This window comes from Corvus hawaiiensis, chromosome 10 (genome assembly GCF_020740725.1).
Source record: "Corvus hawaiiensis isolate bCorHaw1 chromosome 10, bCorHaw1.pri.cur, whole genome shotgun sequence".
NCBI lineage: Eukaryota > Metazoa > Chordata > Aves > Passeriformes > Corvidae > Corvus > Corvus hawaiiensis.
Window position 1 is genome coordinate 16,393,303 of NC_063222.1, and position 128,755 is coordinate 16,522,057.

At 40.3% G+C, this 128,755-nt stretch overlaps 3 protein-coding genes across 6 annotated transcripts; 1 reads left to right on the top strand and 2 right to left on the bottom strand.

Moving 5' to 3' along the window:
• Nucleotides 1–12,833: 12,833 nt before the first annotated feature.
• On the bottom strand, nucleotides 12,834–64,278 carry OPA1 (OPA1 mitochondrial dynamin like GTPase). 4 transcript variants are annotated; one of them, XM_048314951.1, is made up of 31 exons: nucleotides 64,152–64,278; nucleotides 60,845–61,163; nucleotides 60,444–60,540; nucleotides 59,070–59,177; nucleotides 57,791–57,844; nucleotides 56,863–56,930; nucleotides 52,120–52,218; nucleotides 47,919–47,972; nucleotides 46,751–46,855; nucleotides 45,696–45,782; nucleotides 44,733–44,846; nucleotides 43,673–43,753; nucleotides 43,186–43,260; nucleotides 42,789–42,860; nucleotides 42,549–42,648; nucleotides 41,932–42,062; nucleotides 41,332–41,404; nucleotides 41,174–41,246; nucleotides 40,294–40,409; nucleotides 39,629–39,693; nucleotides 38,940–39,016; nucleotides 38,549–38,714; nucleotides 37,870–38,022; nucleotides 37,160–37,268; nucleotides 36,449–36,528; nucleotides 35,180–35,320; nucleotides 33,741–33,857; nucleotides 32,386–32,479; nucleotides 31,957–32,067; nucleotides 15,291–15,368; nucleotides 12,834–14,770 (listed from the first exon to the last, which is right to left on the bottom strand). In XM_048314951.1, exons 1-30 carry the CDS (start codon nucleotides 64,178–64,180, stop codon nucleotides 15,304–15,306), a joined length of 3,033 nt encoding a protein of 1,010 aa, XP_048170908.1. In that variant the 5' UTR covers nucleotides 64,181–64,278; the 3' UTR covers nucleotides 12,834–14,770; nucleotides 15,291–15,303. The 4 variants fall into 4 exon arrangements, with proteins under 4 accessions (XP_048170908.1, XP_048170909.1, XP_048170910.1 ...); XM_048314952.1 differs by lacking the exon at nucleotides 57,791–57,844; XM_048314953.1 differs by lacking the exon at nucleotides 52,120–52,218.
• Nucleotides 64,279–64,343: 65 nt separating this feature from the next.
• On the top strand, nucleotides 64,344–111,104 carry ATP13A4 (ATPase 13A4). Its single transcript, XM_048314950.1, has 31 exons — nucleotides 64,344–65,506; nucleotides 65,953–67,984; nucleotides 75,594–75,767; nucleotides 78,237–78,371; nucleotides 80,569–80,639; nucleotides 80,731–80,811; nucleotides 81,663–81,732; nucleotides 82,543–82,677; nucleotides 83,094–83,166; nucleotides 83,798–83,929; nucleotides 85,098–85,268; nucleotides 85,703–85,860; nucleotides 88,848–89,036; nucleotides 89,352–89,413; nucleotides 90,145–90,295; nucleotides 90,894–90,980; nucleotides 91,644–91,797; nucleotides 92,392–92,503; nucleotides 94,081–94,205; nucleotides 95,018–95,181; nucleotides 96,194–96,316; nucleotides 96,951–97,030; nucleotides 97,798–97,840; nucleotides 98,428–98,537; nucleotides 99,339–99,435; nucleotides 100,141–100,213; nucleotides 101,467–101,641; nucleotides 102,068–102,276; nucleotides 103,223–103,311; nucleotides 105,380–105,460; nucleotides 105,955–111,104. Exons 2-31 carry the CDS (start codon nucleotides 67,922–67,924, stop codon nucleotides 106,174–106,176), a joined length of 3,609 nt encoding a protein of 1,202 aa, XP_048170907.1. The 5' UTR covers nucleotides 64,344–65,506; nucleotides 65,953–67,921; the 3' UTR covers nucleotides 106,177–111,104.
• A 13,317-nt stretch (nucleotides 111,105–124,421) lies between these two features.
• On the bottom strand, nucleotides 124,422–126,402 carry PLAAT1 (phospholipase A and acyltransferase 1). Its single transcript, XM_048314955.1, has 4 exons — nucleotides 126,233–126,402; nucleotides 125,564–125,772; nucleotides 125,097–125,365; nucleotides 124,422–124,708 (listed from the first exon to the last, which is right to left on the bottom strand). Exons 2-4 carry the CDS (start codon nucleotides 125,679–125,681, stop codon nucleotides 124,586–124,588), a joined length of 510 nt encoding a protein of 169 aa, XP_048170912.1. The 5' UTR covers nucleotides 125,682–125,772; nucleotides 126,233–126,402; the 3' UTR covers nucleotides 124,422–124,585.
• Between the last annotated feature and the right edge of the window lie 2,353 nt (nucleotides 126,403–128,755).

A 128,755-nucleotide genomic window follows, 5' to 3' on the forward strand; every position in this document is an offset into this window, starting at 1 on the left:
TGATGGCAAGTCTCCTTTAGCCCAGAAGTTTGGTGCAGATGATCACAGCGACCCATTCTGGTCTTACCACCCAGAAATACCAAGGAGTACGAATTGAAACACTGGTAACAAACTGCTTACAAGCAGGTAATTGATTTTTATTCGCTCCCTGACATGTCTACATTCCCCAAGACAATCTGTTATAAGAAAATAAGGAAAAAATCTCAGATTTCTTTATGAAATATTTATCTTGCACTGGAAAATCACCTTGTAAAAACAAAAAATCAACCATGAAAAAGCACAAAAGCTGGGTCTGTCTCAAATATTTCATGGCGAGGATTGCTGAACTCCCTTGGTTTCCAGGGTAAGTGGAAACAAATAGCAGGAAAAACTTCATTTAAGTCGGTGGACCCCCACCCAAGCAATACCAAATGACCTGGAAAATCCAAGATTAATGTAGACAGAAAGAGACCTGATGATCATTGGTGTGCATTATACCTCAGAATCTCCTTTTGGCCGAGCAAACTCACCTTACCTCTGTATCTTAGACCTAACAGGTCTGTTTCCAGCTTTTTATAAATGAAACTGTGTTATCTTGAAAATGTTTTCTTCATATGTTATACCTCTCACTACCTAACCCCGTTGTCTTCATTGTCACCTAAAGCCCTCAGTTTTGCATGGGGGTGTTTGACTGGGACAATCTTTTCTGAGTTAATTCTGCTCTTGTTCCTCATTAGAGTAATTGCAAGCAAAGTTCACAGCACTGTCCCAGTCATGACTGAGCAAAACATAAGTAACAGAAATGACATTCTGGGGGACCTGAAAACTGGAATACTGGCAAAATTACTGAAAAGAAAAGGAAATATACGAACTTTTGGGAATTTATGCCATAGTTCTCCCTAAAGGTTCTGACTCAGACTGTGCACACCCTATCAGTCCTCTATCATCTAACCTGATGTGATTCCAAGGTGATCCTTCTGTCTCTTGGCTACAAATTAAGCCCTACATACATTGGAAATGGGGGATTTCAGACACAGCATATTTCAACCATGAGGCATTTCCAGAGAAAAAGTATCTAGCAAAGCACTAGTTTTAGAATTCTGACAAGCAGCCACCCTTGTACTTCTCATCAGCCACGTGGGTTTGCACAATTAAAACACAATAGTTTCTTCCAGGGCTTTGTTGAGCCTGGAATAGCCCTATGTGAGTGTGCAGTGTGGCATACCATGCCCATTCTCTTCTCTCTGCAGGTCTGTCTGCCCAAGGTAGCTCCTCTGCTCCATGCAAACCTCTTTCTCCCTAAATGCTGGAAAGGACTTGTAGTTTGCTGAGTATGAGTAGTATTTCTGATAATGTTTAGGACCAGGTGTTGGTAAACTCCAGGAAATACTCAGTTCAGGTCACACTGAAGCCTTTGTTCAAATGAGTATTTCCTTAAATCAGAATGCAATTTTCACATTAGCATTTATTCAAAAATTATCAGCCCCAATGAACCTGAAAAATTCTGGGAAAACTCTCCTACCATACATGAATGAACATTTTGAGAGATTAAATGTCTTATTCAGGGATTTCTAGGTCTTATTCAGGGATTATTTTAATCCTAAAATCAACTGTGCAGGTAAAAACCAGTGCAGCCAACAGTTCCAAGCTGAACTCTTACAATACTTAATGCATATTTCCACTTTTTCTGAGGTGGAGTTGATGGAGGCTACTTATAGACTGCTTGGCTCTTTTCCATTATAAATTTTGATTATCAGTGGCTGAAAGAACCATTACTAACATGTAACCGTTCACAATAAAATTTCTTCTGCTGGTTGGTTGGTTCCAGTTGATTTCTATGGTGCTGTTGAATATAGAGTGAAAAGGCTGAGAATCTCTGGAGCTTCTCTACTTCGGAACTGGACTTCAGATTTATTAGAAGTCTAGTTCTCAAATATCTTCTTAACTAAAAATTTGTCTTTTTGGGGTTAAGGCACGGTTTTGGATCATCTTGAAGAATATATTTGAAGACAACAGTTTCTGAAGGAGCAGAGCTAATGAACTGACACCAGTCCATAGGGGTACTCCCAGGTTGTCATACACATATATGCAGTTTTCAAGGCAGCCACAATCAAACCTGTGAAATAAATAGACAAGTGTTTTAAAAGGCAATGTAAAATGTTCTCGTCTTTGTTTAATACAGAACCAGCTGTCCATCTGTACAGAAATGGTAGTTTGTTACCATGTGGTAAATCCTACTCCAAAGCCTCAGCAGGGCGGAGAGCTGCTGCCAGCTGTATGTAGCCTGATGAGCCCCTGCTGGGAGGGAAGCTGGAAGATGCTGCCTCACACAGAATCCAACTTATTCATCAGAAGGCTGCCATTCCCCTTCCCACATGAACTCACTACTGTCTTTACTGAAGTACCAGGCTGTCCTTTCCTCCTCTGGTTCCTTCACCCAAATAGCCCACAAGCTCTGGCCGAGCCTTTCTGGGAACTGCTTCCTTCAGAAGGGAAGCCAGGATCTGCAAGTTAGTTGCAAGCCCCATTCCTAACACGGAGTGCATATAGATGTATGTCATCTAAAAGCAAAATTCAAAATGAGCTGAGCTTATTGTATAAAAATGAACTTTAAGCTTGTGAAAAACACAGACACCAGAACTGGGTAGCAGCTGGGAAATCAGCTTCTGCTGTACCCAGCTTTGGCTGGCTCGGCCAGAACAGCAGCAACTTCTGCCATTCACATTTGCAGGTGGCCAAAAAAGTACTGCAGCTTTATGGGATGGTCAGGCTCATCTCTCTCACAGGGCTGATGGCTGCTTTCTTTGTCTACTTCACAGCTATTGCCAGGGGAAAAAAATAGTACTTGTTTTTGCAAAAGCAAGAAACAGGTCTGACTTCTCCCTCCTGGCTGGGATTTCAGTCAAGGCCAGCACAGTGAAGGCCTTGTTCTCCCCTGAAAGTTCAAGACAGTTTTGTTTAAGAGAAATAGAGGCTTCACCAGCTGCTTTTTGGTAAAAGGAGCCTTATAGACAATAGGTGAATCATACCCAAAAGCAGTCACTTGACATCAGCCACAAAAAGCTTCCAGCCTCATGATCAATGAACCTCTGAACTAATATAGGAAGAATTACGATGGCATTTTCCTGAAGCGTGCAGCTTTGCCTCTTTCTTTTTTGCTGGGAACACGATCTCAATCCCATCTCTCATTCCCTTCAGCTCTGAGTGACCCAAGACAAGTCTGAAATGCAAAATGGTCACAGGACTCGTCCCATCTCAGCACCTGCTAGTGAAATCCATGCTGGCCTCTTTCTTTTTTTCTAGGGCCTTAGATTTCTTTTTAGCATGTGGCTGCATTAACCTCAAAGGCAAAGCTGTTGGTTTTCTTCTGAGACACAAAGGAAAAGGAAGCACCAGTAGTTCAACCCAAAAAGGCAACAAACAGCACAGGCTGTTGCTATCTGTGTCTCCATCAAGGATATAAAAAACTGTGGATTCATTTTCTAGTACTTGTGTGGAGGGGACCAATCCTGGAAGCTGGTGGGCACCAGTCTAGAGCAGCAGGATCAACTGGCTGCAAATGCTCTTCCTTGCAGATTCATCTCCAATCAGTGTCCAGGCTAATGTTTCATATGTAATTTCCTAACTACATATGTGCAGCTACACACTCTTCAAACAGATTCAGTGTGATACAGGTTATCATTATAGCTTGCAAGCAAGTCTAAATAAAGATTCCATGCACTTCACATCCAAAACAAACTGTAGGTGAAAGTGAAGATGTGAAGCAAAGGAAGGGCAGATCTGTTTTAATCTTCACCCTTGGCCTAAATATGAATCAAATAACAAAGCTGTAGTGAAAAAAGGCCAAAGGTAGCAGGGAACAAAATCACTGTGAATGACACCATTCTTCTGGGGCACGACCCCACTGGATTGCACACAGCTGAATGGCTCCAGTCTGATCCAGAGGGGTTACTCACAGCAGTGAACGAGTGATCCCGAGATGCTGGCAAAGCAGAAGGGTGAGACCATGGATTGAAGCTATGGGTGCTGGGACACAAATGACCCTGGACCTTCACAGTAGTCAGGGAGAGGTTTAATTTTGGAGAGAAGGAAGAGGCAAGGAGCAGTGCTCTGCTCAGGTAACAGGATGCATGTGACAGAATTTTTTCAGCTGCCATTTTGGCTTATTACTCTTTTGTCCCTTCTCTTCCATGCTCTCCTGGAAAAGAAAGAATTAACAGTGGACTTGCAGCACAGCATTTCCTTTCCAGTGGGGTTAGTGTTAACTGTACTAATCCAGAGTGATTTCTTTCTGTCAAGTATTATTTTTCAGACTCTTGAAGTCCGGGCTCCTCAACGTAGACCTGCAACAAAATAAAGGAGGGTGGTACCGATAGCTTTCAAAAAGAGAAAGGAGCTCCTTCAACAGCAGTCATGCTGTCACCCTCCAGTGTTTTCAGGAAGAGAGTGGATTGTTTCAATATAAGTTTGAAGTAACCATGGCAGAGACAGATGTTTGGTTTTAGAGAGCACGTAGTAAGTTTATATTGTCAGAGCAAACACTTGGGACTCCAGAGCACAACATCCCTTGTTGTTTACCAAGTGTGTTATGCCAGAATCAGATGTGAAGATGCACTTCATAGTAACAAAAGAGGACAATGCTTTTATCCTGCAATTGTCAACAGTGTTACAGTGCTGAAGACTTTAGTTCAATATTTGCCAAGCAGTAAAATGAGCAATGCCTGTCAGTTTGTTGACCTAGATGCATCAGTTACTAGCAAAACTATATTGAGTAGACAGCAGCTCAGTTTCAATTGTTGGGGACCAAATTCCAGCCACAGAACTAAGTGTTATTAGTTATATTCAGATTAACAGAAAAACTGCTGAAGTATTGTTTGGATGTTGTCGCTGGGATACAACAAACACCCTTATGCTGAGACACTTTGAAACCAAGTTTGTAACAACAGTTTTGTCAGAGCCAGGCACTACAGCTCCTGCAGACTGAAATTCCAAGGGGGATTTAAAACGCTGTAACCATCCTTCCTGGAAAGGCTGAAAACCTTAAAAAAAATGTTACCTTTGCCTTAATGTAGAATAATCACTATGGCTTCATTGACAGATGTCCTACAAGCATTAGGCTACAGCAAATGTTGGCATGAGGGTACATTTTTACCAAACCATAATTCTGCAATCACCTGCCTCAGCACAGCCAGGAAGGCTTGAGCTGGCTATCTGTCCCTGCTGGGAAGGCTGATGGGCCTGGAAAAGTGCCTGCCCTTGTCATATATCAGGGCATGTATAGGGAGGATTAGTACTCCAGTTTCACCAAGTCCTGGGTAAGTGGCACAGGCCTGAGGCTGACAGCAAACTAAATGTCCTGTGCTTGCACTCACTGTGACACCTCCCACTGCCAAATCACTGATCTATAGCTGCAATCCATGTACAAGAGAGTCACAAACCAGCAGAATGGGCTGACACATTCCTGCAGAGAAAAAGCAAGCAACAACACTGAATTAAAGCAAAGATCTGGCATCATCTCCTCTGTCTACTGCAGGCACTGTTTCAGGCTTCAAAGGAATGACAACACTTAGACTTCAGCTAAAGAGCTGACAGTCATCACTACCCCACCAGGCCGAACATGCAACTTCATGCCTGCAGGTAAAAGCTGCTAGAATCAGGACAGGATCAGCATTTGTGAGAATCCCTCTTCACCTACATCACAGTGAGACAACTTTACAAAAAACTTAATTGGTGAGATCTGCTAGAGAATATGCCTTTGTGCTGCACTGGAGAAAAACTGGCAAAATACTTTTGCCCATCTTGCCCAAGGAATCTCCCTTTCACAGAGCATCCCCTGCCACTCACTGGCCTGGAACAGTGTCCTGCATCAATCACATACTGCAGCTCCTTCCAACTGCATGGACTCTGCACATGGGGTGTTTACTGACTAGCAAGCACACCAAAACAGGCATGACAAATACCCAGTATATTAAAGGCAGAGGCCCACAGTTGGCTCAAGCCCATGCTTTTCTAAGACAATGCACATATGTCACAGAGATTCCTCTCCAGCTTATCCAAGCTCTCAGAAAGGCTTTTCATTAAGTTTTAAAAGAGGCCTTGGATGCTAAGATACCATTCTGCTTTCTTAAGTAATGTCACAAGACTTCTGGTTTGGCCACACAGTTGCTTTTTAGAAATGAAAAGGAGATTCCGTGCTTCTGCTTGGGACAAGTGGCAAAACCACTACAATCTTTTTTATAAAGAATGGAGGCAAAAAAAAAGAGGGGAAAAAAAAGGATCAGGAACTGAGTTCAGTCACTCTGGGAACCCAGCCTTTATGTACTGTTTACCAAAAGGATGAGCTGGGGAAAGGGGTGAGGGGCAATAGTGTGCATTAGGTCTCACCTGCTGATTCTCAGGAGTCATGAATATTCTCATAATCCCCATCTCTTGGCCCAACAGGCTACAGGCCTTTTCATCACAGAGTTTGATTTCAGTGAGGATCTGGGAGTTGCTCTAAGCTTCAGCAAGTGGTATAATATTCCCTTGTTTCCACATGAAAACAGCCTCTTGCCATGAACCACTCTCCACTGTTTCTTCTCTGTTACTCATCTACTTAGTGGCATTTGTCTTTCAGACTAGATTAGATAAATTCTGCTTTGGGCTATGCAGACATCAGTCAGCAAGTCACGATTTCTGAGGCAGTCAGCATGTTTTTTCTTGCATAGTTACGCATACACAATATAAATGTTGAGACACAGGTATATTTATAAAATGTGATACACGCCTGTAGCTAAAACCAAGACAGCAAAAACAAAACTGAAAAGGGATATAAGCAGTAGCAGACAGAGAAATTTTACCATATATTTTCAAGGCAGATTATTGTAAGCATCTGATCTTTAAGCACCTCACAGGCCAGAGAGTGTCACCTGGTGAGGGTGTAATTTGCATGCTCATAGGGCAGAGGAGGACAGGGAAGGAGGTTGTGCTGGCAGGGAAAGCAAACAGGATGTGCAAAAACATGCAACAAAGCAGTGTCCAGAAATGAACCTTCACCAGATAACCTATAGCTAGCTGTACTTCCATAAGCTTTATGGAATTCCAATTTTCAGGCACTAGGCAACGGAAAATTATTTTTTCTGACAAGGGATGTGTTATTTCCTCCAGCTGAAGGGATGGACTTTGCATAAACTGACAGGAGGGAAAAAGGACTTTTTAAAAGGGAAGCTCTCATTCTGCTTACAGCAATACTATCCAATGATAAAGAGTCTTGGGTCATAAAAGAAACATTCAATAGCTTTAAAAATGCTTTCTTGCAAAAAGATCTAATTGATCAGATTCCAGATAAAAACGAATCTTCTGACCACTGGTGAGAGCAGAGGTACTATACAATAAAAACAAAAAGGGTAACACTGCCTTCCTGGTTATTGTTGGAAGATTAAAAAAATTTTTTTGGTTATTTATATGTATTTTTGAAGGGCCTTATACAGATAATATTCCTGCTGGTCTTGCTCATGAGATAGTAGGCAAGGCCTACACAAAACTATACATCTGCAGTACTGGAATCTTGTGAAAGCATGAAGTGTTTTAGCAAGTAATCCAGGAAGTGGGGGGGAGAAGCTATTCCATTTGGATTAAAAATTTAGTCCATAATTAGACCTAAATTACAAAATAGTTTGCATATGCAAATAACTTTCAGTTTAGGTGGATTTGAGATTACAACTGTTAGATGAATCATCGTCCCCCTGAGGTATACAAACATAGCACAGAGGAATCACAAATGAAGCATGAGCACAGCTTGTTTTGGGGATGTCCTGAACCTGTGCAGGATGTGGAAGTTTGCTTTTCAAGCTTAATACTACTTACTCCATAACATGTCATTATTGTTAGTCTATAAGCGTATGCAGAAAATATGTTAATATGCACAGGCATCAATGTGATAGGTAACATCCCTTATGCTTGCACTTTCAAGCTACAGTCCACCAACAGAAAATCATTAATATCTATGTTTTTTAAGGCAACATGGGGTATGACCATCCTCATTCATCCCCTTTATGCCTGTGTCTTTTGAATCAACTCTTAGGCCTGATGTTCTTACAGATTTGTCCCAATGTCTGTTTTGGCTTGTGGAAGGTTTTAGTAAAGGATACCTGCAACACAAAATGATGGGCTCAAACAGGCCTCGCAGTGGGTTTGTGCTGGGCTAAGCAGAGGCGGATTGTTGAACTGAACACTTCAGACACGGCAAACTTACTGTGTACAATTAAGACTTGGAGGGAGCAGTATTTTTGCAGGGCCAGGAGCTGTACTTCAGTGATCCTTCTGGGTCCCTTCCAACTCAGGATATTCTATGATTCTATAATTTGTGTGCTGTTTGAGACTTTCAGAATCCGTTACTCAGGAGGTATGAACAGTTTCCCAAATGTCATGGCACTCACAGTGCAGAGGGCAAATTTATGACTCTGCAGGACAGCTACAGTGATTCCCACCTCATGTTTTGCTGCTGGCCACATTCCTCCAGCCTTCTTTCTATAAAAGTATCTTCAAGGATAAAGAGTTCAGGCAACTCTGGTGTGAAAAGTCTCATTGCTCCCAAGATTCAGTCCAGGCATGCAGGAAAGCTTTGCCTTCCTTACCATCAAACACATGATCCAAGATCAATCCCTAAAACAAACCTGACTCTCTTCAAGAAGTGCTGTACCAATTTCAGACACCAGTCTGAAATACTCCTTTGAAACCCACTGGTGTTTGGTGTATGCAGTACTCAGCTTTTGCCTCAGCCTCACCTCCTTCCCAACTAAAACATGTAACACTGGGGCTGTTCAAAGGTCATTCTTTGTTTGCTTCTTGACTGCTCTTAAGACAGATGTTTCAAGGCATGACAGAGGATATAAGCACGTGCACACTGGGGGAAAAAAAGGTGTCCAGGTGTTTAAGCAATGCCAAATGTGAAAGAATTCCAATTCACTGCCTTCTCCTTTAATCTGGCAATACCAAGGGACCAAGCATGTCACGACTTGTACCCAGAACACTTTCCGCTCGGGTGAGTTCAGACAAGGTCTGCATTAACTCCCCAACCTGCAAGAAAATTATTTGAAACAAAAGGTTCAGATATGTCCTTTTCCCTCCAACAAGCCTGGAAACAAATGGTACAGGAACAAGGTCAGAAAGGAATCATCCGCCTACCATACCACTGAATTCATTTACCTACCTCAGAGCCCATTCAAGGAAAGGGGTGGGATGGGGAACAAGGAATGATATAAAGCAGAATGAAGCTCTGGCGTCGCTCGCTACATTACAAGATTTGACAGGCCTTTGCCAGCCTTCAGCTTCTTTGTGTCTTTCACATAATAGAGAAACACAAACTGAGCAGCCTGTGATCTGGGGGTTGCACTATTAGATGGAGCAAACCCTTTGCAAATGCTAATAGTATTGTAGCATCCTGTCAGGCAGCAACAGAAAAAAGGATGTTGATTTTCACATGAACCAGAACAGACTCATTGTAAGGAAGACTGCAATGAATGTTCCATCTCTAAACATCAAAAGCTAATGGCAATTGGCTTGTGGACATGAGGCAAAATGCTGCTTCAAATGTTCCTAAGTACAGGGGCCATACTGTTACCTTAATACTTATTTCATGGGGCTGGCAAAGACAGGGCAGTTGCTTGAAACAGAAGTGAAAATGGTCTTCAGTTATGATTTCTGTAGTGAAATAATATCTAGATTTAAAGAGGCTTTTGTTGTGCAATTTACTGTTTTCCAGCAGTCTGGAAGAGACGATCCTTTATGAAACATGAATGTGCAGATTCAGTCCAAGGTAGAGTTTATGTCACTTCCAAATCATAAAGTTGGTAGTAACAGAGCACAAACATGCTTGTCCTTTGCTGTTCTAAGGATGTGGCAGCTGTCAGTCCTGTCCAGTAATGCTTACCCAGGCGTTTCCTGAAAAAGTCTCTAAAATGTTATAGAGTACGTAACACTCAAGCTATTTCTGTTCTAAAACTTACTATAAAATACCCTTTTAATTCAAACTTCACATCTCCTCCTGTATTAGGAATGGTATAAGGCAAGGTGTTACTGCATCACGATGACTAACCTTCAAAAAGCTTGTTGTTGTCCTTTGGGTGAAAAACCTGAACAAAGCTCACCTTGCTGATTGTCACTACCAAGGATAGTTCAGAAAGCTGTTTTAAAGTCATACTGGGAAACCATCACCACTCTGTAAGTCTTCTTGGAGCCTACAGACTCCCAAGAGCAGCAAATAAAGTCTTCTATCAGTGTTCTGCAACACAAACATAGAAGCATTTGCAGCTATGCACAGTAAACAGCTTTTCAGCAGATTGGAGACTGGAAATATTTCTGGAATTGGCACTGGAACAGCACCTAAAGCAAATCCCAAGAAACTTAAGAGTCAATTTCAGAAATGTTTCCAGAACAGTTTGTGAGGTTGCCTCCAGAACTGTTTCACCACTACTTTCAGAACTACTTCCTGAATCACTGCTAGTCAAAACTAAAATAATGTCTCTGACTTTCAGCACTTCTTACAGAACAAGAGCCTGGATAATTTCACCTTTTCATGTGCTGAAGCACTGAGGTGATGGCAGATGCAAGCAAGATCTGTATACACAGAAATATGCATGGGCTTTCCATTCCAGCATCACGGTATAAACAACCATTACAATCTCTGTACCATTTCAGCCTCTTCCCATCCTTTCTATACAGTATTTTATACTGAAAAATTCACAGCCATATGCTGTGAAAGGTCTCTGATTACAGCCATCTAGAACTTATAGCACTGGTGAAACTACAGCTTTAGGAGTTATCTGACTATGTAGGACCGATCTTGCAAGGGTTTTACAATCCATTTCATTTATCTTACTGAACAAAAACTAGCAAGTGATTGATCATGGTCTGTAAAGATTACTGCAAGGGAAGATGGATTACTGAACTAATTAAAAAATAGAACAGGATCCAAGAGCTTTAAACTGACATTTAAAAAAAAAAGGTTCCTTGGATATGGTAAGTTTTTTCAGATAGCCTTAAATGCTAAGTTCTTGTGAGGATATTCCCAGTATCTGAGTGAACTTCACCACTGTATATCCCATCTGTGCAATGAAGCATTGCTGGAAGATTTCCCTAAAGCACCTCAGGACTCAGAAACACATTTCAAACAGTCAAAAAACATCTTACGCTGCAACTCTTTAAGAACACAGACAGTTCATATGGCAACACCTTCCCTGACATAAGAACATCACACAGACATCTCCAGTACCAAACCCCACCAAGAACAAAGAGTTCTAGCTGACTCAAGGGGTCCTGGGTCAGGTTTAGAGATCCCAATATTTCAACAGCTCAAGTGATGAAATCTCTTGCATCTTTGTTAATACAATTAAGAATTATTAAGCTACATTTAAGATACATGAAAATTCACTAAAACTTTAGCTTAGGTTCAAAAATATACTCAGATTAATGCGGCCTTGATGGGTGAAATAGAGCAAACCAGTACATTTGAAATAACCAAGAACTTCACTTGATGTATTCACCCTCTATCTTTACACTTGGTTTTTACACTTCTAAACATTTCCAAGATTTTAATTTCTCTCATAGTCTGATAACTTAGGATGAGGTTACTAGTAACAACTGAGAAGGAATAATTCCTGACATTTGAAAAGACACCATTTGTATCTTTTCCATGAAGAAGTGTTGGAATACCTCTTGGCCATTAGTGTTTAAACCTTGGCTCATAAATGGTTCATTTCATAAAAACCAGAAATACCTTAGCATATCTGCATGATAGTGATTAACATACTTTGGAAATGAAGAACATCAATTTATGGAACAACAGTGTTTACATTTGGTGATTCCCCTCCCTAAGTTCAAAACGATACTGAAATTACAGATTAGTCATTGCTCCTTACAATAAACTGCTTTATGCAGAATCTGAAGGTAGCCTACAAAATACAGAAAAATATAATGAACCAGTTTGTGCAAACCAGTTTGGAATAATATATTCTTCAATACCACATGAATTTTAGGCAGTTCAAATAATTGTGTTTTCTATCTCAAAACTGTTGTAATATTCAGCACATCCTTCTTACGCTGCCTCCAGCTACTCATCTAGTAAGATACTCCTTGCAAGGAGCAATTTTAAAGTAGCCAACTAATAGCACTGTAATCCATTTTTAGTAACTTCCTAGTAAGGTAAGCACAACTTGCTGTAACCCTTTTTTCCCCTAACCTTAACATAAAGTCCTATTAAAATCAGCATAAATTTACCTGTTGCTTATTTGTAAAGATGATTTTCGGTTAGTTTAACCATGAAAGCAACTAAATGTAGAGCTGTAATTCTACACTGAACCTAACATGTCCATGTCTGCAATTCAAGCTTTGTGGAGCAAATCTGCTGCACCTTCAATGTCACAGTTTCCAGTGAATAAGGTTTTTTTTCCAATTGATTTTGTAAAACTTTTCTTCATCTAAAAGAAAGAAAGAAAAAAAATATTCCTGAATTCACAGGTCTGTAAGCTGACTGCTCTTGAACTCTCACACCCATTGCCCCAGTCTGCATGTTTATTTTAAATGCAGCTAAAACTAATGCCCTGTAACAGTCTTCATTTATACGCTGGGTATCACTTCATTATCTCAACTTGCAGAGAGAGAAGCTTTCACCATAATGATTTTCCATACAAGATCTTTGTCTAAATGTATTACATAAACGGTACATTAATTTATATAGTAAAGATAACACTTGGTACAGTCACCACTAACCTGGTGCTGACACAGCACTTCTGAATCAGACATCTTGATATCATTAACATATACTGAAATCATTATACTTGTTCACAACTTAACAAATGAGAAAAAGAAGGTCAAAGTGACTTCTTAGTTAGGTGCAATAGCACCATGTTCAAAACCCACATTTTATTATTCCTTCAGTTACATTTTTATTCAATAATAAATACCTAGTTTCCATGGATTACATCATGCTAAGTCTTAGATGAGCAGCACAGACAAGTTGGAACTAAACCCATAGGAACATTGCATTAAAAGAAATGAACATTGGGCCACTGGATGCGATATTTTGCAACATTTACATTACACAGAAGTTTCAAACAGTGATGTCTAGGTAAATGCAAAAGTTTTTGTTTGTTTCTTCGTTTGGTTTGTTTACAAAGTACAGACTTATTTCACTTGCTATACACAAAGGTGTCTGCTTTCAAAACTGTGCAAACTTACATTTCTGAAGTTATCTTCAGAGAATGGTGATGACACAAGCCATTTTTTCATTTTTCGGTTCTCAAACACACATTTTCAGGAATTTTAATCAGAAAATCTCCAAAATGGAAAAAACTCCGTTCAGTTAGATCATCCTGAAATATTTAACCTTTCAACATAATTTTAATCTCTATGTTAGCTTTTTGTCCACATGGCTGAATATTTTATATCCAAACATTTGGGGAACATCTTACCAAACTTTGTATTGTTTCCCCTGAGAGTAACCAAAACAATATCTGTTGGAAAACATTCAGATTCCTCTCTTTTCATTTCTACATATCAAAATCAATTGCCTTTTCAAAAGGGAAAATAAATCTAGGTCAGTTTTAAAATGTACATAATCAGACAACTGCAACTCAAACTGTTTCAGGCCTAACACCTTCTTCCACACAAGTACTCAGAAGTGTATACAGATCCTTTGTGGCAAAGCGTGGGCAGAGAAATGTGGTGGTAATTAACCACCAGGCACCTATGATAGAGAGCTTATATCATGCTTAAATTTATCAGAAGCAACATTTCTATGGCAAAACTGAAAGGCAGGTTTCAGTGCCTTACTAATTTTACTGAATGATAGACATCAAGTGGGTGTGGAAGGATCATGTGCACAACATTCTTATAGAAGTGATTTTGGTCTTAGAGTAGCTATTAGTAAAAATGAAATTACTGACATTTTCCCTTTTTTTTTAAATTTGGAAGTTGGACAAGCTGGAATTGTATTCTATCTTTTTACATTTCACACATACTCCAACAGGTTACTCTGTACCTATGGAAACAAGGAAATCTGAGTCTGTGCAATCCCAGAAATGAAATGTAATCGGCTGACATTCAAGAGTAACAACACATATCAGGAAAGAACAGGTAAAAGGAGCAGCTGCTGACATTATTTCCTGAGTCTAAACCTTTTAGGGTTTCACTGAATAGCAGTCTGTGCTTTCAGGTGAAAGAACTACAAGAATTGCTTGGCTGACATCTCTCAATAGTTTAAGAGTTTAACAAAATCCACCACTTCCTCTCAGGATCTCAATACTGTGCTTTCAAATCTGTACCACAGTGACCAGCAAATGCTTCAACACAGAGCATAACAAATACAAGTGGCATTACTTAGAAGGGCATTTTAATGTACATACAAAGACTAAAACGTTATGTCAAACTCTCAGGATCATCTGCAGGCAAGAAAATGAGAACAGATAAAATCATTTTATGAATCTGATCCAGCTCTACCATACAAGACACATACTAAAAATAAAAAGCTTTTTTCCCTTTCAGGAAAAAAAACCTTAAATATACAACTTCAGCAAGCTCCCAAGCTATCTCATTGAGACACAAATCAGACTCTTCTGTGCATGTAGCTTCGAAAATTAAATGAGCAGGTGGATTTTAACTGAACTTCTCAATCCCATGAGACATTATTTTCTTTCTCCTTCAACATTTCAGGATGCTCCCCAAAAGATAGGAAAGAGAATGGGACACAAAAGCCATTTCAATTCAGTCTTTGTGCAAGGTATCCTGGAGAAGGCTGCATTCTTGTGTAAAGTTGCTGTTGAAACAGAATGACAATTATTTTAAAATATGTACAAATGCAGCACTTGGGTTTATGGATTTGAGAACTAACAGAAATGAAATTTGGAAAATACCTGCATGCAAACATTTTTGCTAACAATATACAGTGTCTTTAAGAAAAAACAAAATAACCAAAATGCTTCCATAGAAAAGTGTTCTGTTAATTTTTATTCCAGCTAGTAATGCTTTCTTCTCTTAATACAGATAAAAATATTGAACTGAGAGTAATAAATAGCCTACAGTGATTCACAATACTTAAATAACTGGTCAGTAAATATATTTTCTATTAAGTTTAATATCTGCTTGTAGTATAAAAGCAGCAAGTATCGTTCTGCAGATTAGAAGCTAGAAGCAGCAACAGCCAGACAATGGAATAAAACAAAGAAGAATTTTCATGAAGTCTGTATGAAAACATGCATTTAAATGAGATGGATAATAATTTTATACAGAACAATGAGATAACTGCAGCAATATCTTTATGATCTAAACACGATTACCTGCTTGAACAATCTACTTTTCTTGATGGAGGGCTTCTATGAAGGCTTCAAGTTTCTCCTGGATTTCCCGAACTTTTTCTGGTGGAAATAAAAGGATCACTGTTCAAATACCTATTACTATTAAGTACTTGAGGACAGGTACAGAAAGAAAAATAAATCCCACATAAAACCCAAGAACAAAAACATGCAAACACAAACAAAAATTAATGCTGTCATCAATATTACCCTAAGCATTTTGTTTCGCAATTACATAGGTTTATAACATTTTTTACATCAGAAAAAAAGAAACCCAATCCTCTTCGAAGAGCTACTACAGATATATGTTATGATTACCCTGCTAATTTTATAATTTAAAAATTTACTGAAGGAATCCTGGAAACATACTTCAAAAAACTGAATTTTCCACCAGATCATGCACAGCAGAACTATTGTACACTTGTTCCATGCAGGGAGTTGTTAGCTTTTAAATAATGCCCACTAGCCCCTTTCTTCTTTAACCAAATATCCTCATTCTCCAAATTAAGTGTAACAAACACCACTAATCATTCTAAATAGAGTTGAAAGCTCATGCCCTTTCACCCACGAGAATTTCAGGGAACCATATGTCAGTATTCAAGACACCTCCTCCAAAGGGCACCTACAATGTTAAGAATGTTTAAAACTTGCATTTTATTTTCTTGCATTTCAGTAGTAACCAGATGGATGTGGGCAGAATCTAATTTTTTATAAAAACTAAATCTGGGAGTTTACTTCCCTACCAAAACACAACTTGACCACAACTACAAATAGTTACTAAGAATGAAAAGGCAAAATTGATTTCAAGAAATCCAGGGGTTTAGGCATTTTTCCACTCTTTTCTCAATTCCATACAACAGTTGTCATCATATAACCTTTTTGATTTATTAAATTGCTTATGAAGCAAGATTTAGAACATAGTTGGAATCCAAAGCCTGTGAGATTTCCTGCTTCTCTCTCACCACATCCTCATTTGAAGCTCCTTCTGTGTGTGATTATAGGCATGAAAAACACACACTTCAGAAATATGAAGGAACAGGGGAGAGCAATAGGACAGACAAAAATAAGTTAGATGAGCATAAACACAGACAAATATTTTTTTCCAAGCTAAAAATACTATTGGATTAAAGCCACATGTTCCCTTGTATGAGATACAGGGTTTGAGCATTTTTAAAAAACCCTTTTATTAATGGTTTCTTCTCTTTATCAATACCATATGTTATCAACTTGCTTTGCTGAGCTAAGTAACAGCAAAACAAAAAGAAAAACAAAACAACCAGCTTTAAATGGGGTATGTAAGCACAAGTGGAAAAAAAAGACCTCCAAAGAGAACACTAACATAGCTACAGGAACTGAAAGTTTAATCTAACAAAATGACAAGCCCATAAACAAACACAAAATCCATTTTAGAGTAATAGTAATAATAATAACTCAACAAATTCCTGCAGTCCTGTTCTAACACAAGTAGAGAACTTGAGCTAGCATTTGAAGTATGGAAAATAGCCTGCATGAGTATGAAGGAACCTCAAGCTTCTATCTTAATCTTGCAATTCCTAGGTGATGAAGGGTAAGCCACTGACACTTTCAACACTTCAGCCTGCCCTTCCCCAGTAGTGCTTATCTAGAAACACAGAAGTACAGTGAAGCTGAATCACACTCTAAGTCCTAAAGGAAACACCAAAGAAGCTTCTTGAATTTCAGCTGATTTTTTTCTTTTAAGGTATTTTGATATTAAATGAAGATTGCAGTCAGTGTGAGGGCAAAATCTATACCTTGGAAGTTAAGACACAGCAGTAGCTGATTTTTACCAGGTTAAAAAAAGAGAAATTCTGATTCAGTTCAGCAGAATCTTTGAAAGCTGTCAATGAAAAAAAAAAGGTAGTCCCATGATCACTTTTCCTTCCTGAGCACATGCAAAGTGTTTTCATTACTATCTTTTTAAAAGAAAAAAAAGAATATGTACTGCATCCCAGTATATAAACCTCTAGTGTAAGGAAAATGGTATTTCTGTGGCATTTATTTAGGCAACTACTTCGCTCTGCTTCCAATACTGTTGCTCTATGAATGTTTACAAAATCAGCCTTTGAAATAATGTTCTACTATTTTGGACAGCATTAACACAGTTTTTGACCACACCATGCTGGATGGTGCTTTGACCAACCTGGTCAAGTGGAAGGTGTCCCTGACTGTGGCAGGGGGGTTGGAACAAGATGACCTTTACAGTCTCTTCCAACTCAAAATATTCTATAATGATTCTGGGTTTGGAAATTATTAATCCTGGACCCTGCCCTCCAAAATGAACAGCAGTTGTCAGTGATAACTGGGGATTAGATCTCATGACCCAGAAGATCTCTTCATGTTGTGCTTTCAGTGGCTTTCTGTAGCACTTTTTCTTCCCAATTGCAACATGTTTTCCCAAGTGTGTTCTTTGTATTGATCAAGCCATTAGACCCAGTGAAAGCAGGCAGATAAAACAGTATTAAATGCAAATATTTTCCTTTCTCAACTTCTTGCTAATGAAGTATTCTGGCCCTGAAAACTAATAGCATCAGCAAAAACCTGTAATTATTATTTCATCCTTAAAAAAAGGTTTGTGCCAACAAATATATTCTAATTCTCTGATTAAGGCATATTAAAATAACAAGATAGCAAATATGTATTCCACCAGAATATACTGAATCAGCTGTGTTTGCTCAGAGAACAGGCATACTAAAATTGACTGCATACTATGAGCACTTTATTAGTTTTTATACTTGGACTGAATTGAAATGATTACTTAACTGTAATAATTATGAGGTCTTGAGGTAATTTAATACTTTGAAATAATATGTTGGCTATTCTTAAAAAAGAAAAGTTACAATGAGTGCCAAATAGCTGCAATTATTCATGCTATGCCCTGTATTTTTAGCCATAGTAAAGCTTTTTGCAGCAGCAGAGCCCAGGCAACCTGTAACACTCTCCTGCAAGTCCATTCTGTAGCAGAGAAGCAGTCAGCTGAATTGGTTTACTTTTGAAATAGGCTGAGGGCAGAGTTATGCATTTATACAATGCTAATCTTAATAAACTAGTAAATATAAGTGCTTGGATAGAATTCCAATAGAGGAGTCTGCAGTTCTGGGGTAACTGTCTACAGTTTCATGAGCACCATGTGACTTTGTATGTGGAACAACAATTCATTCTCACAATTCAAGGAGCAGATGTTACCCAGCTTTAGGGAAGTTCTTGCCTCTATGAAATGCACAAGCTCGGTATGCACATTTGTAGGGTTTTGTCTGACACTTAGATCAAACTATTGGTGATTCACACTTGTAAATTACAGTACATTCTGTTTTGAGGAAGTTTATCAACATGCCAAACACAGCAAATCATCTGATTTCAGGTCAGACCACTTATTGCAGAAGCAAATTTAGGGGTAGACAAAAAGTGACCTGTTGCTCTATGTCTTCTGATACTGTGTTTTTCCAAGGACAAGTAAACCACAGATTAAAAGCATTCAGTTTGCTAGCAAATTACTTCTGTAGCTGGTTGAATTACCCAAGTTCTTTTATATACTGCTCCCATGTCACAAAAGGGACTTTAGCAAAAGTGCTACGCTCTTATTACAAGGTACTGCTTAAGTTTAAATACACATATTGCTTACACTGGATTCTAGAAAGATGATGTGCTCTTTGGTACCTCTAATGCAGACCTGAAGTTACAAATATGCAATTCTTCCAGCACCTGTTAAACACTGATTAAAAATCAAATTAAATCAATGAAGAATAACTGTAACTAAACCCTTGTTTCCATCTTAGAACAGTAAAATTCACAGGCCTAGGGGCCATGAATGGTTATTCTATTTCCCATTTACCCCATGTTTACCTAAAAGATAAGCTGGTTCATACATCAACTCATTATACCTCTTGATCTGGTCATGAATATTCCCACAATCCTCCCTCCGTATCCCATAAAACTTCACTGACAGAATGAGGAAAATTCTTTATTCAGATGTCTTGAGATCCTCATTCATGCTCAGTCTCTCCTTATCTCCATATGAAATGATAGTGCTACCCGCTCATTTTTTTTTCATTAATCCTGTGATCCTAAATCTAAAAGGCTCAAACCCAGACTAATTGAACTGTAATGAGGATTTGGATACACTGTGAATGCAGAAAGACGCAGGCACAGAAAAAGTCTGCTTTTCCTAATATCATAAGCTGGTCAGAAGGGAACCCCCTGAAATACTCAGTCTTACAAGGAGGGTTTGCTTTCTGATTGCTGCCTGACATAAGCAAGCTTAGCTACCAATGAACAGTGCTAAAATGAAACAGCTGACCAAGTTATCAAGCAAATCTCCGAAGGTAAGGCCAAATAATCTAAAATAATATTAAACACAAATTACAAAAGCAAAGTACATTACTGATTTATTTCAAACACACTCCTAGAGGCAAGAAAAGGTTTTCTTGTATTTTCCAGCTGTGTTAACTGGTTTAATAAGAGATGTGGCCTTTGTCCACAAAACCTGTCTTGCTTATGGTTCTGAAGTTAAATTTATTTTGAGACATTCAAATACATATTTACATCTATAAAACCAATAGTTTTAGCACAGAATTTTAAAGATGTTCACGTCTACCTGTGCCAGAACAGGAATAAAACCACACGAGTACTTTGAGCAAATCAAAAAGCTTTCCCTTCCCATTTACAAATGTGCACATATGATATCAAATTTCAACTGCAGCCACAAAACAAATTCTAAAATCTTTCTGGACAGAGATCCATTTTATTTTGTACTTTGATGACACTTACTGCATGAAACGACCACGAAAAAAATGTGTTAATACCTTATTATAAATCCTCCTGTTCTACATTAAAGTGATTCCCATCTCCAACTAATGTTTACATGGCTTTGATATTTGAAAGCCCATGGTTGTTACTCCTTTTGCTCTGGATTGTGTTTAGACATGAGTTCTCCCCTTCCTATTTTTTTTTTTTCATCTTCCTTCCTTCCTTTCTTAATTCCTTCCTTGCCTATAAACATTCTCACTGCTTGCTGTGCTACTTCTATGTTATGGTTAGTTAACCACAGAGGCAGAAATTTGGAATTTAGTGCTGTGAATGCATCATCTTTCCTCTAGTAAAAAGGAAAGCCCTGTCAGTCAGAATCCATCACAATGCCCAGAAACACACAATTAAAAACTAGTGATGTCAATCCGAAGTTTTCTATTGAAAGATGATTTTTACCTTAGGGCTACCTAAGACACAAACTCCATAGTTGTATACAACCCCTGTGAACAGTCAGGTGGAGAAGAGGGGAGGGGGGAATCATCTCTCTGGAGTTCAGCCTTTTGTGCCACATTCCTTGATTTTCTAAGGGCCATGCAAAAGCTTTACTTCTTGTTAAAATGGTGTGAGACAGCACACTCCCAGCCACTCCAAAAAATGCCTCAGAAAGCAGACTTCCCAGCCACAGTTACCTGCAGCAACACGCTTACTCATGCCTCGTGTAAACACTGCCATCATTCCCTGATCATTCCAAGGTCATGTCCTGCTGAATTTTAGAAAATCCTTTGAAACTACCTATCACATTTTTTGCCAGTTTCCTCTTGTTCACGTACCATATTTTCCTCTGGATAAGGCTGAGAGGAAAGCTAAAGTTTTATGGGGGGGGGAGGAAAAAAAAGGCAAAACCACCCAGGCTGCCCTTAAAGAGACAGAACATCATTTGTCAGCTGCAAAGACAGATTTATAAGTAGAGGGCCCCCTCTGTTCCTTTAAGGCTGCAAAACAGATGGGAAGTGAATGGACAGTCAAAGGGTCAAGAAAACACATGGGAGGTGCTGCTTGTATGCTGTATGTATGTTCCCAGCAAAAGAAAGAGGTCAAGATTGTAACTGCATGGCTGGGTGCTGGAAAGGCCTTTTCTTTAAGCTGTTACAAAGACAAACGCTGTTCTTCATCCGGCTGTCAAACTGCTATAAATATTGTTTGTCAAGAGAATTTCAGCAGTTACAAGTTTTTTTAAAAAAAGGCTGAGCAGGAGGATGAATCATGTGAATGATTCTTAAACAATTAGCTCATTAGTGTAATAAAAGCACTGCAGAATCCTGAAAACTTTAAATGGAATTTATAGTAGTTCATATAGTAAATCCATGAATCATTAAGAATATACAGCCTTTAAAATGCAAGCTTGCAGAACATAGCTGGCACGGTCATAAGTTACCAGTACTTAAGACTGAAAGAAGATGCCAACTGATGCTACATTGTAGTAGCTGTCCTTTAATGTTATGTTTCTTATATGTGTTCCAATCTATCATGAGATTTGAATTTGCATCCAGTTTGATCTCCTTTTGCATGGCTATAACAGGAGAAAACATCAGGAAACATAGTATCCTATGAAGGTACAGTTTTGTTTTCCATTTTGTAGGCAAATCCACCTCTAAAATAGGAACAGATCACTGCCAAATTGTATATTTAGCCTGATGCAGGAACATAATAAAATTAAGAGGTCATTTTAGACAGAAAAAACCCCCAAGTCATGGCTGCCATCACTGAAGTTACTTTGTTGCAAGTATTAATTATTAAGCCCTTCATTGCACACCTGAGCAAAGCTACCAGCTCCCTGTAGGAAACAATATTACCTTTACTTCACACTAAAGACAACCAGGCAGCAGCAGAAGACAGCTTGTCTGAAAACACTTCAGTCATTTTTGCAAGCTACTGAGCACTGGAACAATATTTTAGCATTACTAACAATCATCTTTAGCGCCGGAAATGGGAATTGTGTATTGTGCTGTTGAAATAGTAGATCACTAATCAATGCCTTGATCTACAGCTGCTCCAGATTCACTGGCAAGAGCTCTCAGTTTAACAAAACAGTTTTGGCCACACATTTGCCCCCTCCTTGGTGGAACAGAACAGAAGCTGGCTGTGCTTCTTGGGGCAGTCCCTGGGGCTCCTCAGGCTGATAAGCATGAAATCCTTCTGTCTCTGACAGAGCATTTCAGAACTGAGCAGCTGGGCTGAAGCAAAACGGACAATTATGTAGACTACTGACTTTATACAACAGACATTTCCATGAGCTATATTACACATCAGTCCTGCTTGTCTACAGAATGGAAACGAAGTATAACCAAACTGGGATGTGAGTTCACAAACTATTTCTACTCTGTCACTGAGGTTAGCCTAATGTACCAGTGATCATTACCCTGTATTAAGTTGCAAGTTTATGAGAGTCACAAGGTCTGCAATATCAAGGTAGGACTTGGGCATCTTTCAGTCCTCTGTCTCCATCTCAGATTTTTTAATTAAAACTGCTCTAATAACTCAGTCTTTCAACAGAACTTAGGTGTGTTGCTTACTGGACAGCTGGAAGGAGCTTAGTACCAGAATGACAAGGCAACCTTATAAAACAATCTCAGACCTTGAATCAGACTTACAGATACAGGAAGACTGAACTTCTAATCAAAACTGTTAAACTAGAATGAATCAGAATGTGGTGATGCTCGTTATTTTGTGTGGAAATAGTGAAAAGCATAGAAGCAAACCAGAAATACTACCCAATGATTCATCCAGTGATGTAACAAAAGATTAGCTTTTCCTTATGCAGAAAGGACATACACAGCTATGAAGATAAACTACTTATGTAAAGGCTACTGTAACCTTAATGCTATAACACTGTAAAGACTTTAATGTAAAAAATAATTGATATATGTTGTTTCTCCACCCAAAAAAAAGCATACTCAGATAATGAAGTAATATGCTGTCAGGACTACTTAAGTTAAAGTCTCTCTAGAACATGGCAGAAAATGAAATGGTGATTAGACGAATTTTTAGATCATAATAATAATTTTTAATAGTCAGAAACTTAAGTCACCATATCCTGAAGAAAAAACAAATGGTTCTATTATTTTTTCTTTGCTGTCATTCCTATGGGCAAAGTGAAGTCTGCTACAATTGACAATGTGCAACATACATGACAGTGACCTCTCCAGCCTTTGGACATGGGAATGTTACGTTCCACAGCTCCACACTACTTTAGAACAAAAGCATATATTGGTCCATTTACAAGCCTGTAATTTATACCAATAGTAAACATCTCCATGATAAGTAAATCTCTCCATGGTAAGTACTTAAATTTTGATTAATACATACCCTCATAAGCAACCAGTACTAAAGAGAAAATAGCATCCAATCAGATGTTTTGATCCTTGCACAATTCAGAAAATTTTAGAAAAAAAATAAATTCAGCAGACAACACCACAATGACCCTCAAGTACAAGAGACATGGGTCTAGAGTAAGATTAATAGGCATTAAACATGTCATTATTCATGTAGCAGTTTATCACTATTTTTCAATGTCAACTTTAAGTGATAGGCTTCTTTTAGTCAGTGACAAATGTGGTGAACTTTGTAAGGATCCGTTTTAGGACCTGGACATCAGTGCCTAACTCTTCATCAATAACTAAGAAATCACAGCAGACAGGCTTTGGTCATCTGGGATTCTTAAGTTAAGTAAACCATCACTCCATCACAGGATGTCTACAAGTGATGTATGTTCCCCCTTGAGGATTACTTCCCTCTCTGAGAAGACACAGCTTTCTAAAGCACTTTCTGCCATGACACTAAGCAGGAACTACATTATCTGCACTTTGACACACAGACCATCCTACACATTCTTCTGGTTTTAATTCATTAGTTTCATGCTGCTGCCCCAAAACTCAAGAGAAAAAAAAAAAAAAGAACTTGAACATTTAACTAGTGTCTTTCATATCAAAGCACACTTGCTTGGGTCAATTTCTTAAATTATCTACATGGAATTAAAAACATGATAGTCGTGCAAAAACAATTAATTTGCGTTCTAACAGGAAGTTTGCAAATCTGTTGTGAGATATTGCTTTGGTTCAAAATCAGGGGAAACTGAAGACACAACTGTACAGACTGATTCCAAGCACACTGTCCCCAACTTCCTGCGTCACGGAGCACCAGGACCTCTACAGAGCTCAAAGGGAGCACAGGAGTCATGCTGCCACCAGCACACTGGTGACACCAGCACAAGCTTGAACTCATTAAGAAACAGACAGCCCACATTTTGTAACTGATTGAGACTGGGGCAGAAATAAATGTGCTCTCAATGACAAGCAGCCTCTGATAAGATACAGGCCATATTAATGTCCTCAGGGAAGCTGCTGGCAGGGGACTGTGAAGAGAGCAGCTACCCTGCACATGCTTAGCAGAAGTTGGAGATCTGTTTGGTGATTCCCAGAGGGAAATGGCAGCTCTGCTTCTGTCTGGGTAGAAGGCCACACCATCCCCTGGTGTAATATTCTGCCAGCTAAGGATGAGATGAGTGAGTGCTTCTCACTGCTATGACCAGGTGAAAGGAGAATGAGATGAAAGCAAGACTGCTGACACTTCTGGAATTTTCTTACAACTATGAAGTAACTGCATTTTTACTTAAGTGGCTTCTAAAACTCCAATATTTAGGCACTGTGAAAGAAATAAGAGCACAAAATAATCCCAATTCTTCAGATTCTAATAAAATTACTCTGCCATTTGCATGTCCTAAGATGCTTCCCTCTTTCCTCTGTATCTGTCTTTGGGCGGCAGGGGTGACATTTGGGCACTACCTTCAAATATCTTGAAAACGATACCTTTTTTCTGTATCTTGTAAACACTGAAAACCACACTGGTTCTGATTTAAGGACTTCTAACCACTGCCTTTTGAGCTGTTTCGTCCGCCTCTAGTTTCTAGGGGAAAATTACCTATGATCTGCTTATTTGAGAGATCCTTCCCCCTACAGCTGAGCTTTGCCCCTATGAAACACTGTGACCTTTTAAAAAGAAGTTAAAGCTCATAATAGAAGAGCAAAGGGAAGCAAAGGCTTCAGAAAGCCAAGTCAAAGCCTGATTTTAAGGAGCACTTGTAATCAACAATGTCATGAATGATAGAGGTCAAATCAAAACACGATTGGCAGTCATCTCAAGGAACTGAAATTTAATTAGGCCACAGTAATGATCACAGTATAGGATTATTTTTACACAGCATTTTTGTTCTGCAGCTAACAGCAATGAAAGAAAAAATGTAACCACGGAGCAAGTAATTACATGCAAAGTACTCTTCACAGACTTTATCCCCAACTTTGCATAAATGCATAACAAAAAAGGGGACTCACTTGGATTAAAACCAGTTTGTTACATAGAACAGACACAACAGAATCCACTCAGCTTAGCCAAATCACAGGAACTTCAGGTCCTGAGTCAGCAACTTACATATGAAGTGCCAACCTTAGCATTCTAACTCCATTAAACTGGCAAGTTTATTATATGCCTATATGATATTAAATCATTCATGCTCCCAGTTGGCAAATGGTTTACATTCAACAAGAGAAAAAGTAAATTAAAAATTTAATGCTGTGACTTCAAAGCAATGACTTTAGATATAAAACTTGAAAGTATTTTACTGTAACTCTGGTTTGTTTAGCTTTTATATGTTTTAGTCTTTACAAGAAAATAATTAAGTTCTGCAAACTATTACATTTCATAGCTTACAAACGTATGACAGAATTGAAACAAATGGCCCTAAGCTGTCTTTTCTTCATGTGAGGGCTTACTCCTCAAATGTTTCAAAAAGCTTTTGTGCAGAATAAAGCCTCAGCTAGCCCACGACACCTGTACAGGTGTCAACATTACTGACAAATGAACTTGGAGGCTGATCTATTCACATCCATAGCTAGCAGTTTCAGGATCAAGTTTCCACAGGCATTCCCACCTCCTGCCAATGACTCTCCCATGCACATGGTTTTACTTATAATTTGGTGAAGAACTGGGTTTTCTTCTCCAACTTGTGAGGACACAGGATATTGGATGAATAGTATGCTGACCTAGGAAAGATGCTTTGTATGTACCATATTTTGTTTATCCAGTGGCTTTGCAACATTCATAGTTTTGCTGTACAAAAAGAGTAAAAGAAGAAGAAATAGGACATGTGTATTTCTTTTGGGTCTGCGAGATTTCAGTTCTAGTGAAGTGAATGGCAAAGCTCCAGCTGCCTGCCTGAAGCTTGGATTCACCTGAAGCATTCATCATCTATGTGCACCACCTAGCATGCTTTAGATGCTACTGCAATAGGGAGAGATGACACAGCTTTAGGATAAGACACTGGAATATCCACTTCCTTTCTGAAATGATTAAAGGATTCAGTTCCTAACAGTTTTTTCTTAATAAAGTGTACTAAACTAGTATTTTCCACGCAGTTGCTAACCAGAAATATGCAGCTGAGGAAAAAAAAAGACCATCCTTTACGATCTTCATAAATTACACGCCATACAAAAAACCAAAACAATCCCCGAGAGGGAATCGAAAACAAGAGGGACAAGGACAGTCAAGTGCATATTCCCCCGAGAGGCGGAGGGGAGCCCCGGTACACGCGGTGCCGCCGCTCCGCCCCGCGCCCCCTCCGCGGCCGCTCAGCGCCACCGCGCGCTCGGCACCGGCGCCGCAGCTGCCTGAGCTCCCCACCCGCCGCGGCCGCGTGGAGAAACTCAGCGCGGCGGCACATAAATGCTGGAAACACGGAGCTAGTTCTAGGACGCGTTTTACTGGGAACTCAACGTTTTAAACAACTACCATGTTAAAAAGTAGTCTACAGAAAGGTAAGATTTATCCACGTGCTATCAGTTTTGCACTGAGTATTTCTGCTGAAATTACTAGTCTGGCATTTGTGTTAAAAATAAAACAGCAGAAAACACATTATTTATATTGAAATTGAATTCTTTCGCCTATGTATTATTTTTTTCCCAGAAAAAAAAATATTACCAAATGCTGAAAAACATAATTAAAAAGACAGTTCTAGGGAAGCTGTGACTAATTGTATTTCATAAATAACCACCCAAGCCCCCATTTTAAAATACATTTAACATTTAAAACCTTCAGCAACTTCAGAGGCAGCCTGCATGAATGTTTAGTATCATTCACTTTGGAAAGTTAAACGCAAATACAGGACAAAACAGTATAAACTTGCAAATACCGCAAAAGATCACTGATAAAATTAAAGGATATATATTGACTCATCCATTTTCAAAGGTACTGTACAAATAAAGGGTAATAAAAAAGAGCAAGTGAAAAAGATTTGGGTAGAGCTGCACACACTTGTGTCTAACAAGGCTGCAGGAATTTGAAGGCACTGACTTGCCACCATTAGATTTTCCCTCCAGCCCGAAGCAGTGCCTTAAAGCCTGCAATACAAACAGGGCAGTCCTGCCAAGAGGCTTTTCTGTGAAATTTTCCTTTTAAAATATTGATGTTTACCATTGTACTGTTAGCTCCCTCTACCCCATTTCACTTCTTACAGAACACAGCGTATTTAAGACACTGATGTAGATAAGCAAATACTAAGTTGCGTGGAATATAAATTTCAAATCAAAGTATTTTGTCCTTCAGCAAGGAGCACAATCGAGATGCAGGTGCCAAGTGGAAAGTAAATGTAATTCTTCCTGGTTTTGGGGAAGCTATCCAAGTCAAAGCTATGTTCCTCAAATGGCAGACAACTTTGGTGAAGAACTTCAATAAAAATAATGCCCCAGAGTTGTGAGGGAGGTTGTGAACAACTGCATTAAAACAGGTTCCTACCAATTGCTGAATAAGCCTGCAGTACCCAGTTAGACATGAGAGAGACAAGAGACAGATAGCAAATTACTCTTGTTTCTGAATCCTCATAATAAGAAACCAATAAACACATCTCAACTGTACCTACAGTTTAAAAACATGACAAGAAAAGGAAAATATCACAGCTGTTACTTTTCACACAAGAACTTGGAGTTGTTGCAGATAGACCACTGCAGCATCAGCTCACTGTTCAGTAACAGGCAAAGGAGGAAACAGACTACAAGAAATTACTGTAAAAAGACCAGAATAAAACTCGGAAAGCATCATAACACAAGTGTATAAATCCATAATATAGATACTTTCCAAATAATTTGTGCAAAGTCTGCTCTTTTACCTCAAAAAGGGTTTAGTGGAACTAAGAAAGAGGAAAAGAGTGGCAAGGCTGATTGAAACTAGGAAACAATGTCCATGCAAAGAACAACTAGACCATGAGAACTTTTCAAGTCAGAAAGAAGAACATCAAGTGCAGGTAGCATACACATCTATGAAGTCACGAATGGCAAAAAAAATGAATAGAAAAAGATTACTGAATGTTTTTCACAGTGCAAGAACTAAGGAGAACCAAATGAAACTGGCAGGTGGCTCAGAAACAAACAAAAGGAAGTACTTTTTCTCACAATGTGTAGTTGAACCCTGGAACTAATTGCCACAGGATGTTGCAGATGCCAAAGTTTACATGAGTTCAAAAAGCAATTAGAGAAATTCGCAGGAGGAAAAAAAAGTCCATGAATGCCTATTAATCACAAAGATATTACCTCAGGATTAGGAAATCTTGGAACTACAAACCACGGCTCTGAGAGCATAACAGGCAAGCCCTACTGTATTCTTATGTTGTTCCCACGCCTGCTCACTGCCAGGGTCAGGACACTGGGATACATCAACCACAGGTGTATCTCTCAGTAGAAGTATTCTTACAGATTGATTGCATTTTAGAACATTTTTAAAGTCAATTTTGCCAATTCAGCTGTTCATATTCTCCTCTATCCCTTTTTGTACCTTACAATCCTTTCTTCCAAAAGGACTCTAATCCTAGGGCTTCTTTATTTCCATAAATTTAGTAACCATTCACTGGTACTAGTATCATGATAATACTTACGTTAAGGAGTACATTTACATTACATTTAAAGCACATTTTTGAAGAAAAAGGAACCTTCAGTACATTAAAAAATTAGTAATTTGTTTAAAAGATCTGTTTACAGTCTTTACCTAGAAGAAAACTTGAGATATGAACACTGAGAAGCAGCAAGATTCAGGGCATAAATGTCAAGGAATATTCTTATATAGGATTAAAATACTATTCAAGGCTATAGAACACAGACAACAAAACCTGCTCAAGTGAGTTTTACTTTCTCATTGTGTGAGCTCTCATAATGAGACTGGGTCACCCATGTTACTAACAGCCATTAACCAGTATCCTGAATAAACAATAAAACACTTTCAGTGCTTCAGCACTTGAAGACTGATGTAACAGTAGTGAGACAGTGTTCCCATATCATCAGCATCAAGAGGAGGCATCCCAACCTCAGGTCTATAAATAGTTTACATTTGCAAATAGTTTCTAATCAGGAAGTGAATCCCAGCCCCCTATTTACAAATTTAGACTGGAAATTAGAAGACTATTTGTAACCACCAGAAGAATGACATCCTGGAACACATTTTCAGTGTCAATAGTGAGCCCCAACAAGTAACTGATTTGAAGAGGGAGCTCAAGATATTCGAATCAGCTGGGTTATATAAACACAGCTGCATGGAATAGAGATACTGGACTTCGTGTTTCAGGAAATCGCTTCCCTTCCTAATTAAAATACCAATAGGTTATGAACAAGGAGTCACAGGAGTGTCGCAGGAGTCAGGATTTTTTCCTTTAGTGGAGTCCTGAATTTTACTAAGTGCTACAAGAAGGAAATTATAGCCATCTGAGAGTTCAATGCTCTATGCTATCAAAATCTGTCTCAGAAGTATAAAAAAAAACTTCTGCACCATAGAAAAGCATTCTATTCACCAAGGGAAAGGCAAAGAAACCCCCTTTTCCTGTCATATTCCCATAAAAATCACTGCCACTTAGCAAAAATAGCATGCAGAAAGAACTCAGCTGATCTGAGTATGGAGCTAAGCAGTGGTAGTTTTAAAACCTTCCCACAGGTACAATAAAGCAGAACATGTCATCATACATTGTTTTGTACTGAGTAACAATTATTTCCTTAGAATAATGCATGTGGGATCTGTGACCTCCTGAATTTAAAGAAATACAGTGCAGTGACATGTTTTTGCTATATAGTAATTTATGAAATGCAAACTACATACTTGAAGCATTTATACCAATGCACGGACACCTCAGGTTATGAACACACACAGGCTGCTCCTACAGGTCTAGTCTTAGTTTACAAAATAACAACCTCAGTTGTCACTGCTTTGAAATGGGAGCCTATTACTGAGGCTGGGGAGAAGCAAAGTTGACAATGCAAAAATTCTAAGTCAATTTCAGTGCAAAATAAAGACACGCTAATTTAAACATCATGGGCATCTAAGGGTTCTTTTATTTTGTTTTGAAACATGGAATACTTGAGGATAAATCAAAATTGCCGAGGTTCCCTATATACCAGTGTTTGCTCAGGAAAAAAGCCCAAAAAATCATCATCCAGCATCAAAGCAATAAAGCAAGCAGCACTGCTTGAAAAGGAGAATTTTCTCAATAAAAGTCTGCATCCTACTATGCAGCTACCACTTATTTGACCTCAACATATACAGAGAAGAGGAGAACCCCTTACGTTGTAAAACATGTTCTACCTACTCCGAAAGAATGTTTACATGAAGGTTGATACAGGGTTTGAAAAGCAACACAAGATGTTTAGAGAGAATTACGTACCTATCATGAAAATTATACAGTCATAGCATCTGTTTCAGAGACCAGTCAAGAAAACCCAGGCAATTTGCCCCAGATCACTAGAACTCCTACTCACAATTCCAAAATATTACATTTTCTAAAGGACAACAAATACAATACTGGGATTTTGATAACAAGACTCCAATAAGACAGTATTTTCAGTGTAACCAAACCAGCACTATTAAAAAAAAAATCCTTAGATTTTGAGTTTATTATAAGCAAAACATTTATGTTACGTTTTGGATGTAAAAAATGGAAAATATGATTCACAGTTCGGAAACTAACAGCTACTGCAGGCTTCTCTGTCCCACTGAACCCTGAATATCAGAACTTTGCTAATTAAAAGAAGAAACACTGATCACAATATTAATTTATTCTGAATTAAATATCCTAAGTCATATTTAAGACAAAAATTAGTTTCTACATCAAACACAAAATAGAGGTCTAAGAAGAATGGTCACCTGTGATGTGAACATGCAGTATTAATGTAACTACAGGAACTTCATCTACCACTAGCTTTTTTTCTTTTCCCTTTTGCACAACATTGTTTTTTCCCCTCCCAGACCAGGTGCACAGCTGGGGTTTAAGTGGAAGTCTCACAGAACAGCAGAATGCTGCCAAAAAGACAACTGTACGTGTACAAGACACGGCCCATCAGCTAAAAGTCAGTCTAAACCCTACTCGATGTGCAGGTAGACAACAGGAGACAGCCTCATCCTGGACTGTCACCTTAAAAACTTTCACTGCTTAAAATCTTATTATATTAATTATAAAACCCTTCAGCACTTTTTGAGTGACCCAAAGCATTAAACTACTGTAAACCCTCTGGAAGGAGGATCTCCCTTTAAAATCTTACTCTGTTTTAACCACGCTTTTTCAATATACTGGTGCCATATATTTATATCAGTGAAATTACATCCAGTGTAAATGATATCATTTACACTATACTACCCATGTCCACCTTTGAATCCGTAAGATCTGACCGTATTTAAGAAAACTTCTATAGGATATTAAATAAATGCCAACACATGAACAACCCACATCACACTGAATATTCTCAAGGACAGTAGTCAGAATTTGCTTCATTTCAAGCTCATTCCAAAACACTGTAGAGTGGGTACTTACTGAGATCCTCTGCAAGCTGGACTCTCTTGCCAGTTAGGAGCATCACCTTTTTTTCATTGTCCTCAGCAAAATCTTCAAGCACTTCCTTTACATTCTTCTCCAAACGCCTTACTGTAAAAAACCAAAACAACAAAGCAACCAAAAAAAAGTGAGTGGCAACACTTTTGCAACTCCAATGACCTAAGGACAAAATTTTGGGAAGGCTTGTTAGAGATGCAGTATGTTGCCATACTTACTAATCTGATAGGAGAAAAGGCAAACTTCTGAACACAGAAGCCCCTTCTTTGGGCCATTAAGAAAGGACATCCTTTGACAAAGATTTTTAAATTTCCAAGAGTATTTTCTCTCTCAGCAAAATTATTATTGGATGAGTTTTCTAGAAGGAGACAATTTTTTGTTTCAAACCCTTCCACTGACTGTGAGCCTTACCTTCAGTGTTAGCGAGCTGCTGCCTCAGTGTATTTGCTGTAATCGCCAGCATTCGCTGTATTCGCCAGAAGAGGACGATGTCATTACATTCGAGCTGGAATGACAGAACTTGTGGTGTCAGACCTCTGATGTCCAGTGAACATCCTACACACACAAGAATCTCTTGACACTTTTAGCTGCAACTGTAACATCATGTATATATATCCAGATCTTGCACAAAAATCCCATAGAATTACTGGTGTAGGTAACAAGGAAACACATCAAAAATACTTCACAAGAACCACATCACCCTTATTTAATGAACTGCAACACCTTCACGTCTTGCTATTTTCAACAGAAAGAGCTGTATCATGGGAAACCATGGAAAAACAATTTGCACACACTTTATGCAGGCTGGGGAGTGTAACCTGATGCTCACTGTTCGAAGCAAATATACTGAGAGACAACAGCTGAGCTCCAGGCTGTGCCTCCCTGCATGACAAATGCTTCTGAAGACAGGGCTGGGCCAAGGGCTGTATTCGATAACAACAGAAGAGACAGTTTCTACACCTGCAAGAGGGAGGCATTGCAGGAGGGAGCATTAAGTTCACATTAGGACACCCTAAAAAAGACAGTAACGTGAATAGGAGTTTAAGTGTCATGAAGAGGCAGCTCTCCATGCTGTGATCTCATTCTCTCTTATCTCTTACAGGCAAAGGTATTTCTAAAGTAACAAAAGATTTCTGGCTTCATGGCTCAACAAAAGACAAAGTGAAGAGGTCTACCTTTCCAGTAATTTCTCTTTGATTTACAATATAATGGTAATAAAATGGTGTATTCTTTCTGTGACCTGATGCATACTGTCATTTGTTGCACAAGCTTGGGTTTACAAAACTGGGAAGCCATTTATAAAGACTTGTTTGGAAACTCCATAGTTGTTCATTTTTTTCCCATTGATCACACATGGTTCCAAGCATTAACTCTAAACACTTACTGACCATACTTTTCCTATAAATCCATAAGGATGTTTGCTGAATATTTTGTATCAGTAAAACAAGTAACTATTAATGGAAAAGCAGGAGAAATGGATATCAACAACATATCAACAGCTGTACACTACTGCTTTTAACCGTGCATTTTCATTACACATCAATTAGAAACAGACGTTTAGGTCATGGCTGATACCTAGTGGCCATTTTACATAATTGCCACCAGGATGGCATTTTATCCATTACAAGCCTGATGTAAAATGTAACTGAGATCACCAGCTATCTGGTCAGGCTACTTTGAAGTATTTTTAGATTTTTTTTCAACTGAAATACAAATATTAAGGCAAAGCACCAGTGTAGATGAAAAACATCTGTTCTTCAGTTTACCTCTGAGTCCACAAAATGCCTCTGATAATAATAGAAGCCTCTTCGACATAGATTGCAATGGTTCAAAGCAGACTTCAGGAAGTATCTTCTATAAATTTGGTGCCATGTGTCTTTAATCTAGGAAAAGAGTATTTAAATTTGACTAAATAAATAAATACATACACTCACTATCGTGCTTAGATTAATGACTGCATTTAATTTTAAAATGTAACTCCAAATTCCACTATTGATATCACGTACCATGTGTTTAAATATTTCTCAGAAATTTGTCTGCAACTGGGATATGATTAATGTTAGTTACACTTGGCAAACACTACAGATGACTGTCAATTTAAAAACCTACTCTTCTATGCACATAACTGAATGCTTAAAAATACTGTCTGCAGCCAAAACACGTTTAAATTATATACTACAAAACAATCTTTACAGTAACACTGAGAACACATTTTTGAGTTGTACACATTAATTTACCAATTAAACCAGATTAAAGCTTAGAGAAATATTTAATAGGTCTTACGCAAACAAACATTTATAACTTTTCTTGATTAGGCTTATTATGTTTCAATTCTTCAAAATTAAATATGTGCATTGAGATGCCTCTCTGGAAAACCCATAAAACATAATTAAGAAAATCAGTTGCTTAGCTAGAAAAAAAACCTCAATTTGCACTCAGCCTCCTCATGCAGAGGATGTGGATCACTAATATGACCTTTATAAAAAATGCTAAGTGCTGTATAGGAAAGGAGTAGCAGATATTTAAATAACTCTTCTACCTAGAAGAAGTGCATGTATTAATGTTGAAAAGGTAGCCAAAGTTACTGCAGAAAATAAATCACTGCTAAAGGAAATCTACATCTATTACTTACTAATGTCTGAATTCTCATTTATTTAAAATCTTACGTTTGATTAGATAAGGGGTCTAATTACCCTTAATAGTCTTTCACTGCAATGAGATATGTCATTTTCCAGAACATTTCAAAAGTACAATACACTTGGGACACTAAAAAAATCCTGCCTTTTTCCAAGTATTTAAAAAAAAATTCCTCTCTCTTCATTGTACTAATGAACTTCAAACTTCACATACAACTACACTGAAAGCTTTAGGATGTACAATATGTTTTTACTGTTTCTTGCTCACAAAGGCCTTGATTACATCTGAACAATAATTTCTAACAAGCTTTGTTATAATGTAGGCAAGAAAATCTGCTCAGCAGATTCTGATTCCAGTCGAAACTGACAGATTCCAAAGTGCTGTACAGCCTTTGTCTGCCAGCCAACAGAAGCGCGTGAATTGCGTGCAAGCAGTCATTTAGTGATTCGTTTGGAAACATCTGCATTACAAACTCAGTATGCAGATGGAATCTCTTGTTTGCTATCTAGAAAACATTCAAGTGTTCACAGGGAGCCTCCATGTGTCTTGTTACAATTCTGCATCTCACCAGACATGGATCCACTGCTACTCCTCTTGCTTCCAGGTTCTTTCTGACAGTCGTCACCTCATCATTTGCCAGATAAGCTGGATGATCTTCATTGCACTTGATTAATTTCTCAAGTTCATTTTTTGTTTCATTACGAATATTCTAGGACAGGAATGATTAGTTGGTATTTATTATTAGAGACTCAGATCATCAGCACCTCCTCAATAAACACTTCATTTGCTTAATAAGCCAGGGCAGAAAAAGCCTCTGACACTATTACCTATCACTTTTAAGTTACTTCAAAAGGAATTTGTGCAAAGACACATCAACAAATACAGCATGTTTAATGGATAATTCACTGTTAATTTAATTTTTTTCCTGCTTCATTATATACAGCAATGTAGAACAAGAATAAAAGGGTGGGAAAAAAAATCATAGCTTTCCCCTCCATGAATATCTGCTAGATGGGTTCACATTCACATATCACCTGTGACACTGATGAGAATTGTAATTTTTGCCTGTTAGCTAGCAGGAACTCTCCACGGATTCACACCTTTAAGCTGCTGTTCATAGAAGTTAATTAATATAGGTTGAAATCACTATCTTGCTCCCACACCTGGCTGCAAACAGCTGCCTGTAAAACTCCCTTCCCTGAAACAATTATTTCCTACTCTACCCTTTTAAACTCTGCTTACTTCTTTAAAGTATGAATCAGTTTGACAAGTATCTAGAAAAAGTAATATAAAAAGCCCATCATCTCTGGGCATTGAATGAAAGGTGCTATTAAAATTCAAAAAGAAATTTCCAAAAGCTATGAGCAACTGAGAGGAGATGTTATGGTGAATATGGACAATCAGAAGATATAACTATGATTACAATGCTAGTGATAATGCTATCACACACTAATTAAATCCAAACAGAGCATGACAGGAAACTGAATGTGACTTCTGTTTAGAAGGCAGGCATGAAACGTATAGAAGAGAATAGCCCAGTTTCCACCTGCTTTCACTGAATTCTTTCTACTGCAAGAACTTTAATACACAAATCAATGGCATAATAGCAAAGATGTAATTCAGCTGAAAAATGGAAAACAGTTTACAAGTCACTTTGTAGATGCAGCAGGGAAGAAGTATATGAAATTCTCTGTAGTATTTAAAACAATGATATTTTTTTTTTGTAGTCATCTAAATAGTGTGAAGAGAATTGGTAGTTTTGAAAAGGTGCTGAGTAATAATCAAAGTTTTCTAAAGGTAGTGGACTATAAATTCTTTATAATTTTCTTCCTTTTACCTGTTCTTTGGTGCGGCCTACCCAGTACAACCATCTTTTTTTCCAGTCTGGACCCACCATATCTTCAATAACAGATTCAGCTGAAAAAGGAGGTATGATATTAACTATCAAACAAAATATATGCCACCAGCCAAATTTATACTTTCAAAATTAAGTACATGAACAAGAATGAACATTTTATGTTGGAGAACATAAAATACGCCACACTGAGTCAAGTCAGGTGTCTTACTTAAAGCCATGGTTGATGTATTTTACTAAAATTTAAGAATTACTTCCAACCAGTAGATACTTCAAGAAGTATATAAAAAACACAACATCCCTCTAACGAGACCACCCTCCTGGTTTCAAATCATGCATTTAAAAAACCCCAAATCTTACCTTGCTGCAACTTGCATCAAAACTGATTATGCTAGAAACCATAAAAAGACCAACTATTTTCCCTGAATTTACCCTGTTCTCCTACACATGGATTTATACAATTTTTTGCCTCTATAGATCTCTATTGTCTATCTTTCAGTTGCCTCATTGCAAGAGCAAGAGCACAAGAGCTTTTGAGGCTGTATTCTGATGAGTATTTCTATCAGTATCAGTACTACTTCAAACACCACTGTGTCAGTTGGGCTGATACTAAGGCTACACTTCAGTGAAGTCAACTAGGTCCACACTGGCCTAGATTAAAAAGGGAAGAGTGGAATACATGACACCACTCACTGTCTTTGAGCCGACTTTGGAGCGTCTCTTCCATAAAATGAATGGCTGCATCCCACTGCTGTTTATCAGATATTGACCGGTCTTCTAAAGCATTGTGCTGGATCACCCGCTGCAATACAGAATGCCACTTTAGCATGCAGTAAAAGAATTTATCCAGGATTTAGTAAAAAACCCATTTCTAGTATTCTTTTCATTTTTCAATGTCTGCTGGAACAGATTATATTGGGCACACACAACATATTCAAGAGGCACCTCTCAAAGCACTGCCAAAATTATTTTCGTGTGCCTCTAACTCTTTTTCTACAGTCTAGCATAAATAATGTAAAACTAAAGAAAAAGATATGAAATCCCTCTGGATTACAGAATCTATAAAGATGGTAATGAAATGATGTTATTTTATGTGGCTAGACTGAACAGAACAAATAAGCTGATGCTAAACAATTCTCACCAGGCTGCCCTTGTGCAGCCAGTGGGTTATGGAGGACTTTCCTGAACCAACCAAAAAAGTTTTATTAGATACTATTTAGGGCAGTAACTAATAAAAGATAATAATGAAATGAATTGAGAAACACTGAATTAAAACATTATATAGAAAAGGTGAGATGGATACAAAAATAATCATCTTATGATTACAGCGAAAGAATGCAAGAATACTGATTATTCAACTGTAATAAAAACATTTCAAGGCAAAAAAACCCACTACATTATACCAGGCTATCCTCTGCTCTCTCATTCCATCTATGTCGTTTAATAGTTTCTTCTCTGACAGCTTGTTTCAGCTTATCAAAGATATCATCATGCTCTTTTCCTTTTTTTTCTGTCATGAAACGGGAAAATTCTTCTTGTAAAGTCTCCCATGCCACCTGGAAAGTTAGCAAACAATTCCTCCTGAAATGGACCATTACACCATGTACCAGCTGATAAATGCACATTTTTAACAATTCTTGCCAGTATGAAAATTTGGAGACTTTCAAAAAAAACCATGCAAGCATAAGAGTAAGTCACTGACTTTTCTTTTGCTGTATCCATTACTAATAAAAGCAACACTAAACTCTGCTTCACTGTATTGTAGCAAGCGGAATTCTGTTAAACTTGCATAAATCTATTAAATGTGAATATACCTACTTGAGGGGTTTGTTAACCTTGCAAAAGTAGGTTTGGGTTTTTTCTTTAATAGGCAAAATTCACCAGAAGAGAAAAATACAGTGTTTCTGCTTTGTATGCTTCTGAACATCAAGATCTTGCCGGCCTTTTCTGACATGTAAGCTGTTAAAGAACTGCAGTCAGCCATTCAAACATCACCTTACCTCTCTGGAGTTATGCTTTCATTTTGAATTTTAACTAAGTTTTTAATTTTTTTTTTTTTAATTTAAATAACTAAATTCTCACCTCTACTGCTTTATTAGGCAGTTGCTTGTCAGTCCACTGCTTCAGCTTGATGTCCACAGTGGTGTTAAACGTCCCTGAGTTTGCAGTCTGTGCTGCTGGCAGGTATATGTTCTCAATCACATGAGTAGATACCCTTTCCCATAAAGTTTTCTCAAGCATCTCCTCCCTAAAATGAGAGTTGTAACATGTGATGGTTTCCAGTACACAAGTTACTAATAGGTGTGCATTCAACTTGTTAGGAACACAGAAAACAAGACTACAGATCGCAGGAATACAATACATTGTGCAAGAAAAACAGTTTACTTGTATTTGAGAATTTTGTTTACTAGAACTCTACTTTAAAGGCAGACTTCTCCTAGTAAATTATGAAAAAAATAGAAAATTACCATACCAGTGCTTTGGTGTGACCTGAGTCAAACTTATGACTTCATCAAGAATCTCATTCTTTGCTTTCTCAAACAGTTCATTCTGTGCAAAAGGAAGTAATAAGATTAAGTATAGTTTGATCATGTTTCCATGCAAAAGGTAAAAAAATCCAGAACTGTTTTTTTAAGGCCTTTAAGCCTCAAATGATTCCTCCTGGTCATGTTCTGAACAATGGGTGTGCATATCATCAGCTACCCTAGTTTACCATACATCTTCCCCTCCATCTCTCGCATGCCTCTGTCCAGACATGGCATTTCAATATTCAGAATCTCTACAAAAGAATTAGAAAATGAGATCCTCATTGTTTTGTTACTCTCTGTGTCTGAAAGACCAGCGAACGTAACTTCTCTTTGCCAGTTTTATCATGATTAAAGAAGAAACACTGACCTATCCCTGGGGGCAAGTTAGGTCAGGTAACTGTATACTAGAAGAGCAAAGGACTTAAGTGTTGAAGTATCACAACTTTGAAGAACAGTATTTCATGAAACAGAACTCAGGATTTCCTTCCCCTACAATAATCTACAGTCCTAACATTTTGAAATGTCACTACTTTATGTTAACTTTAAGAAACCTTTACAAATGAAATCAAAAGGCATAAATTTTAATTTGTAACCTTCAGCCCTTTGAAGCACACCAAAGAAAGCAGTAATTTACCCTGTCAAGCTCTCGCAACCGGGGGTAATTGTTCTTCCATTCTGTCTCAAGATTGAAACGTGTGGCTGCAAAAATCAAAAACAGGGGCTTATTTTTTTTAATTGTCCATATGCACCTCATGACTGCCTTAAAAGTTGAGCATGTCTTAAAATTGCCACAAATCTTGCTTATGACAAACTCTCCAAGCACTTTAAGCGTGTCTGCAAATGAGCAGAATTTTTTTTCTGTCTATGTCAAGATACTCTGTATACAAATTGCAGAATTCATGCATTAAAAAAGCACAGTGGAGGCATTCAACTTCCAGCTCTGCACACACCAGCCGTGTCCTGGCTGACCAGATGGTACCTTTACATAGGAAGCCATTTCATAATCTTAAGTGGAAGAACTGCGTTTTGCCCACAGAAAAACTTCAACTTGATTTTTTTCTTCATACTTATTTATTCCTTTCATTTTTAGAGCAAGTGGTACTTCACAACATAAATTACTTTTTTAGATTTTTTTCTAGAAATTACCTGGGGAAATTATCAATTAATGGGAAATGTTGCTCATATAAAATGTATGAAACAATTGCCCAAGCATGCTGGCAAAACAGTATTACAAGCACATGGAAGAAATAACTGTTTAACAGTAAGTTGCTATTTCCCTTGCTCTTTGAAAACATTTACCTTTAAAAGCATCTGCTTGCTGCTCCACAGACTCTCTCACCATTTTCCAAAAGCAGTCTGACACAGCAAGACTTAAGTTCTTTGTTGTTACCTGATGTGCTTTCAGCATACTTGTTCTGTAAAGAAAGACAGCTAGAAGAATTTCTCTGTATACCCACGCTTTTGGGCCCCCATTTTCTCCTTTCTAGAATACAGGTTTGCTTCTTAGAGCAGAAAACAACATGTAACTGTGTACCTAACACAAATTCTAGTCTCTTCCTCTAAAATACTCAGTGTAGATCATCACCAAAGCAAAGGGGAAAAGCTCCAAAACAACACACAGGAACAAAAAACCCCACCCCAAATAAGTTATTCTAGAGGTTGCAGTGCTACAGGTACTACAGTCCCAAAGATCATGTACCGTACTTTCCTGAGAAATACCAGCCTGTGAAATCAAAACTCTGCTCAGTGAGCTTTCCTCAGAACACACAAACTACCCCTTTGAATACAACACTGTCACATCAAGACAACCGATGTTTAGAGGCACTACAACTCATTTTTGGCCTGGATTCACTCCTCTCAGGTGCATTAAGTGCTTAGACAAAGGCTGAAACTTAGTTCTTGTAGAGCCAGTGGAGAGACACACAAACCTTGGAAGAGTGGCCCAGAACTGCAGTGGAATCAATTGCTGCCTGAAGATGCCTGCCTGTCTCCACTGACTTACAGCAAACAGTAGGAAACCAGGATAACTTGGTCACCTCAACATGATACTTAATTTAAGCATAATAAATCTCAATTACTATTTCCACATTGCAATCCTTTTAAATTCAACAAGAAAAGCTGATGCTAGCATTTACCAACACAGGCTCATTTTAATAGAAAGAATAAAATAGCAACATACTTTAACAGCCTTGAATTTTGAAAAAATTCCTCTTCATATTCTTTAATAGATTCAATGCTTTCACTGCTGTTTCCTGCAGAAAGAAAAGAGTGCTGCAACAGTTCCATTTAGACAGCTTCCTGGGCTACCAAGGACAAAATAAGCAGAGCTCCCTTTACCTTTTCCAGTAACAACTGCAAAATAACCCAAAGCTTTCATTGGGAAGAGTTTGCCTTCAATGATTTGCTGGATCTATGAAAATAAAGGATTAAAAAAACATCACTAACTTTTCACAGAGACATTCTTTCCTCCAGCACAGTTTTAAAGCCAGATCTACTTATATCTATGCATAGACTACTGCAGTTTGGTCATGGGACTATGTGTTCTTTTGAGATTGAAAACAAAACAAACAAACAAACAAGAAATGGCATAAATCAAATAAGACATAACACAGCAGAACACAAAACACAACAAGAATGCCTATCACAGAACATCCGTAAGCCTTTTTGGGAAATGGAACTTGCTCAGGTCACCTTCACGAAAGGAATCAGTATTATAGCAAACTGAGACTGAAGTCACAGAGCTCATCACTAAAAGCAAGGCCTGAGAGAGATTAAAACAACAACCACCAAAAAAAAAAAATCATACTGAATACAGAAATAAGCACTCCAAACCATCTAGAACAGGCAGGTGAGGTCCAGTATCTCTGACAGCGTCTCAAGTATTTTACTATGTGTGACTTCAGCCAGCACAACATGAGAAAAAGAGTTTCAACTCACCCTGTTTGGACTAGCCACATTTTTCTCTGCAAGATCAACCTTAGTCAACACAAAAATTGTCCTTTTTCCTTGGGGATCCATTTGGCTGACTAAGTCTGTGACAATACTGCGTTCTGCATCCACTGACCCATCTGAAATAAATACAAAGTTTATTTTAGGGACTGTAGCCACCAAGTAAGTTTCATGTTACAAGTTTAACCCAGTAAAATTAGACTCATGTTCCATTTTTGGATACACACAGTGGAAAAACTGCTTTGTTCCCAGAATCGTAACAAACCAGTTTGTTGTAGTTCTGTAAGTTTTGAACAAGTACCAGCTTGCTCAAAATATTCAACATTGTATTATATTCAGTATTATTGAATGCTACCTCCAAAAACACTGGCAGAAAACTTGAATTTTTTTATCACCACCATTTTTCTTTGATGCTAAAAAACCCTTATCAAAAAGTCGCTTTTTGCCACAGATTGTCTTAATTTATAAAAAGAAATTCCACAGCATGCTGTTTTTTACACTACACGAAATATCAGAAAAGGAAAAATACCATCAGAACAGACTCCAGAGTAACATAAGAACCATGATTAAAAATATAAATGGATAATCATTTAGACTCTTAGTACCTTGAATACAGAGGATGATGGCATTAGGATTCTGCATGTAGGCCTTGCTGATGCTAAAGATAGTTTCCTTTGTATCTGGAGCCATACCTGACGTCACAGTCTTTAATATGAATATGGAGATAAACAGTTAAAGAAAAACAAAGAAAACAAACATGTTAAAAAAACCCCAACAGCTAATGTTCTCCCCAATAACACTACCTCATTTACATGTCTTCATTTTTTAAATGATTGCATACTTACGCTAATGACTCCAGGTAAATCAACCAATACCATTCTCTGCAAACCAGGACCTTTCACACTTAAGGAGATGGTCTGTGAAGTAAAATTGAAATTAGAGGTTTATACATTACCTACTTTGAATGTAGTTACATAGACAAACACACATATAAAAAACTAAATGAACACATATTCACACACATATACTTTAATCAGCAACAACCTGTAATTTTAAATAGGAAGTACAAATTTTAATGGAAGTAATTGTTGCATAAAACTGATTTTAACATCCCAAATACATTGTATAGTGCAAAATATGAAGTATATGCAAACTGGATTCACCACAGTCTCCCAGTTGAAGAAAACTTGCAAAACATATACACGTACAGATATTTGCCATTAAATGTTTGACAAGTCTTACCTCAGTGCTAACAGTGCACCCTTCTTTCACACTATTTCTCATTCTGATTTCTATTTCATTTCTCAAAGCTGCAAGCTGTTATAAGAAAAGCAAAATATCAAACGCAAAACTCTTTACAACTGATAGAAGAAAAATTACCTACACAGAAAACCACATTTACTTAGGGATGAAGATCTCAGTTTATAGGTATTATTTCAAATGCATGTGTAGTCAGTCTGGTAAATGTGGACGGCACTAAATGACAGATTACCTGCAGATCCCTTCATGCTTCAAAAACTGCCTTGGCACAAGAAGCACTCTACATTTTATCCACTTCAGTGCCAGCCAAAAACCACATGAAGAGATAATTTAATAACTAATACAATGTCTTGCCCCACTAAACATCTTTCACTCTAATTAAACAGGGGCTTAGAGATCACAGAGACACAAAATTGTTCAGAGAATTAATAGAAGTCTCGTTAACTTCCAGTCACTTTATTATACTTACATCCTCCTCTTTGGTCAGATCAAACTCCCGAGAGCTGTCTTTGAATAAAGCCACATGGTGGGGACCTTCGCTAAGGGTTACCTAAATGTTAAAAGCTTTAATGAGAAAGCATAGCAAATCTAACCCAGAGAAACATGAGAAATATATGGCATATGTGCACCTTCCTCTGTAGAAACACAATTATATGTAAAGCTTATTCAGCACTGTTGGGGAAGATGAAACAGGAAAGCCTTATGATTGCCTGACAAAAGATTTTGGGAATATGAAAACTACAGGCAACATCGAAATGAAAGCCACTTTTGAAATACCAAGTCTTAGTTACTGAACAACTGGAAAACAATGGTATGGCCGACTGAAGGTAATCCCCTCTTGATTGAACAATACCCTCTGCTTGCAGGCAGGTCCAAGGGTCAGAGCAGACCCTACTAGCTCAGCAGAAGGGGTCCAAAGAGTAGTTTTTAGAAGTTAAGATGTAACACTCTATGGTAATATAAGAACTCTTATAGGCTGTATGTAAATGCTATAGGATTTGTATCTTGTATTAGATTGGTTAGTGACAATTAGAATATTCAGTACAGAAGATGATTTATTGTATTGTAACCAGGACTTCAGATTCTCTTGCTCTTACTCTTACTACTTCTTCTTCACTCTCCTTGCTCTTACACTCTCTCTCTCTCTCTTACCCGCTTACTCTCTTGCTCTCTTGGGCCTGCTCAGAGCTGAGTCTGGCAGCTCTGAGCAGTGCCCCTTTACCCACGCCCTTTGCAATAAACCGACTGTGTCCCAAGATCTGACTATAGAGATCTCTCGTCTCCGTCACCGACCGTCCCGACCGACCATCCATAACCTACAAGCACAAAATTACTTAATGGTACTGCTACTACTCAGACAGCACACATGGATCATATACAGACCTGCAGAGGTTTTGTCATTGGCTGAAACAACTCCCTTGCTTAGAGGCCATTTTATAAACCTATGTACATGTATGCTTCAATTAATGTCATGATCAGAGGGAGAACAATACAGCAAATGCAGATTCAGAGATGATGGTGTTTCTTACCTTGACAGGGGAACGTGTCATCATCTCCCCAGACCCCCGAGGAAATATGCGGGCTTGGGCGATCATTTCTAACACGCTGGTTTTTCCCGCACTTTGATCTCCAACCACCACCACCTTTAGTGAAAGTTTAAACAGCCACTGGCTTTTGGAAGAACATTTTGGAAGTGTAGACAAAAGCTGACTAGGAAGACATAAATCAACACTAACTGTATTCTGCTTGATAATAAATGCATTGATTTACAGATGGAATCTTTAAGGAAACACTAACTTGTGGTCAGGCAAAAGAATTGACTTGGGCTTAAGACAGCACAGTCCACAAAGCACCCTGCCAGGGTACCTTATGAAGAGATGGAGGGCTTGTTACTCTCATGGCAGGCAGCTCTTCTCTTCTTGTACAAAATCCTTTCAGCATGCAAAACACTACTCATCTGGCAGATGCTGTCTCTGTCTGGAAAGTGCTGAATTCTGAATTTCTCCATCTTGGCAGTTTCCTATATGCTACAGGTGGTTGCGCAAGCAGGAAGCATTCCTGGCTCTCTCCTACACCAGCAGTCAGGCTAACCCCTTCCCAAATTCCCCTCCAACAGCAGCACTGCTGTGGGGAGATCAACAGGGCACCTTATTCGTTCAGCTCCATTCACACATGGGGAAGCAACAACAAAGCTGAGGAGGAAGGGGTGCACGGACTGTAACCATTTAAAATGAAAAGCTGAGCACAGCAGCAGTAACTGAATCCAGACAGGGTTTATCTAAGAGCCAAAACAGGCTTAGCCTGGTTAAATCCGTTATTTTCAAAATTATCTTACTGCTTTTAAAATGAAAGACATGTCTTAAGCAAAAAGGTGGAGTTACAAGAAAATACCCTAGCACTAACTCTGGATTATACTGGAATATAATTAAATGCTCTATTTAATTATAAAACTGGTGTTTCAATAAAAAACACTGAATTTGTTATCTACTTACTCGAGGTAGGTGATCTTGAGTGTTATAACTGGCATCATAATCAGACAGGATGTCAAGTACTTCAGAATACATATCAATCAAGGACTTCTAAAAAAAAAAGAACAGAGAGAAAACACAGCCAAGTAAGAGAACAAAGACTGGGTTTCACACTACTTCTTCTGTAAACTTGTGTAAAAATGTTTTTACTTTCTCCTGATGGTTTGAAACCACATCTGTCCATACCACAGCACAGATCTTTGTTCTATGAAATACAATACCAAGTAAAGTCACTCCTTGACTCCTCTGGAATAAAATATTATGGCATCTTGCTGAAGGAGGAAAATGAGACCTCCTATGTACATCATAAGAGAACAACTCAGTGCAAACTTTGCAGCTTTCAAGTTAAGCTAAAGTGAGTTTTTTACATTAAACATCTATTTAGTTTGATTTGTTAATGGATATAGAGTATATGTACTATAGCCACTAACACGGATACAGAGTTATCAATCTTATTCTGTGCAAGTAAGACTCATCTTTCAGTTCCCAGAGGAAAGAGCAAGATCCATATTGGTTAACAAATTATGCAGAGAAGCAGAAAACAGCCATGTTTAGAATGTTCAGGATGCTGGCAGACAAAAACAAAAGCCAGTCTCACTGGATTTATACAGTCATTAAATGGTGTTCCCTGACCCTGTAACTTACTCCTACCAAACTAAGTAAGACTCATTATAAAGCACAAAGGTATCAGACTGTGTGTGCAGGAAGAGTTGGAAGCAAGAGTATTCGAAAATACAATGAAACTACATTGAAAAACCAAGCCACATTTCCCAGTCACTTAGGTAAGTTATTCAGTTAGACATGGTAACCCCTTCGTGTTTTTCAATTGAAGCCACTTCCAAAAGTCACAGTTAAAAAATAACAGATGTATAAAAGTTGTGATGACTCAAAAAATTAACAGAGGTATCTTAAAACAACTGTTAAAAGTTTATATATGAATTGACAAATGCGATTTAGAATAGCACCATGGAAAATATGGCGTAATTATATTTCTACGTGGTTTTGTAACACATAAATACCTTCAACTTCCTCTGATGAATTCCCTTGTCATCTCTTTGCAGTACCAATTTTCTTAATTCTTTGTTCTCCTTCTCTAATCGCTCGAGCATTCTTTGGTATTTGAGCTATAAAAAGTAGCAGAAATATATTTGTGCAATTATGGACACAGTAGATTCACATGAGCAAAGTTTTACCTAGGGAAAACCTAAAGTCCTTCAGGCAGGTCTTTCAAAAATACAGAAATCTTTGTGATCACTAATTATTAAGAATACAAGGTCACCAAGAGAAGAGTGTTAGAATTACTTCTTTTTTGCAATGCAACTCCTTTGCTTCAAAGGTTTTTATAAGACCACACTATTCAAACCTCGCGACACACACAGACCAATCTTCAAGCATCTTAAGTATCATTTTCAAAGAAGCTACACATATGGAATCAGACAGAAATCAGTGTCAGTGGACTGGTAATTCAATCAAAATGGAGCTTAAATGTAAATTTGCAAGCCTAGTTTAGACCCTTTCTTCAGCATAAAACCTCAGATCGAGACACAACTCTAACAGCTTAGTCCTGTTTAGGAGATTGTAATAGCACTGAAGATGAGAGATGTATGTAGTTTTGATATCTACTCTGAAAACCTTTTTCTACAATGTGGAAATATATTTGGCCTGAGTGTACTTTTAAGAACAAATCAAATTTCAATGTTATTAAAAAAAAGGTAAGTAATAAATGCACTCAAAACTAGCAAATATATAATGAGGTTAGGAAAACCCCTATAAAACAATGTAGCTGAGCCAAAGCTACAAAGAGCCAACCAATTTAGAAGCCTGCAGATAAAAGATTAATTGTACCTTAACATGAGCAAGAAAACCAAAACACTGACAAATATGAGTAATGTGCATCATCCCTGAAAAAATCTAGCTTACGAGTAACTAGTTCTCCCTCACTAGTCAACGAGGGATTAAAACTTGGTTGGAATGAGGTCTTGCATTCTGTAAGTCAGTGTCAGAGAAGAACAGACTACACTGACCTTTGGTCTGTGCCAACACAGGGGACTCTACATTGATACACTCAGAGACTGAAAAAAGCACTGCACTTTTACCAAATATACTTCAGGTGTGATTTTATCTAGTAAATCTGGGTCTGCTGCACATAAATCACTACTTAAGGCATCAATAATTCAGAAAAGTCACCTGAGTGCGTAGAAGTTCTTCTTGAAGTTGATCAATCTTCTCTTTGTCAGAAACCTACAAACAAAATAATCATGGCTACAGTTACTTGTTTAGTTTAAGCGCTTTAAGTAACCAAATCACAAACTGAAAGCTTCATTCCACATAAGAAAAGTGACTTTACATGCATTTTACAGCAAGTAAAATTCTTCAATTAGCATTTTAAATTTAAAGCTGATGGAAAGCTCCAGCTGCAACACGAGGTTCACCTCAGAGAACTGTCTGAATTTCAGTACATGCAAATGTAAAAATTAACCCTTCAAGACTTAACACTGGGAAAGTGGACTTAAGGAAAAGCAGCTTCACATGGTGCTGAGTTTTCTGGCCACTGAACTAAATGTAGTTTTAGTGGTCAAACTCTCAGAATCTTATTATGTTCATTTTCTAAATTAGCACCATCTTAATGTGATGAAATCACTAAACACCTGCTTGCTACAGAAGCTACTTTCAGGTGAGTATTCACTACTTATGAATATTCATAAGGATCCTTATTTCATATTTGTCAGATTTCTAAATGTGCTGGACAACTTCATACATTTTAAATAGGCAGGACAGTCTTGAAGGGTTATTTCAAAATTATTTAAATTACATTAAAAACTGGAAAAATTAGGATATTATAGTACAAGAGATTTTGAAGTTCAAGGCATTAATGCAGTAAGATCAAGCACTAAGAACCATTATTAGCCAAATGTTCCTAAAATGTGTTCATCAAGATGTAATAAACAGTTGTTTAAAACAATCCCCTTTTAATATCACAAAGACGAAAAGCATAAATGGTGCTATACAAATTCCTGGGATGTAAATATTTACAAACAACAAAATCTAATGGTTGACTGCTGAAGTATTCTATTTAGAAAATATGATAACCTAAACACTTACTGAAAGTGTCAATATTTAAATTAAGTTTAACATGTGACATTTACAACTCAAGTTAGCTTCAGATCAGAAAGAGCATATTATCTAATATGCAGAGGACAGCTGTTATTTAGATACAAATTAATTCCATTGCTAAAACTTCACAACAGTTGTTACAGACTAAACAAGAAAAATCCACAATTATTCATCGTGATCAATATGATTTAGCTGTTAAGCCTCAAGAATTGTGTCTGCACTTTATAGAAAGAAATTCAAGCTGACGCTTCCATCTTTATCCAAGTATTTTCTTCCAAAAAGAGCAAAGAGAAATGCTGTAAATTAACTTTTCATTGCTACTAGTTAGTTCAGTGGTAGCAAAAGTACATCAGAAACGGAGTTAGTTGAACACAGAGGACTTGATGCGTGCAGCCACAAGGTGGTATATGTAAATAAACATTTACATATACACACACCTTCAACACCTCAGAGATATAAGGGGAACATAAAAATAGGAAGGCAAAGAGAATGATGTGCAGAGCCAAAAGAAGCAAGAAAATTTAGGAAAGAAAAGGAAAACAAAGTGTTTCCACGTGCTGCAGACTTTCAAAGGAGACAGCATTTTCCTGCTCTCTGCCATTCTCAAAGGACTTGTGGGGCCATGATGCACCTCTAAAGTGCTTCCCTATAGACACCTCCAACCACAGGCACTGTCTGTGTGGGCTGATGCTTCTGTCAACACAGAAAGCCAAAATAGTGCAGTCTCAAGTTGCAAGATCTGAAGCAAAGAATTATCTACCACTAGATGATTAATTCTAACAAGGAAGTTAGGTAAGTTATGTCAAAAACAACAAACAGCTCTAGAATGATGTCTTTGCCTCAGTGCTTGGTGCAGGTGTGACTTCAATGTTAGTACATGCAGTATTTTGAATATGTGGTCCACAATATTGCCAGAAATTTTTAAGTTGCCAATAAAAACTAAAGCTAATATAACAATTTGAAGTACTAACAGTCACGTAAGACTGATCTCTGATTTCTATCCCCCTTCCCAAAAAAAATCAACTATTAAAGCATTTTTATATAGGCATATGAGTATTTGTTTAATCCAGTTCAATATGTTTTGTGCATCAAGATTCCTCCTTCCTTCCCCATTGCCACCAGAAATAATTATGAGAAAAGAATACTGAAGACTTATTTTTAATCAAGGGTCCTTGCACACAGATATCTGTTCACTAAGACACCAAAAGCTCCTTATAGAGTTACACATTTTTCATAGCAGTTGCTTTTCAACAGCCTTAGTCATATATTGTATAAAATAATTATGCGCATCTGAAAATCCAGTACCTTTGAAATCAGTTATTGGTCTTGAATATTCTCTAACTAGACTACAAGTTTAAATTGATTATCTGCAGAACTATAATGATTTCCAATAATTTAAATGAAAATAGCAAGGCCCAGACAAAATGCATTCAAGCAGCCATGCGCAGTGCAGCAGTACCAGACTAAACAATTTTACTGCTAAATATTTATCAACAGGAGGCAATTACATTTTTGTTTTTAATACCCTCTCCTGATTGTGAGATGGTTTTTACTATTACTCAATTTACAACTGCAGGAGATTTAATATTGAGTAAATAAATTAAAATGGAAAAAGATGTAAGAAAATTAAGCAACAAAATTTTCAAGAACAAATACAATTATCATGTTCTCTTATAGACAGGCAAGCAAGCCAACGCAGTTAAAAAACAAAAAAAGGTTAGTTTATGCCCTGTCAAAATGGCCTGCAATGACTTATTTCAATGACAGTAACAATTTGTTCTTCCAAAGGAGAAAGTGGATCAATGATCGGAATCTTCGAGCCATATCCTCATATCAAGGTATTAAATAAAATAGTTTGCCATCTCTTTCAATTTGATTCAAGCACAAAGGTTAGTGTGACAGACAAGACTTATTCCTTGTCATAAGGCACATATGCCAAATGGCACATTGAATGCTAAATTAAAACTTTCTATATGCAAATGAAGGTAGACTTTCAATACTCTGAAAACACAGAGTACCTGCCATGGAGGGCAAGATAACATTTATAAAGACAGTCCTTGCAGTTTCTGCACAGCTTGGGAATTGTGGAATTAGCTGAAACAAAGTACTAACAAAGTAGAATCTCCACCAGAAACAAATTTAATATCAAGCCCGTTTTTCTTCCTGATTGTGTTTATTAGGCCGATAAATTCTTTACAAGTTCATACATTTTATTATAAACTTCAATCTACTATTCCATACTCCAGCTCTCTCAATAAACTGGATACAATCTGACAAGGGAGCATGTAACTCTAAACCATATAAAATAATATGGCAAGAAAGCAAAACATTAAAATTCTACTATACTTTCAGAGAACACTGATTTTCCTCTGTTGATGGACTAAAAAGCATGACAATTACAGCTATGCAAATGTGTCTAAAAGCTTAATTCACATTTAGTGCATTCCTCTTTCTGTGGGATTTATCTTCAGATGTACAGAAGATCAAATTCTGTATTCAGTGTTCAATTCCAAAGCTGTTGAAAACTACGAGTAATCAGAAAGCTTTCAAGGAGGCATAAAAGTCGCTAACAAAGCAATGTGGCTAAGAATTACAGATTGCAACAGATCAGACAACTAAAATATCCCAATTTGAGAAGAATTTCCAATCAATCTCAGCCATATAATTAATAAAATGATCAGACCTTAAATTAAATAACTAAAGAGAAGTGCAAATGTTCAACAAGCACAACAAATCAGTAAAAATTCCGCTTTAAGATGGAAAACAGACAAGGGACTACCTTTGATGAAGATACAGTAGATGCCGTTACTATCAGCAGTATTTAATTGTCTGTGCAAAATTATTACTAAGGAGCTGCTGTCATTTTCAGACTGGCAACAGTATAAAGCAGGGGAGAAAGTTCCCAGAGATATATCCTCTGTAAATAGCTACACTCTTACAAGACAGAGCTACAATAAACAAGGAACAGTAAACAGATTTGACATTAATTCATGTACTTTCCTTAAATGTATTTTTAATGTATGAACTTTAAGTAACAATTTTTATAGAGGCAGAGATAATACAATTTCAAAGTAACACAAAGTACCTGTTTTGCTTTTAACATCATGCTTTAAATGCAACTTGGTTAAACTGAAACAGGACTACACATCTGTAGTGATGTTGGCCAATTATTTGCGTCCACGATTTAATTAGTTAGATTTTTCTAGCCCAAATGCAGGGGGCTGAAGTATTTGATTAGAGTGAATGCAGAACATACTGTCCCTTAAGCCATCACCTTTCGCTTCTGCTGGGAAGAGAAGCCAGCGGCTCTGCGCGCTTCCTCTTCGTGCTGCTGGATTTGTTGTTGTAACAGAATGAGCTCCCCAAGCAGGCCCTGCCGTGAGTTTATAAAAGGAGAGGAAAAATTTGGGGTGTAAGGAGAACAAAGTTAAACCAAAAGGCATGACAAAGACAGATGAAAAACAGGTATGAACAGGTCAGTTCAAACAAAAGTGAAATTTCATTAGCAAGATCTCTTGCTAGCTGGAGTGGATAGAGCCAGCAAAATCATGCATTTTGCAAATCCAGGTAGAACAAAACAACCAACATTTAGCTACATATTACAATTATATTCAACTTTAACTAAGCATCTAAATCTTTTAAAAATTCAACTATCCCAGCTCTAAAATATTATGAAAATGTTCAGTTCAGCTTTGTCAGCAGTTCTTAGCATTTTTCTTGTTCTCTTTGTTTTTATTCCCAGCAAAATACAGAAAGTTTATAGCAAGACGATTTTTGCCTGCTACTTAACTTTCTCAAACTAGCAGAAGATAAATAGTTTCTCAAGCATAAAAAAAGAAGAAAAATCTCCCTCTCCCCTTTTGTAACACACTGCAGTTTAACTTCATGCTGTCATAACCCTTTCTGAACACTCCAAAAATCCCTGAAACTTGATGGCTACTCCTTTACTCATTCAGCATTTCCATAAAGCTTAGTTCTCTTCTCCCTCCACACCAAAGAATCCTATAATGGTGAGCTGTCTTTCAAAATTGGTTGAGAAATACTATGCCAGCATCTATTGGAACTTTATGAACTGTTTATTTCAGAGAATGTAGAGAAAAGTATTAATGAACTATTTAAATAATGCTCTTTTAAAAAAACTACATCTTCTAAGAAACCATTCAGCGAAATGAAATCTTTCAAAAATGTACTTCAGGAATCAAAACAAACTCTGAAACAGACCTTTGGTGCAAGAATTCAAGACATCCATCGTCAAGTTACATTTGTTGCATGAAATACACACACAGGCATGTACACTTAAGGATAAACAACACAGAAGAGAATGGATAAAAGGAGAGACACAATCAAATGACCAAATATAAACATTTGTTAACCAGTTATTTGTATAATTTGAAGCACAGGAAAATCATCTCACTTGCATTTTACTGAACCACTTTCAGATTTAATAAACACCTCTAATGCTGGACTAGCAAATGCACTAGAACTGTGCCAGGAACTTAGGCAAAAGATTTCATTACTATACAGCAGCAAGGAAAGGAAGCCTCATTTAGTATTAGATGAACAATAATAATATTTTACCATTTTGCAGACAAGGAAACTCTCAGTATGACCCAACACATTCCCTTTAAACATTATACTATGGGTCAAAAAATACAAGAGAAAACAATGAACAAAATCTGCCATGAAGGCCTTTCAGCATTTTGTAACAGAAGTTTGAAGTCACCGAATCTAACGATTTAACGAGCAATTACGTTCAAAGACATCTGGTACATGTGACTCTCATTCCACAATAAAGTATGAAAAATTCCTTTTCACACAGCTTAATAAAATATTCAGATAAAAAAATTATGCCATTTAAAAGGATTCGCTATAACATTTTCTTCTTTGTATACATAAATCAATAATCTTAATAATATTATTTAATTTATATTTTAGTTCTTCATTATTGTTTTAAATTAAAAAATAAATTAATAGAAAAAAATTAAGAACCTTAAATAGCACAGAACTATACACACAGCACCCCAGCTGGCATAAACCAAGACACAAACAAAAATATTTACATCTCTCTGTCATTGGACATTATCACTGGGTGGTGTCCCCTCTACCAAAATCAATCTGTCCAGTGTAAAACTAGGTTTATTTTAAAGAATGTTTTCTAGAAAAGCCAACATTGATCAATTAATGCAATTTCAAAAATCAAGTTTTTTACAATCGTTACATTATTCTTTTCATTGTCAAAGAAACAATATAAAGGGTAGGGAATAACAGGAGTTAACAAACTACAGTAGTTGACATATAGAGACAAACTCTGACATTGTTACTGTGCATTCTTTAAACTTCTCTCACCCCCTATTATCTTATATTAGAAGTTAATATACTGTACTTCAGCTGAGTATGACTCTTTCTATAATTTACAAGGAATAAAAAGGAGTGAAAATGATAAAGTAGGTAAAGAGATCAATTTCTAAGAATTCGAATAAATGTAACAATTTTATCCAGAGTACCTATAACATGAAACTGGGAATTAAGTTGGGAATATAATAGCACTCTTAATAAAACAGATAGAATTATGGAAACTTCACTGTATAACTTCCAATGATGAACTAAAGAAACAAGAATGTTTAAAAAATAAAATCCGAGTAAGTGACAGTCCTTACTCAAGTCTCTTTTTCACTCTCCAGCAGTAGCTGTAGTCAAGGGCTGTGGGATATTGTGCTGCTTCTTACACCACCTGAAGGTGACCCTGTGCAGGCTGAGCAAGACAACCACACACTGCAACTGCTCCACGGAGCAGCAGGGTCTTCAAGGCATGAGATGGTACCAAAGAACCAGAGCAGAGAAAGGACTACCTAAGCCCCACACCAAGATCTGAGTCACAGTTTTCAATCCAACTCCATCACACCTATAACCAATACACATTTTCTTTAATGTTAAAGGCTAAGATTTGGAATTTGTTTGCTTTAAGAGGAAACTATTTCTTAAAGAATGTTTTCTTGGATACGACAACAGTGCAAGATAATTTTCTAAGAAGGTAACCCAGCTGTTTCAAGTACAAGCCTAAACTAGTGCCTCACTTATAATACAGTATTTTTACTTCACTATATTTTTATAACTATCTTCACTCTTCTTTCTCTCACAACAAAATTTCTTATTTAATCCAGGTAAAGAGAGATTTAAACGCCACATACTTAAATTACTTATCTGAACACTCCAGTAATTCTAATTTAATTATCTTTGAAAAATATTGTACTTTTTGGATTAAATGAGAGATTATGAAATAAACACATTAGGTGAGAAGAAGCAGTACAGCCTCATTTGATGTTCGGGACATCCTTCACTCTGTCAAAGTTACTTTACAAAACAACTGGTTTCTCACTCATTCTACTGAAAGTTTTTAGAGACCTGTCTGAGAATCATATCCAATAACAATTCTTCAGAAAATTCCTCCAAACAAATAATTTCTAGATTTATTAGAAATCTCTTCACAACAAAACAAAGAAAACCAGCTCATCAGGCACATTTAATACCATACTACAGCATTTTATGTACCCATACAATCACAATTCTTATACTAGCATTGGTTGGCAGTGGTAAGCATTGAATGCAAAAAGGCCATCTTATCCATTGTCTTGAAAATAGTAATTTTGCCTGCCAATAACTTGGTGATTATGCTCTGTTAGGTATTCATATGTGCCTAGTTTGAAATACTCTGACCAAACTGATCATATTAATTAGCAAATTAAGAGTTTCATATCAGATATAATTATTAAGCAAGACAAAATCATACTGATTTAATCTGGTGGTATTTTCCATACCACAGCCAAAGTTACAATGCAGATGTCACTGCATCCCAAACAACCACAGGACAGTAACAAGTTTTAATGATATTACTGGTATTCAATAAAAGTGACAGTTATTTCAATTTTCAGAGACAATAAACTAAGATGGCCGCTTCTTCACAAATCAATAGTAAGGTATTTTTTATGTTTTACACAGTGAAACCTGTGCTAAGCAATCACTCTAGAGAAAAATATAGACAGTTTACAGACAAAGGGGAAATAAAAGCTAGGTTAATTCTCATGTAGAAATCCATCACTGTTCTACATGGAGAGAAATAATTGTAAGATGTGAGCTTTGTACAGGTTTCACTATATATTGCCATGCAGAATTAATGTAGGATAAATGTATACATGCCTGCATATACAGAAAAGTTGTTTATGGAAAAGCCCCAGTTATAGTTCAGAAACTGTCAGGTATAAAAATAATTATATGATAACTTACAAATTCCCTGATATATATTGTTTTCCTTCCATTTTTGTAAAAGAATTTTGAAAAATAAAAAGTCTTTAAAGAATGAGCAACATCACAATTAAAGAATTTAACAGAAAAGTTAATGAAAACAAAAAATTTAAACTTCACCTTCTTGACTTCAAGAAAAAAAAAGCTAAAACTTTAAGTACCAAAATACAGTAAAATTATTTTCCAGAGAATAGTAACAAAAATACGATGTATGCTTTATCTAGATAAAGAAAGTAAAAACCGGACTGCTTTAAGAAATGGAAATTCTTTACTAAGGCAGAAATTCTTAAGTAAGAATTACAACTGTGAAAATGTCAACAGAAATGAAGTTGCAAGCAGAAATGCTTAAAAATAAATATAAACGCCTAAACCAATTTCAGTAATAAGTTATAAACTCAAGTGCCATGGAGACCATGCTCTGAACAACGGCAAATGCACATACAATTCCTAAAATCACATTCTTATTACAAACCAATTTTCTTAATAATGCAATTCCTAAACATTTTTATGTCTGCCTTGTATTTCCTTACACCAAAATGTTTATTATCACTGCACTATTTTTATATACAAAAAGCAGTAATGCATACTGAACTAATTTTCAACGATAAATTCTTTTCAAGCTGCTTCAAATGAACTTCTGCAATGGGCTACTGATGCACTTTCAAAAAATAAATACCTGTTTATAAAGACATTTTCAGTTTTGCAAGTGAGTAATTACCTTCTTGAACTGTTTGTCATTGTCGTATCCCTGGTCAGTAGCCCGGAATGCTGTTTCTCCTGGAGAACCTAGGACATAATTGCAGAAACTCACAATAAGACACAAAAAGCACTTAAAAAATCTCAAACTACACTTACTAGAAAATTAAAGCTTCAACCCCTATGAATTAGTAATTCAATAATCTTTGAAGTTCCTATTAAAATAATTCATTTTAAGAAACTGAAGAAGAAAATCAGTTTAAAACTCATCTGAAAATTTTATATCTAGTTTATGACTCAGATTAGTTATACCTCAACGGAGCAGGCAGCTTCAGTTAGACTATTAGAAGTTCTTAAAATATTGTAAAATGAAGTAATTTTTGAGAAAGACAGAAGGATAATACAAAATCCACTGATGCTACTGTAACAAGAAAAGAAGAATCTTTCCTATTGTAATGGCAGGTTTTTGAAAGAAGCTTCTGGAACAAGCCTGAAATAAACAGCATCTGCTAAGGACTGTGGCGAAGATCTATCAACCATTCATCTATTCATTCTCACAAGGGAGGACCTAAGTCAGGAAAAGGTTCTTCACTCACAGGGTGGCTGGGCACTGAGCAGGCTCCCCAGGGAAGCGGTCACAGCACCAAGCCTGACAGAGCTCAAGAAGCTTTTGGACAATGCTCTCATGCACATGGTGGGATTTTTGTGGTATCCCTGAACAGGGGATCCACAGAGTTGGACTCTATGATCCTGATGGGTCCCTTCCAACTCAGCATATTCTGTGATTCTATGAAGTATTTCTAAAGTATTTGGAAAGTATTTGTAAATCCATATTAAGTTGCTGTAAATAATTGCATTTATGTTGATATTCACTCCTCTTAGTATACTAGTGCTTTAACAGTTTGCTTTAAAAAGGCAGGTTAAGGGCAGGAAAAAGGGCTTTTACACACCTAACAACAGAAGTAGATCAGAAGCTCCTATGACTTCACTAACCAAATTGTAACCTGTGAAAAATCAGCAGAAGAGGGGAAATAAAAATTATAAACACAAAACAAAATGCAAAATAAAGATGAGGGATCTTTGTCTCATTTGGAGGACCACACAATCATAAATGGCCACTACGCCAGTGGGAGTATGATAACAAGTAATAGGTGACATCTCACTACCAATCAGTAACAACACAATTTTAAAGTGTTAACATTTTAAACAGCCAAAATACATAGGCGATTGTAATCTACTTGTCACTCTGCTGAATTTGGGCCTTACTTAGACTCTTGCTCAGTTTGTAAGATTAATAAATTAGTTCTGCCATTGACAGTATTTTAAAGAAACAAAACCACACTTCTTATGCAGATATGAAAATATTTTCAAACACACTTAGAACAATGATATAACCCCTCACAGACAAAATCTTTCACGAATACAAATTTATGTGGTTTGATAATTACTAAGGCATAATACATATAATCATGCAGTTTATTATCAGAATGAGCGAAGTTTTGAGCTGTGTTCATTAACAAGTCAGATATTATGATCAAATTTAATTGTTCTCAGTTTTAAAAAGCCCAGAGATAGAAATGTCTCCTTTAAATCTGCCAAAACCTGAAAACCATTAAGCCTGCTACTGCCTGGATACACTGAATAGACAAACCAACAAACCATCCCTGTGCCTTTTCTGAAGGATTTAAAACCCTTACCTGCTCCTTTGAAACAGCCCCAACTAACCTAAATCTCCAAGCAAGTTTTTTCTGGGGCCACGACCAGATGGAAAATATCATTCAACACAAAATAATACCTTTGTTACAAATCTCCTATTTCACATGCTTGCAACATTAAGAATCTTCGCTCTTAATAATCCAACTCTTTTCTCCTGTAACAGCTCTGATATTGCTACTGCCCAGTGACAATCTCACCAAGTTCTAGCTGGATACATCCACCTTCTCTGACTCACTGAAGACTTGAGCTTTCAATCTGTTAAGAGTTATACAAGAACTCTAGTTTTCTATTCAATTTCACATTTTAGTTCTTTGCACTGGCTACTAGAATTCTTGTTTGTAAAAATGCATAACATTTACCTGTGTCCAGAACACTTTCAGTAAGAGATATTCAATGCAAACACAAAGGTTTTCAGGATCTGCTTTGTTCTAGTGTCTAAGGACATACCTGTACCCTCATCATGAAATAGGTTCAGCTTTTGAAATAAAAACTTAGCTGAAAATTTGCTCTCACCAGGAGAAAGAAATCCTTTCAGTGAAGCAAGGCTATCTCCGATTTTGTCAAAGTCAGGCAGAAGTCTGGCAAGGTCATCTGCATCAGGGAGGGCTTTGAGAAGTTTTTCTAGGAAAACAGTATAACAGTTAGTGAGTACAGCTTTTTTCTATTATTTTTGTGAACAAAAATGGCTTAGGCTATAAATCCTAGCAACTGTTTCAGAATATGGCTTTAAAGACATTTTTTAAAAAGTACGAAGAAGTTTCTTTCCACATGCACCTCCCCCCACTAGTGTTGGGAAAGACCATCAGATCTGAAAAATCAACTGCTTTTTTAGACTTTGAACTTCCTGATAAGTTGGCTGCCTCAGTACTTTATAATTGCTGAAAACTTATTGCTGCATTTTACCACACTTCATACATTATTCTTTCACATACTTCATAGAGGATGTTTTAAAATTACACAAAACTGTAACTACGCTCATGTCTTGAACCTTTTTAAGAAAAGCTTAGTTTTCAATTTCATAAACAAGCCAATTTTGTAATCCTTAAAGTAAAATTAGTAGCTTTAAAGTACTATAAAAATGTAGTGTCCACTTGCAGCAAGAACAAGAAAACACTTGTAGCAGTTTTCAATCTCTGCATTTATCTACGAAATAGTCATACATGGCATGGAGGTTGAAACTAAGTATCTGTAAGGTCCCTCTCAATCCAAACTTTTCTATGATTCTATGCAGTAAAATCTTCATGGAGATGATTTAAAAAAAAAAAAAAAAAGAACACCACGTTTCTACCCTGCATATAAAATATAAGTCAATGCTTGATTTTCAGATTTCTGTCTTTCACCTGAAAATATACAGAAGCCTCTACTGCAACCTGAAGGCTCAGGAAAGCAAGAGTTTCTATTTTTCATTTTCTTTTCTTCTGTATCTTCAAGATAATATTGTAGATAGGCAGGTTCACTATTCTGCATTTTCAACTGGTCTTTTACTCACACGTATTTTTTACTGATTTGTTTATATCTTCACTTCTAAGTCATTCATATAGAAAGAAAGAACTTTCTGCACAATACTCCCAAAACCTGTGTGAGTCCCCTTGATCATGCTACAACTCTCACTAATGGGAATATACAGCTTTATGAAAGGACAAAGAACATTCTCAAATGAAGGGATGCATTATGGAATATCCATGCTAAACAGTGCCCAATTTCTTCTTACAAACACACTGATACAAATGCCTTGGTAATACACACATCAAACTCCAAAAATAAAAGTTCACTCAAATTCCAGCTAAAAAGCTACTCCTGGAGTGAGGCCCTGAGGACCTACACTCTTATGTTTAAGTTTTACACATGCCAGTCTTTAGACAGAGTAACATCATGATTTTGTGGTACCGAAGTCGATAAGTTCATCAAGCTCCCAGACAAAGTCAGGAATAATCCACTTATATTCCTCGAGATCTGGCATCATGTCCTTCCACTGCTCATATGTCTAACAAAGAAAGGAAAAAAATAATGGTAGAAATAGGGAAAGAAATGTACATAGAAAAGCATATGAGCAACTACTACCTACACATAAAACATACTAAGCCACCATCTTTAGATATGAGTAGTACTTTGACCTTTTAAAATCTATAGTAGTTTTTAAACAATGTTTCCCATATTCACTCACCTTTATTATCATCAGTTAACCAAGCAATGACATCTTGTATTTTTGTGGCTATAACAAAAACTACTCTTTTGAAGTATGTAATAACAAAGACAAAATGCATAAAACAGCTTCCAGAGATAAATACCTTCTTAGCTGTATAGCCACCTCCAACTGCAGATCCTAAGATGAGATAGCGAACTTTGAGAAGCCTGGAGGCTAATCTGGCCAGCCAAAAGTTCCTGTGGGACTGGTATCCATGTTTTACATTTAAAAGTTTTGTTTTGTGAGGGGGAAGACGATTCAGAGAAGAGAACAGCTGAAGGGATATCCTTAATGGAGGTCTCTGAAACTTTGAACTTGGATAGTAGGGATGATGTGTACTTCGGGAAACAAGATGCAGGTTTCGAAGCGGTGATTTTCTCTTTATTCCATAGCTGCTATTTGCTAGACTCCGGCAGATGACACTAAAAAGAAAGAAATAAAAACTTTAACTGATTTCTTCAACACACCATTAACTCAAACACCTCTTCAGAAGCAATTCACATTACATTTTAGCTGGTTACAGATAATCTTATTACATCACCCTGAATGCACAATTTCCAGCTACTACTGCTATGCTTATGAGGAAAATAAAAAGCTGCAAACATCGTTAATGGGTATAATACTTTTAGTGATTACAGACACAAAACCTTAACTACAAATTCTGAAGTCTGTTACGAATTACATTTAACTTTCACACTGAAATAATGCAAGTAACATGCGTGTGATAAAGCACTGTTTGGGCTGAGTCCACAGAAGACTTCCAACATACAAGAAAACTTAACAGTTTGGCCTGTCTCATTCTCTAAATGAACTTTTAGAGAACATTAAGCTTGTAGAGGATTTTCAATCTTTAAAAAAACCCAACACACAGAAAAAAATCCTTTGTAGAATACATTTGTCCTATTTCATCAAAGCACATTCTCCTTTGGAGTTGAAGCATGTGCTTAATGAGATCTTTCAGGTGCTTTCACTTGCTGTGAATTCTAGGATTACAAGACGATGGTTCTGTCTTGGGTCACGCAGAGACAAGATTAGTTCTGGAGGTGGCTGCACCATGTGTGGTGATGCTTTCATGAAGCAATTCAGACTTAAGAGTGAAAAGTCTGGAAGACTTCACTCTGAAAGCAGAGCTCAGCCATGAAAAGCACATGTTAAAACACAAGAGCCTTATCAATCCTGCCTCCAAACACATGACCTAGAATAAAATTTGTGTGCTTTCAATTACACTATCTGCACACTGCAAGGGTTTGAGGCAATTTTGTTAGTTTAGGGAAAAGACAACTGCTCGGAAAAAAGTAATTTCTTCTGTAACTTTTTGGATGTACCATCATATCAGAATAGTTAATATTAAATCATTTATTAATGCAAAATATGTGTGAAGTTACAGGCTTGAAATTTTAAAGTTGGAAATGAAAGCTTGTCCTTCGATGCTTTCTTTGGGGTTTTCAATATTATCAAGTGCATTTACTCACAAAAAAAAAAGAAACTGCTTCACACCACTGACATGGCAAATTATTAATCCCATAATCCTAGAACATTTAAAATTAACAGATTTTAAAGAGAACAAGTGAATCATACTTAGTGGCAAATACTACAGCATTTTCTAATAACGTGCTCTCCATGATCTATACAGTTCTTTGCCTCAAGATTTTCAATGTACTAGAGATGACAGGCACGTTCTTAATGTCCAAAGAAGTAAAAGACTTTGTTATAAAAAAGACTTTTAATCCAGAAATTGAGCTTTTGGAAGATAAGATAAAAATAAGAATTCAGACATTTTTCTCTCTTAAAGACCAATTTTGCTGACGATCTACATTTAGAAATTTCCTTTAGTGCAATGGAAAGCTCAATAAAGGAACTCCAGAGACTGCTCTGCAAGCCCTCGTTCCTAAATCACTACGGTTGTGAAGGACACCCTTTGCTGCTATACTACACTATCTCTGTAAGGCTGGGCCTTGGCAATAAGAAACTTAGAAACTAGAAATAGATTAATAAGCAGGAGCAAAACAATCCTTAAACGAGTAAAAAGTTTCTTCTCTTGGACATGGAATTACAAGAGGCTCAGAAATTAACTATGAACAGAACCAATACAAAAGTGCCTCCACATTTGAAATGTTTTATTTCCCACTTTTGAAGCCAGGTTTTTAAATCAGGGTGTGATAAGCCTGTATGAAGCATGCTGATGACTGGGCTGTTCTTTATTTTGTTTTGCAGTCATTACCATTTCACAGATATTTACTATTTTCAGCAGAGACCATGTGGTAGCACATACTATGGCAGTCACTCTTAATTATTAGTCTTCACCTGGGCTAAAGGCATTTTGTGTCGTATTATGTAACTTTCTTATCTCGTTTTTTTTCTTTTAGAACACATCATTGTGTTTTATAGCACTCAGTCTGTGTGTTTAAACTGAATGAAAAATTGAATTCCATCAGTATTCTGGCAAAACCTCCACTCACAATTTCTTTTTGAGTGCTATTTCATATTTCAAACTCAACTGCTTTACTTGTACATCCAAAATCTTATAATTCTTTAAAACCCCCACTACACCAAAACTTTCAATTTCTATTTCTTCTCTCCTCCTGCTGCTAAACCTCCTGACGAATACTGCCCAAAAAAATCACCTTGAGATTTTCACTGAAACTACAGTCAGATTGAAAAGGATGGCAGAACAATACTATTAATTGAAGTACTTAATGAGTTGCAAATTTCAAGCCTCTGCAACGTTTAACAATAACAAAAACTATCCTTCCAGACATGAGTAGCTCTGCCTGCTTACAGGCCTGCAACCTGCAACACGGCACGGAGATTATAAATGTCCTGTAAAACACAAAAAAGTGGCCTGCTGTGCCTGTGACTACAAGGCAGACGTAACCCAGCAAAATGCATTGTGGTATTTTCTTTCTCATTCAGCACTAGACAACGCTTATTTTCCTACTGCTGCTCCCAAATAGGAGCTGGAACTAGATGATCTTCACCTTCCTCTTCCAACCCAAACCATTCCATGACTATGAAATTTGCCAAGGAACATCGTGCTGCTATCCGCCGTTCACTTTCACTGCTCCAGCCTGGAATGGTGTAGTAGAACGGTGGAAAACAAGCGGGACGCAAGCACAGCAAGGCAACTGCTGGGAGAGACAACGCCTGGACACGAAAGCGGCCCGAGCTCCCCAGGGCGAGAATGCGGGAGACGCAGCTCCCTTCTGCATGCACCACCTCCCCCAGGTCCCAGGGGAGCTGGAGGATGGGAAACTGCTTAGCTTGGGGGTACCAGGCTGCCGCCTGCAGCAGCCTCAGGCCCAGCCCTGCGGCATTCGCACCCGCACCACGCACCCTAACCCACTGTGCTTTTCCGCCTCCCCCGCGGTTGCCAGGCCCGCCTGCAGCCTGCCGGGGCCCGTCCCGCTTACCAAGCCGCCGCTGCCCGCGTCCGCCACATCCTAGGGGCCGGGAGGGACGGGGAGCGGCCCGGGAGCCGCAGGAACGCGGCCGGCCTGAGGGCAAGGGCAGGGGCAGCCGCTTCCGGGCACCGCGGTCCGCGCGGCCCGACCCGCCGGAAACCGCACCTCCCCGCGCAAAGGTTCCGGGCTCGGCGACGGAGAAGGAGGGACGGTTTAGAGGGAGCACCGCGGGGCTGGTCAGTCAGGAGCGGAGAATCGGGGAGGCCTGGATCCGTCACTCTTGGATCATGGATCCCTGCACCGGGGTCATGGTTCCCTCATACCGTCGTCCTGGATTCGTCACACCAGGGCCATCGATGTGTCACTCCGGGGTCTGGGATCCGTCATACTTGGATTATGTTTCCCCCGCACCGGGATCATGGATCCCTCCCACCGGCGCCATGAATCCCTTGCACCGGGGTCCAGGATCCCCCGCACCGGGCTCTGTGCCCCCCTCACACTCCAGCGATCGCCTCGGGGCCTCGTTCCTGGCTGTTCTCGGGCACCCCAGCGCGGCCCGGCCCGGCGGGGCAGGGCTGGAGAGGGCGGTGAAGTGAAGCCCATCCCGGATGGCGCTATCGGGGTCTTCCATGCTGTTAAAGATAAGATTCTGATGAGTCCCCAGCTGTTGTTGTGCTTGGGGAGTGCATGACATGGGTGGCAGCGCTGCCTTGAAAGCTGGAAAACACAAGGTGTTTCCCAGTGGGCTTTCCCAGTTGTTGGGAGTTTTTTCCAGCCACATTGAAGCGGGAGGCAGAGGAGGCACCAGGAGAGTTCATCAGCTCCGTCCGTGTGCCCTCACACAGGATCACCTCTGGCTGGGTCATTTCTGAGCAGCGCATGCCACACCTGTCCCTAAGGACCACAGACATTGGCGGGTTCACCTGGCAATGCCAGTGCGTGCTGACTTTAATAGAAAGTATTCCCTTGTGCCTGATCTGAATCTTTCTTGTCACATGTCCGCAGTGGACACGGATAATATTACGTTCTCCAGTTATGTGTTTGAAAACTGTTGCCATGATCCTTCTCAGTCTCCTTTTCTTTAGCTAAAACAACCCTAAGTTTCTCTTCCATATTTTATGACTCCTTTGTCATTCTTCTGGGTGGTCTCCTGTAAATTGTCACCAGTTGATTCAGAGCTTCCTTTCTGTAATGTGGCCAGAACTGCGTGTCCCATGCTGAGAAACAGAAAACGAGATTTGGGGTACTTTAGAGGTCAGGCTTCTGTTTATACTGTGGGATTTTTCAAAGCAAAATATATTGCACAAGGTTGACATAATACATACGTGTATTTTCAGGACTGAGATAAAAGTTGTTGGGATGAGGTGAGGCTCGTGTTTTTATCTCTTGCTTGCCTACTTTGTGACTTATTTATTTATACGTTTAAGGGACTATATTTTAAATCTTACTTTGCTTTATATTTTAGCTTGACCAGTTGTTTTTGTGATTTATGTATGTTTTTTTTTAAGGCAAGTTTCAATTTAAGAGTGATGATACTCCATAGGACATGCTAACAAATAACTTTTTAAGAATAAATACTATGTAATTCTTACTCTGAGCAGTAGAGAGCATCATATAACTAAAAGTTTCAATTCAGGCTGCTTTAGAGGTGTTTTCTCCAGGAGATAGTGAGCATACTTAAGAAAATGAACAAATGTCATCATCTTCTTTGGTTCTGGATTAATAGACTTTGATTAAATATTATCACAGATTGTCAAATGATGGAAATTATGAACGTTTTGCACCTTTAATCTTTTTTTTTTGTTTTCAGTTGTGAGCGTATAAATACCCCTATAAGGGCGTTCTCTGGGACTGCAGAACACCTTGGAGCTGGAATAAATCTACAAATAGTGAAAAGATTGTATGAGCCTTTATTCTCCCCTGGAGACCCTGCTTTGGTGGGACAGAGCAATCAAGGACCCCTGCTGCACCCTAGTTTGCTACAGACACTAGAAAGAGCAAGGCTGATGTTTGGGAAAGCAGCAAAAGCTGACCAGACAGAAAAAGCATGTGTGACAGTCCTGTTTTTCACCCCTGGCACCTCGCAAAATAATGGGTCATTTCCCAAAATCATCAGCCTGCCTTAGAAAAGGTGCCTTGACAGTTGTTTCCTGTCTGTTACAGCTTCTAGATAGCAATGCTTATTTTTTCACACGCAATCAGGTTTATCAGAAATGGAAATAATTAGGTTCTTTCTTTTGAAAGTTTAAAACTGTGACTCTCGTGTAATAACTGGAGTTCCCTTTGCTCAGTCTCAGAAGAATAAAATGGTAAGTTGAGATGCTCAGAGCCAGTTGCAGTGGGAGGAAGGAGAGGGTAGCAATGAAGCTGGGTATGGAGAGTACCTTGCTCCTCCTTGATCTTTTGCAATGTATCACCTTTACACAGCTTAGTACAGATACATCCTTGTCAGTCCAGCCTCTGGGCTCCTTTTGGAAGTGGTGTAGGTGCCAAGGCTGAACAACTTGGCCCCAGTGCTTATCACCAGCATTTTCAAACACATCTGTCCCTGTGCTGTGCATGGGTGCACATCTTTTTGCATTAACTGACCTAATTCCTTAATTTTCTCTTCTCTCTTTCCTGCATTTCTCCCTTTTCACTTTCTCTGAGCCTGTCCACTGGGGGTAGGCAGTGGTCTTTCCTGTTGCTTGAGATACGGATTTGTACAAATCCATGCCTCATGGCAGCAAAATGCTGAGGAATGGGAACTAACTTGATACCTCTTGTTCCGTTTCAGTCACCCTAGAAGTAATATTTTAGTTTTCTTAATATACTTGCTGGAAGAACAGGTTTGCCTTTCCTGACCTCATTCCTAAAATACTTCTTGTGTAACTTCTTAAAAAGTATTGAAGGACAAGGAAATAGTAGTGAAATGGGAATGAATCACAAGACTAATCAGCAAATGCCGCCCAAAAAAAAAAAGAAGGTGGTAAAACTCTCAGTGTTGTTTTTCTGCCAGCTTCTTTTTGGCTCTGATTTAAAGGTCAGAGACATCTTATCCAGCTTACTGACATCGGTGGGAAACTCCAGTTTTCCCCAGGAGTGAGTAAATAACCTCAGTGGTGTCTCCCAAAGCTATATAGTGAGGTCAGAAAACATTCTGTGAGGATATTCTCAATAATGAATAAAGGACCTGGTTACAGATCCTACCTGGCTGAATCCTGACACACAGTCAGTCCATAAATCCACCTGCACAAACTGGGGCCCCTTTTTATAGTGCCAGAACTTGATTTATTTTCCATGGTATATGTGGGGATCACTGCTGGACATTTAGTTCAGACTGGTTGCTAAGAGTGTTAACAACAGCAATGCCTATTTTGTTTCTTATTTGGACACACTCCTGGTCTCCAGTGATTCCATAATCTCTTGAAGGATAATACTCCCCTCTTGCCCTCCCCTAAAAGTTTCGTGCCAACAGCGCTTGCTTGCACTTACCAGAGTTATTTCCTTGAGTCATCTTGTGGCAAACACTTGTAAGATTAAACTTTTTCTTTCTTGCATTGTTTCTGAGTGAATTCTACATGAACCCTCACAATTGCAAAACTCCAACAACAGAATAGAGGGAGGAGGGATAAAGTGTTACCTGCTAACCCCAGAGAGGGAGGAGCTCCTACTTCAAACATTACCAGAATTATAAGGAAGGTGTGTACTTAGAGCACTTCCTCAATGTAGAATTTCAAGCACACTATGCTGAAGACCTGTCCTGAGGGAGCTCTAGAAAGTCTCCAGAGGGTCATTTCATGGGGGAAAATCCTGCCAAGAACCATTATGCACAGCTTAACCAGGGAGAAGAGAATGAGATGGTGAGTTGTATCTCTGTCTAGGTCTTTCTCAGCTTGAAGCAGAGGCTGGCATGTGTTCTGCAATAAAGTACTACAGACTGTAATTGAGTTATTGCTAGTTGGGGTGTTTCCTTGGCAGAAACAGTCAGTTAGAAAGGGATATAATTTTTTTTTAGCAGAAAGAAAATAAGGTTGGTTGTGTCCATTGAATTGAACTGGTTATCCCCTCCAACAGGGGATGGCTTAATAGATTATTCATGTGGTGTTACAAATATAGATGGAGGTGGTTTAATAGGAGCTTGAGGGATGGGCCAGACCAGTGTCCCCAACCATTTGACAGCTGAATCTTCAGGATCAGCTCCAGTTAGAAAACTGGAAACCTTGGCTTTCTCCAGAACAAAAAAACACATGTTATGTTTGCATAAATTAATGGCAAATGCAGTCTAGTGAATTGGCAATCTCAGTCTCAATTGGCAGTCGCTATCTCAGACTGAAGCTGGGATTCCTAAATACAGAACTACTATATTTCTTTCCAAAGTTTCCCAGGGAGAAATGCATTTTGTAACAGCTGGAAGTCCTATGTTTACACAAAATATCTGGTCTCCTGCATGGCACTGCTCTTAAATAGTAATGCCAGTGCACTACTGCACTGAATTCAGTGCTTCTGAGCTGCTTTGGCATTACAGTGTGTTATGAGTCAGCTATTCACATGGATTCTGTCCCTCTAATAGATTCTGCTGGAGATGTCAGATCCACGATGCAGCTGTACAACAACAATTCTTAGGCCTATCTGGCAAATGCAGTGCTTCTCAAAATTCCTGTGCTACAGAGCCACTGGAGCTCTGCTGTGAGTGCCTGCAGGATTTCTGGGTGTACAACAGCAAAACTATTGAAACACAGTCACTTACAAGTTGACACAACTGTTCACTTTCAGAAATCCTGGAGAAGTCTTCAAAATCTCCTCGCTGAGAGTCCTGTTCTAGTGAAAGAGACTGTGTCATGTGCAAACATGGATATCTGTTATCTCTAAAGACAAATGTAGATTTTCAGGCATCTCTCCTAGCCATCCAGGCGAGGGGAGATGCCACATTTTGCGTAATGCAAACCTGGGTAATCTGGGATGTGCTGGAGAATGCATACAGAGTCACCCAGCAGCATGAACAGAGCAGTGCAGGAAGCACAAGGCACTGGCTCTGAGGGTGGGGACTAACTATCTCCGTGTAATGCAGAACCCGACTGGCTCTGCCACCCAGTTACTAAACCTGCTGGCAGCACCCTGCTCCTGGCTCTAGCCCTGGTGCTGATGTGCCACTGCTCCCCAGCTCCAAACAGCTGCTGTGTTTGTGTCTCTGCTCCACCCTGCTGTGTCCTTCTAGGACTATAAACAGCTTGTTGTGCTCTCACCACTATTGGTGCTGTCACTAGCAATACCAGAATTGAGCTGGAACTAATTAGGTTTAAGTGGATTGTCTGGTGCTGTGTACTGTCACACTATTGTACCCTGAATGTTCACTTCCAGCTGTGCACTACTGGGACACCCAAGCTGTGCTTGTATGGAGCCAGTTATCCCTATGATGTTCTTGTTTCTCAGCAGTATCATACTGAGCCCATGTGTCCTTAATCCGGTGCTCAGGGATCTGCACTATGAATCTGAGGTTTTCCATGCACAGCTGGTGTGTGTGCCCAGTGTTGAGTCAGTCTCCACGATGAATCCCGAGTGTCTGGCAGTTGCCATGTTCTCCATGCCTGCAGTGAGCATGATCAGTGCTCATTCACCTGGGGTTCCCAAATGGAAGTCAAAGAAATAGACGTGTGAAGTACTTGAGTAGTAAATGCAATTAAAACAATAGCTCAATTATGCTAAATTAGGCAGGAATGCATGTAAGTTTGTTACATTTATGTAAGGGAGGAGAAGAGTATGAGACAGAGAAAGATACTCATGAGGATGTATGAGATACTGTAAGAGGATGAGAAAAAAGCAATGTGTATATAGAAAAAGAGAACAGCTAATGTGTGTATTTATGTGAAAGAAAAAAAGAAAGTAATATGTAAATGAGAGTAGTTGTGAAGAAAGAGACAAAGAAGGCTCTATTTAAGTAGAGGAGTGAAGAAGAATACATGAGGTAAAGAGAATTATATGCAGAGGTTCTTTCTTTGTTAAAATAGCATATTTAAATTACTGGCAACCACAATGACTGGCAGCAGCACATAATATCTCTTTGACCCTGCAGCATCTTTTTTTAAATTCAAAGCCATGAAAAGTATTTTTGATGTTGTTTTCAATAGTCAGTTTAATCTACCTGAACCAAATTATTAACAAGCAGTTCTTGATTTCTCAAACAAGATCAGATCTTGGTCCAATAATTAACAGCTGACATTGTGCAAGTGCCAGTTCTTCCAGAGTGGAATAGTTCAAATAATCTGAAAGCATGCAAATAATTCATTTGAACTCTGGATGTGCAATGCTTCCTTGTGTTGAACCAGCTGTCCAATTTGCTGAGAAAAGTTGGGGAGCTCTAATGAGAAGAAATGCTTTGAAGTTTTCTTCTGTATTTCCATTTCTTGGTATAGTTGAGGTGCTAGATAGTCCTGGATTTAAGAGTAATCACTCTGATTTAGGAAATCTAACCTGTATACCTGTATATCCTTGTGTATGTCTTTGGGTTTACTTTACACTGCTGCGGAACATTTGCTTGAATGAAAGTTCACTCTTCTGCTACACAGCTAAAACTTAGCAAAGGATATTCAGAGCATGAGATAAACTCTCTCTCCATGACCATTCGTAGTACCAGAAAGATCTTAGTAGTGTGAGAGAGCTCTGGACACAGCAGCTTGCCTCAGAGAGGTCTGATAGTATGCTTCCCTTCAGAAAAATCTGCTTGAAGACATTTTTGAGGAGTACATTTACTGTGGAATAGGAAGAAAAAACCACAGCTTTATGCCTTCTGCCAATTTGATGCTCTTCTCTGCACAGCTTGGGAATAGTCATTACCTTTGCACAAAACCTAAGGTGTGAAGCTTAAGTCTTGCAGTGCAAAAGATTGTGATAGACTTTGACAGGCTACTGCTTTGGGGAGGATTTGCCACAAGCCTGACTTCAGCATGTGTTCCCCTACTGCTTGTGGCTGAAGGAATGGGAGAACTGCAGTCAGTCAGCTGGTGAACCCCAGTTTACTGCTGCATCTTGGCAGCTCTCTGCCTCCTTTGAGATGCCACAGTTCTGAAGGGAATCTGATACAGGAATTTTATATATTTTGAATTTGAAAAATGTAACTTTTAAAATGGAAATAAAATCTGAAAGTTACAATCCTTTTGCTAATGGAATGATAGTGAATGTTGCTACTGGTTTCAGAGAGAACAGGAACAAACCTCTGATGAAACAGGTTCTGGTTGGTAAGAATGAGATTCAGTTATTAGCTTCCTTGTGAATCTTAGCCAGTCTTTCAAGTCTAATCCTATTATCTGTTGTTATAGCAACAGGTTGTTCATAATAGTGAACCTGGTGTTGAGGTTGCCAGAAATATGATCATTCACAGCCCGGCTTTGTTTTCACCAAAGAAAAAGGTGCCTGAATTTGTTTGACTTTTGCATTTAAATTCTGCTGTGCAGATGACCTGGCAGTTAGAGGCAATTTTTCTTTTAAACATAAGTAACAAAGACTTGCTGGACTCTAGAGGGATATGCCCTTGAATGCTGGCTTTGTGTGATTGTAAAAGCAGCTAAGAACCTTTCTTGCCAACTGAGCAGGTCTGGCAGCTTTTTCTGTCCAATAATCCAGGCCCCCTCTTAGACCCTTCACTCACAAGTCAAACCATTTTGTTACAGTCACTTCTCTGAGTGATGTGAGTCTCAAGAGAAAAAGGATGTTAACAGATGAGGAAACAAATTTTACAATACATTACAATTTATTAAAAATTATTCTACAGAGATGAGATGAACTCTGTATACCAGCCTATTTTGTAGATGGTGTTACCTTCTATGAGATAACGAGAAGCCCTTTGGAGTCTTACAGATGGCTAAACTTTGCTTTATTTTCCACCATCTCCTAGTCTGGTGCACTCAAGAACCCAGATTATTTGACTATGAAATGTTTTATATGCCAAATGCATCATTGAACTCTAAAAACCTGTTCATGCATTAGAAAAATTGTCAAGGTGCAAATCTATATTCATCAGACCCCTCTTCAAAAGAAGCATGTCTGCACCAGCACAACAAAATGAAACACAGCAAAAGTTATTTCCTTAACAACATAAAACTAACCTGTCAGACATGCTCTTACTGGTGACATCAACACGAGGACTTCTGCCAGCCTTGAAAGTATTGTTTGCCATAGTGGACATGCATTTGCTTGGAGGTTTTTGTAGCAGAAGCTGAGTGAGTCCTGAATAAGCTTCAAGAATTTCTAAACCCTAATTACTATAAGTTGTTCATGTGGCTAAATAAACCTGCATCATGTACGTGCCTGTTCCTCCCTTCTTCATGTGCATTGTGGATACCTCTTTTATGGATCTAATATTCGCCTTTTTTATGGAAGATAATAGTTTTGAGAATTCTTCTAAAGAATTTCATTTTGACTTATCTGACAAGTGAGAAGTTTCTGCTTCAACAAGGAGTTATTCATGTATTAATTTTTTTTATGAATGCAGCATTCATTGCTATAATCCTTCCAGCTGAAAGCATAGGGTGAGAAAAAACTCCTCAACCTAACAGAACATTCTGTACTGAAGTTAAGCATTGAAAGGTTCCAGCTCAGCGAACTTTGGCACAAGTCAAGTTTGGAGCTCAGTCTGTTTCCTTGCCTAGCTTTACTTCTCAGTGATGTGGCCCAGGTAACCTGGTCCAGACATTTCCAAATGATGGGAAATGATTTGCTTTGACAATAGAATCTTTCATGGACATCCAGATGCATCAGTTAACATCTGATGTTTATTCTTTCCCAGCTTACTCCTTGTAGAACTCCTGAGCAGCTGTATTCAGAAATGTCACACTCATCAAGACACGAACCAGCAAACCTGAACCAACATCTCTGTTCATGTGGCAAATCATGCCCTTGAAGGGTCAGAACAGCTCAGTGGTATCCTTCTGTCTGTCTCTCTGTCTGTCTCAGGCAAGTCTCTTGTGAGAAGCCGCAAGACCCAGCACACAGCATAATGGATATCTTAAAGAGCATGGTCTATTTTTCCAAGATGAGCTATTTTCCTTGTTTGCCTCTCTTCTGTTTTTCAAGATGAGGAATACTGATGCATGCTTGGTTTTGGGGAGAGTCTTGGAATCTATGGATTCAAATCACTTTTTGAGTTGAAACTACTCTGGAAAAAAAGGCCTTAAAACATATGCTGGCATAGGGGGACTCAAGATATTTATTTTCATATATTGGTGCATGGTTTCCTAGGCAAAAATACAGAGAAATACAGAGTTTGCTCTAGTTCTCTGGTTATGCTGTTGTATCAGGCTTGGGAAATCATTGAACATTTCAGTGGAGAAGAACACTGCCAGCAGAAGATGTTCCCAAATGACTGCCAATCACATTCAGAGCACCCACCCTCTCCCTTCTTAATTCCATTAGCTACAGCCTTCCTGACTTCTCAGACATTGGGTGTAAGACATAAAAACTGAAAATTAAAGGAGTGATTCATGGGCAGAAGCAAGATGCACATGGCAGCAATCCTGTTCTTCCCCACCCTGATATTCATGCCAATCCCAATTTGAAAATACTATTCCAGTTATTCCAGGTCTAGCCATATACTAGAGGAGGTCTGAAGGTGTGTTCTTTTAACAGTTCTTCCCTTAGGCATCTCTGTCTCCTTGGGAGATCCTTTGCCTTGCTGACAGGCTGTGAAGTCTGGGTCTAAGCATCTGGCTTTTGCTAGTAAGCAATTGCTGTGAAGAGTAAGTTCACATTGACCTATGTACTATTCTGTGTGCTGGTGCTGACACTATTTCTTTAACCTTTTTGGTAAGGTTACAACTAGAGAGAGTTGAATGGAGACCCTGTACCTGTTTATAGGAGCATGTGAATATTAATTGCACATGACTGCCACACCAACTGCCTCCTAGCAACCTTGCCTGTCTGCTGCCCTCCATGGGCTTCCTTTTATCTGCTGCAGAGTTGCCTTATTCTCTTGGTCTGCTCAGAGATTATAGAAGCCTTTGAAAATGTTGTGTGTTCATCTCAGAGGTGGTATAACCAGGTCCTGTGTAGTGCAGGCCACTTCCCTGTGTCGTTTACCTTACTTTTTCCTTACAGTTGCCAATTTCTTCCCCTTAGAAACCTCTTGGAGATTGCTTAGGATGACAGAGTCTGTCTTTTGGAGAATGCCACAGAGCAGGTGTGCTGAGGCAGCATGTGGAACCACTGGGCAGGGCCTGCATTTCACATAACAAGCAAAGACACCAGCACAGAACCAGGAATTATGCATTAGTCATCCTTACAATTACATTGCCTTTTCTTCTCACCTTATAAATGGATCTTGCAATATCTGTGGCTGCAGATATCTGATCCTCAGAAGCAGATTGCACAGTTGCTGCAGATATACTTGGAAGAAGGAACTGAGGAACCTTAACTCTTATGTTAGCAAATTCTCCTGGTCACCTGATGTGGTTGCAGCCATGGAATCTCCCATCTCCTCTATAAATTCACTGTATACATTTCATTTCACATTTACTAAGTCCCTGCTAGCAGTACTGAGAGGAAATTTGGCCACAGTACCAAAACCTGCAGCTCTTAAAATGTAATGCTGACAGACATCTCTTTGATGTTTGGGCAAGTCACCTTGCCTCACTGTAACAATTTCCCCAGCTTTAAAAATGGAATAATAATACTTATTCATCCAACTAAAATGAGTAGCTTCCTTTGGCCCTCTGAACATGTAAAGCATTCTGCAAGTGTTCATTAGATGTTCTTACTAACAGTTATTATTATTATTATTATTGTTATTATTATTATGATGTTAGGCCAATGGCACATTAGTAAGCTCCAAAATCCCCATACTGGAGCTGTCATGGAAGATGGTTACAGCTACAAAAGCTGTGTCTGTGCCAAGTTGTGCACAGCAGCTCCAGCTGGTGCAGGCACACAGCGTCTCTTGCAGCACCACGCAGAGACACTGGCCAAGTCTCTAAAGTGTAGGGGCATTAGTGCAGATCACTGCTAGGGCAGGGAGCAGCTCTTCTAATGCAGCAGCTCTGCACTGATCACTCACCATCCCCTGGTGCAGATGTACTTAAGCTCTTCAGCTGTCTGACCCTGGGACCTTAAAAAAACTGACCGTCAAATCTGCATTCCTGACTTGGAATAAAGGTTTGAACCTCTATATTTTGTTATCATTTCTGCTCATGCACACACAAAACAATGTCTCATGCCAAGTTTCACAACTACATAAAAATAGTGGTCAGGCTACAGCAACCTGGATTTTGTGAAGGTAGATGAAAAGTTCTGTTGAAGATGCAAATTTTTGGTCATCATATTTAAGACTTGTAAAGCAGCCAAATACAAGTTCTATGGCTTGTTTTTCACAGTACCGTACCTAACAGTACCTATGGGATAGCAGTGAATGACAGGAAGGTATAGTATTCCAGGCATTTCTTTAGGAGAAAGAGTAATGATTTTCCCCTTCTCTTTGCTGTACAGGATATATTTGGCTACAAAACTCAAGGCTGCCGAAAGGCCTTTTGCATTGCTGGATACATCTTGTCCTGTGGGGCTCTGAGGCTGCTGTTTTACTGGAAGCCAGAGTGGCATGTGTGGGTAAACTGCATCCGATGCAGCCTGGAAGAAGCGGATATTGTTCTGCTTAGAACAACAGTAGGTGCCTACTTTAATCTTTAAATTAGTCCCTAGTATGTAGCTATTTGGCAGGTGAGTTAACTGTAAGGTATCCAGTTAGCTAAAATCTCTTACACTGCTGGTTTCCTGCAATAATATCTTATGTGTACCATTGTTGATCTAACGAACTTCCAAGTATTCCACAAATTACGTGTATGATGAAGATGGGAATGGAGGGTAGCAGCTGATTAGACAAGATGAAAGACATTGGGGTGATAAAACCTGTAATATCTGTGGTTTCAAGACTATCATTTGTTCCCAGTCCTTCCTCCTCCCTTCTACCATCCCTGTGCTTTCTACATTGTAGCCTTGTGCACAGATTCTAAAGCATCTGTTTGTTTGGCAGGATCCAGCAGATTCTTTTCCCTCGCTGGGCTCTTCTGGCGAAGATGTCCCTCTCTGCCCAAATTTATCTAATGGGCCAAATTAAAGATTTGTCTAGCTCTGTCCCCAGCAGTGTCCAAGTGTGTCATGAGGGATCAGTACACAGAAGAGGGCAAGCTTACACTGCTTGTTTTCTTGGCTCTATGTTTCCATTTTCTATCACCCCTTCCCCATGTCCAATAAGCTTGCAATCCTGCAGTTAATGCTTTCAGAGCTGGTACATTTTGCTAGTAGTTTCCTAATACAGATCTCCATCTGTTGAGGACTGAACTGAAGCACTGCAACATATGCAAATGCTGGTTTTATTTCATGGAAGCTACTGCAACAGTAAAAGAAGCAAACTGAAACTTGGTTCTGAATCCCAGCTGAGCCTGAATAGTCTAGGAGCTGGCAGGGTTGGTTTACTTGGTTTATTTGACTTGTTATGCTTCAAGCAATGAACAATGAACAATGGCATTTTCAACATTTGAAATTGCAAAATGGATCACTGTGTTTGAACTGCCTTCTTAAATGAGCAGAGAAGCATGCAGTTAAAATCCCAGGTTTTGAAAATCATAGAACTGCCTGTAGAATACTTTATAATGAAACAGTCTGCATTCTAATAGTCTTGGGGTTATGTTTTTTCTTTTTTAAAAACATCATATTAGGGTTAATATCCCTGTTTAATCTTCAATTCAGTTTGAATTTTTAATTACCTATTCTTGTGTGTAATTTTAAAAAGATGTGCCATGCCAAGCACTTTTCAAATAAATTAGTTTTAAAATGATCCTTTGTGTAATTAAACAGGAATTGAATCATATTGTACGTTCTTGTTATCAAAAAGCTTTCTCACAGTATGCTCTGGGTGTTTGAAAATTTCAGATTTCCTTCATGATTCTTTGCGTTAAAATGACAGTTTTGTTTTGTTTTGCTACATTCTGATTATATCAGTTCTCAAATGTGATGGCTACTGCTAATGAGGATACAAGTAATCTCATCAGCTTGATCCTTGGAATTATCTTTTGCTTCAATAAAACCTTAATTCTTAAGTCATCATCATCTCTGCAATTGCAATAGAAGAGCCTATTAACTCACTTTTGTTATTGAATTTTGATTCACTTTAGTTCGAATAATGAACACCTGTGTTATTCACTGTTTCCCATCTCAATCTGCATCGCAATGTCTACTCATTCTGAAATCTAAATTAAAGATAAATATCAGAAAATAGATGTTATTCTACTCAAAAGACCAGTTTAAGAAGAAAAGTGGGCAAATAAATAAGATATATAAATATTATTAAAGTTCTTTTTCTTAATGCTTAAATTATTCCAAAGGACTCATATTTGGTACAGAAATCATTTTTACTGTTCCCTTTTCCAACTGAAGTTTCATAACTGCAAAACTGCTCACACACAGAATGTAACTCAGTCTCATAGTTGGCTTTAATGCATATAGTTCCGTGTTTGGGACTGAAACTTAATCATGAGGGCACTTACTACGGTAGTTGCTCTAATCTCTCAGACTGTACTACCAACACTTGTTACCAGGCAGTTCTAATGTTCAATTTACTTTACAAAAAAATAGGAAGGCCATGAACTCAGTTTGTGGTAAAAGCTTGTGTAAGGTGCCATAAGGAAGGCACAGTGCTGGCACACTTCTTCCAATGACGTGTTAACTCAGGAGTGACTGTGTAAAGGTACTGGCACTAAACATCCATTTTGCAGCAGAGCGCTGTGCTCCTTTTGATCTTCCCTTTACGGTACGGTCACTGCATCTCAGATTGTCCTGTGCTGTTTGCCTGTTCTGGATCTTGACCTGGGTGCACATTCCATCCTTATCAGCCAAACACCAGACCTGTATCACTGAAGTATTTGCACTACTCCCATTTTTACAGGATGGTGGTTCTATACCTGTTCTAATGATTTTCTCTCAGTCACAAGTGTTGGGAGGCTTCTGTTGGTTAATCCTTAAAAAAAGCCAGAGCAGTGCTCTAGAAAGGCTACTGTAATCACTGACTCCAAGGTGAAAGTGAGTTTAGTCTGGGTTTGGGGCAAATTGTGACACTTCTCTTCTATACTCACTTAGGATGATTTTCGGATTTACTCTCGTAAGACTGTGACATGGATCTTTGTATCTGCATTTATCAAAAGTAGATCAGATTATCCAGCCACTGAGGAAGACTCAATCTTCAGCAAAGCCATAATGAAGCCAAGTTTGCAAGTAAGTAAAGTATTCCCTGCAGCATCTGGGAGATGATGGCAAATCTCAGCCATGCTTCATGGAGTGAAAGTGAGCTGTGAAACATATCCAGCTAAGAATCTTGCAGCTTGAGGAACACAGTGAGCTGTGGAAAAGGAAGAGAACTGTATTCAACTGTACTTGCCTCTGTAAAAATCCTCTCATATTCTGAGAGGGGTTATGAAAAGAGAATTCTCACTATTTCTGAGAGAAAACCTATGTTTTAAGTAGAAGAGCTTTAGGAGACTGGGGTTGGCAGTGAAGAATCAGGCATAGTAATCAGGGAATTTAGGGGTGACTATGTGTCTGAAAGGAGACTGTGGAGAACCGAACGCAGCTGCCCCAGTAACATGAAAACAGGGATGAATGCAGCTCATGGAGAATAGAATAGAAAAGTGCCTGAGCTACATCAGTATTTCCAGAAATGTTTCACCAACACATTTTGCTTTCTTGCCTTTGTATGCACCAATTTATGCTTCAAAGTGCATTTGCTAGAGTCAGGTTAACAGGAATCACTGTCAACTGTTCTTGCAAAAATGTATCCTGGTCTCTGCCAGTTCCATAGATTTGAGATCCTAGTGAGACCCTGGGGAAAAGGTAGACGATTGATCCAAGCAGACCTCAATGTCCCTCATGAGCTGAGTAAATGTAGTTATCCAGTGTCTAGAACAAGTACCAGACAGTTCAGTTATATGCCTTGCTTAGCATTGTTAAGTTTATGTGAGCAATAGGAATGCAAAACGATACATTTGCTAATATCTGGCTCTTGATTATAGATACTAGAGCACTGCACTGAGGAATCCAGAAAAGAGCTACTTTCCCTTTTGGGAAATAAATTTCTAACTTGCTAGCATTTCTTTTTATATCTACAACAACTTTTAGTGAATATTTTCATTATAAACCTAACTTTAGCTGAGCAAAGCTGTTGCTAATACTGCTGTGGACATATATTAATGTACATAGGAAAGTTTAGTGCCAACTAGTTTAATCAGCTGGCACATTATGAAGAAAGTGGAGACTGGTCTGTGACATTCTTTAGAGGATCAAATTAGTAACATAAAAAAGCCAAATATGGCCTCAAATAAGAGGCCCTTTGAACACCACTTTTATATCAATCAGCACATCTAGCTAGAAATGACCAGATTTCAAAGCAGCAAAGAGAAAACAGTTAAATCCTTCCCTAGCAATTCAAAAGCTTCTACTTATAAAACAATTATAAAGCGTTTTTGCCATTTAAGCTACCTAAGTCCACAGACTTTTGTGTGGTGCCCAAGAGCTGTCCAAGGACTTCTGATGGGGAGCTGGGTCCCTCGCTTCCCACTCCAGTTTTTAGCATTGCAGATGTTGCAGCTCCTATTGCATGAAATCCTAACTCCAGACCTCTTGTTAAGTTAATGACTGTGGTTATAGCTCCACTTTGAGTCAGTGGATGAGTTGAGTCTAGATTTCATTGGCCTATAATAATGCTTATTGTGCTCGGTAGGGAGAGTTCCCTGGAGCTGATTTCTTTGTCACTCATGTGTACAGGTGCATAGCCCTGCCTTCTGCCAGCTGATAGGAAGTGCCATTATCTCTAATAGGCTTCGTTATTGTTGTGCAGGACAGGACAGACTCCTCTTGCAAGTTATAAATGACAGCGTGTGTTCCTAATGGATAACTGCTCTGCAAGGGCTTAGCATTAGCAGTGACTCAGTATCCTGGGATGGCCTTTCTTGTCTGTTGGCACATCTGTTCAGCTGAAGGACTCAGCACCATGCTTGGAAATGGCCCAAAGCCCTCTGCTTTCCCCAAAGCCAGACAGAAGACAAGGGAGCTGTTGGCTGAAGACAGGCTTTTCCAGCTGTCTGTGTAGTCACCATGGCATCAGTGATCTCTTACCTTCATTCTGTGAAATCAGAGTGAAGATTATTCTTTTCTTCACAAAGAACATTGCTTTGTACTTGCTTGACCTAAAGATCTGTAGTTTACTGGAACCTGCACTGAGGTGGGGATCCCAATCTATAATTCAACTAGGGAGTCACTGTATGCAATCCTGTCTTCTCTCCCTCATTGCCCCCATATAATTTCCTTTCTTTATACTTGACCCCAGTGAGGATGCCTAGCTGAGCTCTGTGAGAAAGCCTGGGAGTATTTTTGTTTGCTGTGTTGCATGTATTGTTGTCCCGGCTTTGTTTTGCAGGTGAAAACTATCCAAGTGCAAAAAATCCGCTATGTCTGGAATATCTATGCAAAACAGTTCCAGAAAGTTGGGTGAGTTCACTGTGCTGGTTGCACAAGTCTCTGAGGAAGTCAAGCTTCTTTGTGAATAATGTCCTAAGGAAAACATCCCTTTCTATTTTAGAGTCCTAGAAGACCACCACACTTGCTCAGCTATACATGATAAATTTGGTTCTGGTCTCACCTGCAATGAACAGAATGTCAGGTACACATTTTAAAACTTGAGTACTCAACATACAGATTTCAAAGAGATGTAAATTCACTGTTGTTGGTGCACTTCTCAGGAGTTTCTTCTGTATTTATTAATACGCACATAATTTTAGATGAAACAGCTGTGCATGGAAATATTGAATGAAAAGGGCTAGACAATGTTGTGTATTCCTTGTCAAAGTTTTTGAAATGTCTCAGTATTCATCACTGTTATTGTTCTCAATCAGGAAATAACTATGTCCTGTAACTAACTTAAGCAGTTCTTATTTGGAGTAAGAGGAAGTCTCTGTGAAGGAGTGCACATAAGTTCTGTGTTTGCTTCTTCACTGGGGCTCCAAATCGACTAGTTCTGGTCATTGAACTTATTCTCATAAACTACTGTATCATTCAGCAAGTTACAGAATATGTATTCATGAAACTGCTAAATAGAGAAATAATTTTCAGTTGATTGAATACTGAGAATCCAGCTCCTGACCTTAGCTCATGTCAAATCTTACATTCCAATCACCCTTAACTTTGCAAAATTATTTGGGTTTGGATCATTTAGTTTTAGATGCAGAATTCCTTTGTTTATGGTGTTTCAAAGTAATTTTTGCATGATGGAAACATTTGCCTAAAAGGTTGTGTTACACCTCTTGTCTGCGTACGTAAATGTAACTGGAACAGTCATCTTTTCTGACATAAGCACTGTAGGGACATTTAATTTTTTGTTCTTGAAGGAAAGTCCTCCCAGCCTTTAAACTGGGATCAATAGAAGCTCTCATGACTAGTGAAATCTGCAGTTTCTTGAGTGAGTGGCATTTGTCACTATTTTATCTGTGAGTGATGTATCTTTATCCCGTACAGGAGAGTTATATGTGGGCCAAACACTATTGATGTTCCAGTGATCCCTGTTTGGAAACTACTCATCAAAGAGGTTAAGCATTTCTGTTGCTTTTATTCTGAGCTGCTTGGGGAGGCCAAGTGTGCATATAATTGATTCTATATCTGATTTAACTTCCCACTACTCACTCTTCAAGCACACTTCTTCAAATCCTGTTGAAACCTGTTCCATGAAATCATCATAAATTCATTCATTCTCCATTATTCCCTATCCTCCATCCCCATGCCTGTGTGTCTGCTTGGTATTTCTATGTATCTGTGTCCTGGGAGCTAATTCCATTTGCCTTCTGAGGGCCATTGAAGGTTTCCAAGCTGCACTGGAAATCAAACCTTCCAGACAAGGGCTGTCTCTTAATCAGCAGAGATTAAGTGAACAGCAGTACCTGGTACACGCCTGCAGCTGCAGAGAGATCCAATGAGCTCATGGCTCTGGGCACAGCACCACACACAGCACCAATATCTTTTTTCAGAGAGGAACAGCCTATATGTGGCCTGAACAGGGTGTTTGTGGAGGTGTTCCTATGGTATGTGAGCTCCATGCTCACAGCACAATCTGCTCTTCTCTCACCTTTGTTACACTTCTTGTAAGAAGTGAACAAAACAAGGATTGGGCTGAGTCATTCACATCCCGAATAACATCCTATTGGTCCAGATTTTTTGGCCCTTCTGTCAGGTGAAGATGGTCCAATCTGATTGGACTAAAGTAACGGCTAAAAAATTTACAAAGGGAATCAGGAGTCACAATACTTAATGTCTCTTATTCCAGACCTTTTCTGCAGTGTCTAGATATATTGGGCCCATTTAAGTGTGGCCAGCTCTTTACTATTGCTGTCTCTCCTAACAGGTCCTAAATCCATTTTACGTGTTCCAGCTGTTCAGTGTGTGTCTGTGGTTTGCTGAAGATTACATGGAGTATGCCGCTGCCATCATAATCATGTCTCTCCTCTCAATATTTTTGACTGTATACGATCTTAGACAGGTGAGACACCTCACCTTTTTCCACAAGGAAGATGTACTTCTAATGTCTGGGAAAGGCCAGCATGTTACAACATGCACACAGTGCTGTGAGACTTACTCAGAGGTTTAGTCTTGTGACGTTGTGTAGTAGCAGGTGCAATGGCCTGGCCTCCTAGTCATCAATATCTCTGTGTGGTACCTTACCCACATCCTCCCTTCCCCATTCCAGTGCTTCACTTTGTAATATTTTGTTACGCTCTCTGTAATTAGGGTAGGGAATTTCTTTCTCTCTGTGGTTTTATAGTTTCTGGTCTAGCTGGAACCCAGTTTCTTTAGGCTCTCATAACCACAAATAACAAAAGGAAATAATTCTTAGTGGAAAAATTGCATCATGTAAATAAGATGTAACACTTCTGTGTGCTCTTTTTTAATTTATAGCAATCCATTAAACTGCACAGACTGGTTGAGGCTCATAACAACACCATGGTCACTGTCTGCAGAAATAAGGAAGGTGACTCCTCTATGCTTCTTTTTTCAATGTGTTTTGTTTCTATAGCAATTTATATCAAACCCAAGCATGTATAGCAACAAATTTATTCTAAAGCAGTTTTCCTCTTCTGTTTCTCAGCTCAGTTAACTCACTTCTGCACATAGAGTTATTTTGACTTAGGAATATGTTGTGGCACATCAAACATATTAATAATTGAGTGCAGCCTTAGCAGAAAATTGTCAGGAAAACTAAGCAATTTTTCTTAAAGTGGTGCTGACATAGCCAACAACATATCCACTGAATGGCTGTGAGTCCACCTAATTGCTCCATGCAAAGTCTGTTCATTGTCAAGGTATCTAGAGCACAATCCAAAGAGATTAAGTCAATTTAAGAAATGTAGATCCAGGGTTCTTTGGTTAGGTCAGTGCATTGGAACAGTAACCACTGGTTGGGCTCCTGGGTAAATAAGGAGGAATTCTACAGCTGAAACTGATGCCTAGGCTTTTCTTAAATATTATAGGTTGCAAACTTAGGTCCTTTGTTTATCAGCCATTATAAAGAATTCTATTCAGGAAGTAGTTCCTTGTATTCTTTTCCCCTTGCTACAGAGAAATATCTGAAGCACAAAGTTTGCATTACTTGTCACTTTCAGGTTTCCAAGAGCTGGAATCACACCATCTTGTTCCTGGAGATATGATGATTTTGAAAGAGGGCAAAACCCTTTTGCCTTGTGATGCCATTCTGGTCAGTGGGCAGTGCACTGTAAATGAAAGCATGCTGACAGGTACAGCTCATCCCTCCCAGGTTTGCCATCTGAACACCCATCATTGCCCCATGGCTTCAGCCAGTGACAGAGGACAGACGGTGTTATCATGTACATCCCTTGCTGTGAGACAGTCCATAGCTGGCTGAGAAGGGGATTCTTCTGGGTGTTTGCTATAATAGTGACTGAATTGTTGTTAATTGTCTAAATAGACAATATGGACTTTAGGAAGTCTCCTTTTCTACCTTCCTGGCATGCAGCGTTTAGGAAGAGGTGATTTCATTAGAAGGGAAAGAGTGGACAGTGAAGAGGAGGGAGCAGGACAGGAGAAGAAGCAATAGGTATGAAGCAAAGTTGTTCCTACACAGGGCCCACAGTCTACTCTGGATGTTGTGGTTTCTGTCACTGACTGAATGTGTCATTGCTGCAACATCTCCAACCTGTGGAGTGTCTGTCTAGCCCTCCAGACATTTGGCCCCACATTCCTGTGATAGCAGTGGAGGACACACCAGGTGGGAGAGGTCACTGGAAAGCAGGATTTTTGGTGCAGGAGGAGGTCTATTTCTTGTTTTTAAATTTGGTCTTGGTCTGAATCAAACTGAAACTGATAGTTCTGAAATTTCATATAAATGAGAAATTCCAGAAACACCTTTCATTTAGAAAACTTCAGGTGCCACAATATTTCTTCCTCACCTTAGTATCTGCTTTGACATAAAAAGGGTATCTGTCACCTGCCAAGCATTGAGCTAAAGGCCCTGCTTTTTACTAGGGAGGGAAAATAGGGAATATCATATTCTCACCTGCTTGAGGGAATAGTTTAGTGACCTGCACATGAGGTTCAAATTAGGTAAACAACTTGTGGCCATCAATGGTAGTCATGCAACACCAGTTCAGGCCTCCTTTCAAGTCTCTATATCTACAGCCAGAGTTTGGACTGCTTTCAGTTCTCAGATTTGCATGAAGCTGCTGCACTGATGAAAAGGAAAACTCTTCTCTGGCAGTCTGTTTGCTAGGCTTTAAGCTCTATTCATTCTGAAGATGTCAAAATATAAAAGTAAAATTTCTGTAAATTGGTTTCTCTAGTAAACACCTTTAACTTATCACCTAGATGTCTAGGTACTTATTTGAAAGTCAGCAGGCTGTTATTAAGTGTACTGCAGTTTTTCTCATCTGAGCTAATCTTCCCTAGGAGAAAGTATTCCAGTAACAAAGACCCATCTACCTCAAACTGATAACTCCAAGCCCTGGAGAGTGTACTGTGCAGAGGATTACAAAAAACATGTCCTCTTCTGTGGAACAGAGGTCATCCAGACCAAGGCAGATGACAGAGGAGTAGTTAAAGCTGTGGTGCTGCGGACTGGTCAGTCAACACTTGAGTTCACTTTTCCTTCCATGATTTTTCTCACTGGAACAATCTGACAATGTATCCAATCACATTAAGTTAAAGGTACTAATCTATATTCACAACACTCAGACAGAGAATCATCATCCTGGGCTGGACTAAGTTGTTATGCATTGTTTCTGTTTGCTTGGTATAACTTCTATAAAAACTGTCAGCATATAATTATGAAGAAGAATTTTGCTTTGCTTCTGAGACATTGAAAAATCCTCCCCCCTAAGACAAGAATACCTCTTTTCTATATTCTTCAGATAAGGCCACATACACTAAAATGAAACACCTGGGCCTTCTTTCATAACTTGCAGGAATTATGAATAATTTTGAAGCCCTCCATTCTTTGCAGAGAATTTTTTGAAATATTTTCCCCTTGAAATGATTTAAATTTGTCTTTCCAGGTTTCAACACAGCCAAGGGTGATCTGGTGAGGTCCATTCTCTACCCTAAACCCATGAACTTCAAGCTGTACAGAGATGCCCTCCGGTTCCTGATGTGCCTCATAGCATTTGCAGCCATTGGAATGATCTACACAGTGTGTGTATTTGCACTTAATGGGGTGAGTTACTAAATGCAGGAGAAATGGTCACATCTAAGAGATTTGAAACTGGAGTGACTTCATAAAAATTTATATATAAAAACATAGTCCTTGTCACTTTCCTTTTTACCTTAGTACATGAGTCCATTTTACAGTGCAGTTGAATTGTTAACAGTACACAAACTGTCATACATTCAATTCCAAGATGCCAAACCTACTGCTGCCCAATAATAATTTTTTCTGAGGTCTTGGAAAATCCTGTGCAAGCCCTGCATATGTTATCTGCAGCTCAGCACCCTGTAAGAACCTTTTACAGGGTTTTTGTGGCACTTTTTTGTACATTCCTAGAAAAAGCACAAGTGAGTCATGAGTTAAGTGGGACAGAGGCAGATGTGCTATTGTGAAAGGCAGCTTTCCAAAAACTTCAGCTTAGATCAAAGAACCATCTCTCCCTGTCTGCTCTCTGAGAGTAACTGGTGTCAAATGCTTATGTTAAATGGTAGAAAGTAGGTATAGAACCATTTGTCCCTGGTATAGTCTTCTAACTTCCTGAAGAGAAAAGTTTAAGAGTTCAGAAAGCTGTCTTTTGTATTTGGATCCTCTACTGTAACAGTCACTGAAAATCTCCTAGAGTGTGGTTTAATCTATTTATTAATTCATCTAAGTCTTGGACTGGACAGCACCTGTGGCAATGATTCCCATAGTTTCATTATGTACTGTGCAAAAATGTTTTTAGAGTTGCTGTTTGAATCACTGAAGGCACTGTAGGTTTTGTTTTAGAGAAGTAGCAAACAGCTGCTTTCTGTTTGATGCTTCCTGTACTAGTTTTGACTTAAGAGATCATTTGCCACTCCTTTGGCCACCTTTCTTCCGTGTTACAGAGCCCTGAACAGTACAAGTGTAAACAGAGATCATTGAAAATGACTGGTATTACAAAGAACTCCCTGTTGTCTTCTGTCTTCTTCTCTCATATCTTTGTATAGTCATCTGGGTGGGGCAGGGTGGTGGATGGGAGATAACCTACACTTAGTTATCACTCAGCTTAATATCCTTGAGAATTTTGGGGAAATAATTTTGCAAAGGTAACTGTCCTGTATCAGGACAGTTGAATCTCCCACATCTCAATGTGGAACTAAGACTTACTGTATCAGGAAGCAGCAGAAGACAGCTATTCCCTAGGGGAGACAAGCCAGGAGGCGAGGATGACCAGAGCACGGGTAATTGAGCACAATCACAGAGTGTCTGAACATGGTGAGGAGAGCTGGGTGCAGGTAACAGCCCATCAACAGTCCCAGGCAAGGCAAAGTGGTAAATAATCCAGGGAGATCAGTCAGAAGCAGAAGGAGATGAGGACAAGAGACAAGGCTGTGACACACATCTTAAGGTGTCCATCCAAGTGACAGAAGTGGGTATACCCACAGCATGGCTCAGACAGGCACTGAAGGCCCAGGCCTGAGCTTAAATGGAGCTCCTGAACCCATGAGCAGAGGATGTGGATAGAGGTGAGGCTAGTGAGGGTAATTAAGGGCTATTAGTACACCTAGGGCCCTGCCATATTGGTCTCTAAATCTCTGGAGGGTTCACCTGAAACCCTTTTAAAATAGTTCACTCATTCTTATGCATCAAGGTCAATGTGAGAAGAGTTATACACTGTAAACAGTAGTTCTGCAAATTTTAAAGCCTAATTGATTTAGAACTTCTTTAGAAACTTTCAAGAAATCATTTCATGCCATGATAATTATCTGCCAATGTAAAGTCCAATTCATGAGTTGCAAGGTTGATTCTGTAATTCAGTTTTTGAATAATTTTTCTCTTGGGGAATAATCTACAATCAGTGGGCTCAGAAGATTATTTTCCCTGAAGATATCAAAGAAAGTGTGTTTAAGAACATATTCTTGTGTCTGCTTTGCAGTTTTTTCCTTTTTTTCTTAATTTAACTTCCCCATTGTAATATGTAAAATACATGCTGGTGTTACCTCAATTGCTGAAGCTGTCAATCTTGTAAGATTGAATCACAGGATGTACTAAATGCTTTCTCTTCTCTTTCTGTGAGTGTTTATCTAAAGATGGATGGTAAGTACTTCCTTCTAACATAAAATAGATACAAAATATTATCAAAATGGTGTGTTCTGTGGTCTGAGACAGTATCAATGAAGGGAGAACCAGAACATGATGGGAATTCAGCACATCAAATGCAACATGATTTATAGTCAAAGTCCCAAGCTCAGAAGTAGTAATAGTAGATCTCAGTGATGGTTTGCAAGTCCTTCTGAACTGAAAATTTGCTTTAGTTTGCAGTGTCTCAGTTCTAGGACTCCAATTTGAAAAGCATTCAATTCTTTAGCATTCATATCAACTGCCCAGAATAGTGGTGCCCACACTCAGCATCCTGGCAGTCGGTTTTACACTGACCACTAAGCTCCCAAATTATAGATTGCTTTTACAAATGTAACTGTTATTTCCATGTCTCTTCCTGCAGGTAAAAGCAATTTTCTTTCACAACTCCTAGAACATAAGGTCAGAAGAAATCATTAGCTCATACAGTCTGCCCTCCTTTTCAGCACCATCCCATATGTCTCACCTGCCACCTTAACATGAAGTCCAGAGCTGTGCCTGTAGGCATTTGGATGAATGCCCATATAAATAGCAGATTCCTGTGTGCTGTGTCATGGGAAAATGGGTTTGACTGAGGGTGCAGTGATCTAGCTGGCATGTTTGAATGCACGTGTTTTGGAGGAGGCTGTGAACTCTGCCTGGAGGTTTGTTTGCATGGAGAACGAATGAAGGCCTGGGGGCTTCTCTTTAGCAGTGATGAGGCTTTAAAGCCTCTGGTTAAATCAAGCCTATCAATTTCTTATGGATATGAATACATGATGGACCATGGGCAGAAAACAGTACAGCCTGGAGCACCTGCAGTGGAGGGGAGGCGGGATGAAGAGGGCTACACCCAGTGCAAGCACCACTCCTTGCCACTCTCTTCCTGATAACTGTCCTTGTTATTATGTCAGGAGGAGACAGGAGAAATAGTGAAGAAGGCTCTGGATGTTATCACTATTGCTGTCCCACCAGCTCTTCCAGCTGCCTTGACAACAGGAATCATTTATACGCAGCAGAGGTTGAAGAAAAAAGGCATCTTTTGCATCAGCCCACAGAGGATCAACATATGTGGACAGCTGAACCTTGTCTGCTTTGACAAAGTAATGGCTGTGTGGTGGTTATGCCCTCACTGGTAATGAGAGCCATGGTGGGGGTGGGAGGCTGGGGTTTGATTGAGCATTTCCATTGTATTTTAGAAACACAATGACCAATGCTGTGTACTTAAGTTCTTGTTGTCTGAACAGAATCTGTGGCAAATTCTTGTTTTTCTTGGAATCTAGGAATTGTCTTGTAGCCCTTTTGCTCTGCCCCATGCTGGCATTTTCTGGAGAGTAACCTCTTAAAATAAGTCTTGCTTTTTATTCCTCTCGGAGCTCTCATGTGGGAAGTTAATTTAAACATACATTTTAACTTAGACTGGCACCTTAACAGAAGATGGCCTGGATCTCTGGGGCTTGCTGCCCTCTGAAAGAAACTGGTAAGGCTCCCTGACACATCAATGGCATCTAAATTTGGTGGGGTAGTGACTGGATTCTTCTACTAGACATAGGACCAAATCTGAAAGACAGTTAATGTTAAACACTTAAGCAGTTTGAAGTTCCCCATGTTTAGATTTTTAATTTTATTTCCATATCCTCTGGAAAATGAATTGTTTGCCTTATCCCAAGGGTCTTGCTCCACGTGAAAAGATGCAGCCACTGTCACCAGCATTTGGCACAGCATGTCCAGGCAGACAGTCTGCAGTAGGCAGGCTGGGTTAGATCTCAAAGCTGCAGTGTAACCCAAATCCTTTATGACAGGAAATCACTGTTATCCACAAGATTGATGCTCTGTTCTTTCAGTGGCCTTGATTTTGCCCATTTACATTTCCAGAAATGTGCATGCACAGAGTTGCTCAAACTTATATCAGTATTAGAACTCAAGAGTCTTTGCACAAGCCTCAAAGAAGATATTTTATAATAATCTGTTCCTCTCTCCATCCCATTGGACTCCCTAACTAGGCATTACACACTTGTTTTGAGCATGTGTATCCCAGCCTTAATAGGTGCATGAAAAGCAGTTCATGGGGGAGGACAAGTCCCCAGAACATGTGTGTGGTCTCGCCTCAGGATGGGACTTTAACTGCCCCCAATTTAGGATTTTTTTTCTTTTAGTCTTATGTTGTTTGGTGTTCTCTGACAGTAACTTTTGTGTTCTCTTTTGATTTAGCTTTCAGGACATTCACAGTTTCCCTGCAGACCACAGCCTGCCTTGGGGCCCAGTGTTCAAAGCACTGGCAGTTTGTCATTCATTAATTGTTTGGGAGGGCAAGATCCAAGGAGACCCACTGGATGTGAAAATGTTCGAGGCCACTAACTGGGTAAAGCTGTGCTTTGTTGTTATGCAAACAATGGGGAGATCACCTTGCCATCTCAGGTTTAGCCAGACACCCATCGAAGTTACAAAAAAATCAGGAATTCAGTTAAATAATTCCTGTGAAACAGGAATAATTGAGTTTCCTTTGACACCAAAAAATATTTTTGTTCCTCACAATCATGTTGTGATGATAAAAAATCCAGATGATTTGTGGAATACTTCAAGAGCAGAGCTTTCTACATTAATACAAATTCTTGTATATTATTTTCTCGTTGAGTCTATGTTATATCTAAAGTTTTTTGTTTATTTAAGTGTGTTGTAATGAATAAAGGATTTATTGTCAGTGAGAGGACATAACCTATTTGCTGTGCAAGAGTACAGCAATGTCTTACTGAACCTGGTGAGGCTTTCTATTTGGTTGCCAAGAGAAGCAGTGGATTTTCCGTTATTGGAAGTTTTTAGTTTTACATCTGACAGATTGCTCCCAGCAATGAATAATATACCTCATTTAGAGGCAAGAAAAAGCTTTAAATGAATCCTTGAGGTTCCTTTTAGCTTTACTGGTGTTGCAGTCTGAAATATTTTTGTATTTCAATACACAGGTGATAGATGATTCCAGTGGACACCAGACTGAAGGTCAAGGATCCACAGATGCCACAGTTGTTAGACCTGGTCCTAAAGCCACCACTGTAAGATATTTGCAAGATTCACATCCATGATCAAGTTAGACTGTCAGTGTAAGGGTTACCTTTCAGTATAGGAATGTGTGGGTGTCCCTGTCCAAGAGAGCTCTTCCCCACTTTGTCTTTCCTGTACTGCCTGCAGAGAGAGAGATTGCTTTGCTGTCTCGGATTACAGATGCCTGGGGGAGCTTGCAGCTCACACAGTGAGCAGGGGGATGCTGGATTAGAGATTGTCCAGCCTGTCCTCGTGGCTTGAGACTCAATCCAAACTCAGCTGAGTGGGGAATGCAGTGGAGTCTGGTGGCTGATGTCAGATCCTTGGTGGTGACACATACAGGTGGGACACTTTCTGACAACCATTTTTCCTTTGAAAGACCAGTGTAAGACCTAACAGAGTCTTAGCAGAAACAAGACTAGTAAATTCCTTTCAGTGATTTACATTTAGTAGTCTGCTAAAATTGTCAGTGAACTTTTCCTACTGCTTAAGCTAAATATTTCTCCACAAATTTAATCTTGTCTTTATGTACCAGTCATTTCTGTCTAAGTGTAACAAATTAGCCCATTATACATGGTTAGCTTCTTTCCATAGCCCAAAGGAAAGACCTAAAATCTTTTGGTCTGAGTTTAAAATCCTTGCTAGACTGTGTAATCCACTTGCTTTCCTCCTAGGCCCCAGTGGAAGGAATTACCATTTTACATCAGTTTCCATTTTCCTCAGCCTTGCAAAGAATGTCTGTCATTGCCCAGGAAATCGGTGGGGATCCACAGGCCTTCATAAAAGGGGCTCCAGAAATAGTAGCCATGCTGTGTAGAGCGGAAACAGGTAACAAACATTTATAAATGCTTCCTAGAAACACACATCTGTAAGTGACTTTCGATGGTGCAATGAAATAGAAGGTCCAAATGAGATTTCTGTGTCTAAGATTTTATAGTAAAGCCTGAAAAGTGTCTCTGTTGTACTCCAAGTCTAAGGCTAAGCTCTCACACAGCCCTTCTCAACAAGGAAGGATTGCTAAGAGATAAAAGTAGCTATCAACTCCTGTACAAGGTGTACAGTCTCTGGCAGAATAATATTTGGAAAAGTTGTCTACAGGTCTGGCTCCCCCCCCAAAAAAAAGTAGACTTTTTTTTTCTCCAGACCTTGGGAGGGCAACTAGAGAAGCACAGATCCTTCATGACACCCTGGAAGAAGATAAGTCTTTGCAGTGTATGTTTTGAACTTTTAAGTTCAAAATGATAAAGGAGAGGCAAAGATTTTCTTATGGAACAAAATTAAGTTCAGCTCCTTTCTTTGATGTGCTTGGCCTATCAGTATACTCTGGGCACTCTGGGACATAAACCTTCCCTGCTCCAAGGCTTCCTTTTATTAGAGAGCAGTTAAATGCTGTGATAAAATGTCTTTTCCTGTTTTGCACAGTTCCATCGAACTTTGAAAGCAAGCTCCTGCTCTACACAGCCCAGGGCTTTAGGGTCATTGGACTGGCCTGTAAATCTCTCCAGGCAGGGAAACTGCCTGCTGCTCTAACAAGGTAAGCCATAAAAAGCACTGCTTCTGGCCATGTTCAGCCATGGGCCAGTGGTGCCTCACAAAGCACCATCACCACATCACCCCTGCCAAGAGCAGGGTCATAGTACAGAGTTTTGTTAGATTCAGGCCAGAGGGAATCTGATTTAAATCTGGATATAGGTCTGGGAATAGACAGAGGGCACTCCTATAGCACATGCCCACAATTCCTGCACATTTCCTAACTTTCTTAACTCTGGATTAACATAGGAAGCATAATTATATTACACTTGAAGACTAGTACACGCCCCCCTCATTCCATCATTTCCACTAGTCTTGCAGATTTACCCAGGCTTGCAGTTGAAGAGAAGTCTTTTAAAGATTTTTTTATTATCCACAGTCTGATTAAGCAAAGGCAGCAGATGACCCCCATTACTGTTCTCTAGCCCAGTCAAAGTCAGTAAACTATCTTCTGCTGTTGTGTTGGTCCAATCATTTAGCTTTCTAGCTTTAGCCCTCTTTAGTTTCTAAAGAAGTCAGCAAACTCTTCTACTATGCTTATGGTATTAGTTTTTCACAAGCCTCAGAAAAGAACACTTACACATGAATCCATACAGTTTTTCCCAAATCCCTTTCGCTTTTGCCTGTGATACTCCAGAAACACCCCTTCTGAAATATCTGCAGTTACTGAGCTTCTGCTATCCTCTCTCTTTACTAGCTGCAGGTCCTAATCCAGGTGAGGCTCACTTGCTTTTTCACAGGGTTTTTTGCTTTGCTGAAAGGGCCAATGGACACCGACACAGAGTGAAAGTTGTTATGTAACTCTTGTGACAAACCTATCCAACCCAATGAGCAAATGTGTGTGAAATGGCCCAGATTTTGCAGTTGTGTGTGCAGTTACAACATGTGTGATGTTTATGCTGCCAGGAGAATGGAGAAAGCTGCTGGTCAAACACAAGATCTGCAGTGAAAGCAGTGACTGTCCAGGCATCACCTGACTCAGCTACTCTGACTGCCATGCAAGCGTTTGAGTTTGGCATCGCCTTCTCCTTGGTGGCTAAAATAAGTGCTTGAAAGCTTTTCTTCTTTTCAGATTCTTCAGAGTCAACCTGTATCCCTGAGAGACCTCTAGTTCATGACTCAGGGATGGGGTGTTTACCAAATTCTGTTCTCAACTGAATGTGTTCAACTGTAAAAAAGCAATAGCACAGGTGAAAACAAAAATGTAGGGGAAAACAGAATTTGAGTTGCCACAGGCTGTTTGCTCAGGTCCAACTGTCAAGAGGAGCAGACATGTTAATTAAGGTGTGTTTCTTTGTTGTACAGTTCTCAAATGAGAAGGTCTAGTGTGCAGGAACTTTCCAAATCAGTCCACCACAGTTTGGGAGTCCTGCACGAAATTTGGGGTTCTGGTACTGAATTAGCACTGCTGGTATTGAAAGCACCACAAAAGAGAGACATCCTAGAACTGCAGAAAATAGACAAATTATTTTAATTCTTTTGAGTTAGGCAGGATGGTTGAGAGTTATAACTGGCTATCACCAAATCCAATGCTGATAAAGGCAAAATTAATAATTAAATCTGTTTCTTTTTGACTGTTAGGGAGGAGGTAGAATCTGATCTGACATTCCTGGGTCTGCTGATAATGGAGAATCGATTAAAGAGGGAGACAAAGCCTGCCCTGGAAGAGCTCAGTGCTGCCTGCATCAGGAGTGTTATGGTCACAGGTATTTAAAAAAGGTGGATTATTTATGTGGTCACTGGTCCAGACAGGGAGTCCAACAATATTTAAGTGAAAAGTCTGCTGTTTTCACTACCGCTGGTAGGAAGGCACAGATATTTAATCCAAGAAGTGTCTGTGTTTTAATAATGACATAAGGTGAGCCATGTTGTCCCTGGCAACTTCACCAGGCTGTATCTGATTCTAATAAAGGCATGTCATGCAAGATCCCTTTTTTATAGGGCCTCCTGAAATGAGCAGAGATGGAGCATGCATGCTCAGGACACATCTCCAAACTTTTTAACATCTGTAACTCATGCCTACCAGAGCGTGTTTATCCTTTTTTTTTTTTTTTCTTGAAGGGTTATTCTACCCACATCTAAACCAGGGTTTGGATAGAGTAACCCCAAGTCTTTCCATTGTCCAAAGACTTGGGCCTCACTCCTTTCAGCCCACATACACCAAAGCCAGTCAATGAGAATCAGGGATACCAGCAGCAACTTAGCACTGAACCCCTTATTGGTTTTTGTCTAAAACAAATAATCTAGGACCACGTTCCCCATCTGGATTTCTTCAAGCTGAATATGAAAATATTTCATCTCCAGATCAAAATATTTGTTTTCCAAATGAAAATATGTTTCAGTGATTGAGACAAACCTTATCTGGAAAGTTTCAGTCTTTATCAAAACTTTCTTATGCACAGCTACTGAAATCTCACTGATTCTTCTGGATATATTTGAAAATTCAGAATTCAGGCTAATGAATAAAAAATTCCTCACTGCAAAAATTTTTAGGTAACACTCCCTTTGTTTTTTGTAGGAGACAACATTCAGACAGCTATAACAGTTGCCAAAAATGCTGGCATGATTGCTCCAACACAGAGAGTGATTCTTGTGGAAGCAAACAAAGTGCCTGGATCTTTTTCAGCATCTATAACCTGGAAATCCCTAGAAAAAAACAAAGCTGAAGATTACAGAAGCCTGGTGAGCATATCAGAAGCAGGTTTTGTGCAGCAGGAAAACAAACTTTAAATAAGGAGTGCGATTATGCTAGTGTAACAGAGAACTGCCATTCACCATCAGAATATGTGCTAGAAGAGTTTAGGAAGAGGAGATCTTTATAAAAATGTACTCCCCTTGAGCTTACTTCCTAGCATATTATCCTGTGAGCACATTTTTGCTAACTGCCTAGCTGGGTTTGAGAACAGCTTCGCAGAAATCCCAGAAAGATTTGTCTCTAGCCCTCATGCTTAGCTGATGCCAGTTTAAATGCTTCCTTTCCCTGCAAGATAAATTTCATGGTATAAATGTGAACTTAAAATCTGTGGAGCTGCATTGAATGAACCAGCCCTGTTCAAGCAGGTAGAGTGTTAGCACTTCCCCTTACCTGCAGAATTAAAGCACGGATCCACTGTTGAGAAATTGCATGTACACAGTGAAACATAGGCAAGCCAGGCTAAGAAATTTATTCCATCAAGGATCTCCACAGAGAAGCTGGGATGAAGACCAGTTACTGTCTCCCTGAAGAGTTAGTCTGAAGGTGCTGACCCTTCCCTGGGAAGTATAGAGTCAGGCAGATGGTACAGGATATCTGCAGGGGCTGTTGAGTGGCTCCTCAGCCTGAGCAACTTCTGCCCTGTGTTTCACTGCAGAAAGGCTTGCTTAGATGTGGTGCCCATCTTCTGTCTCTAGTCCCTCTCATTTCCAGTGCAGCCCACCAGATTGGCACTGCTGCATGAATTCTATCAAATGCAAGAGTCCATTTGATAGAACTCATGCAACAAACACCCAGTTAACACTGGTATTATTGGCATTATATGCCTCAATCCCTTTACAAATCCAGGGAAAGGCAATGGGCCTTGAACCCAAGTCTCCCAGAGTCTTCAAAAGCACCCTCCCACGGTATGTCCTTTACCTTGCCTGTAGTAGTGTCTGTGTAAACGCAGAGTAGCTTTTCAGGGCCTGGGCACAGCACTCATTCTGTCTTATTTTATAGGAGGATGATAGTCAGACTGAGCCAGGAATCAGGCTGGCATTGGGATCAGGCCAGTATCATTTTGCCATGAGTGGAAAATCTTACCAAATAGTAGCACAGCATTTCAGGCACTTACTTCCAAAGGTAAGATCTGGATTATTTAACTGGAGTAGCCTTGCCATTCAGGAGATATGGATTGTCCCAGTATAATCAGCTGAAGAGACCTGTATCAGGACATCTTCTGGGAACAATTATAACCCTGAAATACTCACAGGCTAGATGAATCTAAGATATTATTATATGGGGAAGGATCTGAAAATCCCTGTATTTTTCTCTGCACATGAGAGGAGCAGGCATGCCTTATGGTGTGAGGACAAGATTTAAAACATTTGTGCCCGTATTCCTACCCCTTGCACAACACTGACCTGTTTCAGAGAACAGGAGACAGCATGGTATTACACATGGTGCAATTCAGCATAGCTTGTCTGTTTCATGGACAGGATAGTCTCATGAATTCTCTTCTTATAACTCACTGCATGGCAATCTGTGTTCATCAGGTAACTCAAATGGCATACCAGGCCTTGTGTCCTTATTGTCATTGTTACTTTTTCAAAATATTGATTAAGACCCCCTTTATCTTCTATCATCAGCCTTTCCTGCTTCAGAGTCTAGAATCAGCCGTTTGTTTATAAATGTGATATTTGGTGATTTTTATTCAGATTATTACTGAAATCACTTCAAGTGTTTTAAAAATAATTTCCCTTTTTTCTCCTTATAGCTCTTGCTGAATGGAACAGTTTTTGCTAGAATGTCTCCTAGTCAGAAATCCAGCCTTGTAGAAGAGTTTCAAAAGCTGGAGTAAGTTCCTAATGAATTTGAAAGTGTTTGTTGAATTTTCAGGCTAGAAAAGAGTCTAGAAAGAGCTAGCTTTTGTCTAGCATAGAGTTACATGGAACTGCACAAAACTGAAACCTCCACAGATCTACACCTTGGCATTTCAATTCCAAAAGTCTGTTAAAAAAGAGACACTGAACTCCATGCTGATTTGGCAACCTGTCGAAGGTCAAATGCTCCCGTGGTCCTGGCTTTTGTTTGTTCACATCATTCTTCATTTTTACTTCTCTCTGGGCCTGAAGGATTGGGACTTGTCTCCCCAAGACTTTTAAGAATCTCTCCCAGCACTGCAGCTTCTCTGATGCTTGCTGTCTTTTTACTGTGCTACTGCTGGCTCAGTGTGATGGGTTAGAAAATGTGGTGGGGCAGTCTGGATTGCTCACAGTCACAGTGGTACATATACATATACATATACATATACATATACATATACATATACATATACATATTCCTCAGTCTCAGGCATCTTGTTGCCTGTTGTTCAGCTGTTTCCCAAGTCTTTTGAAGACCTCACCCTTACTTCACCTAGCTAGCCTCAGGCCTTGTCTTAGAGCAAGGTGAGCTTTAGGCCATTTCAGATTGTGTGCAGTTGTGAGCACCTCAACTGCTGTCTGGCCAGACAGGCTTTAACTTTCCAGAAGGCTTTTAACAAAAAGCTTGCACGACGTGCATAAATGACTTGCATGGAGCAGGCTATGATTCCTCACTTGCCTTATGACTGTATTTTTTAGTTACTTTGTGGGCATGTGTGGAGATGGAGCCAATGACTGTGGGGTAAGTGACATTTTTTACCATATATTTTAAAAATGAGAGATTAATGCAATGCCAGTAGAGTATTCCAAACTGAGCACATGCTGGAGATGGGAGTATACCACTTATTCACAGAGCAGCTGTACTATCACCAGTATTGATTTAGACCTGATCCCACTGTGTGGTCCTTACCATGCAAGAGCTGTCCTAGGCAAAGATTTTTGCAGTTTGTGATCTCAAAGACTGATTCATCTGCCTTGCAAAAACCACCAGAAGATTCTCCTGGGGGAAGCAAGCAGAGAACCTAGACTAGCTGCATAAAGTCTGGGAGCAAATAAGTGCTAAAAAACAAGGCAGAGCCAAACCTGTCTTCTGCAACTGGTAGTGGATGGCTGTGGGGTCTGTGGAAAATGACCTTTCCCATGCTCTCATCCCCATTCTTTCCCTGAACTCGACAACTCACTGAAGGACCCCTCAGGGTGGAGCACACCCAGGGAGTGAAGAGGGACTGCTGTGCACAGAACACATCCTGTAATAAGGGGTCACTGCTTGGCTGACATGTAAGTTGCTGTGTCTTCCTGGTGAGCACTGAGGAGGATTGTGACTTTCAGGCTTTGAAAGTGGCACATGCAGGGATATCACTGTCGGAGCAGGAGGCGTCTGTGGCTTCACCTTTCACATCCCAAACCCCCAGCATAGCCTGTGTTCCAGAGCTAATCAGGTAAGCATGGGGTTTTGTTTCCTATTTCATAAAAAAGAAAGTTCCCACTCCTCTCAAACATAAGTCTTGGCTGTTCCCATCAAGTCACAATATGCATGTCTAGAGAAAAATAATTGTGTTTGGCCTTGAAATTGCCATTTGCCTAGTCCCTATCTGAAATTCCTTTAAGATACATTAATTATCACAAGAGGAGGACATTTACAGTTGAGCTTTATGTCATCAAAAGTATTTTAAATGCAAAAGAAATAACAAAATGAACAGTGCTCCATAAAGCTGAATCAAATGTCCACCAGCCAACCTGTACACAAATGTTAGGTCCTACCTCTGGTACCCTATGCAGGCAAAATTTGACATATATTATGCCAGGATCCTGATTTTGCTTACTGGGGCATTTGAGCAGCCAGGGAGAGAGCATAATCCTCATTGGATACTGTATGTTCACTCTTAGAGGAGAGGACTTGCTCAAACTCACTGAGTAGCTGCTTGGCTTTGTAAGTTTTCCCTCATACAGAGTTGTTACCTACACTACTAATGTTAGCAGTAAAAGTTGCTGGGGTAAATTGTAGTCTACAGAACACAGGTGACTGGAACCAAGCCCATTGAATTGAACAAGATATCTGCAAGTGAAGATTTTACTTTCATTTAGGTCAGATTTTATTCATTTCACCTCCCAGCAAGATAGTGGTAGAGGCTTCTCTGCTTGTGACACATGCCTTGTTTTTCAACAGCCTTTTGAGAGACCTGGTACCAGGAGCAGACCCCATCACCTAATTGCTGTCCTTTATTTATGCCTTCACACAGGGAAGGCCGTGCTGCTCTTGTCACGTCCTTTTGCATGTTCAAGTACATGGCACTGTACAGCACAATTCAGTACCTTGGTGTTCTCCTGCTTTACTGGGTATGTGTTGGGGACATGCTGGCAGGAACTGGATGAGCTACTAGTGCCTTGTAGGAGAAACGGGGCATAAAAGCCACCTGAAATAGGAGATGGAGCAAACTTCTGTGGTGTGATCATATGGTCCTCCTGTACCTCAGTGGAAAACTGGAAAGATTCTTCCCATTAACTTCAGCCAGAGGGCTCAAGATCCAAGCTGGGCAAAAAGAAAACTGAGATACTGAATGGTGTTTTGGATGAGGGCATGTGTCTGTGAAAAGGAAGAATCTGGTGTAAGCATCTGCTGTTACAATTTATTCAGCATTTAAAGCATGAATTAACTTGACAGTAAGAAAATCCCCTGGAGTGCCTTAAACCACTTTTGCATAGCTTTTTCCCAGATGGAGAGGAGGGCTTTGTATTCAGAAGTAACCCAGCAGTGAGAAAGCAGTCTCTTCAAATATTCTTCTCCTTTATTGCCTGGAGTGAACTGGAAGTGTAGTTAGTCCAAACAATGTGCAAAATGAGAATATTCACCACAGGCCCAATGGTGAGGAACCTATTGGCAGGGCAGTGAAATGTGTGATCTCCTTACCTGCAGAGAAGAATTTCAGAACAAACAGCAGAGCAGTAGCTCCATAGATATAATACAGCTTTCTGAAGATGATATAAACATGCTCATGGCAGATCTCTGATTTGTGATTTTTTTCTTTGTTTTTCTCTTTTCAGCAACTAAACTCCTTGGGGAACTACCAATTCTTGTTCCAAGATCTGGCTATTACCACTGTAATTGGTGTGACAAGTAAGCCCCTTAGTCATCCTATGTATTAATGAGAGAACGATCTCAAATATTTTTCTTCTCCTTGGAAATGCATAATTCTATGTACAGAAAGGAAGAAAATGGCTTCCTGCAGAATAAACATCCTTTAAGTAGAATACAGGATGTTTAGATTAGTAGAAGAGGGCTCTTGCTTGAGAAAAGCCCTGAAGATGGGTAATATTTAGTGGTGCATTTGCTGAGCATGTAGGTTGTTGCTAACTGGAGTGCTATCTTTAGAAGGAATAAACCCACACCTACTGCAGTGGAAAGTCCACTCAGGCATTTTCCTGTTGACTCAGGAAGGCAGATTAAGAAGATACCTGACTCTGTGCTCAAATGAAAAAGTAGGGATTAACTTTTTTGAGTCCAACCCATATTTGAAGCTGTGTAGGCCAGAGCCCCAAAAGGAAGGAGAGGTGAAAATGGAGAAGAAATGACAGATGTCAGACACTACAGAGCAGAGACTTGTAAGCCAAGAATAAGAGGGGAACCCAGTGCTGAGGCATAAAGAGAAAGACAATGTTATTGGGATAGAGTAAGTCCAGGGAGAGGTTTAGAAGCAGGAGCAGCAAGGACAGGGCCATGAAAAGCATATAGCAAAACCACATCCTGGTATGTTCCATCCTTGCTGGAACACAGACAACAGGCAAAGACTTTGATGAAATCAAGCCTGAAAAGGTCAGCCACAGCAACACTGGGTGCCAAAAGCTACATTGCTGTAAGTAGCCCATCTGGAATTGCATCAAAGCTTTGTGCACAGCTCTTTTACTCAAAGTCTGGGTAACTTTGTTAAACCTAAGAACAGAGGAAAACCTGTTGTGTCAGGTAATGCTGCCCTCCTCCAGCTCAAATAACCAGCCACTAGGTGTTTAGTGCAGGAGGATGCACAGCATGTGGGCAGCAAAAAATCTCAAGCCACAGCTGACAAGTGACAGAAAGAGAAAAGAAGAGCATAAGTATATGTTCATATTCTTGGGCCTGACAGTAGTCAAATAAAATAAAAAGCCAACATTTTATTTTTCAAAAATGCCTCATGATAGATGCCATTAATTAACCTCTTCTGTGTCAATACAATTTTGTAAGAAAACAACTCTGTATTTTGTACTTGATACAATCTTTGTATGTTTTATAAAGAATATTACAGACTGTAAAAGTGCCATTGATACAGTCAGTATTATACAGGAGCACTGCTTGTATTTTGGACACACTAGTAAACACATCTGTGCATGTTTCAGTGAGTTTCACAGGTGCCTATCCAAAGCTGGTCCCCTACAGGCCTCCAAGCCAGCTCATCTCGCCCCCATTGCTGCTCTCTGTTGTACTTAACATCCTCTTCAGCCTCAGCATGCAGATCTTTGGGTTTGTGGTGGTCCAGAAGCAGCCTTGGTATTCCAAGACCGATATACACAGGTAGGTCCCCTTTCTGGGACTCTGGATACCACAGGGTTGACCTAGTGGGGCAGGTCTGCATGAAACTATTGATCAGCTTAACTGCAGGCCTGATGAGCAGCTGCAGCAGACCCTGTGCTGCCCACAGGGTGCAAACACTTCAACCAGTGTTGTCTGAGGTCCCTAAACCCTCCAGCAACCTGCCATGCACAGTTCATGTGGTGAGAATGCTTCTGCTGAGCACAGAGAGGATTTGATTGCAGGAGAGACCAGGTTTGAGCTCAAGCTCTGACAAGTTCAGCAAGCTCAACCAGTGGTGAGATTGAGGGCACTGCCAATAACCTATATCATGGCTGAGAGGGAGGATTCCTGATAGTTAATGGTGGAAGCCGGGGGAAAGAACCAGGACAATGTTCATTTCCTGACCAGTGTGACACTCTTTTTCAGTGCCTGCCTGTCAGTGAACAACCATGAGAGGAATTCATCCTCCAGCCTGGGGCTCCATGGGGCAAGAGATGGAGCCCATGAGCAAACAGACAATGGCTTCAAGAGCTATGAAAACACCACAGTGTGGCTGCTGAGTACCATCAATTGCCTCATTGTAGCAGTAGTGTTTTCCAAGGGAAAGCCTTTCAGGCAACCCATCTACACCAACTGTAAGTATGGGGAGAGAAGAAGAGATATATAAGTCAACTCAGGAGGTCAGCTTAATAGGGAAAAATTAAACTTGACCCAAATTATGTCAGCCAAAAAATCAGGAGAAAGACTGTCCTGTGAAGGGAAGATGAGCACATATGTTTGTGACAGGTCCAGAAGCTGCAGTGAGTCATGGAAGAGCTGTTCTTTTTCTCTGTGGGACAAATCCTGCAGCATGCTCTTAGACAAAATTCTCTTCAGCTTTTTTTTTTCTTTTTCTTTTCTTTTTTTTTTTTTTCTGAAGAGTTAAAATAATGCTGCAGGTTTCATGGCTTTGATGTTTTGGTATAGTAATAGTGAGGAGGGGACATTCCTCCTAGAAAGCAGAAAAGTGGGTCATCAGTGTCCTAGAACAAGGTAAAACAAAAATGAGTGGGTGAAGGATGAAGTTCGGTGCACGCCAGCTGAAGAGAAAATGAATTTACTCATCATTGGAACATTTGCCTACAGATGGGGAAGGAATAGGTTCTCCGTTACTTAGACTCTTTAGATCCTGATCAAGAGCAAAGTCTTGACATAACTGAAGTTGGAGGCAGCATTCCTAATCATATTAACAAGATCGAGATTACATCCTGGACATTTTTCTGAATCACAGGATTTACTGTGATCAGAGAGAGACTCACTGGAAGGCTGCAAAGCTTCTCAGATGTGAAAGGTCAAATCGAATGTTCAAAATACCCATTTGGTGTTTTAAATCAGTGGCTACAATGCTCATCCCACACTTGACTGAGTAAAGCTGGGGTTTTACTCTGTTGATTTTTCTTTTGCTGAAAATTTGTTTCTATCTCATGCATTCTTTTGATGGCTGTGTAACACAGAAAATTATTACAATCTTCTACAGTAAAGGCAAGCAGTTGAGATTGCTCATAAACCTGTGGGTTTCTTTCTTTGCTCTTATCCCTTCAGATGTGTTCATACTGGTGCTCATAGGGCAGCTGGGCATTTGCCTCTTCTTGATGTTTGCTGACATTGATGATCTCTACTCCAAGATGGATGTGAGTATTGTTCCAGAGGGGATTTTTTTCCTACTGCCAGTCCACTTTAAGCACACTGGGATTGTTTTAGCAAAAGGCACAGACTTTTGCAAGGAGACATGGCACCACTAAAGACAAAATTTAAAGAGGTGGATTTTAGATGATGGGATTGTAGAAACTTCTGGAAAATGGTGACTCCAAACTAGTATCTGTGCCTTCAGCAGAACAGCTACACATGTAATTTTGATTGTTTCAGCACATTGTTCAAGCAACAGAGGATGACATCACTAAGCTTATGATGTGTGGTATGTTGGTGGCTTGTGAAGCCAGGAGCAGAACAGGGCTGGGCTCTGCCAGTTTAAAATAAAGCACCATGTTCTTGTGTTTCCCAAGCAGTGCTACTCTGAACAAAGGTCCTCTTGCCAGCATCTGCCAGCTGGCACTGAGAGCAGTAGTTCCAGTCCCCAATCTTTTCAGGCTCCCTGTTTAAATCTCAGAGAGCCTGCAGTTTCCCAAAGCAGAATTTGGGTTTAGAACAGTTGTAGAGAGAGACTAGTGGGGCTGTCTTGGCAAGAGAGGGTCTATCTTGGTCCTTGATCAGTAAATACCAATAAGGCTTGACTTATGTAATCTGGCAGAATGCAAGCTGGGAGTTACCTTGTGCCAATCCATCCCAAGGGAAAGATGAGGGAAGGATAAGATCTACATCAGCTGAAGGATGGGGTTGTCAGTGGGCCTGACAATTAGTGTGTTGAGGCTGTGACACTCTCACAGTCTTGCTGTAGGAGTCACAGGAACAAAACAACAAAAGCACCATACAAAGCTATTTTTTCTGTACATTTGCAGAGCAATGAAATGCAGTGGCTTTGAGTCACAAGTGCTGAACACGATGCAGCTTCCAGTCCTGTATGTTTGTATGCCAGTTAGCAAGTCGGTTTAGAAATGGAATTAATGAAACATGGAAAGAGAAACAGAGTCAAAGGGTCCGGGTCTCGACTGTAAATGCCCGCCTAAATTTGCCTCACTGTGTAACTATTTGCAGAGCCCGGCTCGGCGGGCAGACCCCGTTAGAGAACCTGCCACGAGATGGCACTTTAAAGCAAGTCATCGTCCTGTTGTGGACCCTAGTGGCCCAGGACATTTTTCAGCACGGCAGCTGCAAGGGGATAAAATGCTTTTGGGGAGAACTGCAAAACTCCCAGCCCAAGCAGTCTGGAGGGAATACACTGGAATTGCTGAGAAGAGAAAAGGAGGTAGTAGCAATAAAAACCTCTGCAATAGCCTAGCCCTGGAGAAACTGCTGATCCAAATTTTGGATCTGAGCTGCATCTCCAAAAGCAGTTGAGCTACAGCCAGAAAACCAGTCCCATCTATGGGAAACTGGAACTGGGTTTGGAGCTGAAATACGAAGTTTGAATATTTTTTAATATTAGAAAGTAAAAAGGCAGTTAGAATTCCTCTTGCAGCACTAAAGAATGGCATTCTCTCTTTTCTCTACTTCATCATAGATTTAAAAGCATCTTTATCAGTAATTCCTCAAGACAAGTAGCAATATTAGCTCATCAGTAGGGTAAGCCAGTTTGGGAGTCTGGCTTTTCATGACACAAAGCTGCTGAAGGGTCTGGAGCAAAAGTCATATAAGGAGTGGCTGAGGGAACTGTGTTTGTTTAGTCTGGGGAAAAGGAGGTTCAGGGGAGACCTTAATTCTTTCTACAATTACCTGATGGGAGCTGTAGCAAGGTGGGTGTCACTTTTTTTCTCCCATGTAACAAGTGATAGAGAGGAAATGGCCTCAGGTTGTGCCAAGGGAAGTTTAGACTGAAGAGTAGGAAAAATTTCTTAACTGAAAGGGTTACAGATGGGAACAGACTGCTCAGGGAGGTGGTTGAGCCATCATCCCTGGAAGTATTTAGAAGTGTAGTTGTGGCACTTAGGGACATGGTGGACTTGGCAGTGCCAGGCTTATGGTTGGGCTCAATGGTCTTTAGGGTTTTTTTCAACCTAAATGATTCTGTGTTCTATTACACAACTACCCACCAGTGTTTACTGTGGACATGTTGCTGAATAGCTTCTCCTGCTTTTTTCCCAGCTTGTGTGCACCCCTACCACGTGGCGAATCTCCATGGTGATAATGCTTGCAGTCACATTTGCTGTGTCCTTCCTTGTTGAGGTGAGTGTGCTTCATTGGATGTGCTAGTCAGCACTAACTGGAGAGGCAAAATGGTCAAGTCTTGCTCTTTCTCCCTCCTCCTCAGCCCAGTTTGTGAATGTCTAGTAAAACAGAAATAATTGCTGCTACCTCACCCTTTTTTTAAAGCCCTCCATCTGAATGATCAGGGAATGCAAGGCTTGGCCACCTTTTCTTTCCTCTGATGAGGGGGATCTATCAGGCCCTGCCCCAGACTAGAAAAATATGGGCAGTCTGTAGTGCTTTCTACCCAGATCCTGAGGACTCTCAGGAGGAGCTGGTCACAGTTCTCTGGTGGAGAACTCTGGTGGAGCTGATATGAAATGTGGTCAATGAAAGGCTGTTAAAGGGATGTGGATGAGCAGGGCAGGTGGGAGACCTGGGTCTCCACTATTTGTCCCATGTGTGTACTCTGGATGAAGAGTAAACTGCTGTCCAGGTCCTCTTAAAGCTTCTTTTTGCTTTTACCTTTACAGGAAGCTATCATTGAGAACAGACCCCTGTGGCTGCTTCTGAAAAAGACCTTCCGGTACCACTCAAAGAGCCACTACAAGAGGCTGCAGCACATGTTAGAGCAGGACTCAGCCTGGCCACCTTTGAACGAAACCTTCTTCTCAGCTTCTGTGGCAGTAACAGTAGAGGGAAATATAGGAGGCCATAGCAATCCAACATTTGACAGCAGTGAGGACTCACTCTGAAGGAAACTGCAGTGGACCCATGTCCAGGACAGTTGCATTTGACCTTAAAAGGACTCAGTGACTTAAAAAGAAGAAGGACTCACTCATTACTGTTCTCCCATTCTAGGAGTAACCAGCTTTTGCTTACACCTAAATTAACCGGAAGCGCAAAAGCTGCTGCAGTAACATAAAGCCATGATGGTGTTTCTCTGTCCCCTTGCTCATGCACACGTCTGCCAGCTGTAAATCAAACACCTTGCTGAATATTGTTCAAGTATTTGTGGTTGAAACAAATATCCCTGCATCCCTCTGTTGAACTGCATTATGTAATCCCTAAGGGTGGGGGATCCTCCGCATGAAAAGCAGCTAACTGCAATAGCAGCACTCCTCTGGGCAGATCCCCTTTGAGAAAATGAGTAGAACTTATTCCTGATAGAGGCTGCTGAGCATAGGCATTCCTGGGATTCCTCATGGGGTTTCAGGTACTGCTACTTGGTATCTTGCATTTTTGGAGGTTTTAACCCTTCTGGCAATACTTGGCTTCCAGAGCTGGAAGGAGCTGCAAACAGCCAAAGCTTTCTAGAAGTGTCCACTCCCAGCACCATTGTGCTCTTCCCATGACTGGAACAAAAAGAGCTCTCTTGCTAGCTCACTGCTACCAGGAAACCTGTTTGCCCTCTTAGTTTTTGGCAAGTGATACTTGCATTTTATGGGAAAAAAATTTTTTGACCTGCAAAGCAGGATGATTTCATTATTTAACAGTTTTTTGGTGGGAGTATTTTTTCAGGATATCCATTTAAAAAATGTAGAATGGAACATGCATTAATTGCAAATTGTGATCTCATCCTGTGGGTCTTCAAGGACCCACTGTCCCTTGTGGTGTGAGTTTGCTTTACTAGGACAGCTGCTGCACAGCTGGGCTGCCTCCTGACATCAGCTTTACCAGTGCCAAAAGAAGCAAACATTGAAGGGGTTATTACCCTCAAGGACCTAAGGCCTGAAAGAAAAGATGTGGAGCCAAATAAGTCTCAAAATAATTTATTTTAAATTCTGTGGCATGCTCTTAAGTTGAACCATCTGAGGTTTTGTCTCTGGTTTCTCCATAGTTGCAGATGCAATCCATCCATCAGCTCATATCCCTCATCTGTTAACCTTTGATGGTGACTTTTACTCACTTTGCTGTGCTGTGTTTGCCATACATAAATGCAACAACACTGCACATTCCCGCAAGTGTTACCTGCTTAGAAAAATGCAGCTTCTGCCTGCACATATTCTCTTAGCCCACTGATGTTAATCTGCCTTTCTCCTCATTACATTTTGCAATCTTCATCCCCAGCTGGGTAAAACAACAAGACAGTCAACCAGAAGGGCTTTGGACCAAGAGGAACACTTCCTTCTGTGGATGAAGTGTGCAGGGGAGCTGTGCCTTCTGAGCTGACTGCACAGTTTGTTTTCCACAGTTGGAGCTTACCCCTGCTTTTACTGGGTGGGGTTGAGAAGCACTTTATTATTGGAAGCTGTATTTTCCCACTGTTGTGTGCTAAAGCACTCTTGTGCTGCTACAGAAAGCCAGGAATTGGCCAAGTTTGGAATAATGAGAAAGACTTCCTTTGATTTTTTAGACTTAAAAAGTAGCTTGGGAAACAAAGAGCAAATCAGAAGAAATTATTAATTGTTTTGAGTCAACATATCTGCACCAGAGTAGAGTCTGAAAATAATCTAGCTTGAATCTAAAAATAACTAAGAAAATAAATAAATAATAGCTAAGAAGAAAAAAAAAAACCGAACAAACTCAACCAAACAATACTTCAACTTGAACAAAACATTTATTTGACTCAAAGCAATTTTTTTATCTGTTTTTGACAAGTTTGGCATAAGCAAATGGAGTAAGTACCTTCCTACTTAAGTAGTTTACCTAATAGTAAATGCCTGTCACAAAGCCACACAACTTGCCACAAACTAGAAATGTTTCATATTAATCCCTAAAAGTGTTTCCAAAGTTTTCGTGGGTTCTCAGTTCACAGCAAAATCCACTGGAAGGGGAAGGCTAGATGATCTCTGCATTCCTTACAGCTTGAGGCACCAAAGAGCAGGTTAATGGAGTTATTCCTGAGAGCCTGTCTTTCAGATACAGTAACATTTTTATTGAGGTCAAAATTCACTGTCCTATTTATGAACTCCCTCACAAAACTAATATGTTGCTAAATGCGATACAGTGACAGCTGCAGTAGCATTGCCAACCGGGCATGTGATTTATATTTAGATACCCCTGACACTATGAAAGTATCAAGTCTTGGCAAACCTGTGGTAATTGTTGGGTTGACAGGATAAAAAACTGCTTGCCTGATGCTGAAATACAGCCTTACATGCAAGAGAACAGAGTTCAGATGCTAGGTAATGTTTAACCCCTGCCACTCTAAGCACTCTAATCCCCTCTGCCACTTTTACCTCTGCTCCTTTTCAGAGGTTGGTAAGTCAGGGTAGCCCTTTGTGGGACACTTATGAAGTTTTCACCTGGGTGCTTTGGGATGGAGGGACTGATACTTCATAGACATGATCCTGGGGGGAAAGCTGGTGAACCTCTTTTTTGGCTATTAGCCCACATTCCTGGCAGAAGGTTGCAGGGAAGAAGAGGAAGCTAAGGAGACGCTGCATACTTGTAACAGCTAAATATTTCCCTTATGATGACTGTGTCCCTTCTTGGAGAGTCAAAGACTGATATCCTCCTCCTCTGCTGTTGGCCCTTATTCCTGGCAGAACTTTTCCTGTGGACAGGGATATCTTGCCTCCTGACTGAGCAGCGGCAAAGACCTGGAGTGCTCGTGCTTTGTGCAGCTGCTAGGATCTCAGCCAAATCCTAACTACCCTTTCATGGAGGCTCTTGATAATGATCTTGAGTGGAATTTTTCGGTACAGCTAAGGCATACTCGTTCCTCTTCAACAGCCTTGGTTTAGCCTTTAACAGCCAAGGCACCAGAGAAATGCTGCTGCTGCTGCTGGGCTTGCTTGTGGCCTCAACAGTAAAGCACAAGTGTGTTTTAGAACAGAGGGAAATATCTGCAAAATTGCTAATTTCAATTGCTTTATTTGCCACATAACTTCCTTTTCTCCTATGACATAGACACAAGATGTTTTTTTTTCCTGCATAGATAGGGACACACTGCAGGACTGATCTTCCTCTACAGAGGACAAAACAAATGCATCTTGTGGATAAGAGGGGAAGTGATTATGGATGGTTGTTTGCTAAGCTTGCATATGGAAATGCCAGGCATGTGTTTCTGCACACAGGATATTGTCGTATCTTCTGTGTTCACTTTACTGGGCTATGGATGCTACAAGAGTGTCCTTAAAAGGAGAGAGACCTCTGAATGCTGGGACTCTAAATTAATGTGTGCCTGAACTTTTAGTGGAGTATGTTTGAAACCCTACAAAATACATGAAAAGTCCCAGGGCTCCTGAAATTGGTTAGATTTGATGTTACCAACCTTTCAATGCCCTCTGGAGAGGGGTTTTGAAGAGAACTCCAGTGTGGCAGTCTGAAAAGTTTATTTAATTTGAACTTTGCACTTCCATCCAAGGCTGAAACTTCATGTTTGAAATATTAATGGTCATGCCTGGAGGCAGACTGGTCCTCATAAGCTTGTGGTATTTCAGTCCAGATACAGCTTCACTGTCCAAAGGCTGGCACCCTGATTTAGTGTCTGTCTCTTTGTCCTAGTGAATGTCGAAGAATGTATTAAATTTTCAACGAGGGACCAAATTTGTCAGATGAATAATTCATTTCAGTTCCAGTCTTTACGCAGAAAGCACTTTCACTGGCTATTTCAGTTCCACTAGCTCTACAGAATAGTCTGCCACTACTTCAGAGAAGCCAAGGGGTGGGTAAATCTCAAAAAAGCTTAATCCTTTGCTGTTAGTTAGGTATCACAATAACCAGTATTATGCTCTCAGATATCTGTGGGGCTTGTAGCCTGTTTGAACATAACATACAAAAGTGAGTGATGACTGTTGTTATAAGTCTGACACAATGTAGAGTAGCAAAAAGTATGGAAGTACAAGGAAATCAAACCATCATTTCAGCAGTAGTCTAAGGTAATTACTGCTGGCCTCACAGACCATTACTTTCTCTTTACAATTTTCCTTTCTCCAAATAGTTATCATATTCACAGTGACTTTCTTAAATCGCAAAATATTAAAGACTTCTATGCTAATTTATTCTTCCCTCCCTCCCCCCCTCCCCCCCACTCCCACACACATTTGGGTATTGTCTCCTGAGCAATTACATAACATCAGAAGTGTTATAGTCACCTCTGCTAGATGGCTGTGCTGGGAAATCACATGACTTACAGTCCCTCAAGTCTGACTTTCCGTTCCCAGCGTAGTTGCTGCCAAAGACGAATTGGTTATTAACAGTTTCTAGTTACAGACAGGTGTAAGCTGATAAGCTCTTCCCCGGCAGCCAGGAGGAATGTGTCCTGGGGTGCCTCAGGCATGGCATTGTCAGCCAATCGAGGGAGGGATTGTCCCCTCTGCTCTGCACTGGGGCGGCCTCACCTCGAGTGCTGGGGGCAGCTTTGGGCACCACAATGTAAGAAAGACATGAAACTATTAGAGAGCATCCAAAGGAGGGCAATGAATGGTGAAGGACCTTGAGGAGAAGCTGAATGAGGAGCAGCTGAGGGCACTGGGTCTGTTCAGCCTGGAGGAGACTGAGGAGACTCAGTGCAGTTACAGCTTCCTCCTGAGGGGAAGAGAAGGGGCAGACACTGATCCCTTCTCTCTGGTGACCAGTGACAGGGCCCCAGGAAATGGCCTGAAATTGTGTCAGGCTAGCTTTAAGCTGGATATTAGAAAAAGGTTCTTCCCCCAGATGGTGGTTGGGCACTGGAACAGCCTCCCCAGGGAAGTGGTCACAGCACAAAACCTGGCAGAGCTCAAGAAGAGTTTGGGCAATACTCTCAGGCACATGGTGTGACTCTTGGGGATGGTGGTGTGCAGGGTCAGGAGTTGGACTCAGTGATCCTTGTGGTCCCTTCCAACTCAGCATATTGTGTTTCTGTGAAGCTCAGATATGGAGGCTAATAATGCCCTAAAACAGCCATGGAAGCCTTCGAATAGCAAACAAACCCTTTAAATGGGTGTTTAAGACTCCTGGATGTTGTAATGAGATGTTCTCACCTCCTCCCACACTCAGTCTCTCCTGACTTGTGTTATGTCCATCCCCTGACTTGTGTTCCATTCACATTTGCAGACTTTAAACCACTTCTATGTGTTCTAAGTCTTTACCCTCATGCTGTTGCTGAGCAACGTTGAATATTCAGTGACCATCATAATCCTGTCAATCATTTCTGTTGGCTTAACAGTATGCCCTGAGACAGGTGGATCTGCTGCACAGCCTGCCAGCTCCCCATCCTGCAGTCTGCTAGCAATTCCCTCTATCATACACACAAGTAGCTATTGATATGTTCTTTCTGGTTATAGTTTAATTCCTGTGAATTTTGCAAAATGATGGACAGCAGATAGCATTGATACAGCATTGATACAGATACAGATGCATTGATAGATTTTTTAGATTTTTAGTAATCTGCTATTACTGCAGATGCAACTCCCAACTGGGGGTCTTGAAATTTCAAGAGTTTAAGAAGACCTGATACCTGCGGCTTGTAAGACTCACTCTCAGTGCAGTGATTTTGCTTCCTATGGTAATTTCCTGAGGACTGACTCCTCTTAAGGTTGGCTAAATAACAGGTCTTGACAGCAAAAAGAAACATGGTCCCCATGCAGCCAGATGAAATTTCCTGGTGCTTCCAGTTGACGTTGCTGAATGCTCTTGCTGAGAATTTGGAAAACATTCTCTTGATTTCTGACCCCACTTCAAAAATACCCAGCAAAGGTAAAAATCACATGGAGAAAGGATATAACAGAGAAAAAAAAAGGTGAAACTATGTGAATGGAAATACAGATGGGAAGGAGTGATAGGAGTCTGGCAGGGAACAGTTAGTCTCTCAGGTCTGGAGATTAGATGTGCTGCTCCCCTCTATTCTCAAAATTTAAAAGCAAAATTGAACTGGGGATTCCTGACTCCTGATAAATGTCTTATTAATCTTAAGGAAGACATAAGGGTTAGAGGTTCAACACTGAGAATTGCAGTTCCCTCAGATGGCATGATGTGATTAGAGGTGGTGGAGGGGGTGAAGGGATGGCAGCTCTGCACTGACCTGTTTGTCATGATCACATGCTGCTTTCAGACCCAGGCACAGCCGCAAGTTCATTGCTAAAATCATTGTTCCTGCACTGAGTTACTGGGCAAGACTCAGCCTTTTGAAAAGTTCCTTGAGAAAGTGAAGTGCTATCTGTGGAGTGCTGCCCAGGAGCACTTTTATTGCTGCCTCTCACTGATCTTGGCAAAGTCCATGTGAAGAGCTGGGGCTTTTGCCAGCACAGGTGTGTTGGCTGCACATCACATTTTTGTATCTCCAATATCTGTAGGATGAGTAGCACTCCCACGCTGAACAAGTGCTCAGAGATGCCAGTGTACCTTTGTACTTAAAGTATTCCATCATTTTGCAATTGCAACTTTTAAATCAAGATAAGGCATTCTCTCTAATGGCCTTGCAATGACAATTAACTTCATCATTATCTCAGGAGATTTAATTGTGTGAATTAGATTGCAATAACTGGCAAAGCACAGATATTTAACTAAATTAGAATTTCTGTGTTTCTTCTTGCAATGGCAGTTTTGTAATGATAGTCTTTACAACTTGGTGGTTCTGTTGATGTCCTGTAATTGTTGAGCACAAATAAACCTTCTACTAAAGGACTGCAGATAGCAATGCTACAGTTAAGGGGCATGACTCTGGCGTGAAGCAGGAATTGCTCCTTGAAGGCCAAGGGAGATATAGGGGCATGAATTGGAATCAAACAGAAAATTAGATCCATGTTCCCACCACATCTTGTTCTAGGTTAACTTGACAAACTCACATCCTAACTTTTAATGAGTGATATGAAACCTCCCGGGATAACCTCGTGTCCAGTTTCTGTGCTGTTAGCATGGCCCCTGAATTGTAACCTCCTGTTTCATGTTGAGTACTGGTGTTTCAACTCTGCAGTTGCTTTCCCATCCACAGCAGCCTCCCAGGCTGCACCACCTACCTGAGGAGCATAAAAAAGTTCAGGTCACCATCTTTCCTCACCAGCCTGTATAATGAACTAACATGTTGAAATGTATCTGGAATTGCACAGCAAAGAAGGAATTGGGCAGAGGGAGGCGAGGTGGGCAGGGCAGCAAGAAATGTGGACACAGCCTGTATGATGCAGTAATGATGCATCTGTATCTGCAGCATCTGTCATGATACAGATGAATCCAGTAATTTGTGTCAAGAGTCAAGAACAGCTTGGAAATTTAATTTCACAAACAAGCAACTAGATAACAATTCTGGACTTCCAAGACCTGCTTCCTGGCTCTGCTATAGGCTGCTTACACAATCTTGTCAAGCAGCGTGAGAGTGGTTTTTATGGAGTCTAGACACATGGCTCCCATCAAGGTATGTGCTTTATCTCCCAGCCTCAATTCCTCATCCATAAAATAGGGGTTATAGCTATTTTTGCCTCCCAAAGACATTGAGATGAGCAATAGTTAGGGTGATGGGAGATGTAAAGGCCTTGGGTAGGTTTTCCTGGTCAGGGTGTTTTATGCACACTAGGCAAATGAAGCTGAAGATGTTCACTTGGAGAGAGAGGTTTAAAGGGCTGATCTTTAGGCTGTTGTTTTTCAGCCAGTATTATTTCTAAGAAGCACTGGTTTAAAATAATATAGTGTAGAAGACTACTGATACTGTGTGTGTCTTGAGACTTAATTTACCTGCCCAAAACTTGTGCACAAGAAAGTTCATTTTTGTATTGTTCTACGGGAATCTTGTTACTTAGTCCCTGAAGACACATTTCTTTTAGGTGGAAAAAAGTTCTGTCTCCCCTGTGATGCTGTCCTGATTGATGGAAGCTGCATTGTGAATGAAAGGATGTTCTCAGGTGCAGCACTGGAGATAGAAATGCTAAGGTTCTTTGGAAGGAAGATGTCTCTGTCTGTTTTGACAGGAAATTATTTACTATTTATTAGTGTAGCTTGCAGCAGGAGGAAGAAAAATTGTGGCTTGAATAATTCACAGTTGTCTTAAGCTTTTGGACACTGCCATTGTGTAATATTCATTTCTTATACACATTAAAAACAAGTAGCATTAATGTACTGTTAGGAGTAGAAAGTGAAAACACTCAAATACATTGAATATGTATTTTTTTAGTTTTTGAATTCTGATGTTGCAGCAGTTCAGCTCAAGCACACAAAGCAGAAAGGCCAGTGTTAGCCCTAAATATCAAGACACTGCAAGACATAAACTTGATTCAGGGACAAAATGTGACCCAAGCTCCTCATACATCATATTCAGTAAAACCTATCATAGCATGGGCGGGAGGTGGCATGAGAAGGAAAGGCGCTGCTCTTCTCCCTGCCATGTTCTGGCCTGGAGGGGTTCAGGATCTCTACAGGTCACTATCTTGTCATTTTTTCTCCTTCTTTGTCACCCTTCTTCTCGAGAGAGATACCCAGGTGTGTTTGGGGAGGCAGAGTGCAATGGGTGTCCCTGCTTCCTGCGCAGCTCCTTCCCTCTGAGGAAGGCACCTCCCACCGCAGTGCCCAGGTGTAGCCACAAAGGTCGCTGCTAATTCAAGGCAAACAGAACTCAGCAGCAGCCTGAGTGCTTTTAATTACCCTGAGGGCGTTAGGAGAATATGCACAGGGCTGTTCAATTATGTCATTCTCAGCACAGTTAACAAATATTCTTAATCTAGTCAATAGACCTTTTATCTTGTAAATGTTAGGATAATGCTCCTTCTGTTGAAATTAAGTGTTGCTGATGTTGGTGCTTGTCAAATCTCACCTACCTTCTGCAAAATCCATGAGACCACAGATCAGAGTTGCAAAGCTCACATGTCTTTAAGGACCTCCTTAAACCCTGGCAGGCTACATCTTAATTCCAAGCCTAAAGACCATTGAAATCCTAAAGGAATAATCATATAAACATTAAAGTCGACTACATTCAAAATTGTACTGTTTAATTCATATTGCAAAATACAAAAACTGACTTCAGCACTTCAGTGCATGTGATGCTGAACTCAAAATGTTGATCAAATCATACACCCCATATCAACTCCCGGGATCATTAGTAGTTATTAGTACACCAGATACTTCAACACCACAGAGATAATTATGCCATAATGAATGAAAGAAGAAATTCATTGCAAGAGGAGAATAATCACATTCCCAATACTTCTTAAGAAAGCAGAGAGGAAATTACTATCTGATGCAAATTAATGAGATGAAATTAATAAGTGTCAACCAATAAAATACTCCTCCAGTGGGACCAGATTGCAGGCACGTAGTACAATCTCTCCTTGGCCCCCCTCCAGTGCTGCAGGGAGGCCCCACTGAGGAGGTGCACGTTGAACAGGCTCAAAGCCCACCAAAAGGCACGCAGCTCAAGCAGAGCCAGAGTGACTTCCACCAAGGTACTCTTGCAGGCAGTGTCTCACATAAGCAGCAGTACAAAACTGGATCCGTGTGTCAGAATAAATTCATGTAATTAAAACCATCCTCTGTAAGGTATCACAATGTAAAGCTCTTTTTGCTTTTTTGTCCAATGTGCATCCGGCTCAGAACATGCTGGTGACTTGCCAAGAACACGAGGAGGAGCTACTGCTGTGTGCATGGATCTCATTAGCCTATTTGCATAATTACTCTTTCTTAAATGTTCACATTTTTAAATGTATTGTAAGACTAGCTGTCAGCTAAGCTCAAAACTGTGAGGCAGTAAAGGAATTAAATTCTACTTACAAAATATCCTATTGTATGTTTAAAAAGATAGAAATATTTGTTGGTTTTATGTGATACTTAGCAGCTTCACGGTGTCTCTCAAGTATTAATTAATTAATAAGCCCATTATGATCAGGCTGAGAACAAGGTATAATGTGCTGGAAACAGAAAAGGCTTTGATGGCCCAGAGGGACAACAGGTCCTGGATTCATTGTGCTTTTTAATAGAGCTGCTTGTTTCCAGATTCATTTCACTGTGCCTGCACTAGTAACAGGGGAAGCTAGTGGTGATCAAACATAAATATATCTATTTAAAGTTCTCCTTAATGGGCCAGACTAAATGGTAATGGGCCATGTTGTGGTCTGTCAGACACACACTGTCAGCCAGCAGCATCTTATGGGGGTAATGTGCATGTATGAAAAGAGAGGACTCTGATAAATAACTTCTGTGATGAAATTACTGTGTCTTCACCCAGCCCAGCCTTGCACGTCTTCAGTCTGAACTGCGTGCCCAGGAGGGAATAAACCTCAAGGCTGGGCTGAAAGAGAAAAGAAAGAACAGAAAGAAGTTTCTTTCATAGAAAGAAACTGGGGCATGAATCTGTGAGTTATGCTGAGGCATGGTGTCAATAGGAGTAACCAACTTACCCATTTTTAACACCAGGATGGGAGGGACAAGGAGCTGGTGCCTGTGGCTATGCTGATGTAAAATCTACAGCTGGAAGTGAAGCTGGGGCTCCTTATGGCTCTTTCAAATTGCTCCCAGGGTCATTGGAAGCAGGCTAACAGTGCTTATCCACCCCTGTGAGTGAGCAGCACCAGCCTTAGCAGATGCACTCCCCTTCCATACTGCAGCCTCACAACCTCTCTGCAAGGGCACACTGCCAGGATTTTTGAGATCCCTGCTGTGAGTTGTTTCTTTTCCAATAGGGCTGTTTCTGATCAAACAGCACATGTTAAATAGGACTCCTGCCCCAGCCCGAGTGTTTTACCATCTCAGTTACTTCACACCAGGCTGAACTCATGAGAATTAATCACTGGGTACTTTTTGGCCCTCTTAAAAGTGGTCCCACTAACAATATGCTTTTAATCAAGTTTCAGGAAATCCCTAGGTTTCCATCCTCTGCCTGGGGAACTGTGTGTGTGGAGGCATAGAGAGCTGTCACCCACTGGTTGTTTTGGATAAGGAAATTCAGGGAAATCCCCTGCATCTGAAAAGGTTTTGAGTGACTCAGCGCTGCCTGCATTTGCTCTCTTAATTTTACTTGGAAACACTGGAGTGTAAGGAAGGAGAGGCAGAGTCTGGTCACTGCTTGCTGAAAGCAGATGATCAGACCATGCTATGGACTTCATCTTCAAAGACCCTTGGGAAGCTCTGTGTTCTGACAGCTGAAAACATAGACCCAACCAGCTTTTTCCAAGCAGAAGGAACAGGATTTCTTGTAACAATACCAGGGAGACAGTGCTATGGCAACGAGGAAATTAATCTTGTTACCAAGGTTCCTCTGTTCACATCACAATGTCACTGTAACTCATCCAATTTCAGTTTCCAGTTTTCCAGGACTGTAGATTCAGAATATTGCATTAAAATTTGTTTATTAAGAGAAAAGCTGGGGCAAAGACTGGAAAACAAGTGAAATATAAAGAAAAACACCAAGATTCCTGGGAAGTATGCTGAGATGACAACTGTGGAGACGATGGTTCATAAACTTGAAATCAGTGGTCTGATTCCATAGCCAGAAGGCAGAGAATATGAAATTGTCAAAAGCAAAACAGTCACCTGTTATTAATAAATCACTTTATCTAGAAAGACACAAAGTTCAGGATGGAATTGGTTTGGTTAATAAAAGACCCAGATAAGATCTCACTTTCCTGACCTCTTCTGGGCTCCTGTGGAAGGAACAGCAATCCTACCTCAATTCCCATTTTGTCCTGGGCTGTGGAGAATAGTCATTGTTTCACAGAAGACTGGGGAGGAGCAGTACAACATGTACAGGAAAGAATCACCAGAAATATTGTCCAGCTTTTGCAGACAAGACACTCATGTGGAGTTTCTATACTCATACAGAAATAGCAACTTTATAGTGCTTTTGACCTTAATCAAAACTTTAATCAGAGCTTATGCTGGGGCTGAAATCCTAAAAGGATTTCCACTGGCCCCACTGCAAATGCATGCATATGATTCCTCCCACAAATAAGCCTTGGGCTCATTAAACACTATTAGCTAATGCTGCAAACAAGTTTTCATTGCTTGTAAGTTAAAGATGCACAGAGCTCAACAACTAGAGAGATGCAGCAATATGGGATACACATCATAAAGTCACCCCAAGACAACAGCTCTGTGCAGCCTGAAGTTCAGCTGCTGTGTATCTCTTAGCTGACTCGCATCTGCTGAAGATTTAGTGCATAAATAATACTGATATATCAAAATATCCGGACCAGATGTAGGATCACGGTAATTGCATGTGTCACATCCAGTGTGTTGTGCTGTACAAGTTCTTAAATTTCCTCCCAATTTATTGCCCTGTAAATTCAGCATTGAGTTGCTGACCCAGCTTGTAAAGGCTTTAAATCTTAGCAGTGCAAAGCTCACTGTGGACATGCAAATTACTGTTATTAAGGATAACTGATATTAATACTTGAGCCAAGACTCCTGTCCTGTTGTTGCAAATAAACACAGGCTTTTCTTTTTTGTGTGTGAAAAATATTACAGGCTTGCACTCAAATTTGCAAGTCTGCAAGTTTGAAACTCAGGTCACTCCTATGATTCACTGAATACCTCAAAACAATCCCAAGCAAACATAGAACCAATGATCTGTGGCTCTGTGGTTTGTTATTTTAGGTGTTACTGACCTGCAAACAGGTGAAGGGGCTCCTCAGTGCAAGAAAGACAAGGAGCTAACTGAGAGGGTCCAGCAGAGGCCACAAAGATGATTTGGGTCTGGAGCATCTCTCTTATGAGGAGAGACTGTGGGAGCTGGGCCTGTTTAGTCTTGAGAAAAGTGAGAGGAAATCTCATAAATGCATATAAATATATCAAAGGTGGCTGGCAGAGGATGGTGCCAGGCTCTTTTCAGTGGTGCCCAGTGACAGGATGAGTAACAATGGCCATAAACTAAAACACAGACAGTTCCACCTCAATATGAGGGAGAACTTCTTTCTGTCGAGGGCAGCAGAGCACTGGAATAGCTGCCCAGGGAGGTCATGGAGTTCTCCCTCTCTGGAGATGTTCAGAACCCACATGGATGGTTCCTGTGTCACCTGCTCCAGGTGACCCTGCCTGGGCAGGGGGGTTGGACTGGATGATCTCCAGAGTCCCTTCCAACCCTAACAATTCCGTGACTCCATGAAAACAGTTTTAAGGGACAATAGAAAGATTTAGTTTAGAACCACATAAGATCTAATGACACAAGCCTCCAAACAAGCCAAGAGCAGCAAGAAACATGTCTTCAAAATTTTGTTCTGCTTTCTCAGGTTTCTCAATAGCTCCTCTTATTCTATCTAGATTGTTTCTCTATTGATTGCAGCTTAGTGAATCATTAGGTGCTGCACTGTAAAGCTGTGATTGCAGTATGTAACAGAAAGTATATGCAGAAAAACACTGCCGAGTTAAAAGGAATTCTTTGCTTTTAGAATCACAGGAGTGATCAGAAAATTGAAAATTTAGTATTTAGAAGAATTCTTACATTAATACATAAGCATAAAAGCAATTTCCTCAGTCATGTGATTTACTACTAACAGGCAGCAAAGTCAGGCTCATTGAAACAGACAAACTGGAGGGTTCCATTCCAGCTTCCATTGCCTGGTGAATGGCAGAAAACTGTAAGGCAAACACAGCTGCTCCCTGTGTAAGCACAGCCAGAGATGGCTGCTTTTGAGTGCCAGGGGGAATTGAATGCTTTTAATGCCTAATAACTGTCTTCTTGTTGGGGATTCGGAAGTAGCTCTGAGGAACAGAGGAAACCTGGGGGCTAGTTCCTATCTACCCCAGGGTATATGGAAGTGTGGTAAGGCTTACGCATCCATTGGGGAGAAATAATGAATGAAGTGATTCTTTCCTCAGGACTTGTGACATAACTACATGAATAACTGGCAAGGCTTTGCAGATGCAGTGGCCACCTCAGTCATGCTTGAAGTGTGCAGAATTAATGCAATTATACACACTTGTTTGTGACAATTTGCTGGGCCAAATTTCAGTGTCTGAACTAGCAGCCTGTGGCTAAAAGCAGGCTGGTATGTGTGAAAATGTGTAAAGAATCAAGTATTGCCACATGAAAATTTTCCAAAGGGATGCTGCAGAAGGCTGTGTCCCTGGTTTCCTGGAGGGAAGCTGATGAGGTGGAAGTGAAATGGCATGTTATGACCTCAGTCTGAAACTAAATGTTGTCTTCTTTCTAGTAGGTATATGCTAATACTGAGGTAAAGATCACCTTGGAAGAAGCAGCCTGAAACCATTTTGCAACGGAAAGTCCTCTCATTATTGTCAAGCACTTCTACAGCTTGCTGCCAAAAGTAAGTTCAGAGAAAACAATGCACTTACTTGTCTCCCTATTTTATTTCATGTCAGTGGTGTTCCGTTGGGAGAAAGTGTTTTTCTGCCAGCAGCTGTAATGTTCACATTTTGACAACTCCAGGCAACCTCCCACCATGCCTCAGGTTTAACCTGAACAGCTTGCTTTCTGCATAACTTGTAACACTCAGATGACAGGGGTGGCTGTGGTGCTGTGAGCAGCTGAGCAGTGGAGTTACTCCACGGTCACCTTCTCAATTCCAGTTTAATTAAAAACATCAACCCCATGCCCATGTGCCACTTCCACAGCCAGCAATGGCCTTGCTCAGCAGGGCCATCGGGAATGTGAAATAACCACCTCTAGCAGCAGAGATCTTCAACTCCTGTCACTCAGTCCATAAAATAGCTGGTGCTGGGACAGATTCTCAGATTTTATACTCTCTAGCCAGATTTTCAGGTCGAAGAAACCTTAGGCTGAGCAGTGTTATTGCTGCTGTCATCAACCATCTGTTCTGCACTTGGGAAGCACTTACTGCTGCCTGGCTGCTCTAAAGGCTGCTGCAGAGCATGTGGTGATCACTGGCTTCTCAGAACCTCTGAGGCAGAAAACAGCAGGATAAATATGAAGTTAGAGGAGACCTAAACCCTAAGGCGGGGAAAACCATGTCAAGGTTTTAGAATTGGGATGAGGGCATTTTACAAGTGTCAGGCACCCACCAGGGAGGTCTGATACTGCCTCAGTGGAGCAATGGAGGCACAAATACTGCCAAGGCAGCCCATTGTTCTTTCTTGCAGCTACTGGTGAATGTGACTATCTTTGACAGGATGTCTCCTGGCCAGAAGTTCAGCCTTGTTGAAGGGTTTCAGAATTGTTCATATATATATACACACATATATATATTACACACACATATGTGTGTATAAATAAATAAATAAACAAACACAAAAATGAGTAGCATATCATCATCACACAGAAATGAAACAGTAGGGCAGGAGGCCCAGTGAGGCATTTCAATGGGGATATTCCCAGATGCCAGGGCTCAGCCAGGACTGCTTCCCTGCCTCTACATGGATGCATCACAGGGCAAGTGTGCCAGTGCAGACAGCTGCCACACACATCTTCATAGCTGTGTCTCTCAAGCACTGCTGCCATTGCCCACCTGAGAGCCAAGATTTTGGCACTGACCAGAAAACAAAGCAAATATTTTTTGGTTTTGTATTGTCTGTTTGATGGGGTTTTTTTTCTTTAATGTATGTCTTTCACCCCTGAAACCTGGTTATTATAGCAGGCGGGGTTGGAAAGAAGAAGGAATTGCTATTTGCACTTCCCTTTTCCTGGAGAGAGCAGGAGCAAATTGTTGGGTGTTACCTTTCAGACATTGCTCTCCAGGAAACCAATATGTGTCCCCCAGCAGCCCAGTGGGAAATGGTACCAGTAGTGAAGACACTGCAGCCGTGACTATTATCTTCTATTAACTGCATCATTTTGGCCTGTGTTTTTTCCAAGGCAATGCTCTTCTGGAAGCCCATCTACACCTGTTCCTCTCTGCAGAGATGATTTAGCCTGCCTAGCCCTCAGTTGACTGAGACCTCTCTTGCAACTGCAGCTTTTTGCTCATGGATGAGAGGGCAGGACTTTGCTTAATCTTAGCAGAGTTGACTTTGCTTAATCTTAGCAGAGTTGACTTTTTTAGGAATTTTGTAAAAAGGCAGGTCCCAAGCCCATTTCACAGAGCATTGACCCTCTACAGAAGACAGGCAAGACCAGAAAGAAGATGCAAGCAGCCAGGCTGAGATGGGACAAAGGATTTAGCAGCTGTGAAATCTGCACATGCCTGTGTTTATCCCTCTTCAGTAACCACCCCTAGGAGAAAGCAAAGGGCAATTCCCTTGGTTTAACCATCCCTTTACCAGCCCTTTACCATCCCTTTACCATCCCTTAGCTCTGTCCCCTCTTCTCCCAGGCAGTGAGGAAGTTGACAGGAGGCCCTTGGCAGCTGTTGACACATCCTGCCAGCAAGGTTTAAGATGCTCAGCTCCTCTCTTTCCTGCCTCACACCCTAGCAGGAGCCCAAGTTTTCATCCTCTGATGTGCACCAGATTCAGATGGCTGAAACCACTAGAAAAGCCCTTCCATTTAGGGACAGGCTGCGCCCATGCTGGCTGTGCCCCAGAGCACAGGCAACGAGTGTTCTCTCGGCTTTTGAGAAAAGAACAGCCTTGACTCTACTCCATGGCAATTTGAGCAGGTCTTGGGCCGTGCCAACATCTCCTAGAACGGCTCAGAAGTCGTGAATACAGCAAGTGATGGATTCTGCTGCTCCTCCTCACACTCTCACCTCATGCTTCAGGCAGTGTTCCACCAAATCCTGTCACTGCACCCACCAGGATCGGTGGAAAGGCAGCCCATAATGAGCCAATGTCCCCCTGACTGCAAAGAGAACCACGATACAATTGCAAACTGCCACATGTAGTGAAATGTTTGAAATGTTACAGCTTTCATGAACAACAAGACAATTCCCCAGATGAATTAATTCCAGTATTCTTCCCTTACAGGGCTAATTAGAGATGTGAGAGGTCCATACACTGCCCTCACACAGTGCTCCCTTATCAGGGGCTGCAGACAGAATGCAGTGAGTAGAGAAAAGCTGAAGCCTACAAGTTGTTGTATAACCACATCCTTAGCTTAGCTGTGAAATAAGCTTCAAATCCATTTCCAGGAATCCAAAAAGGAGTTTCAGTTTCAGTTTGACTATGATATGTTTTCCTGCATTAAAGATAAGAACTTTATTTAGATGTACTAACAAAGGGAGTAGAAAAACAACAGAAAGTCTTGGCTTGGATATTTCAAACATTGTAAACCTGACTTGGAAAAAAGCAATGAATTAATTCCTTGTTTGCTTTGCTTGCATGCACGCCTTTTGGCTTACCTACTAAAACAACTTTTTCTCAGGCCACAGGTTTTTCACTTCTGCTCCTCCGATTGCCTCCCTGATGGGGCTGGCAAGGGAGTGAGTGAGCAAGAGGCTGCCTGGTGCTTTGTTGCTGGCTGGGGTTAAACCTGGACAACCTGTTCAGAGCAGACAAAACCAGCCAGCCTCTGCCAGACAGCTGTTCTGCTCTCACCTCTCCCTGCAGTCCAGGCAGGTGCCTGTAACAAAAGCAACACAGGATTCCGTGTCTCACATGTGGTAACCTGGTTCCAAACTCTAAAGGCAGATACTCCAGGCAAAGGACAATGAAGCAAACTTCCCCTAAACAGTTTTCTTCCAAGACAATCCACACACCAGCTTTGTGACAAGGGAATGGCGTGGCTCAGTACATTGGGAGGCACTTTGTAGGCAGGGAAAAACCAAGCAAAACATCATCATGCCAAAATCAGAGCACTCCTATAAAACTCTGAAGGATACAGCTTACAAGACCTGCCCTTCCCTCTGACCTCCCAGCCTCCGGGGAGCTTCTTCATTTAGGCACCACAGGCACAGGCTCCAAGACGCTGCACGTGCCCTGCCTGCTCTTTGCAGACATTGCAGCCAGGGCTTTCCCACCTACACAGAGCCTCAGCTGGAAAACCCCCAGCAGTAGTTTCATTTCACTTGTTCACAAAGTTAAGGTTAAAATCATGGATACACAGAAAAAGCCTACAGGAAGCAACCAATAAAAATGGATGAAAAGCCTGCACCAGTGCAAGCGCTCCCAGACTACCACAAAAATCATCACAGGCAATGAAATAAAAGCAGATGTGACAACCAGGTTAGTGCTGCTGGGAGTCACCTTGAATGGTGACAATCTTGACTTCTTATTTCTTAATGGGATAGCAGGGAAAAACAAGGCTGCTCCTCCAAGTAGAGCACACAAAGCTCTACTCAGATAAAAAAGGATTTTGGGGCAATTAAAGTTTGGATATCTGACATTTTATTAAGGCTTATTTAATGTTTACAGCAAGGGTGGCACAGGTGCTAGTGAGCCTTGGTGGCAGGTGTATCAAAAGCTGATCAGTGGTTGCTGTGGCCAGGGGCTCCCCCTGCCTTGCTCTGAGCTCTTCCTGACAGCCCATCATTCGTACTTTCTCTCTCTCCTGGATGTGTTGTCAGACAAGCCCTTCACAAAAACGGTGGCAAGACCAGCAAGAAGGATACCTCCTACTGCTGCTGTAGTACCAATAACTGCTTTTCTGACCTATAAAAGGAAAAGTAAAACACAGGCTGGAAACATGATAAGCACTTATATTTACTCCCCCAGCATGATAATATAGAAAAGGCAGGGCTAGTCAGGGTAAATAAATGAGTCAGAGACATGTGCCCCATAAGCAGAAGGCGTAACAGCCAGGTTTTTACCCCTAGGAAGTGGCATTCAGTCAAGGGCACTGTCAGGGTGCAGACAGAGCACAGTGACCCTCCAGGTCCAGGGCCTCTGGGGAGGCCAGAGGCAGCGCTGCTTTGGAGCCCACGCCTGGGACTTGGCTCTCCCCATGCAGGCTGCAGGCTGTGTCCCAGTCCTGCGGCTCACAGCGAGCAGCCAGGAGGTGCTCTGGGAGGCACCCAGGGGCTCACCCCGTGTCACTCACCTGGTCAGAGACTCCCTCTCCATAGCGGAGCTCTGTCACAAAGTGCTCACAGTTGCTGCCAAGCAAATCGTATGTCACCTCCCTGTCAATCCAGCGCTCAGCACGCCAGATGATCTCCTCCACTGGGAGAGGAGTGCGGGAGCGGTCATACTTGTTGTTGACACGCCATTCATCATCTCCCACCACCTCCTTCAGGAGCTGCTTCTTCACCTTGGCCTTTCTGGTGAATACTGATATGGTGCTGACAAACAGGGATGGGGCTCCTTCATCTGGGGAAGGCAGGGAGGAGATAAGGCAGGTAGGCACATCCCCTCTGGCCTCTCCAGGATCTCAGATGGGTTTCCGACTGCTAGTGGAAAGATCATCTACACACACGAGGTCCACATGGAGCAGCACATGGAAGGAGACAGGGCTCCTGGGACATCCCAACATCTACTGTGCACCCTGCCAGGCTGAACCGGCCTTACCTACAGGTGTCACGTTGATGACATATCCATCCCCCACGTAGAGGGCCCAGTGCTGGTAAAGTGGCCGGTCGATCTCGATCAGGTCCCCAGGCTTGGGGTTGCGATTGCCATGTGCCATCTCAGGAGCGTGCAGTCAGGACACGCACCTGTAGCTGGGCTGGCTCAGCGCAGGGCAGAGCAGGGCAGAGGCGTGGGCTGTGCACAGGCACCTGCCGGGACCGCGGGCACGGAGCGTGTCAGTGCCGGGCCCCGAGGGCAGCGGCTGCCGGAGCGGCGGCCCCGCTCGGCCGGACCCGCCTCGGGGCCGCTGCCGCTGCCGGCGCAGGGCAGACGACCGGACGGCCCCGCTCCCACCCAGCGCATCCTCCCAAGGCCGAGGCCGGGCCGGCTGCGCGTCCAGCTGCTGCCGCCGTCCCCGGCTGCCCCCGCCCGCCCACGGCGCCCGCGCTCCCCTCCCGGCCGCGCTCCGATCGGGGCTCCGCTGCTGCCGGGGCCCGGCCCGCTCCGCTGCCGGGACGCGGCTGCCCGGGGGTGCCCGCGGTGCCGAGCCCGTGCCCCGGCTCTGGGGCGCCTCCGGCCGCTCGGCAGAGCCGCGCCCGCCGCCGGCAGCCTGGAGGGGGCCGCATCCCGCGGGCAAACGCCCGCTCGCATCCCCCGAGCTCCGCTCACCCCAGCGCCTGTCCCGCTGTTGTCGTGGCCTCGCTCCCGGCCCGCTGCTCCCGCTATAAATAACAAGAAGACGGCGCTTGCGCGGATTCTGCCGGGCTCACTGGCGACGCTGACCGAGCGCTGTCCCGAGCCGTCCGCATCCCTTCCATCCCATCCCGTGCCACCGCCCTCCGCCTTCTCCCTCCCACCTCCCCTCCCATGCGGAGGCTGTCCTCCCGAGATTGTTTCCAAAACCGCTCTTTTAGTGAGAAATCCGATCCTGCCCCCGAGGGAGACAGAGCACTGCCACTTTCCTGGAGACTCTGGTGCCGCTCCTCGAGCCCCTCCAGGTGCGGAGGGACTCCTGTCCTGCTCGACCGAGCGGTGAGCGAGCATCCCTCACTAGGAAACCTTTCGAGAGAAAAACGAGGTTGTGCCATTCTAATTCTTCACTGTGATGAAAAACAAAGGAGCTGGAGCTCGGAGTGAAATAATTTTAGGGTGAAGAGATTTCTAGGATATATTTTTATGACGTGGCCTGGCCATTTCCTTCAGGACATCAGAGAAATATCATGATTGTGCCCAGCAAGAGTCCTGGTCCAAGAGATGAGCACAGCTGAGCCCATATAGCCATTTCCTTGACTGGTGCTGGAGAGTGTGATAAAACTAACAACAAAACTGTCCTCTGGGGGATTCGCACTAAGCAGTGTATTTAAAGCCTTACATTTCAAAAGTCAGGTGAGCAAGCTGGTTGATTTAAAAGATGAGAGCAGTGGAAGATTTATCATCTTTCTGTCTTCCAGTGACATGAAATTGTTCAGTCAGTGGAGCATTGAATGGCAGTTCTGCTTTCTGTATCATCCCCTTCTTTAAGTCTGAGCTACTTGCAAAGCTTTGCACTGGAAATTGAATCACCAAGGCAATTCTTGTAGTATTGGGAAAAAAAAAAAAAGCATATACATGGAAACCCAGAAATCTGCTTCAGCAGGTTCCTGTTTCTTGGGGGAGCCTGAGTTGGGATCTTGCGGGGCAGGGACTGGCCTCTTCTCCCACCGAGCGCAAAGGGAGGTAAGTGTGATCAGCACTGCTCGGCAGTCACTGAAGCACGCTGTAGCAGGCACAAGAGTGCAATAGGAACTGCCACTGAACAGGCAGCAAAGATGGTATTATAAACACAGTGAAATTCCAGCATAAAGTTGACAGTTCATTTGTGGACGAGTAGGTCTCTCTCGCTGATTCATTTTCATTGTGTAATGAGGTTGAAAGGCCCTTTTTGTTCATACCCTTTCCAAAATAGCTGTGGCCTGTGTGTAGGGACAGCTGGTGTATTCTTGAATGGAACAGAATAACCTAACTCACAGTGGAGACTGCAAATACTTCTCTGGCTAACATGAGTTTATGGATACAAAGGAAAGGAGAAAGGGTAAGTAAATAATAACCAGCATTACAGTAGAAACAACAGCAAGCCCTCTTAAGGAAACCCTCCTGTCCAACCATCCAGGACCCACTCTGGCAGTCACACTTGCTCCGCTTGAGGCCCCATCAGAGCCCCCCTGAGGTGCCCCCCTGTACACCTCACACTCACACAATCACACAAAGTCTTCTTAACCTACTCAGCCCCAGGTTTCCCATAGCACAGTCTAAACATCTGGATCCTTAAAATAAATTAATCGTGGTGCAACAACAAAACAATAGCTTGAGCTGGGTGCCTCCCCGGAGGGACCCAAAACAAAAGAAACCCTGTGGATTTTATACCCTCGCAGTCTGGGGTCCTCAGCTCCTGCTGTGTCTCTGAGTGTCTGTTCATGTGGCTGTGTCACAGGTCCCTGTGCCCTTTGTTATGTAAAGACACCAGTTCAGTCAGGCTTTGCCACCCAGAGGTCAATCTGCATCTCACACTGCAGTTGCACACTGAGATACTTGTACTATACATCTTCCTCAACAATCAGAAAGTAACCTGCAATGAACTGGAAAAGCACCAGAAAAATTTTTCATGGTGCTTTACGTCTCAAAGCTTCACTCATAGCCCTGGTGATCCATTCTGGGCTTGGACAAGGCTCAGGCAATGCTTCAGTTCCTGAGCTTTGTGAGTGGTCTGTCATGGGGTGGGTCTCACACACAGCATGTTACTAGGCATTGCTGCAAACACCTTTAGTCTCCTGATGTAGAGGACTCCTTAGTATGGTTTGAGGCTGAGTTGATGCAGAGCTCCTCTCACATTCATCAGTGTGGCAGCTTCTGAGTTTGTGAAGACCCCAAGGAGAGTTTATGACAGGATCTTATTCTTCAGAAAGTTTTTGTTAAGTTATGTTCTTGCTTAGCCCCCACAGGCTGGGGACTGATGACAAGCCTACTTCTTGTTCCCTCCACTCTAAGGGCATAATGGGGGTTATCCTTTTCATTACAGCTGTCCGCGGGTGAGCTCAGTGTCTTGTTTCTTTCTCTCCCCAGCTGGACATGCCTTGCCAGAAAAGGAGTAAAGAACTGTGTCCATGTCAGTCAACTAATCCCCTCCCCATGGAAGGATTTGGGTAAGATCTCATG

Coding starts and splice junctions, on each gene's coding strand:
- OPA1 (XM_048314951.1), bottom strand. CDS start 64,180: ATGTGGCGGACGCGGGCAGCGGCGGCTTG. Junction 42,649..42,788: donor ATTTACCTGGAGTCATTAGC/GTAAGTATGCAA, acceptor TTCATATTAAAG/ACTGTGACGTCAGGTATGGC. Junction 35,321..36,448: donor TAGGCCGCACCAAAGAACAG/GTAAAAGGAAGA, acceptor TTCCTGTCCTAG/AATATTCGTAATGAAACAAA.
- ATP13A4 (XM_048314950.1), top strand. CDS start 67,922: ATGGGGGAAAATCCTGCCAAGAACCATTATGCACAGCTTAACCAGGGA. Junction 94,206..95,017: donor CAGGAGTGTTATGGTCACAG/GTATTTAAAAAA, acceptor TGTTTTTTGTAG/GAGACAACATTCAGACAGCT. Junction 102,277..103,222: donor GCAACCCATCTACACCAACT/GTAAGTATGGGG, acceptor TTATCCCTTCAG/ATGTGTTCATACTGGTGCTC.
- PLAAT1 (XM_048314955.1), bottom strand. CDS start 125,681: ATGGCACATGGCAATCGCAACCCCAAGCCTGGGGACCTGATCGAGATC. Junction 125,366..125,563: donor CATCAACGTGACACCTGTAG/GTAAGGCCGGTT, acceptor TGCCTTCCCCAG/ATGAAGGAGCCCCATCCCTG. Junction 124,709..125,096: donor GAGAGGGAGTCTCTGACCAG/GTGAGTGACACG, acceptor TTCCTTTTATAG/GTCAGAAAAGCAGTTATTGG.